Raw genomic sequence first — 144,179 nt, forward strand, 5'->3', positions numbered from 1 at the left:
ACCCTGTCTTAAAGAGATAATACAGATGGTGATAAAAGACAGACAGAAACCAGATACCCTGCTCTAGCTTCTACATATACACATACCCACACACTCACATGAATCTTTTATGTATAAACACAGAACACAACATATGCCAAAATTCTTTTTTAAAAATTAAAGTGACTAGTGCTAAAGAAGTATAAATTATTGTTATTTTGTTTTTTTATAATGTGTCTCAGGTTCAGGGTGCTCTATGTTCAGATCTAATATTGCCACCATTAAGTGATCACTCCAGCTAAACAGTAAGGACTTTATGAGGTGGTCCAGCTATGAAGATACACTGAGAGTCTGATCAGTGCCTAGTGGATTTAATTGCTGAGGACAAGAGAAGGAGATTCCCTCACACAACTGAAATATACTAAGAACTGAACTCGAAGCTTAAAATAAGATTAGTCCTTGCCCTTTAGAAACTACTATCCAGGAGAATTCTTGTATTACTATTCCCAATTCAGGGCACTCCTAGATGATGGAAGTTGGGGCATGGAATCAATCCTGGGATTCAGATGACTCCCCCAATGACAATGCTGGAAGTAGGAAGGCTGAGGAAACAGTAGATACTGGAGAGTTTTGACATGGGTGCTTGGAAAGATCTATGAATGGACTGTTAGGGTGATTCTGATGAGAACTGAGAAAGAAAAGAGCTGTTCAAAGATCCCCTTACTGAATCCACAAGTGACGATGGACAGATTGTTGGCAGACACATGGAGGTAAAGAACATTCTCTTGATGTCTCTGATGGTAATGAAGAGTGAATTATTAGAGTTAAATGGTCCTTGCTGCATGGTGTAAAAAATCAGGCTGAACTGTGCTCATGTACAATGGTTTTGTGGAAGACAGAATGTGCGAACAATAAAATGAGGCATTTAGTTCCAGATATTTCCAAGTAATGTGTTGAAGGTTAAAGTCTAGGTTAACTAGTTTAACTCCTGGTTAAAGACTAGGAGAAAATTTAGAGATGATAGAAATCACTTGAATACAAATTTATTAAGCAGAGGGAAAATAGAACTTAAAGATTGGGAAACATCTTGTTTAAAATAATGCTTTTCTTTATTCTTTGAGAATTTCATGGAACATATTTTGATTATATTCATCCCCTGCACCCTCTCCTTAAATCAAATTAAAAAAATGATTGTCTCTTTCCTTAATATTGGGTCACTGTTGTACACAGTGACTACCAGGCAGATAGTTATTGTAGATCATAGGGTTCACAGATGGGTGAGATGGGTGAAAACTTCTCCTCTGATAGTGTGCATAGCACCTTCCAGCAGTGTGAATGATGGCCATTAGGGATGAAGCTTAGATTTGAGAAATTCTTACTTAGTCTTTCAATGTGGTAGAAAATGAGAAAGCATGTTGAGATCACAGTGAATGTGGCTAATTAAGCCATGGATAGGGAATTAATATAGGTGTGGACCACACCTGAGCAGCACACCTAGCTGAAAAGGTGACAGCCTAAAACAAAAGGGAGACATGGGAAGGAATCATGGAAAGCCATCAGAGCTGCACTTAATGAGACAAGACCATAGTGTTAGTCTCATGGGAACGGGGAAGGATGACTTTGAAGAAGACAGAGATAACCAAGCCAAACCTCAGTTTTCTTTTTTCTTTTTTTTTGGGGGGGGTGGGGTTCAAGACAGAATTTCTCTGTGTAGCTTTGCACCTTTCCTGGAACTCACTCTGCAGCCCAGGCTGGCCTGGAACTCACAGAGATCCTCCTGCCTCTGCTTCCCTGAGTGCTGAGATTAAAGGTGTACACCACCACCACCCGGCTCAAACCTCAGTTTTCAAGATGGGGTCATAATCTTGCTTTTAGTAGGTCAGATGGCCTCCACTCAGAGAAACATGGTTGTGGGGAACTGAAGAACCTTGGGAATGCAAGGCATGCTTGGCAGAACTAGTAAAAGTTTTCATGTGTCCAGGAGAGACCAATACCCTAGTGCTTCCCAAATATCAGAGCTTGGCACAGTATGCCTGGAAGAAAGAACATCTAACCAAATGGATTCTTTATGAGTCTTAAGATCTCATAGAGTTTGCCTTGTTTGGGCTCAGCTGGGATCTGATACTCCTTTCTTCTCTGTCTCCTCCTTTGGGAATGGACATTTCTGTGCTACGATAGGCTGTGCTGTGTTATCCTAGCCTATCTAATTCTACCACTAAAATTTGGAAACCTTATATTGTTGATTTCATTAGTTTGAAACAGGAAGGCAGTGTATCTCAGAGTGAGTAACACCTTGAGTTCTACTTATCTCTGATTAAATGACGTTTAGAAGAGATTCTTCATTTTAAAGTTTAGAACTAATGCTCAGATAGGTTTGCTGGGGAATGTCTTTCTATATGCTGTGAATATATGTTGTCCCCATTTGTTAATAAACAAGCTGATTTGGCCTATGGAAAGGCAACTTAGAGGCAGGTGAGGAATCCAAGGAAAGAGACAGGAAAGAGAAAGGCAGAGTTTAGAGAGACACCAGCCTGCCAACCAAGGAGCAACATGTCAGCAGACCAGTAAAGCCATGGAACAGGTGACAAAACAGATGAATAGAAATGGATTATTTTAAGATATAAGAGCTAGCTAGCAAGAGGCCTGACAAAGACTGTACAGTTTGTAAATAATATTAAGCCTCTGAGTGATTATTTTATAAGAGGCTGTAGGACACAGGGCGGGGCAGGACCTGAAAAAACTTTCTAGTACATAGGTTAAATCTTGGGAGCTTTTGGAATGTATTGAAAGTTTTTTTTTTGTTTTTTGTTTTTTGTTTTTTTTTGTAAGTGAAGAGAACATGAATTATAGGAGACTAGGAATGCAATACCACAGACCAAAAAGTTTTGTCTCCTCAAAATTCATATACCATCTGTGGTGGAGCTGAATGCTGAAAGCAGGAGTATTGGTGGTTCAAGGTTTGGCTATGGAGCAAGTTCAAGCCAGCCAGGACCATGTGAGACCCTGTCTCAAAACAAACAAACAAACAAACAAACAGGTGTTAAAACAGTAACTCCAATGATAATGGTGATTGTATCAGAGGGTATGGCCTTTGAAGGTGATAAGATTAGTTCTCTCATAACAAAATCATTTCCCATCCTTCCCTCTCACAAAAAGGTCCTTCATGTATTTCATCTATAAGATAGCCATTTGTAGACAAGGAAGCAATACTCACCAGATATCAAATCTGCTGGCATCCTGGTCTAGGGTTTCTCAGTGTCTAGAACTGTGAGGCATTGTGGTTTGTCATTAATAAACTGACCAGTCTGTGGTTTTCTGTAACAGTAGTCTGAACTAAGACCAATAAGCCAAGTCCTCCATGTACTCACTTCTCATATAAGACCAAACCCAAGTCATGTAATTATGTTTTCAAAAGTATATCAGGAGAAAATAATGTCCAAGTCTTCCCACTGTAGGTTGTACAGTGCTTAGTTACTGTTCTATTGCTATTCTATTGCACTTACAGAAGAAAGCATTTAATTGGGGGCTTGCTTCCAGTTTCAGAGGGTGAATTCATGACCATCATGGTGGGGACTGTAGAGGCAGGCAGGCATGGGGCTTCAGCAGTAGCTGACAACTTATATCTCAACCACAGCAGGAGGTACCAAACATGAGACTGGACTGGGCTTTTGAAACCTCAAAGCCCACCGCCAGTGACACACCTTCTCCAAGGCCATGTCTCATAATCCTTCCTAAACAGACCACTAACCGGGAGCCAAACATTCAAATACATGAGCCTATAGGGTCCATTCTCCTTCAAACCACCTTGCATAGGTCACTATCTGCTCAAATGTATACAGTGATTAGGAAGGAGCTTTCACATTCTAAGGGACCTAGACCTGACCTTGTACCTTTTATACATTGTGAACATGGCTAAGTCTTTGCCTCACTACAGTCTTCTGCATCTGTCCTAAAAGATCTAGACGTGACACTCAAACTATTTGGCTCTTGTAAAGCCTGAAAACTGACCTTGGGCTCACAAGATTGCCTCTATCTAGGGCTAAAGTCATCATAATAGCTCCCATTATATCCACCAGTCAGAGCGCTATCCAACTGGAGGCTACAATTCACATCCATTCCTGCTTTTTATCCCTGTCGCAGGTATGATATTCTCATGGCACTAATTTATCTTGAAATGTGCAAGGTTTAAAAAACATTAACTCAAGTGTACAGGAGCCCCCCTCCTTTCGTGGGGGAGGTACTTTTTGAGACAGGGTTTCTCTGTGTAGCTTTGCGCCTTTCCTGGAACTCACTCTGTAGCCCAGGCTGGCCTTGAACTCACAGAGATTCGCCTAGCTTTGCCTCCCGAGTGCTGGGATTAAAGGCGGGCGCCACCACCGCCCGGCCAGGAGCCCATTTTTAAGGAGCCCCTTTTTAAGGTGCTGGGCCAGGTAAACAGAACACACAGCTGCCTTAACTCTAAGAAGACCATGAGTCAAAATGAATTAGAACATCCTTCCGAAGGATGCACTCCCTGGGGGAATTCAGCGAAGTTTAAGAAATGATTTAAGGCTGGGCGGTGGTGGCACACGCCTTTAATCCTAGCAACTCAGGAGACAGATGCAGGCAGATCTCTGTGAGTTCGAGGCCAGACTGGTCTATAGAGGAAGAGATCCAGGACAGGCACCAAAACTACACAGAGAAACCTTGTCTCAGGGGAAAAAAAAAAAAAAAAAAAAAAAAGTGGTTCAAAACCACTTGACCAATCAAGTCATGGTGAGAGAACCTGTCAAAATCACACACTGAGAAGTGAAGCTTCCGTGTTTCAAGGTCATTTTAGGGAACAGGAAATAAAAACACCTCCTCTGGTTCCAATAACCAGGTTAATTCCTGATAGCCTGAATGGAGACCTAAGATTCCCACAGCCCAGCAGCCTTCCCTCTTCCAAGGTTCATCCTCGGGTGGAAGAGGCTCAATAGCCAGAGAAAGCAGGTAAAGTCATCAAACCAAATAATCCCTCTGCCTGGGTCTCAGCTGCAGACAATGGATTAGGCTCTGCTAGGAAGTTGTTAACTTGAAGGTGAGCTGGTAACTGTGGGGATGCTATAGGTTTAAATCCCTCCAGGAGGCCGAGTAGGGGTCCTTGTCTATAGCGTGAGGCCTGGAACCAGCAAGGGGTGAAGGCGAGATCCCAGAGCAGAAGCCGAGAAACCAGAGCTCTGAGCATGCCTGAAGCAACCCATGTAGCACACAACACAAGGGAACCTCCAGGGCCTCAGGAGTGCGCTGGCGGCAGTGCCAGGGGGCGGAGCCTCCGCGAGTTCTTTATCCCGCCCCCGCAGAGGAGCGCCTCTCCCGATTGGACCGCATCAGCATGATGGGCGTGGGCAGCGTTTTCTTGTCCAGAGATGGCTTCAGAGGATTTCAGAGTAGTTGGCGCTCCGGGTCCTGTGTTGCAGGCGTCTGCTGGAAAATGGCTGAATACTTGGCTTCCATCTTTGGCACAGAGAAAGACAAGTGAGTGGGGGCGGCATACCGGGGCTTGGGCCGGGAGGTGAATGGCAACGGGTGGGAGGCCCTGGCGGCCTCGCGCGTCTGTGCGCCCCTGCTTCATGGGTCAGACCTTGGGACCTGGCTGGTGGCTCCCTGTGGGCCTTGAGCTACATAGGGCTCCATACCAGGTTTCACGCGGGACTTTGCCCCACACCACACTCCCACTGATGTCCTGACTTCTGCGGCCAGCGAGGTAAAACATTTCTGACAACTTTGAGCTTTGAGTGTGCGGTCAGAAGTGCGGTGGTACTGTCCTTGCTAAAACTCAGTCTCTGGGGCTAATCACTGGGAGCGGTATCGACCAAATAAACCTTCCTGCCTAAGGGTTGGGGGGCGGGGGGCTGCTATTCATTTAAAATTGAAGTTGGCATAGAGTAATACATGTATTTGTATACCACCGTGGCACATACTAAGTTCCAGTGTGCTGACTGAAGTTTAGGCTGACAGAAATGTCTTGAGAGGCTTTGATGAATAATTCCTACTTTGAAAACCCAAAGATTAAAATGTCCGGCTTAATCTACTCTGAGTAAGTAGTCACCATCTTGGTGCTCCTGAATTTCATATAAGATTTATACAGATATATGTGATAGGAAGCCTCTGTATTTGCAATAGATAACATTTTTGGTGCCAAATTCTCATTGTTGAAAATATTCTACTACCTAGGACGAAGGCTGTCCAATCAGGCCCTTTTATACAGATAGTCTGCCGTGTTTGAAAGAGGAAATGTTTCTAAAAGTCTCATGCCCAAATCATCAGTCACTGTAGACATTTTACTGGGTGTCAGGTCTAGTTCAGTTTTAGAGAATCAGATGGGATAAAATTTGAGTTCTCAGTAGTCATGGAGGATAACTGTATGGGTTGTGTTCAGGATGACTAAAATACAGTAAAGGGACAGGAGAGATTTGGCTTAGTAGTTCAGAGTGTGAACTGCTCTTGCAGAGGCCAGGAATTTGGTTCCCCAAATCCACTTAATGCAAACTCATGTCTAGAACCACCTGTAACTCCAGATGTGTGGAGATCCTTTGTCTCTGGCTACCACAGGCACCTGCACTTAGGTATGCACATCCACCTCCACATATACTTTTTGTTTTTGAGACAGGGTTTGTCTTCATAGCCCTGGCTGTTCTGGAATTCTCTCTGTAGACCAGGCTGACCTTGAAACCAGAGATCCGCCTTCCTCTGTTTCCTGGGTGCTGGGATTGAAGGCATGTGCAACCACTTCCCAGCCACAAATACATAATTTAAAATAAAACCTTTAAGGTACTTTAAAATAAACATTCAAAGCAAGGTATAGTGATACATGCCTTTGGTCTCAGCACTCTGGAGGTAGAGACAGAGATTTCTGTGAATTTGAGGCCAGTCTGGTTTAGGTAGTGGGTTACAGGACAGCCAGAACTACATAGACTCTGTCTCAATAAATAAGTATTTGTAAATTTGGTTTGTGCTGTAGAAGAGTGCATTTCCTAAATTCTGAGGTCACAGAGAAGATGGCCTGGAATATAGTCAAATGTGCATGCCAGTTCTGACATGAGAGCTTCCATTATAAATGCCTAAAAGCTAGGACTTAAAGAACTAGGAGCATAGTAGTTCTGGCCCTGTGTTCATATCTGTGTAGTGAAGGGGTATCTCAGCAAGGAATTCAGACTTATTTTATTATTTTATTTTATTTTATTTTATTTTATTGTAGATCTAGGTTACTTACATTGTTTCAGCTGAAACAGTCATCAGAAAGAGGAACATGGGATGCCTCATAACTTTTGGATCTCTTAAGAAATAAAATGTGGGTCTTTTCCAATAAAATATTTAGCTGTGATATTATAAGTTAGGATGTTTTTTAGATTCAGCTTGTCTGGTAGAAATCACCCTTTTCCCTTGTACTCTCCACCCTCCAAGACAGGTTTTCTCTGTCTGTGTAGTCCTGGTTGTCCTGGAACCCAATTTGTAGCCCAGGCTGGCCTCAGACTCAGAGATCTGCTTGCCTCTCCCTCCTGAGTGCTGGGATTAAAGGTGTACACCACCACCGCCCAGCTTCCTTGTAGTTTCATTTCATTACTTCAGATAATTTATTGACTGAAGCAAAAGTGTTTGCAGGGAGTGCAGGATTGAGAACTTTCATGTGGAACCCTTGAGTATTTTCAGCCAGAGGTTTGTCCAACAAGCTCTTTATTTTCAGTTGATTTTCTAAAGAGATATTGTCTAATCCAGTTAAGTTGCATGAAGTAAGGAGGTCACTGGCAATCATTTTCCTCTCCTTATAAACTCAGACTTTACTGTAGTTGGATACAGAGGATAACTGGTCTTCATGGTCCACCAGATTCCACTGAGATTGAGACCTTCAGTCTTTACCTCAGGGTGAGGACCTAAGCTTGTGGCTCTTGCTAAAAGTGTCTGTGGGACAGCATTCCTCCCTCTGCAGCTGACAACTGAATAGGGAAGCTGCATCAGGTAACAGTTCATATCACAGATCTTACAGACCACCCAGCACCTGATGGTTTGGATGGTTGTGGTTCCATGGAATTATCTCAGCACTACTAAAGAGGTTGTGTGACAGACATGTGCTGATGTGTGGTTTCTAAGGCAAGCTGGGTCTCCAAATAGTATGTCTGCAATGAGGTTTCCAAGAGATCTACTAGCTTCAGACCAGAGAGAACCTGGACTTTGTTTTCTGTTTCCTTTACATAATGATAGTGCTTAGGTGGAATCTTAAATTGTCTTTTAGTAAAAAAAAAAAAAAACAAAAAAAAAAACCCAGAGGCAGATATCAGGGTGAAAGCTGAAAGATCAGAGAAGCAGAGCAGCCAGCTACTAGTTCTTACCTCCATGAAATACTCATCCTGAAGACAGTGAGTTCCTGTTTCCTCTCGCCTTATATTACCTTTCTCCGCCCAGACATCACTACCGGGGATTAGAGATGTGTGTGCTTCCCAGTACTGGGATTAAAGATGTGTGCCGCCAGTGCCTGGCTCTGTTTCCGGTGTGGCCTTGAACTCAAAGAGATCCAGACAGATCTCTGCCTCCTGAGTGATAGGATTAAGGGTGTGTGCCACCTCTGCCTGACCTCTATTTCTAAACTAGTTGCTGGCTCTGTGCTCTGATCCTCAGGCGAGTTTATTAGAGTACACTATATATCACCACACTTAGGCCTGTGAATAAGAATACACATCTAAGTTTTTGGAATAGTGCCTTTTTGTCATTGTCTTTATTTTATAGTTGTTATCCAGGACTCAGAGAGTATGACAATCTTAAAAAAAAAAACAAAGAAAATATTAAAAGGATAAGAGGTTTAGAATAGTAGGAAGCAGGTTAGAATTAGAACACTTCTGTAGGGAGCTGGAGCTACAACCTCTAACAAACTGCCTGCAATAGGAAGCACAGTCACCAAGAGCTGCTGAATTTCTGTGATTGGAAGACAAGTAGCTGGGAAATTAGGATTGTGTTAATGATGTTTCTGCCATATCTTCCCAGAAATAATCAGTTCTTATTTCCTTACAGAGTCAACTGTTCATTTTATTTCAAAACTGGAGCATGCCGTCATGGAGATAAATGTTCGCGGTTGCACAATAAACCAACCTTTAGCCAGACCATTGCCCTCTTGAACATTTACCATAACCCTCAAAACTCTGCCCAGTCTGCTGATGGTTTGCGCTGCCCTATGAGTGACTTGGAGATGCAGGAGCACTATGATGAGTTCTTTGAGGAAGTCTTCACTGAGATGGAAGAAAAGTATGGACAGGTTGAAGAGATGAACGTCTGTGACAACCTAGGAGACCACCTGGTGGGGAATGTGTATGTCAAGTTTCGTTATGAGGAGGATGCAGAGAAAGCTGTGATGGACTTGAATAACCGCTGGTTTAATGGGCAGCCAATCCATTCAGAGCTGTCCCCAGTGACTGACTTCAGGGAAGCCTGCTGCCGCCAATATGAGATGGGAGAGTGCACAAGAATGGGCTTCTGCAACTTCATGCATCTGAAGCCAATCTCAAGAGAGCTCAAAAGGAAGCTGTCTCTGCAACAGTGCAAGAGGCATAGATCCAGGTCCCGATCCCGGGAAAGGCATTCTCCATCCAGAGACATTAGGCATGGTGGCACAAGAGGAGGTAGAGGACGGGAGCATTACAGGAGGCAGTCCAGATACCTCAAGAGATATGGGAGATTCTGAGCCCAGCTGTTTATAGCATGTGTCTGCTAGACAGTGTTGTAGTTGGTTGACAAGCCAATGCCTATTGGGAGGTTTTTTTTGGTTTTGTTTGTTTGTTTGTTTTTGTTTTTTAAAAACAACCAAAAACGATGAGTTTTTGAATAAAATTTGTAGTGATAAAATAAGAAAAACCACCTTATTAAATACAGGGTTCAGGGTCTTCCTGTAAACTTTAGTCCGGTGTTTTTGTTGTGGTGGAAGTTCTACCTCAGCCCCTGACATCCATATACCCAAAGGGTCTGGGATGATTAGGTGAAACCTCCACCTCTCTCTCACCAGACCCTACCCCTTTCAAAAAGCTTACCAAGCAACAGCCCATCCCTCCTGAAAGCCCCCCGGGGCTGCTCAGGACCCAGTAGCCTTATTTGCCATGTGATTCCTATCCTGCCTTCCCAAGGGTCACCTAGGATTTCTTGCTCTGTTTATTTAACCTGGATTTATTAATTTAGCTTGATTGGCTTATTACTTCAGCAGCAACAGAAAAACCAATGAAAGGAGATTCAAAATTTACCAGTTTTGATGTCCTGTTAATAAGCAAGTTGATCTTGATATAAGGATCTGAAGCCCCAGAGAAGTCCTTGGCTGACAAATTGACATCTCTGTATCTTCAGGATGAACTGTTTCAAGTGCAGTCATAGTTTAAAATGAAGTTCAGTTTCCCACAGGCTTTGCTGTTACTCTTGTCTTCTCTGTCCAGTGACCTCTGCTTATATAATTCTGGTTTAATTCTATCAATCCCAGTCAACTGCTCCTGCCTCTCAGGCTGTTGGATATTAAAGTCTGGGTTCCACAGGTTGAGTTGTCTTCGGATTGAGATTTGCCTTAAATGAAGAGCAAGACACAGCAGAATTATAACCTCATTAGCTATCTGTCTTTCAAAAAACTTGTGCCTAGAATGTCAGTGTGCTGTTATATTTTGAGAAGTGCTTATGTCTGTGGGTACTTTCTTTTTCTTTTTAGCCTAAAATCAAAATGTTCATCATATGAGTAATGTGAGCAAAGCTGTTCCCTACAGCTTTAGGCTGAAAAGTGAGGCTTGGTGTCATGAAATAAACTTGTAAACATGTGAGCCAAGAGCTCTAAAGGTTTTCATGTACTTTCTAAATGGTCTAATGTGCATTAGAGCCCATATGGCTGGGAGAATGTGAAGATTTGCACAAACAAGCTTCTTTAAGAAGAAAATTACCCACTTTTAGATTATATCCCCAAACTGAAATTATTGGCTATGTATTGTGTTAAGAAGAATGCCTCTTTCTCAAGCTAGGTGTGGTGGTGGCTGATGCCTGTATTTCTAGCACTTGGGAGGCAGAGATGGAACATTTACCAGTGAGTTAAAATCAGCCTAGGCTGGAAAGTGAGACTCAGCCTCGGAAATGAAACCAAACCAAAGATATCTTTATATTACATGAAATTTTCTACTACTGTCTTACAGCTTTGCAAAGACACAAATTTTTACCGGTTCTGATAAAATTCTTTCATTGTGAGAATACAGGTTTTACTATTGTAAAGACCTACAGGACTCAGTTATGTATGCTTGCAAGGGATTTTGTTGGCTGTGACTTGTGCCTCTGTCAGGACAGAGAATATTCTGTCCTTTCCACATGGGTTATCACAAAGTCTCTCTCTCTCTGTCTCTCTGTCTCTGTCTCTGTCTCTGTCTCTCTCTCTCTCTCTCTCTCTCTCTCTCTCTCTGTGTATATGTATGTGTGTGCACATGTGTCTAAAGGTGTCCACAAATGCCAGCAGAAGAGGATGTCACACCATCTGATCTGAACTAGAATTACAGGTTGTTGTCATCTATGCAATATGGGTGCTGGACCCAAATTCCTGTCCTCTGAAAGAGCAGCAAGGGCTCTTAACTGCTAACCCATCTCTCTGGGCCCCAAGAAGCTTCACTTCTGAAAGAAACACTTTTGACAAAGAAATTAAAGATGAGCAACTATAAATTAAGGAAGGTTAGATGCTGATATTAGCACATTAGATTTTGCTAAAGGACTCTAATCTTGACCTCTAAGCTTTGAGTTAGAAGTTTCTCTAAAGTTCCCCTTAAATCCTGTCTCATCTGAAGTGGTCCTCATAAGGAGGAAGAAGAGCCGGGCGGTGGTGGCGCACGCCTTTAATCCCAGCACTGGGGAGGCAGAGCCAGGCGGATCTCTGTGAGTTCGAGGCCAGCCTGGGCTACAGAGTGAGCTCCAGGAAAGGCGCAAAGCTACGCAGAGAAACCCTGTCTCGAAAAACAAAAAAACAAAACAAAAAAAAAAAAAAAAAAAGGAGGAAGAAGCAATCACTGAGATATGGCTGGTTATTTAACTGCATTTTATGTGGTGCTAGGGAGTGAACTCAGGGCCTCCTACCTGCTACATAAATGCTCCTCTAACTGAATTCTAAGATCCAAGTTTTTTTTTTTTTTTTTTCTCTTAGCACCTGCCAAGGACACTCAGACACCATGATGCCTCAGTTTATAATCAAAGGGTGTGTGTCGAGTATATCCCAAGGATGAAATTCTGAATGCAGTATTAGTGAAATATGGGGAAAACCAGTGTTCTACGATTGCCTCATTGCTGCATAGGAAATCAGCAAAGCATTACAAAGCCAGATGTTATGAATTGCTGGAGCCAAGTATTAAATAAAAAAAAAAAAACAAAAAAAAAACTGAATGGTCTAGAGAAGAGAAGGAAAAATTCTTGTACTTGGCCAAGCTGATGCCAATGCTGTGGAGTACTGTAGCTAGAGTTTTCCTGCCTTGCCCACAGTCAGGACAAATCTTTGTTACCCACCAGTCCCACAGCCGCTCAGACCCAACCAAGTAAACACAGAGATTTATATTGCATACAAACTGTATGGCCGTGGCAGGCTTCTTGCTAACTGTTCTTTTATCTTAAATTAATCCATTTTTATAAATCTATATCTTGCCACGTGGCTGGTGGATTACCGGCGTCTTCACATGCTGCTGGTCATGGCAGCGGCTGGCAGTGTCTCTGCTTCAGCCTTCTGCTTCCCAGACTTCTCTCTCCTTGTCCCACCTACTTCCTGCCTGGCCATTGGCCAATCAGTGTTTTATTTATTGACCAACCAGAGCAATTTGACATACAGACCATCCCACAGCAGAGTACCATCCCTCCAACTGGAAGAGCAGCAGCCTGGTGCTTGGAACACTATGAATTCCTCCTGTATAAATGTGCCCAAAGGCACAATGAAGAGGAAACAACAGATAACTACCAAAACTCAAATCTGAGGAGATATCCAAATCCAGGAACAAAACCAGCTCGGCCAAATCCAATTTATATGGATGAGGATAAACATGAGATGCTTTCTGAGGCACCTGGCCAATACTCAGAGAAAGAAGGCTGAGAGGAAAGCAAGTGAGAAACAGCTGAAAGAAGGCCTTGCTGCCCTTTTTCCTTTGAGCAAAAGGAAAAAGAAGAGTTGATTATAATGCCGAAATCCCATTTGCACAGAAGCCTGCTCTTGGTTTTTATGATACTTCTGAGGAGAATTACCAGGCCCTTGATGCAGATTTCAGGAAATGATGACAGCAGGATCTTGATGGGGAGTAAGATCTGAAATAGAAGGAATAGACATAAGAAAAGAGAAACTGAATTTAAAAAAGAAAAAAAGAATCTGAATTGCCATTAGCTATTCTTCATATTCTTGGGATCTCTGCGTTTCCTAAAAAGAGAAACTAATGCTGCCTGCCCCTCAGATTTCAGATACAAAACTCTAGGAAGTTGTCAAGGTAGGCCAGGCCAGTGAAGTTGCTCAGCAGACTGCAGAGGAGTCTGGAATAACAAACTCTACTTCCAGCACTATCCTGTCTGAGTACAATGTCATAAACAACGACATCGCTCTGAGAATACCGCTGACACTGCCTTCCCAAGACAGGTTCTGCAGGATTCTCAGAACCTCATGGCCTTGACCAATGTGGACACTTCACTGAAACATGGGCTTAAGACCCCACTGTATGAGAGTGTCTTCTCTGGTATGATCCCACAGCGGCAGGTTGTGGAGACTCCACATATGTGACATGCATCTTAGAGGGTCTTACTAATAAAAAAAACCTGGAAGCCAGGTATTAGGGTGAATACTGATAGATCAGAGAAGCAGAACAAGCCACAGCCAACCTCACCTCGAAAACTCAGCTGATCCTGTTTCCTCAAACTGGAAGCCTCTGAGTCCTCATCTGAATCCATCTCAGCCGAACTGCTACTAAAAGCTTAAAAGCTTCTAGTTCCTGGTCCTCACGCCTTATATACCTTTCTGCTTCCTGCCATCACTTTGTGGGATTAAAGGTGTGTTTCTTTCCCAAGCAAGACATGAGATCTCAAGTGCTGGGATTAAAGGTTTGTGTCACCATGCCTGGCTGTTTCCAGTGTGGCATTGAACTCACAGAGATCCAGATGGATCTCTGCCTCTGGAATGCTAGGATTAAAGGTATGTGCTGCCACTGCCTAACCTCTATGTTTAATATAGTGGCTGTTCTGTTCTCTGACCCCAGGTAAGTTTACTGGGGTGCACAATATATCAACCACACACATAGGCTTCTTTCTCCCCCTTTCAGGACTCCTCCAAATGGAGCTGAAGTGCTGATTCCCCAAAGTGGATCAAAACCCAAACCAATCACTAATGCCACCCTAGGTAATACAACATTTAGACACTAAACATTAGTCCAGAGGATGGAATGGTAGACTATAGTGTGTCCTCTTATGTGAAGCACATGGAAAGAAAATCTTGTGAACATCTCCAACTTGGGTTGGTAGGCCTTCCTGCTCCTAAGCAAGATTTTCAAATGGTTCTACCAGAAAATGCTGAGAAGGAGCTGGAAGAGCATGAAACAGATGATTCCTACATTGAAGATACTGCTGACGTGGATGCTGGAAAGGAGGCCATATGAGGAGCTGAGCATGTAAAGGAAATGAAACAAATGCACAAAGCTGTTCAGAAATATATACCACAAGCGTGTGAAGTAAAGGAAACTGTTTTAAGACCTGTAAATGTAAACCACCTCTAAAAGATTTACAGAGAAGTGAAGAATTGATCAAAAAAGAATTGATGACGATGCTTCATTATGACCTACATCACCACTATGAGCCATCTGGAAATAAAAAGGGAAAAACTGTTGGATTGGTACCAACAAATTACATTACCTATCTTGAGCATTGCCCTTATGAGAAGTTCTCCAAAGAAACTGAAAAAGGCCCAGGATGTTCTCATGCAAGAGATGGACATGGTAAAACAAGGAATAGGCCTTGGAGAATTCTCCAGTGAAGCTTACAACCAGGTGTGGAAAGAATGCTACAGTCAAGTGCTGTATCTTCCTGTTCAGAGCTGCTACACAAGGGCAAAAAGTTAGCAAAAAGGCCAGAATTGGATCACTTGAAAAAAGACTTGAGATAAACAGGGGCCACATGACAACAGAAGCCAAGAGAGCTGCAGAGATGGAAAAGAAGATGAATGTTTTGTTTGGTAGTTACCACTCACCTGCTATGGGGCTCATGAGTAAGCTGGATGACTTTTGGGACCAAATTGAACAGGCTCTCTTGAAGCTTTGCACTTTTGAAGAACTCAGGAAACATGAAGACTGCCATTCCTCAGAGGCTAGAGTGTCTAAAAGAAGATGTGCAGCAGCAACAAGAATGAGAGAAAGAGCTTCAGGCAAAGTTCTGAAGCACAGTTGATGCTCTGCCACAGAAGAACTAGTTGGAATGTCTTCTTAGCAGACCACTAGCTTCTACACCTCAGGAGCTAAGAAAGGCATCAGAGAACATCTAAAACCTATTGCTGAGATTTCCTCATTTTGTTTTAACCCATTTACCTGATGTCTCCATGATGCATTTGTCAAATGCATCTATTTATGACATTCTTTTGTTCCATGACTATAAAAAGCCACATGACTACATCCTTCCATGTCAACCTGAATCTGTGTTCCCAGGCTGTCCTCACTCATGTTTGACTCAGAAAAGAACCACATCTTACTGCCTTTGGCGTGAGCACTGTGCTTTGTGTTGGCAATGGAGAACAATACTTATTCCTAATTATCAAGTGGGGGAAAACATAGGTGCTGTTACTGGAGGTTTACGTGCAAAGTCTGAAATCAGACAGCTGCAGATAGAGAAATTAGCATCTTTGTTGGCAGAAGATAACTCAACACATATGGGCATGAGGCAGAATTGTAGAAGCAGGAGAGGAAGTGCAGTGGGAGAGAGCCAGGAGGCAATGCCGCTGCTTAGGAGGTGAGACCGGCTGAGCAGAATACAGGAGCAGAGTGTGTTGCTTGGAGTCTGTGTAATCCCCTGGGCTTTAGGCAATTCTTTAGGAAGTCACATACAGCTTGTTTTGAAGTTGTGTGTTTGACTTTCCTAGGCACCATAAATACTCATTTTAGAATGTGTATTTGACTGTCCAAAGTGATCATAAAAGTCTCCAGAAGTTGTTAGAAAAATGTGAAGGACAAGCCAGGCGGTGGTGGTGCACACCTTTAATCCCAGCACTCAGGAGGCAGAGGCAGGTGGATCTCTATGAGTTCAAGGCCAGCCTGGGCTACAGAGTGAGTTCCAGGACAGGCTCCAAAGCTACACAGAGAAACCCTGTCTCAAAAAAAAAAAAAAAAAAAGTGAAGGATTCCTGTAGGGCAATTCTGACATGAGAATCATGGGGAGGCATGTTGTAGCCATTGAATTTAAGTCTCTGAAGGTCCCCTAACCTGTGTTTGAATCTCTTGTCCATAGTTTACTAGTGGTATGATCTTGAGCAGGTGACTAGAGCCTCAGAATCTTGATATTCTTGCCTATAAATTCAATATAATAATAATATTAAGGATTTTAACTAGTAATAGTAATAATTAAAAGTACATTAATTGGGGACCAGATACATACCTCAGCAGTTAAGAGTACTTGCTGTTCTTGCAGGGAATTTGGGTTCAGTTTTTAGCACCCATATTGAGGCTCCCAACCATACGTAATTTCAGTACCAGGGGATCTGATGACCTCTTCTAGCTTCCTGGAGTACTGAACACATGTGGTCTATAGACATGCATATAGACAAAACACCCATACACATAAAACAAAAGCAAACCACATTAAGCACAGCATACTCCATGGGACACCCAGCAGTTGCTTGGTGAGCTTCGCCCTCCCATCTTCACATGCAGAAAGCAAAGTCAGGGTCTACTGCAGCCAGTGAGGCTGGAGAAGAGACAAGATCAAAACTGCTCTTTCTGGCCATCTGAACCACTTTGTGACCTGGGTTTTCACCCAGGCCACCTACAGTGGAAAAGTGATCAACAGCCAGCCTTGAGACTCACACAGGCCATCTGTGCTGCTGACTACCTGTGTGAACTTGAGTGTGCTACTTAAATGTCTTCCTCCTCCTCTTCTTGGCTTTGTTTCATTGTTTTAGATAGTGTCTCATGTAGCTCAGCCTGACTTCAAACTCACTATTTTGCCTAGGCTGGCCCTAAAATCCTGATTCATTTTCCTCCACCTCCACCACATGCTGGGATTGCAGGATACAAACTATTGCTGCTAACATTTCCAAACTTAGTTTCCATAGGGAACAGTGGGGGTGACTAACATCTTTCCCAGTGAATTGTTATGAAGATTATATGAGCTAATTCATAGCATTTTTAAAAGTGTCTGACACATGGCATGAGCTAAAAAAAAAAAAAAAAAAAGACAGTAAAAATAATTAAAATAACAAAAATAAGTTCAATCCTCACCCCCTCGCCAACCATCCCCTGTGGCACCAGCGAGATAAGGCCCTGATCTTCAGACTAGACACCCAGGGCACACTCTGTGCCCCTCTCCCTGCCCCCCCCCCCCAGCCATCGCAGCCTCAGAGACTTGGCAGCAACCTCCCCACCCCCACCCCTTTGACAACCATCCTCTGCAGCACCAGAGACCACTGGAACCCTACCCCTTTCCACTCCCTGCACCGATAGGGAAGAAGTAAGGCCCTGATCTCCCAACTGGACAGCCCAGTTCTCTAGCTCCTAAGCCCTGGGGACACATTCTGTGCCCCTCACCCCCAGCCATTGCAGCCCCAGAGACCTTGCAGCAACCTCCTCCGCCAGCCTCTGGACAACCATCCTCTGCAGCACCAGTTACCAGTGGAGCCAAACAACCCTCCTGCTCCTCCTGCACTGATTGGGAAGAAGAGTGACCACTGGAGCCACAGACAACACCTGCACCTATTGGAAGAGCAACCCAGAGCTCCACCTGTACAGATTAAAGAAATGGGTAGATGGCAGTGTAAGAACACATTTAACAATGTAAAGAGCAATACCACACCACCAGAACCTAGTGATCCTGCAATAGCAAGACCTGAACATCCCAATGCAGATGATCCAGAAGAAAACGACCTTAAAAACAACTTTATGAAGATGATAGAGGCCCTAAAAGAGGAAATGAAAAATTCCCTTAAAGAAATGGAGGAAAAGACAAACAAAAAATAATGGAGGAAATCAATAAATCCCTTAAAGAAAGCCAAGAAAAAATACCAAACAGGTAAAAGAAACAGTTCAAGACTTGAAAATTGAAACAGAGGCAATAAGAAAACACAAACTGAGGGAATTCAAGAAAAGGGAAATCTAAGCAAATGAACAAGAACTACAGAGGCAAGCATAACCAACAGAATATAAGAGATGGAAGAGAGAATCTCAAGCATTGAGGATACAATAGAGGAAAGAGATTTATTGGTCAAAGAAAATGTTAACTCCAGCAAATTTTTAACAAAAAACATCCAGAAAATCTGAGACACCATTAAAAGACCAAACCTAGGAATAATAGGGATAGAAGAAGGAGAATTCCAGCTAAAAGACACAGAAAATATATTAAACCAAATCATAGAAGGAAACTTTCCCAACTTAAAGAAAGACACGCCTGTGAAGGTCTAAGAAGCATACAGAACAGCAAATCGACTGGACCACAAAAATAGTCCCCTTGCCACATAATAGTCAAAACACTAAGCATACAGAATAAAGAAAGAATATTAAGAGCAGCAAAGGAAAAAGTCAAGTAACAAATAAAGGCAGACCTATGAGAATTATACCTGACTTCTCAATAGAAACTCTGAAAGCCAGAAGGTCCTGGACAGACGTTCTGTGCTACAAGCCGCAGGTCAAGCCATGGCTAAAGAAGTCTTGGTGATATTTTAGCTTTTGTATATATATTAACTGTTTCTTACAGTGTTTTTCTTGTAATGCTATGCATGCTTCCAAGAACTCCTAACAGTGTATTTATCTAAAATACCTATCAAGCATCCAAGGCCAAACAAAACAACACCTGTCTCCTGGGGCAGGAGGATAGCTTTATTACTTGTGCTATTTAGGGTGAGACCCTCCTTTCTTACAGCCTTACTAATAGACTCCTAATTTCTTACCTAACTACTTCTAGGAATGTAGATTGAGCACATAAGTTCCCTTTTTGACTAACCGATCATTAGCACTCATTTGGGTTATAAAAGAAAACCTGACAGACACTGTCTGAGGAAAATTCTTACCTACTTTTATGACCCTGTAAGAATTCAAGCCTAGTGACCTTGCTCTGCCAGAGGATCGCTATGGCTTGGCTTTATAACTGAACATCTCAGAGATGGGGAATGGAGGGATAAGGAGAATGAAGAGAGGATATTGAGGATTTTGGCTGGAGAGGATTTTTGACTAGAGAACTGGAGGTCAGGATGGAAGATGAGGAAGAGCCAGACAGGAAAGTACTAGATGGGTAAGAACAAGATGAGAAGGACCTAGATGAGGCAGAACTAAGATGAGAGAATTAAGATAGAACTTAAGAGGGGAAAACAGATAAAAACAGAGACAAACCAGGCAAGAAAGGAACTAGGCATGAAAGCAGAATAGAAGCTATGTAGAGAGAGAACTGACTCAGAAGAATAAAGTGTATTGACTAAGGAATTTTGTGTATATAGATTCATTTCATATTATCAAAGATTAAATTATCAGCTGGTTGTAGATTCTTCTCGGACCCTGGGAGGGGACTATCGAGAGGCTGGACCCCCATAGTCCCCGTTAGTTCTGCAGATACTAAGAGACCACTGATGCCAGTCCAGATTATTATACTCAGCAAAGCTTTCAATCACCATAGATGGAGAAAAAAGATATTCCATGACAAAACTAGATTTAAACATTACATGTCCACCAATCCAGCTCTACAGAAACTACTAGAAGAAAAACTCCAACCCAAGGAATTTAGCTGCAGCCATCAAAACACAGGCAACAGATAACTGCACACCAGCAAATCCCAAAGGAGGGAAACACACACACACACACACACACACACACACACACACACACACACACACAACACACGTGCATGAATCTTAAAAAGTTCTTATTAATAAAATCAAACCTGAGGCCAGTTATTGGGGTGAATGCTGGAAGATCAGAGAGACAGAACAAGCCACAGCTACCTCACCTCCAGTTCCTCAGCTGGTCCTGTTTCCTCAGAATAGAAGCTTCTGTGTCCTCATTCCAATGGCTCTCAGCTGAACTGCCGCTCGAAAGCCTGAAGCTTAATCAGCTAAATGCATAACCAAAATGCTTAGCCAGCCAAATGCTGCTAGTTTCTACCCCTCACGCTTTATATACCTTTCTGCTTTCTACCATCACTCCCTGAGATTAAAGGCTCAGTTTCTGGGATTAAAGCATGAGTCACCATGCTTGGCTGTATCCTTGAACAGATGGATTTCTTCTGCTGGAATGCTAGGATTAAAGGCATGTACTACCACTGCCTAACCTCTATGTTTAATATTGTGGCTGTTCTGTCTCTGACCCCAGATAAGTTTATTAGAGTGCACAATATTTTGGGGAATACAATACCAACACACACACACACACACACACACACACACACACACACACACACTACCACCACCACCACCAAAACCAAAAATAACAAGAATTAACATCACTGGCCATTAATATCTCTTAATTTCAATGGACTCAAATTGCCTATAAAAAAAACACACAGGCTAACAGAATGGATACAAAAACAGAATCCATACTTCTCTGCACACCTCCTTGGGACGCAGAGGCAGGCGGATATCTGTGAGTTCGAGGTCAGCCTGGTCTCCAAAGTGAGTTCCAGGAAAGGTGCAAAGCTACACAGAGAAACCCTGTCTCGAAAAAAAAACCAAAAAAAAAAAAAAGAAAAAAAAAGAAAAAAAAAAAGAAACACACCTCAACCTCATAGACATTACCTCAGAGTAAAGGGTTGGAAAAAGATTTTCCAAACAGACCTAAGAAACAAGCTGGTGTAACTATCTTAATATCTAATAAAATAGACTTCAAACTAAAATTAATCAAAAGAAATAAAGAAGGACATTTCATATTCATTACAGGAAACATCCATCAAGATGAAGTCACAATTCTGAACATTTATGCCCCAAATATAAGGGCATCTACATTTGTAAAAGAAACATTAATAAAGCTTAAATCACACATCATACACTAGTAGTGGGAGATTTCAATACCACACTCTCACCACTGAACAGGTCTGCCAGACAGAAACTTAACAGAGAAATAGGGGAATTAATAGATGTTATGACACAAATGAACCTAACAAACACCTATAGAACATTTTACCCAAACACAAAAGAACAAACATTCTTCTGAGCACCTCATGGAACCTTCTCCAAGACTGACCACATACTCAGTAACAAAACAAGTCTCAACAGATTTTTAAAAAAATGGAATAACCCCTTGTATCTTATCAGACCACCATGGCTTAAAGTTAGAATTCAACAACAACACAAATTACAGAAGGCCTACAAACTCATGGAAAATGAACAATGTTCAACTGAATTATCACTGGGTCAAGGAAGAAATAAAGAAAGAAATTAAAGACTTTCTAGAATTCAATGAAAATGAATGGAAAACATACCCAAACTTATGGGACACCACAAAAGCAGTGCCAGGAGGAAAGTTCATAGCACTAAGAAGTTGGAGAAATCTCACACTAGTGACTTAACAGCACACCTGGAAGCTCTAGAACAAAAAGAAGCAAACTCACCCAGGAGGAGTAGACAACAGGAAATAATCAAACTGAGGACTGAAATCAATAAAATAGAAAAAAGAGAACAATATGAAGAATCAATGAAACAAAGAGTTGGTTCTTCCATAAAATCAACAAGATAGACAAACCCTTATCCAAACTGACCAAAAAGCAGAGAGAGAATATCCAAATTAATAAAATCAGAAACGAAAAGAGGGACATAATAACAGACACTGAGGAAATCCAGAGAATCATTAGGTCATACTCTGAAAACCTGTACTCCACAAAATTGGAAAATGTAAAAGATATGGACAATTTTCTGGATAGGTACCACATATCAAAATTAAATCAAGATCAGGTGAACAATTTAAATAGACATGTAAACCCTAAGAAAATAGAAGCAGTCACCAAGTCTCCCAACCAAGAAAAGCCCAGGGCCAGATGGTTTCAGCACAGAATTCTACCAGAATGTCTAAGAAGCACTAATACAAATACTCTTCAAATTGTTCCAAACAATAGAAACAGAGGGAACATGGCCAAACTCTTTTTATGAGGCTGTGTAATACTCCATTGTGTAAATGTACCACATTTTCTTTATCCATTCTTCAGTTGAGGGGCATCTAGGTTCTTTCCAGGTTCTGGCTATTACAAATAATGCTGCTATGAACATAGCTGAGCAAGTGTCCATGTGGTATGATTGAGCATCTCTTGGTTATATGCCCAAGAGTGGTATCCTTGTATCGTGAAGTAGATTGATTCTCAATTGTCTGAGAAGTCACCATACTAATTTCCAGAATGGCTGTACAAGTTTGCACTTCCACTAACAGTGGAGGAGTGTTCCTCTTTCTCCACATCCTCTCCAACTATTAGCTGTCATCAGTGTTTTTGATATAGCCATTCTGACAGGTGTAAGATGGTATCTCAGAGTCGTTTTGATTTGCATTTCCTGATGACTAAGGATGTTGAACAATTCCTTAAATGTCTTTCTTCCTTTTGAGATTCTTTTGTTGAGAATTCTCTTTTTAGATCTGTAGCCCATTTTTTCAAATTGGATTGTTTAGTATTTTGCTGTCTAGTTTCTTGAGTTCTTTATGTATTTTGGAGATCAGCCCTCTGTCAGATGTGGGGCTGGTGAAGATCTTTTCCCGCTATGTAGGCTGTCGTTTTGTCTTCTTTACCATGTCCTTTTCCTTATAGAACCTTCTCAGTTTCATCATAGAGCCTTCATCCAGTAACTAACTGATGGAAACAGATGCAAAGTTCCACAACCAAGCACCAGAAAACCAGTCAAAGAGAGGGAAGAAGGGTTCTATGAACAAGGGGCATCAAAATCATGATGGGGAAACTTACAGATACAACCAAACCAAGCTAGTGGAAACTCATGAACTTTTGACCAACAGCTGCATGGAAGGCCAGCTCCCACCTTTTCCAGAATTCCTATGAGGAGGAGAGAGGGATAAGAAAATATTAGGTAGAAAGAGAGACCTAGTCAATGAGAGGAAAGACAGAAACACAGGATAGCCTGGGGAGGACCTGGGTCAATACACAACGGCCTCTTCTGTTCAAAAGGGCTTGTTATAACAATGCCATGGGGTGGGGAAAAGGACCTCCCCCTTGCTAGATCAAAGCACACCATACAGCCAAGTGTAGACTCTTCCAAACACCTGGTAACCACGCCCGTGGTCAAATCATCCCCTTATGCAGCCCTGCTATGTAAAGCAAGCTCAGATTCTCTGATCCTGAGTAATTTGGGCCTCCACACAGCTATGGAACCTGCATGGGTCTAGACTAGGTCCTCTGCATAAGTGAGAGAGTTGTGTAGCTTAGTCTGTTTAAGGGGCCCCCTGGCAGTGGGATCAGGATCTATCCCTAGTGTGTGAACTGGCTTTTTGGAGCCCAATACCTATGGTAGAAAACCTTGCACAGCCTTGATGGGGGTGGGGGGCCGCTTAGACATGCCTCAACTGAATGTACCAGGTTTTGCTGACTCTCCATGGAGGCCTTACCTTTTCAGAGGGGGAGATGGGGAATGAGCTGGGCAGGGGGGAAGGCTGGAGGGAGTGGGAGAGAGGATGAGAGGGGAATCTATGGTTGGTATGTAAAATGAATAAAAAATTTCTTAATAAAAATAAAAGAAATAATTATAAATTATAAAATAAACACTGGTATTGAGAAAAATAAATAAATGTGATAGGAAAAACTAGACAAGGTAGATCACGTTTATAATCCCAGAACTTGGGAGATAGAGGCAGGACATTATCCTGGGCTATGGCTACATAGCAACTTTAGGGCCAGCTTGGGCAACATGAGCACTGTTCTAAAACACAAGTATATACATACACACATTTTAAAAAATTATTTTTAAAGTAAAAATATTTATTTGGGACCTGGAGGTAGGAGTGTGATAGAGCTCTTACCTAGCATGCAGGATGTCCTGCATTAATTTACCAGTACAGCATGAATCAGACACTAATTACAAGAGTATAATCTCAGCTGTAGAAGTGAGGCCCATTAGAAATTTCAGGTCATCTTCTATTGCATAATGAATTTGAGGACAACCTGGGTTGGATGAGATCCTATTGTAGTGAGTAGCTATTCTGTCGTTGACCTTGAAGAACCACCCCTAGAGATGCAGCAGGTGACTGCTCCACCTGCCTATGACTTTGGAGGCATGTAGGCATCACTCCCTTCACTCCATCTTGGGACTTGGATGCGGGACTGATCCAGGCAGCTGGAATAGCATTCCAGAACCTGTATCAATTCTGTTCTGTACAGTGAGATTTTCCCCTAATAGATCCTTTGCCCTTTAAACAGACTCCATGGATTTCTCGTTATATCCTATATCAAGAAATAATTTTTATCTGATGTTGGAGGGAGATGAGATTCAGAAATCTGACCTCTGCTCTCTCCTTGGCCTCATTATGAACAAATGAACAAATACAAACCCGTGTGACCACAGAGAAGACACAGTAAAGGAGTGCCAGGCCTGGGGCCCAGTGCTTTGCCGTCAGGCCTCTCATGGGTCTCTCTACAGTGGTGTGGCTTTTAAATGATAGAGCTAATAAGACTCTGCTTCCTTTAAAGTGGAGGAAATGGTAGTTACAAAATTGTAGCTATAAAACATAAAACCAAGAAGAACCCCACACAATCTAGGCAGGAGGAATAAGTATCTTGAACATAGTAGAACAATTGCTCCTTGGAATAATAGCCAATAAAAACACTCAGATGGACAAGGTGGTTGCTATCAAGTTCCCAACTGCTTCCATTTCATTTCAAGAAAAATTCACCCAAACAGGAAAGGATGAAGCTAACAGCTTTCAAAGGAGACTAACGACCAAGATGAGAAAGCCGGTGTCACAGAACATGAGCTCCAAGTCATTGCAAATTTATTCTGCAAGTGTGATAATGAATGAGGAGGAGGTTTCTGAGTACTTCTGGCCAGTGCTAATCATTAGAAGATAGCTCTGGATCTCATTTGTATAAAGCAAAGAACTGAATTAGCAGAAATTATGATTGATGGAACTTCTGTCATTAGGGACCCACAACTACTCCTCCAGAATGGAATTTGGGTTTTGAGAGCTCATCATGGCATCACCTCTGGTTTTACACAGAGTCTGCATTACAGGTAGCAGGATGTGATCAATGAGCAGCATAAAAGATGTGTGGGACACGAAGTGTTTTATCTGCTGCATCCTAGGTACTGCCACCCATGAAACAAAGTAGAAACTTTAGCCCAAAGGCACAGCACCACATGCTGGGTGACACCAGAAATGCTGCCTGACACTGGCTTGCTGGGTTCAGCTAAGGCATCACATTTCAGAAAGGATTTTCAGCAAATTAAGTCATGTAGTAGACAAGGGACAAGTCGATAAGAGACTTTGGAAATCTTAGCGGGAGAGTAAAGATACTGGGTACTTTTACCTTGGAGGTAAAAGTACCTCTGGGTACAAAGTTTTGTGTACAACAGTGTGGCATACAAAACAGGTTCTATGTGGGTGTGGTGGCTCACTCTTGTAAGACCACCATTCAAGGAAGTAAGGGAAGAAGAATCAGAAGGTCAAAGCCAGCCTCAGTCACACAAGACTCTTACATAAAAACAAAAATAAACAACACCCCCCCAAAGAAAACATGGGCTCTGGGGCCAGGCATACTTCCATGTGAATCTTGGCTGTCAGGACTAAGCTACGTGGAGAAGCTACTAAATCTTTCTGTGCTTCTTTTCTCACAATATGAAATGGAGGGCTAATGCAGGTGAAATGCAGTAATGTGTAAAGTACACGGTATATAGCAAATGCTTAAGAACTATCAGCTATAATGACATCACCAAGAGGGTGCCGTAGCTGCCATCAAGTCCCTTTTTCCAAAGGTGCTTTTTCTAAGCATGCAAACTAAAAGTTCTTAAGCTTCATCTTCAGAAGCATGTGCAGCAGCAACACCATGTTGTGTGTGGTGTGTGTGTGTGTGTGTGTGTGTGTGTGTGTGTGTGTGTGTTACCCATGTTATCCCTGAAAAAGCAGACTCAGAAAGGTGCTGCTTGCCCAAAATCCTAATAAGGGACTAGTCCTTCTCCCTCCCCCTCCCTGCTGTTGCTCTGACAGTAGAACTGAGACAGAAAGTCTTATTTTTTTTCTACTTTTAAAACTTTTTAAATTGGGCGGTGGTGGCACATGCCTTTAATCCTGGCACTCCGGAGGCAGAGGCAGGCGGATCTCTGTGAGTTGGAGGTCAGCCTGGTCTACAGAGTGAGTTCCAGAACAAGCTTCAAAGCTACACAGAAAAACCCTGCCTCAAAACAAACAAAGTAGAAAAAATAAATATAGAAAATAAGAAAATAAGAAAAATAGAAGGGTTCTACCTGCTTTTCACAGCTCTTTATAACTACAACTGTCCATTCTCCATTACTCCAATATAAACTCCACAAAGCCTAGCACCACTCACCACAGAACTTCAATTTTGTCTATCGAGCAAATATTCTCTGGGATCCTACATTATCTCAGTGTGCAAAAGATTTTCTATGAGACATTGTTAGAGACAGCGCAACCTTATGACTAAGGGTGCTAGTTAATTGTTCTAGAAGAATGTTTGACAACAGGATTATCTAAATATGTAAGAGTGGTGGAGGTGGAGGAAAGAGAGGGAGAGAGAAGGGAAAAGGGTGGAGGGAAGCAGTCCTGGGGGGCGGGGGAGAAAGACTAGTCCCTTATTAGGATTTTGGGCAAGCAGCACCTTTCTGAGTCTGCTTTTTCAGGGATAACATGGGTAACAAACACACACACACACACACACACACACACACACACACACACACACACACGTTCAAGGCTATCTACAGAATTAAATGAAATTGTACAAAAGGCTGTGGCACAGTGCCTTGTGCACACAAACAAGCTCAATAATTCGTGGTTATTTCTGGGCTTAGTGCCTAAAAAACTGAAGGGATGGGTCGATGAGAAGTGACTGAGGTCTTTGCAAACATCCACAAACTCTGGATCCTCTGTCTCCTGTGCTAGGGAAATGCTGGCAACCCTTGCCTTTCCAATCAGCTGCTTAGAAAACCTATCAGGACCTGTGAAGCTCCAGGTGAGCCTCAGCGTCTTTCCCAGGGGGTCATGCATCTGCCCTCACTTCTGATCATCGCCTCCACCTTCTCCAAATCAACCCACGCTGGGCATCCATTCTTTTTTTGGCAAATCTTGGCTCGAAACCTCGCATTTGGGCGCGTGATGTCCTTAGGCCCGAGGTTTCTGCTTAGATCCTGCTTTCCAAGTTCGAAGAAGGTACTGAGATCTCGGCAGGTGTGGTCCATCTCCAAGCCTTCACTTCATACACCCAAGAACGTGCATTTGGACCCATGCGGGCCTCCAGAGGCGGGGGTGGGAGTAGGGGTGGGTGGGCAGCGGTCGGGGGATGCTAGGTTTGCATCTGGGCAGAAAAATGGGGTGCCAAGAGTTTCTGGCACGCCTACCAGCTCCCATTGCCTGAGCCCGGGCACTGTTACTCGCAGCTTGGGGTCCTGAGCATAATCAGGCTCTCCTGTGGCGGGCAAGTGCCCCTGTTCCCGTCACCCCGCTGGCTTGTCTGCTTTGAAAAAGCAGCCATCCCCAGTCCTCAGCACGCAACCTGGACTGAGACCCGCCCTGGGCGGCCGCTAGTAGTGGGCGGAGCGCGGAGGGGCGGGCGGAGCTGTGCGGCACCGCCTCGCTTCTGCGCTGGGGGAGGAACGAGGGGCCGCTCGGGAGAAAGCCCGAGCGAGCGACTAGCGGGGAGCTGCATGCAACCGGTGGGAGGCCGGCCGGCTGGAGCTGTGGCTCAGGCTGGGAGCGCGGACCGGCCGGCGGAGGTGGCGGAGGCTCTGAGCTGGCAGGCAGAGGGCTTTCTCCCGCGCCCGCCTGCCCGGCGCGGTCCGAGGATGCGGGGGCGTGGGAGTGGGGCATGCCAGGGGCAAGGGACGCACTCTGTGACCAGGCGCTGGCCTAGTCTGCAGCTGCTGGCTGAGCTCTGTGCCCGAAGGGCCCTGGAGCACGACAGCTGCCAAGATTTCATCTACCACCTGCGGGACCGTGCCAGACACCCGGCTCCGCGACCCAGATAAGCGCCGCCGCCTGGCGCGACCGGAGGGGCCTGGGATGGGGACTTGGGGCCGCGCTAGGGCCTGAGCCAGGAGAGCGATGAAGACTGGAGGAGGGCAGGGGGTGACCATTGAGCCCAAGGTTGTCTCCAAATGCAGCGCACCAAGGTCTGATGCTGGAACCCCGCGGAGGCGGAGCCGGGGTGGTCTGGGGTAGGCTTGGAGGAACCCTGCGCACCATCTGTGCTCAGCTCCGGGAGGCGGCTGCTGAGCTGCTCCTGCCACCCCACTGGCTGGCGCCAGAGAGCTAGGGGAAGCCGGGGAGGCCTCGGAGCTGGGAAAGGGATCGAAGAGCCAAGGAAACTCTAGGAAGTTGGGAGTTAGTTACAGCCAGGCTGCAGCTGATTCCTACCAGAGCTGTTCAGCTTGAGTGTCCAGTTCGTCTCCCAGCTCTGGGTGAGAAGGGTGGAATAAGATCGTGCGTGAGGCAGGGACCCGGAGCCACACGTTTAGGGTAGCTAGGCCTGAACCCTTTTCCTGCATGTTGCAAGGTGAGTAGGTGCTGAGGTCTTCTCCAATCGACTCTCTCTCTCTCTCTCTCTCTCTCTCTCTCTCTCTCTCTCTCTCTCTCTCTCTCTCTCTCTCTCTCTCTCTCTCTCTCTCTCTCTCTCTCTCTCTCTCTCTCTCTCTCTTTTCCTCGAGACAGGGTTTCTCTTTGTAGCTTTGTGCCTTTTCCTGGAACTCACTTGGTAGCCCAGGCTGGCCTCGAACTCACAGAGATCTGCCTGGCTCTGCCTCCCGAGTGCTGGGATTAAAGGTGTGCACCACCACCGCCAGGCTTAAGAGCTTCCATGAGTCGGCTATAGCACATCATCTGAATAGGAGCACGTTTTCTGAACTCACAGAGTTATGTCCTTGCTATCGTTCAGGAACACAAACAAAATACTCCAGTACATTTTCACATTCGCAGAAAAATGCAAGTTTCCAGTAACTAACAAATGTGCCCCTCTCCTGAGTGAGAGGAGGGATTGCTAAAAAGATGAAGTCAGATTCAATAGAGAAGTTTCCTCTGCCATGTCTGGGAAACTATAATTTAAACAATTTGTCAGTTCTATGTTTTGTCAGTAGACACTCTGACATGGAAACGTACCTCTGTGGCGCATCCTACTGACTTCAGCCAACTGGTTTTTGATGCCTTTACACTCACCACACGCTCTTCTGAACGATGGTAGGATGTTGTTGGTTTTTACTTTTCCACTTCTATACCTGTTCTGTAAAAGGACATTTAGTTTGCAATTAAAATTTGATGGCGTTGTGGGTGCTGTGGCCACAAATTCAGCCTTTTTTGGAGCTCTTTGTGACTTCTGTATATAGAACTAAGATTGATTTTCAGGAGCTAAAATTTTGAAGCTTTCTGCTACATGCAAAAATAGTAGGATATAAGCCATGGTCTTTATGAAGATTCTTGTTTAATACAGTGCTCTGAAATGTTGTTGTATCTTGGGGGGAGGCGGAGTTTGGATAGCCACAGAATAAGTGGTACACCACCAATGCACTGAGTCTCATCGTGTTTTCTTACTGTTCTGCTTGCATGCAGACTGTTAGATAGCTTTATTATGTTCCCAGAGAACATTTCCTGAAGTATGTTTGAATAGGTATCTGGCCTCCATCAATATTTTCTGAACTAATCCCTGTAATTATGGCAAGGGGGCCTATTTACACAGAACTTTGCTTGCTGAATGACTGTAAACACAAAATTGCTTCAAGTTGCTAATTGTTCTTCCCTGCTGTGGACATTGGCTATGACCCAGCAACTTGGCTCTAGTTCAACCATATAAGCTCTCCTGTTGCAGGCCCTTGTGCTGGAGGCCATGGGAGTATACAGCAAATGGCAATTGACAGTTCAGGTGTCAACCCACCAGAAGAATAATCCTCTGATGGAGGAACCCTGTTCAAGCAAAACTTACAGGGCCATAGACTTTGAACACTGTTGTTTCTGTCTGTAATTTCACATGTGGAAAAACAGCTGTGGTATCTCCCCAATCAATACCTACACTATAATGTGTAATCTCATATGATGTATATATGTAATCTCATGATTACATATCAATCTTTTTGGCACATATGGCTGTGGATGGTCAGAAAATGATTTCTCCTTAAGCTGTATAATTCTGATGAATAGAAATAATACTAGGATATTTTTCCTAACTGACATAGAAAAGCAACAGTATTCTCAGCTACAAAAGAAGCCTTTTACACATTTAGCTGATTTTATACTTTAGAGCAAATCCAAAATAGACTAAGTTATCCCTGGAGATGATTTGCTCAAAGCCAAGTTCCCAAGTGTCTGTTAAACCAAAGTCAGGCTGACAACATTAAGACATATCTTTCCTGCAGTAATTGGCTTTCTGCATGTACTCCCAATGATACAAAGCTCAAGGTTCAGCCAACTAATTGTTTAATTGCTTAGGTCCTGAATTTCAATGTCATTCTCTGTCTGGGAGTGCTAACCACTCAGGCTATGTGCACAGCCAAGTGTTACTGGCTGGCCAAAAGTGTTACTCACTGGCTGATCCAAGTGACCTACCTAGCCTGACAAAACTGTGTGACTTACCATGTGTTATGAGAATGGGTCTGACCCTGAAAATGTAACATATAATTGTCCAGAGCTTGCCTGCTGAAGTGTGTGTATGTTTGTGTGTGTGTGTGTGTGTGTACACAAGCACTCTTGTGTGGTGAATACATGTGCATGTGTGCACATGCTGAGAAAGAGATGTAGCTATATGAGAGAGAGAGAGAGAGAGAGAGGAGAGAGATGTGTATGAAGGAATAGATGTGGCTGTATGGTAAGAGAGCTGTGTAGATGATATGTATAGCTATGTAGAAGAAGAGAAGAAGTATATGGCTGTACGGAGAATGTAACTGTGTGAAGAGAGATGTGGCAGTGTAAAGAAGAAGTGTGAAGGTATGTAGTAGCTGTGTGGAGAATGTAATTCTGTGAAAAGATATGTAACTATATGGAGACAGATTTTCAGAAACAGATTTTTTTAAAAGATAAAGTAAAAGTGAAAGTTACCATCAGAAAGAGTGTTTCCTTATTTTCCTTTCAGATAGAAAAAGTCTAGCCCTTGCCACATTTATGGATTTTTTTTTTTCCTCCTTACACCGGGCTACTGAAAGCTGGCCCTCCAGTCAGTGGTACCCTTGAATATTTCCTCAAGTAAAAATTGTTCTGAGGTCCACTAGTTCTTAATTGCAGTAAAGAAGATTCTCTTTTAATATTTTAATAAACATTTGCGCTATAAGGTGAGAAAAGCAACTTCTTATTATCCTAGAAAGCAAAACCAACCTTGTGGCTAGAGAAGATGAGGAAGCCATCTGTGAGCATTTCTGATGCCATTTTCCATCTTTTTCTCCAAGCCACACTGGTCGCAAGTGGAAGATGTGTGTTTGGTGAAGCTGATTCCATGTTTCTGGATCAGAGGGAAAATTAAGACCACAATTAAGGACTTCCACTAAACATCCTATGGCCAGGTAGAAGAGAAGCACATGGGTACACAGATGGCAGGCTGTGGACCAGAGGCTTTGGGGTGCCCATTGGTAAGGGATGCTTAATCACAGTTCGTCAGTGGAGCACACCTCCCAGGATGCTGTGCACTTTCTTGGACTCAGGGACCCTTCCTAGGCCATCTGGGTGCTCCACCCTGTGGCAGCCAATGACAGTGCTGGGCAGAAGCTTCCAAGAGCAGACTCTTCACAGGTGCTTTTCTCTACTTACTGGCTGCAGTTTCCTAAGATGGAGCACTTCTGGACACTTTGTGATCCCTATTGGTCAGAATTTCAATGGTTCAGCTTCCTGTTTTAAAGCATGTTGTCTGTATATTAATTTAACCTCTGTATGTTTACTTATAAATTTAATAATAAGGAGAGAGAGAGAGAGAGAGAGAGAGAGAGAGAGAGAGAGAGAGAGAGAGAGAGAGAGAGAGAAATGGGGGGCAGTACAGGACAACCTCCAGTACTATCTTCAGGATCACCATTAACTGCAATCTGAGCTAAGCTAATGTATCTGGCACAATATTGCGATTTTGTATAAAGCTACTCATTATCAAGCTATAAAGTGTGTTGAGACCTCAGAAATGGAAACAGTTTATGTCCTTACTCTTATACTAGTGGAAGAATTTAGTCACTTGTATCCAAAGTCTTCAGTTATATGCTCTCTAGAGTTGAACATGACATGATTACATCGACTTTGTCCTTTGCTGTTGATTTCTTATAAGGCATCTTGTGTTTCTTACACTGTCATTTGATATGTTCTATCCCAATAATTTCTTTGCAAACAAACAAGCATATGTCTTCCCTTACTTCAAATGGACCCTACTCCCAGTGGATACATCTACAAAAAACTTTCATATTTATACTCAGGAAACATTGTGGAAGAGGGGGAGGAAAGATTGTAAGAGCCAGAGGATCAGGGAGTTTGCTTTGAGATTGTCTCCTAGAAATGTGAGAAGCTACACCTATAAAGTCATAACAGTGTGACTGCCTAGATGTGAGCTGAACAAGAATGACATCAAAAGACATGCTAAATTGCACAGGGAGAAGCGCATGAGGGCTCAACTCTACACAGAAAACTATAGGCAAAAGCAGAAGTAGCCCTCCCAGGGGGAGAGCATACCACGTAGTTGTTGAGTGCCAAAAGGTCAGCTCTGAAAACATACAAGTAATGTTATGTGGAGCAATCAGGTTATATTTAGGGATATATATGCATGCAATAATAATGAGTTTAAAAAGAGGCCATGAATTTCAAGAAGAGTGGGGATAGGTATATGAGAGGGCTCAGAGGAAGGAAAGAAAAGGGAGAAAATGGTAAAATTAATATTCTCAAAATTAAAATTTTTTAAAGTAAATAATAAATATGTAAATTTAAAGGTTGAGGGGCACCATGGTTTCATGACAAGAGATAGAGGGAAGTGCTCTTTATAGTTAATTTTTCAGTGTTGGCCCAAGGGCCTTCTGATATGTATTTTAAGTCACAACAGTAGAAAATAAGCAAGTATTTATCAAGGGGCGGGAAACCCTGGGAGGTTTGAGACCTCAGCAGTTAGTTGAGGAGATGGTATTGCCTTAGGTAGTACTCTCGCAGGGGGCTTAAGAGGAATTTTGTACATAGCTATTACTGGTATTTAGTAAGCCTAAAGTCATATATTTTTGTCAAAGATATCTATCAGCTGTCTACTGCTAGGTGATTCTTACATATTTTTATGATAATGTCTCATCTTTTCCAACTTTTTCAGTGCCTCTTATTTATTTTTCATCAATTATTGTGTAATACAAATGTCTTCCAGCATAAGACCCATTTGGAGGCTTAGGACACAAATGCGCCTTCTGGATCACTAACTAGTCTTTACCTGACCAGATTAGAAAAGAACCCCTTGCCAGTCATGCATTGTGCTTTCCTGAGTCTGCAATTGGGCATATGGGAGAGAATAGTATGCTGTGGGATGGTCTGTATGTCAAATGCTCTGATTGGTCAATAAATAAAACACTGATTGGCCAGTGGCCAGGCAGGAAGTATAGGCGGGACTAACAGAGAGGAGAATTGAGAGAATAGAAAGGTGGGAGAAATCACTGCCAGCGCCGCCATGACAAGCAGCATGTGAAGATGCCGGTAAGCCATGAGGCAAGGTATAGATTTATGGAAATGGATTAATTTAAGCTATAAGAACAGTTAGCAAGAAGCCTGCCATGGCCATACAGTTTGTAAGCAATATAAGTCTCTGTGTTTACTTGGTTGGGTCTGAGCGGCTGTGGGACTGACGGGTGACAAAGATTTGTCCTGACTGTGGGCAAGGCAGGAAAACTCTAGCTACAATAGTATACTACATAAATAAAGTATTTCCTTGGCTTTGTTGTGTTTTGACTAAGTCTATAGCCTTCCTAAAACTCCCTCATTTATGCTCTCATTGCTTTTTCTTTTCACTGATGTTTCTTCTGGATAATCTGCTCCTCCCTTCCCAGAGTGTCCATCAATGTCTGAGGCAGATGGGAGAACTTTCCCTGCCCATCTCCCACCAGCTGCAACATTCAGGAGAGCAGGCCCTGCACCTCACCTAGGCAGCACAATAGAGCCAACCTATTGGCAGAGGTGTGGGTAAGCCAGCCTCAAAGTTGTGAGCATGGGCGAAAGAGCTGTGCCCTTTACTCATCTGCCTTGTGGTGGCATGCATGAAGGAGAAATGCTCCCATCAATGCTTGAGGCAGGTGGGAGAGCTGTCCCTGAGGTCATAAGAACAGGAGAGCTGACCTGCTCCTTATCAGCTGCAGTACTCTGGAGAGTGGCCCTTACACCATGCCTGAGCAACACAGTAGAGCTGGCCCTGAAAGTGGGTGTGGGAGAACCTATGCTGAGTATTTGAAAGCCAGAGAACTGACCATGCCCTTTGCTCATTGCTGCAAATGGTGAAGTAGCCATAGCAATCCTGGAGAGCCCACCCTAGTGATGAAGACAGGAGAGATCTGACCACCCCTGCAAGTACCAAGGGCCAGACCCAGGGTCATATTTTGGCCCACCCCATCTGTGATATGCTGGAGTATGGGGGTAGGGGCAGGGGTTCAGTCCTGTGGACCCAGAGCTTCAGGATCTCCATGACATAACACAGCAATGAGATGTCCAGGAAGAGTCCCAGTGAGGGCTCCATGTCTTTGGTACAGCAGAGACCAGGAGCCTAGAGTGATTCTTTTCCATCAATGCCTGCATGTAAAAATACATGAATCAAGGGGTTTACTTTGTGACTCACTGTGTCATACTGCAACTTCTGTGATGGGATTTTCCCCTTCCATTTTTCTTTTCTTTCTTGCTTTTTCCTGTTTTTCTCTTAAATTTTATTTTGTTTTATTTTAGGGTGATGAGGGATATGGGTAGGATCAGTTGGCATGATGTGAAAGACACAAAGAATAAAAAAATAAATTCTGGACTACATAGTTCCATGCAAGCCTAAGCTACATATCTAGACCCTGTCTCAAAACTTCAAAAGCAAAAACAAAAGAGAAATTGTAGATTCTACAAGCATTTTCTTCCAACTAAGTAAGTGGTAATATATTATAAGTAGATTTTCCCCACAATCAAATAATTTCTGGAGGGAGCAAGTACAAAGAGAAGGGAAGCACAATAGCCAAACACACGTGGTGACTGAGCCTTCCTCTTATGCAGACACTGAAGGCTTGGGTACAGCAGGCTTTGGAAGTGAGGCATTATAAACACAGGTGCTGCAGCCCAGCCATGAGTGCTTGCACCTGCAGCCCCAGTTAGCCTCGTTTGGCTGAGGCAGAGGGGGCAATGTTAGTGTGAAGAAGAGCTGGTTACACCCATGAAACAACACTTTGCAATTTTCTGTTGAGTGTGACAGGTACAAGTGATCATTCTGTGACAGCAATCTTGGGTTGCTACATGGGTGATTAGTGATCAGGGGCTATTTTAGGATGAATCAGGATGTTCAGCATGACAATATCTGAGCTATAAAAAAGAATAATTTCAAACATGTTTTGGGTCTGTAAATCCAATTTTCACATGATTATTTCATAAGGTAGTCTCAAGGAAAGGAAAACAAATGTGAATATGTGCTGTGCCTCTCCAACCAGTCACCAGTCCCTTAGAGACAACTCAGATGTCCCTGTCACTTTCCACTAGAGACACTATTTTAATTCAGGTTATTGACTGGCTATTTAGCATTTAGCTATTACCACCCTGAGCTAAAAACAAGAAAAAGTAACCTTTGGTACAGCCTTATTCTAGGTCTGTTGATGTGATTTCATGGGGCTTACTCCAGGCTGATGAAGGATCACACGTACAAGGCCTACATGAACTACAGAATGAGTTCAAGGTCAGCAAGAGAAACTTTTGAGAGCTTATCTCAAAGGAAAAAGAAAACAAGGATCTTAGAATTCAGTTAGAGGAGCATTTATGTAGCAGGTAGGAGGCCCTGAGTTCACTCCCTAGCACCACATAAAAAAGCAGTTAAATAACCAGCCATATCTGTAATGATTGCTTCTTCCTCCTTATGAGGACCACTTCAGATGAGACAGGACTTAAAGGGACATTAGAGAAACTTCTAACTCAAGCTTAGAGGTGAAGACTAGAGTCCATTAGCAAAGTCTAATGTGCTAATATCAGCATCTAACCTTCCTTAATTTATCTGTAATTTATGGTCGCTCATCTTTAATTTCTTTGTCAAAAGTGTTTCTTTCAGAAGTGAAGCCTCTTGGGGCCCAGAGAGATGGGTTAGCAGTTAAGAGCCCTTGCTGCTCTTTCAGAGGACAGGAATTTGGGTCCAGCACCCATATTGCATAGATGACAACAACCTGTAATTCTAGTTCAGATAAGGTGGTGTGACATCCTCTTCTGCTGGCATTTGTGGACCTTTAGAACATTTAGAAAGTGCATGAAAACCTTTAAAGCTCTTAGGTCACATGTTTGCAAGTTAATTTCCTCATACCAAGCATTAAGCAACAGAAAGATAAAAATAATTATTACTTAGCCAGAACCTGGAAACAACCTAGATGCCCGTCAACGGAAGAATGGATGAAAAAAAAAATGTGGTACATATACACAATGGAGTACTACTCAGCAGAGAAAAACAATGAAAGCATGAGATTTGCAGGCAAATGGATGGAACTAGAAAAAATCATCCTGAGTGAGGTAACCCAAACCCAGAAAGACAGTCATGGTATGTACTCACTCATAAGTGGATTCCAGATATAAAATAAAGAACAATCAGACCACAACCCAAAGAACCATGGAGGCTATATATATATAGCATGGAGGTCCCTAAGACGACTGTGGCTCATAATAAATTTCGGTTTTACTCAATTATTGAAAAAAAAAATAGCCAAATGAATGGAAACACATGAACTATGAACCAAAGGCTGAGGGGCCCCCAGCTGGATCAGGCCCTCTGAATAGGTGAGACAGTTGATTGGCTTGATCAGTTTGGGAGGCAACTAGGCAGTGGGACTGAGTCCTGTGCTCATTGCATGAGTTGGCTGTTTGAAACCTGGAGCTTATGCAGGGACACTTGGCTCAGTCTGGGAGGAAGGGACTGGACTTGCCTGGACTGAGTGAGTCTACCAGGTTGATTGCAGTCCTCGGGAGAGGATTTGCCCTGGAGGAGGTGGGAATGGGGGGTAGGCTGGGGGTAAGGGGAAGGCGTGGAAGGGGGGAGAACAGGGGAACCCGTGGCTGATATGTAGAACTGAATGGTATTGTAAAATAAAATAAAATGAATAAAGAAAAAACAAAACAAAAAGAAAAGAAAAAGAAAGTACCCACAGACATAAGCACTTCTCAAAATATAACAGCACACTGACATTCTAGGCACAAGTTTTCTGAAAGACAGATAGATAATGAGGTTATATTTCTGCTGTGTCTTGCTCTTCATTTAAGGCAAATCTCAATCCAAAGACAACTCAACCTGTGGAACCCAGACTTTAATATCCAACAGCCTGAGAGGCAGGAGCAGTTGACTGGGATTGGTAGAATTAAACCAGAATTATATAAGCAGAGGTCACTGGACAGAAATGACAAGAATAACAGCAAAGCCTGTGGGAAACTGAACTTCATTTTAAACTATGACTGCACTTGAAACAGTTCATCCTGAAGATGCAGAGATGTCAATTTGCCAGCCAAGGACTTCTCTGGGACTTCAGATCCTTATATCAAGATCAAATTGCTTACTAACAGGACAACAAAACTGGTAAGTTTTGAATCCCCATTCATTGGTTTTTCTGCTGCTGCTGTAATAAGCCAATCAAGCTAAATTAATAAATCCAGGTTTAATAAACAGAGCAAGAAATCCTAGGTGACCCTTGGGATGGCAGGAGAGGAATCATGTGCCAAATAGAGCTACCAGGTCTTAAGTAGCCCCTATGGGAAGAGCTGACCCTTGACAGGCTTTCAGGAGGGATGGGCTGTTGCTTGGTAAGCTCTTTGAAAGGGGCAGGGTCTGGGGAGAGAGAGATTGGTGTACTACCTAATCATCCCAGATTCTTTGTGTATATGGATCAGGGGCTGGGGTAGAGCTTCCACCAGAACAAAAACACCAGACTAAAGTTCACAGGAAGACCCTGAACCCTGTATTTGATAAGGTTTTTTTTCTTATTTTATCACTACAAATTTTATTCAGACTCATCTTTTTTGGTTGTTAATAAAAAAACAACTCCCAATATGAACTGGCTTGTCAACCAACTACAACAACACTGTCTAGCAGACATACGGTATAAATAGCTGGACTCAGAATCTCTCATCTCTCTTGAGGTATCTGGAATGCCTACTGTCATACTCTTGTCCTCCACCTCCTCTGCTGCCACCATGCCTAATGTCTCTGGATGGAGAACGCCTTTCCCAGGATCGGGACCTGGATCTATGCTTCTTGCACTGGCACCAAGACAGCTTCCTTTTGAGCTCTCTTGAGATTGGCTTCAGATGCATGAAGTTGCAGAAGCCCATTCTTGTGCACTCTCCCATCTCATATTGGCGGCAGCAGGCTTCCCTGAAGTCAGTCACTGGGGACAGCTCTGAATGGATTGGCTGCCCATTAAACCAGCGGTTATTCAAGTCCATCACAGCTCTCTCTGCATCCTCCTCATAACGAAACTTGACATACACATTCCCCACCAGGTGGTCTCCTAGGTTGTCACAGACGTCCATCTCTTCAACCTGTCCATACTTTTCTTCCATCTCAGTGAAGACTTCCTCAAAGAACTCATCATAGTGCTCCTGCATCTCCAAGTCACTCATAGTGCAGGGCAAACCATCAGCAGACTGGGCAGAGTTTTGAGGGTTATGGTAAATGTTCAAGAGGGCAATGGTCTGGCTAAAGGTTGGTTTATTGTGCAACCGCGAACATTTATCTCCATGACGGCATGCTCCAGTTTTGAAATAAAATGAACAGTTGACTCTGTAAGGAAATAAGAACTGATTATTTCTGGGAAGATATGGCAGAAACATCATTAACCCAATCCTATTTCCCAGCTACTTGTCTTCCAATCACAGAAGTTTAGCAGCTCTTGATGGCTGTGTTTTCTCTTACAGGAAGTACGTTAGAGGTTGTAACTCCAGCCCCCTACAGAAGTGTTCTAATTCTAACCTGCTTCCTGCTACTCTAAACCCCTTCTCCTTTTAATAAATTCTTTGCTTTTTTTTTTTTAAGAGTGCCACATTCTCTGGGTCCTGGATGTCACCTATAAAATAAGGACAATGCCAATGAGGCATTCTTCTAAGAACTGAAATGTATATTCTTATTCTCAGGCCTAAGTCCTGTCAGTATCTAAAGAAAACAAAAAGCAAAGTCCAGGTTCTCTCCAAACTCACATTCAGAGAGGAAATTTCCAAACTGGTCTGAAGCAAGTAGGTCTCTGGGAAACCTCATTGCAGACATACTATTTGGAGACCCAGCTTGCCTTAGAAACCACACAGCAGTACATGTCTGCCACAGAGCCTCTTTAGCAGTGCTCATATACTTCATGGAACCACAGCCATGCAAACCATCAGGTGCTGGGTGGTCTGTAAGATCTGTGATATGAACTGTTACCTGATGCAGCTTCCCTATTCAGTTGTCAGCTGCAGAGGGAGGAATGCTGTCCCACAGACACTTTTAGCAAGAGCCACAAGCTTAGGTCCTCACCCTGAGGGAAAGACTGAAGGTCTCAATCTCAGTGAAATCTGGTGGACCATGAAGACCAGTTATCCTCTAGTTCTGAGCAGACAGGAACAAATACAGCAAAGTCTGAGTTTATAAGGAGAGGAAAATGATTGCCAGTGACCTCCTTACTTCATGCAACCTAACTGGATTAGACAATATCTCTTTAGAAAATCAACTGAAAATAAAGAGCTTGTTGGACAAACGTCTGGCTGAAAATACACAAGGGTTCCACATGAAACTTCTCAGTCCTGCACTTCCAGCAAACACTTTTGCTTCAGTCAATAAATTATCTAAGTTACTAAAATGAAACTACAAGGAAGTTCAATGGTGGTGGTCTTTAATCCCAGCACTTAGGAGGCAGTGGTAGGTAGATCTCTGAGTTAGAGGTTTGCCTGGCCTACAAATTGGGTTCCAGGACAGCCAGGACTACACGGAGAAACCCTGTCTTGGGGTGTAGGTAGTACAAGAGAAAGGGGTGATTTCTGTCAGACAAGCTGAATATAGAAAAATGTCATGACTTATAATATCACAGCTAAATATTTTATTGGAAAAGACCCAAATTTTACTTCTTAAAAGACCCAAAAGTTAATAGGCACCCCATGTTCCTGTTATAAATGATTGTTTCTGCTGAAATAGAGTAAGTACCTAGATTTCAAAACAAAACAAAACAAAAATCTGAATTGCTTGCTGAGATACCACTTCACTACACAGATACGTACACAGGGCCAGAACTACTATATCGTTGGTTCTTTAATTCCCAGCCTTTAGGCATTTATGAATGGAAGCTCTCATGTCACAACTGGCATGCACATTTGATTATATTCTAGGCCATCTTCTCTGTGACCTCAGCATTTAGGAAATTCACTCTTCCACAGCACCAAACAAATTTGCAAATACTTATTTATTGAGACGGAGTCTCCATATAGTTCTGGCTGTCCTGTAACCTGCTATCTAGACCAGACTGGCCTCTAACTCAAAGAGATCCATGTGTCTCTACCTCCGAAGTGCTTAGATACATGGCATGTACCAACACACCTGGCTTTGAATGTTTATTTTATAGTACTTCAAAAGTTTTATTTTAAATTATGTATTTGTGGCTGGGTAGTGGTGGCACATGTATTTAAACCTAGCACTCAGGAAACAGTCAAGGCCAGTCTCTCAGTTCAAGGCCAGTTTGGTTTATAGAGAGAGTTCCAGAACAGCCAGGGCTGTGAAGAGAAACCCTGTCTCAAAAAACAAAAAGTATATGTGGAGGTGGATGTGCATTCCTGAGTGCAGGTGCCTGTGGTAGCTAGAGACAAAGGATCTCCACAGATCTGGAGTTATAGGTGGTTCTGAGACATGAGATTGTATCATATGGATTTGGAGAACCAAACTCCTGGCCTCTGCAAGAGCAGTTCACACTCTGAACCACTGAACTGTATTTTAGTCATCCTGAACACAACCCATACAGCCCTCCTCCATGACCACTGAGAACCCAAATTTTATCCCATCTGATTCTCTAAAATGTCCCAGTAAAATGTCTCTACAGTGACTGCTGATTTGGGCATGAGATTTTTAGAAATATTCCCTCTTTCAAACAGAGCAGACTATTTGCATAATGGTGACTGATCAGACAGCCTCCATCCTGAATAGTAGAACATTTTCAACAGTGAGAATGTGGCACCAAAAGTGTTATCTATTGCAAACACAGAGGCTTTCCATCACGGATATCTGTATAACCTTATAAGAGGTTCAGGAACACCAAGATGGTGACAACTTACTTAGAGCAGATTAAGCCAGACATTTAATCTTTCGGTTTTCAAAGGAAGAATTATTCTTCAAAGCCTCTGAAGACATTTCCTTGAGACTAAACTTCAGTCAGCACACTGGAACTTAGTATATGCCACGGTGGCATACAAATACAAGCGAATTAATGTTATTTTTTTCTCTTACCCTATGCAAACCTTATTTTAAAAAGAGGAGCAGGCCCGCCAAGGCTTAGGTAGGCAAGAGCTTTATTTCTTCCACACCACTCCCTGTGATCAGCTCCAGAGACTGAGTTTTAGGGAGGATGGTGCCAAGGCACTTGACAGGACACTCAAAGCCCTAAGTTGCAAGAAATGCCACAGAAGCCAGGGTATCAGTGACAGCGTGGTGTGGAGCAGAGTCCCAAGGGGAACCTGGTGTGGAACCCCATGGAGCACGAGGCCCTGCCCCAGCCACCCCCTAGGTCCTACCGCCCAGCCCAGGAGGCAGCTAAGCCCAGATGGCCTCCAGGGCATTCCCACCCACCACACCTGGACACAGCCTTCTCTCGCCTGGGTCCGCACTGGTTGCCAATCGCCACCCCGGCCCAAGCCCTGGTAGGCTGCCCCTCACTTGTCTTTCTCGGTGCCGAAGATGGAAGCCAAGTATTCTGCCATTTCCAGGGGACGGATCCAGTAAAGCAGCCAGCGCCACAGACTTTGTTGAGGTACTCAGAAGACCTCGCCAGTTAAGAAGACACTGTACACGCCTATGTAGTGATGCGTCCAATTGGGAGAGGTGCTACCTGTGCGGGGGGCGGGACGAAGAACTCGCAGAGGCTTTGCCCTCTGACCCTGATGCTTGCATACTCCGTGTCCCCGAGGTTCCCGCGAGCTGCCTGGTGCCTGGGCTGTGAACTGCGGCTCCAGGCATGCTCAGTGCCCTGGTTTCCCCGTTCCTGCTCTGGGACCTCGCCTTCGACCCTTGCTGGTCCTCAGGCTCCAGGCCTCTCACTGTAGACAAGGACCCCTACTCGGCCTCCTGGAGGGATTTAAACCTATAACATCCCCACAGTTACCAGCTCACCTTCAAGTTAACAGCTTTCCAGGTAGAGCCTAATCCTGTTGTCTCCAGCTGAGACCCAGGCAGAGGGATCATCTTGGTTTGATGACCTTATGTATTTTCTCCGGCTATAGAGCCTCTTCCACCCGAGGGTGAACCATTGAAGAGGGAAGGAAGGCTGCTGGATTGTGGGAAGCTGAGGTCTCCATACAGGCTCTCACGAATTAACATGGTTACTGGAGCCAGATGAGGAGATGAGGTGTTTTTACTTCCTGTTCCCTACAATGACCTTGAAGCTCGGAAGCTTCACTTCTCTGTGTATGACTTTGATAGGTTCTCTCACCATGACTTGATTGGCCAAGTAGTGGTGGACCACTTCGACTTAGCTGATTTTCCCAGGGACAGCATCATTTGGAAGGATATTGAGTAAGTCAGCAATGCGAGCCTAACATTTCTTCATTTGGTGTAAAGGGGTTGCTGTTTAGTTTTCACTGAAACAGACTGCTTACACATTATGTTATTTGAGAGCAAACTATAAAAGTCACAATGATACTTTTCTGTTTTTTAAAGAATCTCTTTACGTTCTGGAGGGATAGATTTTTAACATTGATTTTGATATATACAAGAAAAGTTTGCTAAATTATTAAGGAATCCCTTTTTCTCTTTCTTAGCTCTTCTCTATCAATCCTTACAACATTTTCTTCAGAGATATCTCAAGTTGTACTAACTGGGTCCTGGCCTCCTATTCACTGTATTCTACAGCAGAAAGTCTATTGCCTGAATCGACACAGTATCAAGGCTATGACTGGGTTCTCCTATTGACTCAACAGTGATTCCAGGATCATTTCCTCATTTTTAACCTTGAGCCTGGGAATGGTTGAGAAGACCCCTATGGTGATATTTTAATTGTGCTGAAATGTGATTTTATTTGTATATTAACAAATAAAGTTTGCCTGCAGATCAGAGGTCACTATCGAACCAGGAATAGAAGTCAGATGGTGGTAGCCCACGCCCTTAATCGGATCACATGGCAGGCAGAGTCTCTGTGTGGTCAAGGACACAGCCAAGCATGGTGACCCTTGATTTTTTAATCCCAGTACCAACCATAGAGACCTGGAGGTCTGTATAGACTGGAAGTGAGGAGGAAGTCATGTGGTTGGGTTTAAAGCCAATGAGAAAGCAGAACAGAAAGGCAATAAAAAGACAAGTCACACAGGAAGAAGGTCTCTCTCTCAGGGGAAGGAAGACAGTGAGTAGTAAGCTAAAGGCAGCTGTGGCTTTTGCTCTGATCTCTTAGGCTTTAACTCTGTATTTGGCTCTGTGTTTCTTATTTAATAAGACAGCTTAGAATTTCATCTACAGACTTCGAATTGTAATTTCAAACATAAAACTCATCAATTAAAATTATAATGAAGTCAGAAAAGAGGACAGAAGGACATGTCTCATGTCATACTTGGGGAGAAGGCAGAGAGTCTATGTAGCCATGTTTACATTCCACACATGGGATACCATGGGATGCTTTTCCTCCATTTACATTCTTGTCACTCCCTGCTGAGCCTGCCTGAAGCTCCAGGCTGAGCAAAACAGGACTTTCTTAGGGAACTGATACTTTCAAGTTGCCTGTTGAGATTCCCTGAGGCTACTCTTAGTGCCTTTTCTTGAGTCCAGTGTTGCCCTCTTCACCTTGGGATCCAGAGGGACCAAAATCTGCTTCTGGATTCCTTTTCCCAGCCATTGTTCTGCTGCACTGCACCTTCACATGGCATGGTTTGCCAATCACTCTTATTCCAGAATGCACCTTAACATCTAAAAAAGCAAAAATTTCCATTGGTTCAGTTTTCTCTGATACTTGATTTTTACATAATTTTTAGAGCTGCATTGTCAAACAAAAATTCTTTGTTTTAGGATCTTAAACTATCAATATATTACAAGAACTAGATCGCAGGAAAATACAGATTTTTAAAAGTTAGAATTTTCTCCCTTTCATTTTCAATTTGTCTTAACCATACACTGATACAATTTGTAGTCTTCCCTGGGACTCTGAATCCTCAAATTCAACTGAAAATATTTTTGAAATGCATTTGTATAGCACTGACATGGCATAACGTGTTATGTCCTAGAGGGATTGGGTAGAGCATTTGCCTAGCATGAGCAAATGATCTTGTCTGATTTTGGAGTGTGTGAAGTCTATGGGGCAGTTTTAATAAAGTTCACATCTTTGCAATCACAGTGTTCTTTCCATTTATGTAGTCTTTATTTGAAGCCTTGCCTTCAGGACTTGTGATTTTTCTACATAAAGTTCTTGCCAGACTCTTGTTGGATTTGTTGATAGCTACCCATTTTTGTTACCTCAAGTGATAAACTCTAAAGTAGCATTTTGTGACCTATTACAGGTATATGTGTGAAATTTTGTATTTTTCTCTTGTGAAATTCAATTCTTATAGGTGCTTCTGAATTTTCTCTGTAAATAATCAGTCATGTATGAATTATGATGGTTTTGCTGCTTTCTGGTCTGTACCTTTTATTTCTTAGTCTTTTTGGTTTTGTTGTTGTTGCTTAATGTACAAACTAGGATATCCAGTAGGGTTTGAACTAGTAAATATGGGGGCGGGCATCTTTGACTTGTTGCATATTTTAGATAGAATGTCTTTACATTCCTGTAGAGTATGATTTTTTTGCTAGAGGTATTGTGTGGGCACCTTCAACATATTCAGGAGGCATTCCTCTGCCAAATATGGTATCTCACACTGTCAATTCCAGCACTCAAGAAACCGAAGCAAGAGAATTACAAATTTGAGGCCAATGAGCTGCATAGTTAAACCTTGTCTCAAATAAAAAAGTCTATCTTTGTTCCTAGTGGACTGAGTTACATCATGAAAGGTTGTCCCTTTCTCAAATGCTATAACTATATACTCTATTATAACAACTATATTAATCTACTATGATGGTCAATTATATTGATCAGTTTTCTAATTTTTACTCAATCCTATATTCCTAGATTAATCCAAACTTGTTTTTTGTTTTGTTTTGTTTTGTTTTTGTTTTTCGAGACAGGGTTTCTCTGTGTTACTTTGCACCTGTCCTGGAACTCACTCTGTAGCCCAGGCTGGCCTCGAACTCACAGAGATCCACCTACCTCTGCCTCTCAAGTGCTGGGATTAAAGGCGTGCACCACCACTGCCCAGCTTCCCAAACTTGCTTTGATGTGTTACATTTTCTGTATGTTGCTGAGTTCAGTTTGCTGATGTGTTGTGCATTGAAACATGTGACTGGTACATGGAGTTCTCATGTGCTGTTCTTGTTTGCTCTGAAAGCAAGGTGGTTTTTACTTCATCACCTTAGTTGGAGGACTATTTTGGATCTTCCATTCATTCCTGCTTGGTGCCCCTGGAGGCCTCAGGTTTTTATTTCTCTCTCTCTCTCCATGCTGTAAAAACTCCCTTGGTGTTTGGCTTCTCCCGAGGTTCAGACAACAAAGAAGTGAGGAGAGGGAAACTGGGATGTCTGTTTCTTGGAAAGTCTGTGGACTGGCCATAACCTCCAGTCAAACCCAACACTCCCAAAAGTGTCTTTGTTTTGAGGTTATTCTTTGAAGGCTACTTTTCTGGGAATAAAATTTAGGTGACTAAAACTCTCTGTTACTTTGATTTGGGGGATGTGAGCTAATCATTCCATTGTTTCCTAACTTCCTTTTTAAAGTCAATATTTAGTGTGCCATTTACTACTGTGTATGTCAGTTTTCCCTTTTATTGATCTCTAGATCTTCCTTTCCTTCTTAGTGTTCTATACTTTAATTACAATATTGCTATTAGGCATTTCTTTTTGTTTATCTTGATCAGGATTTAGTCCTGAATATGAGTATCTTTTCTCTAATTAATTCTGGAAAATTCTTAGCCATTTATTTTTTCCCATTATTTGACATTTTTGTACTTTTTAAATTTATTTGATCATCTCATTCCCCCTCAATATACTTTCCATTTCTTTTATACATTCACATGCATACACATACATACATGCATAGCTATGTATACATTTATAAGTGTATGCATATATGTATGTATGTATTTTATATGTAGTTGCTTTTGTATTTTATTCCTTGTGGCTACAGTTGAGATTTGAGCATCTCTGGCTCTTTTGCTTGGCATTTCTATTGGCTAATGACTCATCAGGTCTTACTGCCTATTTTATTTGTTTTATTTATTAATTTTGCTATGAAATTATCTGGCTTGAAACTTTATAAAAATGTGTGCATTTAAAATACATTCCTCCAACCATGATTTGAGATTGAGTCTATAAGATGTAAAAGTGAACAGTTTAAAAAAAAAATCCTGAGCTTTAGAGATTTGGGCGGTTGGCAGTATGTGCTATTGGTTGGAAACTGGTTACAGAGATGCTTTTTTCCCCTCCTTTTTCTAGGTTAAGTCCAAGACAGGATGTATCCCCACTATCTACCTGTTTCACTCATCTTTTAACAATGTGACCTGGGCTTTGGGAATCTAGCTTTAAGCAGGACTGTCTCACGGTCCTTTGAATACCAGGAGCTAAACAGTAGAGCACATTCCCCTCTTTCCAACCCCAGCTCCAGGGCTTACTTACTCGGTGGATTCATAGTTATTGTTTCTGGTCACTGAAAAAATTCTATTTCTGCTTCATTAGCTGTGCTGCACACTTAGAAGAATTTTGTAAGCTAGTGTTACTTCTTATCTGGAGGGGTTTCTGTGAATACTTACCTTAATGCTGGAAACTGCTGTGATGCTTGAAGCTTCTTTAAAAAAAGGGGGGGGGCTGGAGAGATGGCTCAGAGGTTAAGAGCACTGGCTGCTCTTCCAGGGGTCCTGAGTTCAAGTCCCAGCAACCACATGGTGGCTCACAACCATCTGTAATGTGATCTGGTGCCCTCTTCTGGCCTGCAGTCATACATGCAGACAGAACACTGTATATGTAATAAATAAATGTTTAAAAAAAAACAAAAAAACCTTATTTTTACTTACAGTAACTGAACACCATCTATTTATTATGTTTGCTTTGTCATCTAATAGAACTCTACAAATCCTACAATTTAAACTCTTCATTTGGCAGATGAACCTCAGATGGATGCCCCATTAAGAGATTCAGCCAGGGATTCATAGCTGAGTGTCAGCTGAGTGTGGATTAGGATTTCTTTACAGAAGTCACTCTGTTTAGTTCACATGATGGGATATGTTGGTTTACCTCTCTGTCCTCTTCGCCTGCTACTCCTACCAAGCTCTTATGCCCCATCTATAAGCTAAACTTTCTGTGTCCCAGATTGGGAAAAGTCTCTGATATTTGCTTTCCATGTCACTTTGTACTACCATTACATACACTGTTTTCTTCTGTGTGTTTGTTCAGTTTTATTTCTTTCCTGGCCGACTGTGCTGTTAAATGCAAAAGCCAGGTTTAACTTGTTTCTGACTAGCACCACACCTCCAGAATAGTGTCTAAAAATAAGATATATAAGTTTACTTTCATGAGATAGGATCTCACTTTGTAGAGCAGGCTAGCCTAGCACTGGCAATCCCCTGCATTGGCCTCCTGAGAATTGTGATTGCAGATGTGTACCACATGATAATTCAAGTCTATCTTTTATCTTATTAAGATAGTGAATAAAATGAAGTTCCCATGAAGGACTCATTTGGTGAGGCTCTAGGGATACTGGACTTGAAGGTGTTATGTAGTGGTAAACCCATGAACCAATTAATCTCTGTTAAGTTTTATTCCTCTGGAAAGAGTGTGAACTTTATAAATACTCACATTGAAATAAAATTTAATCTTCATAATTTCCTGGGGAGAAATAAAATTGAAATTATTGAGTGCAAAAATGATGGGTTTTGCTCTCAGCCATGGAAACCAGAGCAGTAATAATATAATGGACATTGGTGGAGATTTTTCTTAGTCAAGAGAGAGAGGACAGTTCCTGGCAGGAGGTCAACATTTCAGAAAGCCTGAGTTTGGTGCTCATCAGGAACACTGACTACAGGCCCATGCACTTGACATTTATTAGTGGCTCCAGAGCAAATAGGCCCAAGACACATCAGAAATCTCTTTCTTGGTGGTCTGCTTCTTGGCTGGTAGCTCAGAGGCTTTCTGTAGTCCTCAGACTCTTCCTGAGAGAGAGTGTTACAGTTTCTCTCCTGGTGACAGTAGAAGTTAGGAGAACCCCTTTCTGCCAGCATGGATAGATTGTGTTCAGAAAGGGACATAGTACAACATAGGCCATTAAAAAAAATTAATACTTTAAAGCCTATGTTTCCATTAAATTTTACTTACAAAGCTATTTCCAGCAATTTGTAGTAGCCAATTTGGGAATTCCCCTATATTTTCCATGAGCATCAGACCATTTACAGATTGAAAGAGGTAAGTATGTAATTCTGCCCAGATAGGAAAGGATGTAAGGGATGTCTAGTGTGTGTGTTCTGCATGGTTGAATACAGATGAAGTGGGCACACTCTATAATCAGAGCTTGCTAGGTGAAATGTATATCATCCCATTGTTTTGCAAGTCACAAGCAATGATCATATGATTTCACAACTGTGTCATATCTAAGGGTATGCTGGTAGATAGTGTCACCGGGCTGGAGGGTGAGGCCCAGGGGAGTATAGCTGACAAGTAGCATTTACTGATTCTTGTGTTGGAATTACTGCCAGCAAACCTGATTTCAGTTTGCCAGTGTAACCTCACTGAAGGCAAAGTTGGGTGAAGATGTTGGCAAATGGCTTTTCTAGCTGGTTCCAGCTGATAACATCAGCTCAGGATATCACCACGTGTGGGACTAAACATCCTAAGGACTCCTTGGTTCACTAATGCTAAAGACTGGAAAGTCCTATAGAAAGCCCCGGTTTGTACTCTCTGCTCAGGAAGCCAAGTTCCATCTAAGTGCTTCCCGGGAATCTGGCTTTTGTAGCTGTAAATTTTCTCAGGTCCCATCCGGCCCCACAGTTGCTCAGCTGCTTATAAAATAATCATTCAGAGACTTAACATTAATTAACAATTGTATATTCTATTACAGGCTGCTTGCTAGCTAGCTCTTTTATCTTAAATTAACCCATTTCTATTTATCTATGTTTTTCCATGTGGCCGTGGCATTACTGGTCTGCTGGCATCTTGCTTCTTCTTGGTCAGTGGCTGGTGTCTCCCCTTATTCTCCTTTCTCCTCTCACTATCTCTCTTTGATTTTCTCACCTGGCTCTACCCTGCCCAACCATAGGCCAATGCAGCTTTATTTATTAGCCAATGGGAGTAACAGATATTCACAGCATACAGAAAGACATCCCACAGCATTTCCATTTTTCTATCTAATCAAAAAGGAAGGTTTTAACTTTAACATAATACAATTATATATAATAGAACAGTTATCAATCAAGAATATGGATATGATAAGATTAAAAGGTAGATTATTGAATCTATTTTTTAAAGGCAACTATTAATTTTAAATTGGATTGGATTTTTGTATATTGTATAAAAATTATGTATATTGATATGAATTTGAGATTGATTTTGTTAGAAAATACTGCACACATATATCTAATCTTGTTCAAAGTATTGTACCTATATAGTTCATTTACAATGTAATGCAATTTTCTAGTCCTTGAAAGCTGTTACCAACTATTTATGATAATAAAGAAAGACAGGTTAGTAGTTAGTCATTACAATCAAACTTGTAGTCATATTAGGAATGTTTTCAAGGTCAAGCAGAAATATATTTTAGATAGACAGGTTATCTTCAAACACTTCAGAGATCTATAGGATATTGCATTTAAGATTTTTTTTCCCCCGAGACAGGGTTTCTCTGTGTAGCTTTGCGCCTTTCCTGGAACTCACTTGGTAGCCCAGGCTGGCCTCGAACTCACAGAGATCCGCCTGCCTCTGCCTCCCAAGTGCTGGGATTAAAGGCATGCGCCACCAACGCCCGGCTAAGATGTTTTATAACAGATTTCTTCTTTCTTTTCTTTTTTTTTTTTTTTTATGACTATGAGACATGTCTGCTCCTGGCAGCACCAATTTATTTCAGAGAAGATGATGTGCATTGAAGAAACTCCACATGGAGTTTACTTTCTTTGTGGCAAAAATTAGCCACTGGGCATGAAAGTGTCCTTACATTGACTGCTGACAGTATGCTGTCCAAAATGGACAAGCAGGACACAAAAGATAGGACTGCCTATCCTTGCCAAGATAATGTAGGAAGGCCCTTCAGAAAATGCTGCTTCACAGATGAGTCTGTCAGATATATTAGGCCTGTAGGCTGAAGATGGATGCCCCAAGTTGGGCTCAAAATGGAACATAAATCTTAAAAGGTCTTATAAATAGAAAACCCGGAGCCAGACATTGGGGTTGAAAGATTGAAAGCTGAAAGATCAGAGAAGCAGAGTAAGCTATACACAAGTTCTTACATCTACAAAATCCTCAGTCTCAAGAGAGGGAGCTCCTCTCTCCACCCCGCCTTATCACTTCCTCTCTCCACCCAGATCTATCACTTCCTGTCTGTACAGACCTCCAGACCTCTATGGTTAACTAGTGGCTAGCTCCTCCTTTTGATTTTCAGGGAAGATTTATTTGTTAGAGCACAAAAAAATTATCTCCACAGGCCTTTGCTAGGGTCTACTGAGCTGTTTCTCTGTGAGAATCCCGTGAGTCTTACTGCATTATTTTTCTACCCATCAGACACATAATCACCCTGCTGTTTGAACTACTTAGAGTGAGCAATGGCAGAAAGAGCTGTGGGATGGAGCACTTGAAAGAAAGGGTGGGTGAAGCTCCAGGCTTCTTAGAGAAAGACCTTGAGAGCTTTCAAAATAAGATAATTATTGGAACAAAGCAAAGCATCCCAACCTGTGGCCCATGACTCTTCAAACCTTTCACAGGAATCACATATCAGATATCCTGCATATCAGATATTTACATTATGATTCATAACAGTAGCACAATTACAGTAATAAAGTAAGCAATAAAAGTAATTTTATGGTTGGGGTCACCACACCATGAGGACCTGTATTAGAGGGTCACAGCATTAGGAAGATAGAGAACTACTACTGTTTTAGATGGAGTCTGTAATGCAGACAACAGCATGTATAATGCATGCATATGCTTTTAAAGTAATAACAAATAAACACTAGTTCAGAACTTAGCTAAATAAGAAGGATATTATCAGTCTTTTTGCAGCATTCTATATGTTCCTTGACTGTCCCCCAAATCTTTCCTGGAGTTAATCAATATATTGAAGTTCAGATTTACAGTTCCTTTGGTTTTTGAAATAATATACCATATAACAATAGGTTGCCAAGTTTTTCCTATTTTTGAAATTTATTTGAAAGAAATAACATTCTCTATATTATTCTGTGAACTATGTTAACTATGTTATTAGAATAATTGATGTTTAATCTTTTGAAATTAATTGAATTTATTTATATGGGGTTTTTGTTTGTTTTTTTGAGACAGAACATCTTGGAACACACACTGTCTTTGGTCTGACTGTGGAACTGAGATGACATTGAACACCTGATTCTCTTGTCTCCATGGCCACAGTGTTGAGATTGCAGGCATGAGCTTCCCTGCCCAGCTTTTATTTTCTGTAGTGATGTTTTGGCATCTGTTGTATGGTACATCATAATTTATGCAATTGAATAATTAATAAGTAAGTTTTTACTTTAGAAACTATTGCCATTATACATTCTTATGCATACTCCTACTAAATAGGAGCAAGAATGAATATATCCAGGAATGGTCAAAGAACATCCTTAAGTAGCCTGGCCAGTTTACGGTACTGCCTGCAGGATCTGACCTGTTTCATAGTGTATTCTTGCCAACACTTAGTATCGCTACATATTGTATCTAATAATTTGATCATAGATAGATTGCATTTTATGCAATGACAATTGTAGTGTGTATAGATAAGGACTATTTGTTAGTTCCTGTGTGTGTGTGTATACATGTACATGATATGTGTCTACATGGTGTGTGTGTGTGTGTATGTGTGTGTGTGTGTGTGTTCATGTGACAGTACATATGTATGATGGAGGGGCAGAGATCCACATCAGGAGTCTTCTCTGTTATCTACATTCTTATTTTTTCTCAGACAGGATCTCTGTGAACCCAGCACCCACTTATTGACTAGCCTTTTTGGACACTGAGCTCTAGGGATCTGCTTGTCTCTGCCCCTCCCCAGTTGTTAGGATCACAGACATGTGTGAACACACTCAGCTTTTACATGGGGTCCAGAGATCCAAACCCAGGTCCTGATGCTTATGTAGCAAGCAATTTACCCACTGAACCACCTCCCCAGCCCCCATTTTGCTAGTCCTTTCCCTTCTAATTCTTTTGATGTCTCCTTTCACCCCATTTTTATTACTTGTCTCATTGTGTTTTCTAGGACCAGTTTCTAATCTTAAAAGAAATGCTTTGAAGTATTTCACTGTTAGGTGACACATCAAATTACACTATTTGAAAACCTGAGTGGACATGGAATTTTATTATATGATTTTTCTGAATCTATTGCACTAAGCCTATAAATTGTGTCTTTCATCTTTCAATGTTTTATATTATATGACTGTTTTCTAGTTTTGCTGAAAACTTGTTCATGATCTATTGTTCTTCATAAACAGAAGATACACATGAGTGTGTGCACGCATGTGTTTTTCTGCTAATTGGTTTTACAATGTTCTGATTTTTTTCAGCTAGGTTTGTGAATTAAAACAGCCTGTGGTTTTATTTTCTTGATCTCTGTTCATCTAGTTGTATAATTTGGTTTTATATATAATTTTTTTAAATTTTATTTTACAATACTATTCAGTTCTACATAATAGCCACAGATTCCCTTGTTCTCTTCCTTCCTGCCCCCTCCCCTTCCCCCAGCACACCCTCCATTCCCACCTCCTTCAGATCAAGGTCTCCCCCGAGGACTAGGATCGACCTGATAGACTCAGTCCAGGCAGGTCCAGTCCCCTCCTCCTAAACTGAGTCAAGCGTCCCTGCATAAGTCCCAGGTTTAAAACAGCTAACTCATGCAATGAGCCCAGGACCTAGTACCACTGCCTAGATGCCTCCCAAACAGATCAAGCCAATCTGTCTCACCTATTCAGAGGGCCTGATCCAGTTGGGGCCCCCTCAGCCTTTGGTTCATAGTTCATGTGTTTCCATTCATTTGGTTATTTGTCCCTGTGCTTTATCCAACCTTGGTTTCAACAATTCTCGCTCATATAAACCCTCCTCTTTTTCACTAATTAGACTCCCAGCACTCCACCAGGGGCCTAGCCGTGGATGTCTGCATCCAGATTCCTCAGTCCTTGGATGGGGTTTATGGCACAACTGTTAGGGTGTTTGGCCATCCCATCACCAGAGTAGGTCAGTCCCGGCTGTCTCTAGACCATTGCCAGCAGTCTTTTGTGGGGGTATCTTTGTGGATTTCTGTGGGCCTCTTTAGCTCTTTGTTTCTTCCTTTTCTCATGTGGTCTTCATTTACCATGGTCTCCTATTCCTTGTTCTCCCTCTCTTTTCTTGATCCAGCTAGGATCTCCCGCTCTCTTTCCCTCGACCCTCGCCCTTCATTGCTCCCACTCATGTCCAGGCTGTTCATGTAGATCTCATCCATTTCTCCGTGTCTTTCTTGGTCCCGTTTTCCAGGTAGTGACAGCCTACAGAATGGGAAAAGATCTTCACCAACCCCACAGGTGACAGAGCACTGATATCCAGAATATATAAGGAACTCAAGAAATTAGACATCAAAACGACCAACAGTCCAATTGAGAAATGGGCTTTAGAACTAAACAGAGAATTCTCAACAGAGGAAACTCAAATGGCTGAAAGACATTTAAGGAATTGCTCAACATCCCTAATCATCAGGGAAATGCAAATCAAAACAACTCTGAGATACCACCTTACGCCTGTCAGAATGGCTAAGATCAAAAACACTGAAGACAATTGATGCTGGAGAGGATGTGGAACTAGGGGAACTCGCCTCCACTGCTGGTGGGAATGCAAGCTTGTACAACCACTTTGGAAATCAATATGGCGCTTTCTTAGAAAATTGGGAATCAATCTCCCCCAAGATCCAGCTATACCACTCCTGGGCATATACCCAAGAAATGCTCAATCATACCACAAGAGCACTTGCTCAGCTATGTTCATATCAGCATTGTTTGTAATAGCCAAAACCTGGAAACAACCTCGATGCCCTTCAACTGAAGAATGGATAAATAAATTGTGGCACATATACACAATGGAATACTACTCAGCAGAGAAAAACAATGACATCATGAGGTTTGCAGGCAAATGGATGGATCTAGAAAAAATCATCTGAGTAACCCAGACTCAGAAAGACAAATATGGTATGTACTCACTCATAGGAAGATGCTAGATGTGGAACAAGGATGACTGGACTGCTACTTATATATAATTCTTTAAAATGAGTTGTAAAGCCAGACATTGTTGCACATCCATGCAATCCTACTACTAGGAAGGTTGAGTCAGGAAGTCAGCCTGGTCCACATATAACATGTCTTTAAAAACTAAACTAATCAACAAGTTAGGGGGCATTGTATCTTCTCCTCTTGTTTTGAAGATTTTGTATAATATCCACTACTTTCACCCACAGTGTTTAGTGAAATGTGGCATGCAGTGTTCTGGGTTAGGTATTTTCTTTGAAGGAAATCATTTAGCTACATTAATGGATGGGAGGACAACACCATTTTCTAGTTCTACCTAATGCACTGATTGTTTAGATTTTTAAAATTATTTCCTTCTGTTTTTAATGTATTGGCTAGACTTCTCATCTTTCTCTGTTTTCTGTCTGTAGTCACACCGCCCCACTTTCTATCGTCCTTCATCTTTTCCTTGGTTGATGCCACTGGACCTTTGCCAGCATTTCAAGGCTCTTTGGGGCACCAACTTCCCATTTTACTTAATCTACTTTATTTTGTCTTCTTTGTTTTTCAATTTCCCCATTATTTTCTAAGCATTTTCATCTTTTGTAACTTTCAATTTTCACTGTTAAAAATGTGCATTTAATAAGTAGGACTTAGCTTTGGAAAAATGGTCAATTTCTATGTTCTTACCTATTTTTAACTTTCAGGTGCCCTTGAAATAGGATTTTGTATAAACAAATCCATATTCGTAACCCTTTACATTTCCTCTGAAGTACTACTATATAGCTACGTGTCCACAAATACTGATGTTAGATGTTTTCATCTTTCTAATATCAAATGTGCCTATCGTATGTTATTTTAAAAAGTTCTTTCTCATTTTTAGTGAGTTAATTTATGTCAGGACCAGCCCCGATGTGTCAAAGGGTTCTTGAATGGAAGAATGAGGAACTGAATAATGCTAGATAGAAAATACAGAATTAGATGAAGAGAAAGACAGAGATGCAGGATAGCTTTGGGAGGGCTCTGAGTAAATACCACAGGTACCTGAAGTTTATTCATGACAGCTTTTTTGTATGTCAGCAAAGGGAGGGGCAAAAGACCTGCCCCTTCCAAGGTTGAGGTATAAAGTACCAACAAGTGTAGACCATTCAAAACACCTGGTAACCACTCCTTTGGCCAAATCATCCTATTATGCAACCCTGCTGGGTAAAGCAAGCTCAGACTTTCTGACTTTGAGTAAGGCCTTACTGGGGAGCCTCTATGGGCCCCCACAAATTTAACAGTGCAGTTATGATCAGATGGAATGGCTCATTTTACAGATGGTTTACTATCTTATGCTATTTGGTTTGTGTTCTCTTTTTTTCCTTTTTAAAAAGATCTATCTATCTATCTATCTATCTATCTATCTATCTATCTATCTATCTATCTATCTATCTATCTATCTATCTATCTATTTTGTATACAGTGTTCTGCCTGCATGAATGCCTGTAGACAGTTGTGAGCCACTATGTGGTTGCTGGGAATTGAACTCAGTACCTCTGGAAGAGCAGCCAGTACTCTTAACCTCTGAGCAATCTCTCCTGCCCAGTTTGTGTTCTCTTACACCTTGGATTTTATAAAGGGGCTGGGTGCATTTGAGAAGGTGACCAGTTTACTTTCTCATTGTGACTGAATTTTCTCATATACCAATTATTGATAAAATATGGTTTGAAATTTCCTATGGTGGTGATAAATTTTCAGTTTCTTCTTGGTAGTCCTGTCATCTTTTGCTTCCTATATATTTAAAGTTATAATAATAGTACCTCTTTATTTCTGGCCATTTGGTGTGTGTGTGTGTGTGTGTGTGTGTGTGTGTGTGTGTGTGTGTGTGTGTGTTCATACATGCATCTATTGAGGCCAGAGGTCAATGTTGACTATATTCTTGTTTCTCTTCACCTTATTTTTTATGTTATTTATTCTTATTGTGTTGGCAAAACAGGGTGGGGTGTAAATGTTATAGCTCACCTGCAGAGATCAGAGGACAACTTTTGGGAGCTGGTTCCAGGGGTTGAACTCAGGTCATCAGGCTCAGGCTTGTGTAGCAAGTATTTTACCCACTGCGCCATCTCATTGACGTCCACCTTGTTTTTGAGACAAGTCTCTCACTCATCTGAAACTCACCAGTTGGCTAGCCTGGCTGGCCCCTGACTGCCCAGGATCCTCCTATGTCTATTTTCAGTGTTGGGATGCCAAGTATGCACTGCCATACCCAGCTTTTCACATGGATGCTGGGGAGCTGAATTTGATCCATGTGTTTATACCACAAGCACTTTACCCCTGATCTAGTGGTTTGGTCACTGTTTGAAGCTTTTGTCAGTATTTTGTGTCTTTCACAAAATATTTTTTTGCCCTCAAGTGTACTTTGGTGTTTATAGAGCCAGGCAACTTTTTGCTTACTTTTGTCTTGTATTTTTTCTATCCTTCTACTTGTACATTTTCAGTACCCCTATGTTTGAAAGGCGAACACACTAAATTGAGCTGAATTAAAAAGAATTCTATTCTGAATCCACTGACACCCATGTCTTTGCCTAGGGTAAATGCCTTTGAAAGCAAAGCCTGTGACTTAGCACAGCAAATTTGCATGTGGATGAATGAAGCATATAATAAAAATTGTAATATACTCATTGTATCTTAAATGGAGCTTCTTGGAAGTAGAGGCTGAGAGGAATATTGTGAGGCACAGTAGGGTCTTATGTATCCAATGGTGACCCGAAACTTTTTGTGGGGCCCAGGATTCCCTTGAATTTCTGATTTTTTAGAATTTAATTTTTTTCATTTATTTTACATACCAACCACAATTTCTCCTCCCTCCTCTCTTCCTGTTCCCTCTTGCCACTTCCCTTCTATTCCCCTCATCCAGTTCACCTCACTTCAGAAAGGGCAGGCCTCCCAAGGGAGTCAACAAAGCATGCCATATGTTGAGTAAGGACCAAACTCCTCCCCCCTGCATGAAGGCTGGGTGAGGCATCCCTGCATGGGGGTTAGGTTCCAAAAAGCCAACTCATGCTCCAGAAACAATCCTTGATCCCACTGCTAGGGGCCCCACAAACAGACCAAGCTACACAACTGTCACCCACATGCAGAGAGCCTAGGTCAGTGCCGTCTCTGTATGTCTCCCTGTCATGATCTTGAACCCCTTTGCTCATACAATCCCTCTTACCTCAAGTCAACTGGACTCCCAGAACTTGGCCATGGATCTCTGCATCTGCTTCCATCAGTTACTGGATAAATGCTCTCTCTTGACAATTAGGGTACTCACCAATCTGATTACAGGAGAAGGTGAATTCAGGTACTCTCTCCACTATTGCTAGGAGTCTTAGCAGGGGCCATCCTTGTGGATTTCTGGGAGTTTTCTTGGCACCAGGTTTCTTACTAACCCCCAAATGGCCCCCTCTATCAAAATAACTCTTTCATTACTCCCCCGCTCAGTCCTGCCACCAACTCAACCAACTGCTTCCCTCATCTTCCCATACCCCCAAACCCTCCCTCCCCTCTATCCCAGATCCATCCCCAGTTTACCCAGGAGACCTCATCTATTACCCCTTCCAAGGAAAATCCGTTAGTCTCTTTTAGGGTCCTCTCTGTTATGTAGCTTCTTTGGGGCAGTGGATTGTAGCCTAGTTAGCCTTTGCTTTACATCTAATAACCACTTATGAGTGAGTATACACCATGTTTGTCTTTCTGGGTCTGGATTACCTCACTCAGGATGATTTTTTTTCTAGTTCCATTCACTTGCCTGCAAATTTCATTATGTCATTTTTTTTTAAAATACTGAGTTATATTGTGTGAATGTACCACCTTTTCTTATCCCTTCTTCAGTTGAGGGGTATCTAGGTTGTATCCAGGTTCTGACTATTACAAATAAAGCTGCTATGAACATAGCTGAGCAAATGTCCTTGTGGTATGATTGAGAATTCCTTGGGTATATGCCCAAGAGTGGTATCCTTGTGTCTTGAAGTAGATTGATTCCCAATTTTTCAAGAAACTACCATACTAATTTCTCATGGGAGACCAGCCCCCCTCCCCCAGTGACTCTTGAGGAGCAAGGAATAAGAGTTTTAGATAGAAATGTAGAGGGGAGAGAAACAGATAGAAACATAGGATAGCCAAGGGTGGGCCTGGATCCTTATCCACTGGCCCAGAACTTTATTCAAAAGGGCTTTTATTTTTTATAATAACAATGCCAAGTAGAGGGGCAAAAGACCTCCCCCTGGCTAGATACAGCCAAGTGTAGACCTTTCCAAATACCTGGTACCTAGGCCCATGGCCCAATCATCCTTTTATGCAGTCTTGCTGGGTAAAGTCACTAAGAAACCATGGTGGGCTCCAACAATTTCCAAAGTGTCTGTACAAGTTTGTACTTCCATCAGCAGTGGAGGAGTGTTCCTCTTACTCCACATCCTCTCCAACATAGGCTCTCCTTGGCATTTTTTATCTTAGCCATTCTGACAGGTATAAGATGGTATGTCAGAGTCATTTTGATTTGCATTTCCCTGATAGCAAAGGATGTTGAACAATTCTTTAAGTGTATCTCAGCCATTTGAGATTCTTCTATTGAGAATTCTCTGTTTAAATCCATATCCCAGTCTTTAATTTTATTATTTGGTATTCTGATGTTTATGTATTTTGAATATATAAATTCTTGATATATTTTGGAGATCAGACCTCTGTCAGATGTGGGGTTGGTGAAGATCATTTCCCATTCCATAGGCTGCCATTTTGTCTCATTAACAGTGTCCTTTGCCTTACAGAAGCTTTTCAGTTTCAGGAGGTCCAATTTATTAATTGCCAATCCCAGTGTCTGTGCTACTGTTGTTATGTTCAGAACATTGTCTCCTGTGTCAATGTGTTCAAGGCTTCTTCTCACTCTTTCTTTTATCAGACTCAGTGTAAATGGATTTATGTTGAGGTTTTTGATCCACCTGGACTTGAATTTTGTGCAGGGCAATAGATATGGTTCTATTTGCATTCTTCTACATGCAAACATTCAATTATTTGTTGAAGATGCTTTCTTTTTTCCATTGTATAATTTTGGCTTCTTTGTCAAAAATCAGGTGTTTATAAGTGTGTAGATTTATGTCTGGGTCTTCAGTTCGATTTCGTTGATCCACCTGCTTGTTTTTATGCCAATACAAAGCTGTTTTTATTGCTATAGATCTATAATAGAGCTTGAAGTCAGGGATGGTGATGCCTCTGGAAGTTCCTTTACTATATAGGATTGTTTTGGCTATCCTGGATTTTTGCTTTTTCATGTGAAGTTGAGTATTGTTCTTTCGAGGTCTGTGAAGAATTGTGTTGGGATTTTGATGGGGATTGCGTTGAATATGTACATAGCTTTTGGTAAGATTGCCATTTTTACTGTGTTAATCCTACCTATCCATGAGCATGGGAGATCTTTCCATTTTCTGCTATCTTCTTCAATTCCTTTTTTCAAAGACTTAAAGCTTTTGTTATACAGATATTTCACTTGTTTTGTTAGAGTTACCCCAAGATGTTTTATATTATTTGTAGCTATTGTAAAGTGTGTTGTTTCTCTAATTTTTTTTCAGCCTGTCTATTATTTGTATATAGGAGAGCTCCTGAGTTTTTTTTTTTGAGTTAATCTTGTATCCTTCTGCATTACAGAAGGTGTTTATCAGCTGTAGGCAGAATTTTTGGGGGCACTTATATCTACTATCATATCATCTGCAAATAGTAAAAGTTTGACTTCTTCCTTTCCAATTTGTATCCCCTTGATCTCCTTTTGTTGCTTTATTGCTGTAACTAGAACTTTAAGTACTATATTGAGTAAGTATGGAGGGAGTGGACAGTCTTGTCTTGTTTCTGATTTTAGTGGAATTGGTTTCAGCTACCTTCCGTTTAGTTTGTTGTTGGCTGTTGGCTTGCTGTATATTGTTTTTATTTTGTTTAGATATGTTCCTCGTATTCCTGATTGCTCCAGAACCTTGATCATGAATGGGCGTTAGGTTTTGTCGAAGGCTTTTTCAGCATCTAATGAGAAGATCATGTTTTTTTCTTTAAGTTTTTTTATATGGTGGATTACAATTTTTGTATGTCGAACCATCCCTACATTTTTGGCATGAGCCTACTTGATCATGATGGATGTTTTTTTTGATGTGTTCTTGGATTCAGTTTGCAGTATTGCATTGAGTATTTTTGTTTCAATGTTTATGGGGGAGATTGGTCTGAAATTCTTTCTTTATTACAACTTTGTGTGGTTTGAGAGACTTTAAAAGAACTTTTTTTTATTAATTTTACATACCAACCAAAGACACCCCCCCTCATCCCTCCTTCTGCTCCCTGCCAGCCTCCCTGTCCTGACCCACCCTTCATCCCCTCCTCCAAAGTGGTAAGGCCTCCCATGGGAAGTCAGCAAAGCCTGGGATATTCAGTTGAGGCAGGACCAAGGCCCTCCCTTCTGCATCAGCTGTGAGCAAGACATCCCACTATAGGTAATGGGCTCCAGAAAGCCAGCTCATGCACCAGAGATAGATCCTGATCCCACTGCCAGGGGTGCCTCAAACAGACCAAGCTCCCAACTGTCTCTTATATGCAGAAGTCCTAGTCTGGTCCCATGCAGGTTCTATAGCTATTGGTCTAAAGTGTATATTCCTATGAGCTTGGTTCAGTTTTCTCTGTAGATTTCCCCATCATGATCCTGACCCCACCTTGCTCATATTATCCCTCTTTTGTTTTCAGAATTTTAATGGCTGTTTCTATTCCCTTGGCGGTTATAGGTCTATTTAAATTGTTTATCTGGTCCTTACTTTATTTTGGTATGTGATACCTATCCAGAAAATTGTCCATTTCTTTTAGATTTTTCCAATTTTGTGGAATACAGCTTTTTGAACGAAGACCTAATGATACTCTGGATTTCCTCAGTGTCTGTTGCTATGTGCTCCTTTTCATTTCTGATTTTGTTAATTTGAATATTCTCTCTCTGTCTTTTGGTTTGTTTGGATAAGGGTTTGCCTTGTCTTCTCTATTTTCTTAAAGAATCAACTCTTTGTTTCATTTATTATTTGCATTTTTTCCCTTTGTTTCTAATTTATTGATTTCAGCCCAGGTTTGATTATTTCCTGCCATGTGCTCCTCCTGGGTGAATTTGCTTCTTTTTCTTCTAGAACTTTTAGGTGTCCTATTAAGTTGCTTGTGTGAGATTTCTCCAACTTCTTTACGAAGCATTTAATGCTATGAACTTTCTTTTTAGTACTACTTTCATGGTTTCCCATAAGTTTGGGTATGTTGTGTGTTTATTTTCATTGAATTCTAGGAAGTCTTTAATTTCTTTATTTCTTTCTTGACCCAGTGGTGATTCATTTGAGAGCTGTTCAGTTTCCGTGAGTTTGTAGACTTTCAATAGTTTGTGTTGTTGTTGAACTCAATTAAACCATGGTGATCTGATAAGACACAGGGGGCTATTCCAGTTTTTCTTGTATCTGTTAAGACTTGCTTTGTGACTGAGTATGTGTTCAGTTTTGGAGAGATTACCTGAGGTGCTGAGAAGAAGGCATATTCTTTTGTGTTTGTGTGAAATGTTCTGTAGATGTCTATTAAATCCATTTGAGTCATAACATCTGCTAGTTCCCTTGTTTCCTTGTTAAGTTTCTGTCTGGCAGACATGTACGTTGGTAAGAGTGGGGTGTTGACACCTCCCATTTTTAATGTGTGGGGTTCGTGTAGTTTAAGCTTTAGTAATGTTTCTTTTACAAATGCCCTTTTATTGGGGGCATAGATGTTCAGAATTGAGACTTCATCTTTATGGATTTTTCCTGTGATGAATGTGAAATGCCCTTCTTCATCTCTTTTGATTAATTTCAGTTTGAAGTCTAATTTTTTAGCTATTAGGATGGCTACACCAGCTTGCTTCTTAGGTCCATTTGATTGGAAAATCTTTTCCCGACCCTTTACTCTGAGGTAATGTCTGTCTTTGAAGTTGAGGTGTGTTTCTTGTATGCAGAAGAAGGATGGCTCCTGTTTCATATCCATTCAATTAGCCTGTATCTTTTTATTGGGGAATTGAGTCCATTGATGTTGAGATATTAATGACCAGTGATTGTTAATTCCTATTATTTTTTGGTTTTGATGGTGATAGTGTGTATGTTGCTGGTGTGAGGTTATCTATTGCCTGTGTTTTCATGGATCTAGCTAGCTTCCTTGGGTTGGAGTTTTCTTTATAGTACTTTCTGTAGGGCTGTATTTGTGGATAGGTATTGTTTAAATCTGGTTTTGTCATGAATATCTTGTTTTCTCTGTCTATGACAATTGAAAATTTTTGCTGGGTATAGTAGTCTGAGCTGGCATCCGTGGTCCCTTAGTGTCTGCAAAACATTTGTCCAGAACCTTCTGGCTCTTAGAGTCTCCATTGACAATTCAGGTGTAATTCTGATATGTCTGCCTTTATGTTACTTGGCCTTTTTCCTTTGCAGTTTTTAATATTATTTCTTTATTCTGTATGTTTAGTGTTTTGATTATTATGTGGTGAGGGGACTGTTTTTGGACCATCCTATTTGGTGTTCTATAAGCTTCTTGTACCTTTATAGGCATGTCCTTCTTTAGGTTGGGAAAGTTTTCTTCTATGATTTTTGTTGAATATGTTTTCTGTGCCTTTGAGCTGGGATTCTTCTCCCCTTTCTATCCATATTACTCTTAGGTTTGGTCTTTTTGTGGTATCCCAGATTTCTTGGATTTTTTTTTGGATTTAACATTTATTTGACTGATGAATCTATTTCATCTATCATATCCTCAAAACTTGAGATTTTTTCTTCTATCTCTTATATTCTGTTGGTGATGCTTGCATCTGTAGTTTGTGTTCACTTCCCAAGATTTTCCATTTCCAGAATTTCCTCTTTTTTATTGTTTTTATTTCACTTTTAAAGTTTTGAACTGTTTCCTTCACCTGTTGTTTTTTCTTTCATGGCTTTCTTTAAGAAATTTATTGATTTTTCTCCAATTTTTTGCTTGTTTTTTTTCATTGATTTCTTTAAGGGATTTTTCCATTTCCTTGTTAAGGGCCTCTATCATCTTCATGAAATTATTTTTAAGGTCATTTTCTTGTGTTTCAGCTGCATTGGAATGTTCAGGTCTTGCTGTTGTAGGATCATTGGCTTCTGGTGGTGCCATATTTGCTCCTTCATTTGTTGAATGTATTCTTACAGTGGTGTTTACTCATCTCTTCTAACTGGTAGGCTGTGCCTGTGTCTATGTAGTCTGTTCTTCCAACTGGTGTGGGTTGTGCCTGTGTTTGTTCTTCCAACTGCAGTAGTTTGCACCTGTGCCTATGTAGTGTGCTGGTGTTGCCAGGAAGAGCTGGCCATGGAGAGGATGTTCAGATGTATGGGGTTGGGTGGTGTAGTGAGTCTTGGAGGGACAGAGTCCAGTGGGTGGCAGGGGTGGTGATGTAGCCTAGAGACAGGACTCTCACCTGCTTGCAGGCTGGTGGTGACTGCACCAGAGCAGTGGACTTCCACCAGAGTTGGGGGCAGGGCCCAGATGCCTTGCTGGTGCTGGGATGAGAGGGGACCACAGGATGTGCCCTGGGGTTTAGGGTCTGGACTTTGGGGCAGTCAAGCTGGGAGGACACTCACGCACTTGTTTTTGCAACTGGTGTGATTTGCATCTGTGCCTAAGTCGTCTGCTGGGGTTGCAGGGGAATTTTGGATCTTCTTGCCTTCACTTCCTGAATACTAGAATTACAAATGTATGCAACCATGCCTGGCTTTTGCAGTTCTGGAGCATTACCCAGGATTTTGTGTCTGCCAGGCAAGCACTCTATATCTCCAACCTTGACAGTTAATTTTATGCAAAAAAAAACCCCTTTTTTTGAGTGACTACTCCTTGGTGAAACCACTAAAAATGAGTGGAAATCAGAAAGGTTAGGTCAGAGAACTGGGGAAGATGGACGGTGGGCTAAATGAAGTCTAGGAGCACTAGAGTATAGAGTATGAAGCACCCCAGAGATATCCCACTTGGAGGTCAGGGTCCTACAGATCACCCCAAAGGAGAATGTAGAACTTGCCAGTCATTTTACAGATGGGTCCAGTGAGCTGAAAGGAATTCTCACAAGAGCAAGGCAGCATGAGCTGTGAACATCCTATAAGAGCAGCATCTGAAGGATGTGCATACCAGCCTTGTCAAGATCTAAACAGGGCACAGTGGCATGGCAGAAAGATGGAAAAGGGGAGCACACAAGAAGGATTGTGTCTCACATCACCTTGGACATGGAGGGACATGATGGTTGTATTGAGAAGAGACCTTCTTACCCCTTCCCCCATCCCACCATGCACTCATCTAGGCCAGTTGGCTTGCTTTGGGGTGAGTATCAAAATATCTGCACAATGAGCTGCCTAGTCCTGAGACGGAGGCTGGAAGCAGGAGTGGAGTCTGCATCGCTCCCCTGCCAGTCCCATTATCCCATGGCTGAGGACATGGGCTGAGTGGAAAAACTTCTTTACATCCTCCAACAACTCAAGGAGAACTTAATAGATTTGTCAAGGACAGCAATTTCATCTCTGAAGAAAGGTGGCACTAGTCAGGGAGAATGTCCCCCTGGGATGAGCTTTAATGATCTTCTACCTTTGGAAGCATTACTGTCCAGAACAGCAAGCCAGCTTCCTGACAGAAAGCCTCTTCCCCAGGATTGGCGTATGCTTGCTTGGAAAATGAGTTTTGAGTCTTTGGAGAATCTAAGCAGTTTGTGGTATTTACAATACTGAATTACTGTCCAGTAGCTAAGTGTGGTCTAATTCTGACAGATGGCTCTCCAGGGAAATGTTCCTTCAGATTGGATTATGCCTGCATGCTGAAATGCTCTAATTAAGGGGAGTCTAAATAAACATGGTGGGGGAGTGAGGGGGTGAGCTGTTTCTTAGGAAGCTGCTTTGGAAAGCATCCATGTTTGCAGTCTTTATCTCCCCAGCCCCACTCTCCTGCTACATGGAAATCTAGGCCATTGCTTTACTAAAGACAGGAAGCACTGGGTCAGTGGCCAGTCAGGCTTCGTTTCTTGCAGAGCCCATCCTCTCCAGCACATTCCCATTTGGTTTCCTCCTTGGTTAACCGTCACAGGGTGAAACATCCAGAATACATGTTAGTATTAAGATGAGCTTGAATGACTTTTTCAAAACTCTAGCTGACCTAAAAATTAAGCTATGTCACACATCACTGAGATTTCTCTTAGAAGCCTAGTACATGGTTTTTCAATTATTTAAGACTAAAAGGTATTCTTTTTTTTTTTACTTTTCTCCTTCCCTTCCTCCTACCTTCCATCTTTTTTCTCCTTCCTTTCCCTCCCATGGCCTCCTTTCTTTTTTCCCCTTGTGTTAGGAGTAAAACCCAGGGCCTGGCACATGTCAAGCTGCACCCCAAGCTTTCTACTGTGGTTCATTAAAGTGTGTGTGTGTGTGTGTGTGTGTGTGTGTGTGTGTGTGTGTGTGTGCGTGTGTGTGTGCATGTGTGTGTGTAGTACAGCATGCAGGTGGAAGACAGAGAAAAACTTGTTGGAGTTTATTCTCTCCTTCCACTGTGTAGGTTCTAGGGATTGAATTCAGGTCTTCAGGCTTGGCAGCAAGCACTTTTACCTGCTGAGCCATACCACCAACCATTTATTATCTTTTGCAATATTTACCAAGTTCAAACCTAAATCATTACAGGGGAAAGTACAACCTGTTGTGAGATACCTGTGGATGGATTTTTGCATAGGTGACTTGCCAAAAAATAAAATAAAAGCATACTTTGGAAGTCAAGAGGTGACTGTTGGGTCAGAAAGTAAACTCTGGTTCTATCTCTTGCCCTTCATTGTTTCTGTAGATGGGAGGCAGTGTTCTAGGCATTGAGGGTACAATGGCCCCTTACTGTCTTGAAGCATAGATGGGATAAGTCATAAGTAAATTGCACAGGTTACTTAACATGTTTGGCTGGCACTGTGAAGGAGATGCCAGTGAATGCTCCAGGGTTCTCAGAAGGAATCACGTTAAAGACTAAAGGATGGGTTAAGAGTTTGTCTAGGTAAGGGCAAAGTCCCCCAAAAAGAAACTGGACATGTAAAAGCCCTGCAACAGGAACCATGTTGTCACGTCCAGGAGATGATCATGCAGGGTGATTAAAAAGAGAGAAGCAGAGGGGAAGAGAGACTAGAACTCATACAGGAACAGTATGGGGGCAAGAGTAAGTGTTTGAGTCTTGATGAGTCATTTTTGAAGGATTTTGAGCTATGCAGTAACATGAATAGATACATCTTAAAAAATCAAAGATGCATGATTTTCAAGCCTCCAGCAGGAGCAACCTAAAGAAAGATGTTGTATATAGTGAGTATCAGTCCTTAGATAAAACATTGGTAGGGTGTTTGACACCTGCTGTTAAGCCCGATAATCTGAGTTTACTCCCCAGAGCGCATATGTTGGAAGGAAAGAACTGAATCCTGAAAGATGCCTGCTGACCACATAAGTATTTTGTTTTTAAAAGACATTTTATACATATGAAAGACAAATGAGTATATGAACTTAAGGTAGAAATATAATATACCACCATCCACTATTATGCTATTTGAATACTAGGCATTGGTGAAATGACTTGATATTAGAATGTAGTGTAATAAACCAAACAAGTGTGGGATGACTTCCTGAAGAATATTAATGTGCAGAATTTAAGTGGGGGAGACTTTAAAGTAACCAGAAATGGGACAGGGCAAGTGATGATGTGGTCACCTATATTATGGAAGTCACTGATCTCATGTCAGCTAAGAAAGCCTCAAAAAGAACCCTCTGGATCCTGTGACAGGAAAGTGTTCAGTCACTTTAGTAAGATCCCCGAGGACAAGGCCTAGATTAAGAGGAGAAGAGGAATAGACATCAGAGCTTTTTCCCCCCAAGATGGTAAGGAATAGATGTCTAAATACTGAGAGTTAAGAACAGATCTGGAAGATGTAGGAGGAGTGGATGTGAAACTGCAGATGAAGGCCCATGGCTGGGATCCCATTGGAAGGTAAGAGTAGGTGAGGTCCAAGGTGGAGCTGGGAGTTCACATTTGATAAGATCCTTCTGCCTGTGCCCTAAACAGAGAGGAGAGGACAGCTGTATTTATTAATCCAAGCGAAAATGGTAGTGAAGCCCAGATGGAATGTCTATCTTTTCTCTGAAAAATGAGAGGGCTGTGGGATCAGTGACTGTGATACCTCCACCTTCAAGGATCCCACCTTCAGGGAGCTAGCCTTATCTGGCCCGGAACTTCCCATGTAGACCACATTGGCCTCAAACCTGCTTTAATTCTTCTCCCTCTGTGTAAGCATTGCAGCTCAGATGGAAAGGGATCCTGGCATTCAGGAGCCAAGGAATACCTCAAAGTCACCATAAGCATAGCTCTGCTCCAGGGAAAGGTTTCCTCAATTTACCAACTCTGCTCCATTAGGGGAAGAGTTCCCTAGCCAAAGTGTTACAGTTCTGCTCCACTCTGGCTCCAGAGAAAAATTGTTACTTCTCTGCTCTACTCCACTCCCAGTGAAAGAAGGTCTCACCCAAACATCATTTAAGAGATTGGGAGGGAAGAATTCAGGAAGGTGGCTGCTTCTGCCATGGTGGAAAAAGGCATCAGCAAACTGAATAGGCACAGGGCTTATATAGGGCTTCTTAGGGATGGAGTTTTTCCAGGGTGGAGGTTTTCAGGGTGGGAATTGGTTGGATTTCAATGCCTGAGCCTGGACAAACTCAGACATGGGCTGAATTTTGTGCTCAGGGATTGGTTGGTTTTTGTACTCAGGGATTGATTGTTTTTTGTGCTGAGTTCTTTGGGGGTAGAGTGTGTTTCTTTGGCTCTGGTTTCAGAGCCAAAGTGTGTTCCTTTCACTGGCCCTTTTTACCCTTTGGCTCTGGTTTCAGGGCCAGGATGTGTTTCTTTGGCTGGCCCTTTTACCCTACATTCTGCCTTTAAAGTTCAAGGATTATAGGCATGTACTACCATGAATAGCTTCAAATTATGACATTGTATACTCAATCTTACTTTAACTTTCATCTTTTAAAACTTTGAAACGTATTTTACTTTTCAAAAATAATGTGTTAGCATTTTCCTCTATTAACTAATCTGCTTGATTAAAAAACAATTAAAATAGAAGAATAGATCATCTCAAATGCCTTCCATAACCCCTCTGTCCAAAAATATCCATCTATTTTTAAATTTAATTTTATTTTATTTTACAGTACCATTCAGTTCTACATAATAGCCACAGATTCCCTTGTTCTCCCCCTTCCTGCCCCACTCCCCTTCCCCCCAGCCTACCCCCCATTCCCATCTCATCCAGGGCAAAACCTCCTCCGAGGAATGAGATCGACCTGATAGACTCAGTCCAGGCAGGTGCAGTCCCCTCCTCCCAGATTGAGCCAAGCGTTCCTGCATAAGTCCCAGGTTTCAAACAGCTAACTCATGCAATGAGCCCAGGTATCTGGTACCACTGCCTAGATGCCTCCCAAACAGATCAAGCCAATCAACTTTCTCACCTATTCAGAGGGCCTGATCCAGTTGGGGGCCCCTCAGCCTTTGGTTCATAGTTCATGTGTTTCCATTCATTTGGTTATTTGTCCCTGTGCTTTATCCAACCTTGGTTTCAACAATTCTCGCTCATATAAACCCTCCTCTTTCTCGCTAATTAGACTCCTGGAGCTCCACTCAGGGCCTAGCCATGGATGTCTGCGTGATGGGATGGCCAAACACCCTAATAGTTGTGCCAGAAACCCCATCCAAGGACTGAGAAAAATATCCATCTTTAAAGTTTTGCCTTTCCCTGGATTAGCCTCTGTCCATGGTACTTCATTTGTAAGAGCTGTCAGTAGTTTTCAAACTTCCTGATGCTGAGACCCTTTAGTATAGTTTCTCATGTTGCAGGGATCCCCAACCACAGAATTACTTCTGTTGCTACTTCATAACTGTAATTTGCTACTGTTATGAATCATAATGTAAATATCTGATATGCAGGATATCTGATATGTGACGCCTATGAAACGGTCATTCTACCCCAAAGGGGTTATGACCCACAGGTTTAGAGCTGTTTTGCTGTGTTGTTATACACTGAAAGAAGCAGAACAGTTGTGTGTCTTTGAGGATGCTCTACCTGTGGATGGGGACCCTGTCCCTGAACAGCTGGACAGACCTTGTTTCCCCTCCCAGCCAGGTATTCCCAAGCTACCAAATTTTGCACACAGCCATTAAAGAAGCTTCTCTCAATTCTCTTTGGAAGCTGATCTTCCTGTCTGGAAAAGTGGCTGGCACTGATCAGTACAACCAATAATATATTCAAATAGCCTTCATTGATCCTTTCCAATGAGAGCAGGGCAGCGATCTAAGGCTGAGGAAGCTCATTTGCAGTGTTAGTGATGATTAGTTAGATTAGTTAGGTTGCAGCATCTCTATAGTAAGATACACCGCAGGTCCTGAGAAGTGGAGGACAGGGTAGGCGAGGCTCCCACTGGCCTGGAAGGAAAGGCACTGACCTTCTCTGTTGACACATGGAGAGCAGCTTGTCAAGAGGATGGAAAGCAGAACAGAGAGAAGTTTGTTGCCTTGTCATATTGAAATGGGCATGAGAAACTCAGTGGAAGCAGAGCTTTGGGGAGCGGGCCAAGAGCAAAACATTTGTTCTTTAAAAGCACAAGCCCAGTACTGGGCAGTGGGGCATATGTAGAAACTGAAGGAAGTAGATGGTGGTGGGGGCTGGTAGTTGATAGCTCAGTTGACAAAGTGCTCGCTATGCAAGCATGAGGACCTGGGTTCTGTCCTTAGCACCCATATAAAAATTACTGTGGCTGTATATGTGATCTCAGCTCTGATGAGGTAGAGACAGGCAGATACTGGGGTCTCTGGCCAGCTATGCCAGCCTAATCAGTGAGCTCCAGCCCCAGTCTCTCTCTCTCTCTCTCTCTCTCTCTCTCTCTCTCTCTCTCTCACACACACACACACACACACACACACACACACACACACACACACACTGGAGAAGGGGACTGCAGGCTGCCAGGATGGTGGCTCTGGAAGATTGGAGCAGGGTGATTCCATGAAGAAGCAAATTGGTTCTAGCTACATTTATTTTTCTTTGACTCTAGGGCACTGAGGCAGGAGATTTATAATTTCCTAACAGGGACCTCACACTAATACCCAGACTTTATGTTGATTGATAATTTCAGAATTAAAAAACATTCCATTCTCACTGAAGGAGAGCTCTCTCCAGTCACTGAGCATTTAATATTTATTGTATGACCACATTCTCATAGAAAACAAACAAACAGGGGACCTCCTCCTTCAGAGATGTGCTCACCTCCATGGAGCCAGCTTAGAATCTTGTATTGAACCCTGCAACAATTCTACCAGCCTCACCAATCTCTATTAATCTGTCTCCCCCTTAAATGTCACAGATGGCCATGCAAATATCACCTGGCCATTAGCATGGCTTTATTCAAACAGGGTTGTGCTAGAAAATCCATCTAAATCATAGTTCGTTTCCTACATTGCTGATCAGTTTGACATCCTTCTGAGACTTCTTAACAAACTGAATCAGGGAGGAAGATCCATAATCGTGCTACTATTGAAGAGTAATTTGTAGGTTGAGCAGAGGAAGATCCCACTGACCCACAATTCCTGAAGAATCCCTTTCATTAGCATTTCCTGCAAGGTTTCACTGCCCTCCTTCATGAGCTGCTCACTCCATGTGTATTTTTAATGCCTTGAGCTATTTTTGGCATTTAATCTCTTCCAGGTATCATGGCCATCAGACCTCCTGTTTGGTTAAAACACACACACAGAGAGAGAGAGAGAGAGAGAGAGAGAGAGAGAGAGAGAGAGAGAGAGAGAGAGAGAGAGAGAGAGGAGGGGAAAGGAGGGAGAAGAAAATTATCTGTCTTTCCAGAGTGGGGCTGGATGTTGCTTAGGAATTGAACTGGTCCATTTAAGCAGTGAGTCTCTCCCTCCCTGTCTCTTGGATGTCATGTCTGTCCAGTTGTAGGCTCTATGGCTCTGGGATAGTCAGTCTCCATTCTAACATGTTTTTTTAAAAATGTATTTATTAATCTATAGATTTGATATAATATATTATCATATTCAGTCCCCTTCCCTACCTCTTCCCAAATCTACCCTCTCCACCTCTCCCCCACCTAACTTTGAGTTTTCTTCCTCTGCCCAATCAAATCCAGTTTCTGTTGCATTACTACTCTTGTGCATGGGGCCTGCCCTGGAGTGTGGTCTACCTACCAGGGTCACAGTGTTAAAGTATACTTACTCTCTTTCTCCCAGGAACTTTCGAATGATGATGGCTGCTCAGCTAGTGGTGAGGTTTACTGCCTACTTTCCCCTCTCCATGCTGGAGCTTTGTCTGGCTTGAGCTCATACAAGTCTTGTACATTCTGTCACAATCTTTCTGTGCACCTGCCCTGATGTGACAGAAGACACCATTTCCTTGATGTCATCCACCTTCTCTGCCTTTTACAGTCTTTCCTCCCCCTATCTAGAATTTTTTTTTTAAGAAGTAACTGAGGTCTGTTTGACTGACCCTGGAGAAAGAAAAGAGGTTGATGCTGTGGATATCGCTCTGTATAAATAAAACACTGATTGGCCAGTAGCTAGACAGGAAGGATAGGCGGGACTAACACAGAGGAGAATTGAGGGAACAGGAAGGCAGAGGGAAGACTGCCTGCAGCCGCCACCAGGACAAGAAAGATGTAAGGTACCAGTAAGCCATGAGCCACATGGCAAAGTATAGATTAATAGAAATGGGCTGAATATAAGAGTAAGAGCTAGACAATGATAGGCCTGAGCTAATGGCCAAGCAGTTTAAATAATATGTGTCTGTATGTTTATTTTATAAGTGGACTCCGGGACTGGCGAGGCTTGGCAGGAGCTGGAGAAAAATTCTCCAGCTACAAATGGCACCCAATGTGTTGGCAAGAATTTCCACATAAAACCTGAGTAAAAAGATACTACAACGGAGCTAAAAAAAGTTTCTAGTTGTCTTTTTCAAGTTAGCGGCAGCCTGAGTGTTTGAACTACTATCTACTGTGGCAGGTTCCTGGTGTGCATGCTCAACCTGCAATATGGCGGGAATGAGGCCTCTGCAAGTGGCATATTAAGCTGTGTGGTGGGTTTAGCCTTTACTAGCATAAAAAAAGAGGTTTCTGGGCTACACGCTGCTTTGATAGAAGCATAGACACACTATTTCTGAGAGTTGATGGCTCCCAGAGCTGGCAGAAAACGTACCACCACCATGTTGGGAAGCAGAAGTGGGCAGAGCCAGCAGCCACAGCACTGTTTCCATCTTAGAGTGCTGCAGTTTAAAGCAATAGCTTCACAATAAGACTGATTCAGTTGACATATTTTACAATGTATGTAAAAATGTATGTAGGCTTGAAAGAAAGAGAAAAAGGAATATATACAGTTATATAAACAAATAGATAGTTTTTAAAAATAAAGTCTTTAAAGAAACAGTAAAGGTAATAAGCCACATAAAGATGGCTATCACACAGAGAATCTGGATTATGTTGTCTTTGATATTTGTAACTGAAGAAAAACATTTGATTGTAAAAGCTGTTGAGTTATGCCAAAATGTGTACTTTAAAGGTACCTTGACTTCAAAATTTGGATGTAAGGATATGTTGCTTTGGAAAAGAGGCTGTGCTTTTGTTTCCACAGAAAGCCTATGGATTTGTTCCTGATTAAGATACATCAGGTTTGACCAGCCAAGACCCCCTGAAAGGTGTCCAATGACACCATAGCCCAGATGATCCAACATCGAGAATGGTTTCAGGCAACTGGATCAGACAATACACTCTCATAGACTACTCCATAATCCTAAAATTTTCTTTGTGTCCCCATAAGATACAGCGCCCCCTTCCAGCAGGAAGTAGTAAGAGAAGCTATGCCCAAATTCCCAAATATACCAAGCTGGCTTTGGAGATGGAATTGGCTCACTCCCTCTCTAAACCCAGATATATTACTAAAAAAAAAGAAAAAAAAGAAAAAAAGAAAAAGAAAAAGGTTAAGAGATTTTTGTGTCTCAAATCAGAAGAGCCCTCTGGTGTGGGACAGAAAAAAAACCAATTTTTTTGTTTAAAACAGGTTGGTTATAAATACAATCTCTTTCTAAAGAAGAAAAGGGGATATGATATAGATATGATAGGATAAAAGGATAAATTGCTGAACCTATTTTAAAGAACAACTTGTTTAAAATGTTTTACATTGGTATAGATTTTAGTTTATTGATACAAATTTAAAGTTAATTTTCTTATACTGTGTGTATATTTCTACTCTTGTTTAGGTATTATGTTTGTACAACTCATTTAAAATTGTAATGGATAATTGAGAAATTGATTAATAATTAGTCATCTATGATAATCATACTTATAGTCATGTTAAGTCTTCTAGGTATACATAGATATTATTCAGACAGATAAGTAATCTTCAAATACTTCAAAGACCTACAGAATATGGCATTTAAAATGTTTTAAAAATTTAGACTTTCTGGACAGTGAGACATGTCTGCTCCTGGCAGCACTGGATTTACTTCAGAGAGGAGGATGAACATCGAAGACACTCTATATGGAGTTTATCTTCTTCTTGACAAAAATAGCCATTTGGGCAAGAAACTGTTCTTGCTGAACTGCTTGATCAACTGGACCTACAGCACCCATAGAAAGATGACCACTGAACTTTGCTTGACAAAATGGTCCTTCAGGTTCCTGCTTTGCAGAGAAAACTGCCAGACATTCTACAGGACACTGAGAAAAATGACTGAGAAACTCTAGCCCTGTGGGCTGAAGACAAATACCCCAACTTTACAAAAGAACATTAGGTGACTGTCCAGGCTGACAGCTGTCTGTCTACCTTGCAAGACTCCCAAAAGTTGCTTTCATCCTTCTTCCATTTCTCAGGCATTATTATATCCTTCTGAGGTCGTTGATGTAGTTGAAGCTAGATAGTTCCAATTTTCCTTAGTTATGATAAAAGATAAGTTAGATATAAAACCTTAAACTCACAAATATAAGATAAATAGGATATCTTTAATATCGTAACTGTAATTCTTGCCCAATAATTGTTTTGTTATATGTAATTTTACTATTTTAAAGTTAAAACCTTCCTTTTTGAAAAAGAAGAAAAGGGGAAGTGCTTTGGATATCTCTCTGTATAAATAAAACACTGATTGGCCAGTAGCTAGACAGGAAGGATAGGCGGGACTAACAACTAACACAGAGGAGAATTGAGGGAACAGGAAGGCAGAGGGGAGACTGACTGCAGCCACCGCCTGGACAAGAAAGATGTAAGGTACCAGTAAGCCACGAGCCACGTGGCAAAGTATAGATTAATAGAAATGGGTTGAATATAAGAGTAAGAGCTAGACAATGATAGGCCTGAGCTAATGGCCAAGCAGTTTCAATAATATGTGTCTGTATGTTTATTTTATAAGTGGGCTCCAGGACTGGCAGCTCTTGGCGGGAGCTGGAGAAAAATTCTCCAGCTATAGGCTGATCTCTATCAACCAAAGAAATTACAGGGCCACAGCTGGGCAGCAGTACTGCGGGGCTCTCAGGCAGAAGGGCCCACACAGATGTGGCTCTGAGCTGCCTACACCTTATAGGGAGTGGTTTCCAGGGCTGTCAGAAATTCACAGCTGAGTTTGGAATAGGAAATTTCAAGTTCAAAACCTCTGCTGGATTGCCAGGGGAGGAGGATGGGAAGGTTGAGGAGGATGGGAAGGTTGTTTAATGGCTCCAGAGTGTCTGTTTGGAATGATGAGGTTAATGGAGAGGGAGAGTGCTGGTGGCCGCAAGTTCTGAATGTGCTAACAGCTGTTGAAATGCACACTTAGAAATGGTTAAAGTGGTGAGTGGTGTGTCATGTCTACTCTACCACAATGAAAAACACAAAATCAAACTTCCCTCAATTCCCAGCACCCAGCCCCATTATTCTATCATCATCTGACTTTGCAGAGTCTACTTGTTTCATCCTCTACCTCTTGATTCTCCCATCTCACCACCCATATGCAAAGTTATTTCCTGAATACACTTGCTAAAAAATGAACATACTCTGCATACTGTGTGTCTTGGTATGGTGGTTTACTTCTTGTTGCTGTTTTGAGACAGGATTTCTGTAGCCCAGGCTGGCCTCAAACTTACTACATAGTGGGGGATTACCTCAAGCTCCCCATCTTCCTGCCTTCACCTCCAAGTGCTTGGATTAGTGGCATTAACTACCATGCCCTGCTTTTCACAGTCCCTTATCATTCTGAGTTGAGAAACTGTGACTGGATTCTAGCATACTTGTGAGAGCCACTCAGCAGTTCCCATTACTCTCTACCCAGTGAGTCACTCATACCAGTAGAACCCACTCCCAGTGTCTCATGACCACAGTCTGTTTTTTTTTTTTTTGCTACAATAGATGGTATATCAGAATGAGAATAAGGAACAGACTGCCCAGACAGATTTCCAGAGACTTAATCAATAATGGTACTGAACATTGAGGTGTAAAGAACTATTTAATCAGTAGTCCTTCTGGGAAAACATTGTCTATGGTTTGAAACAATACTTTAATAAGCCAATTAGGAAGAGTGATGACACTTCTACATAGCTCAGATTGCACAGAGCTCATCAGGCAACATGTCTTTTGACAGTGCAGTTTCAGATTTGGGCCACCTGAGTGGCAGAGGAGAAAATAACACTTCTTCCAGAAACTTCTTCTCTACCAGGAAGATGAATTGACCACTGTTCTATTAAGTACTGAAATAGCATGTAATTAATATGTTTGAAAGAGGGTAAAAGTCATCTCTGGCCTGAGTTGTATGTGTGCACTAGTCTATCCCATAGTCCATAAATCTCCATCCCCTCTTCCCTGTGTCTCCTGTGTCTCAACCCACGCTGCCTCACAGGCACTTCATGGACCTACACAGTGCAGTCTGTGGCCAGGTCAACTTTAGCTCTTTCTTTCTTCTCCTTCCCTGTTCTTCTTTCTCTCTTCCTCACCTGTCCATCCTTCCTTCTCCTTCCATCTCCTCTTCCCTTCTTTCTCTCCTTCCTCTTTCCCCTCCCCTCTACTCTTCCTCCTCTCCTCCTGCTTCCCCTCCTCCATCTCCCTCTTATATTCCAGGTTGGGTGTGAACTTTCTGTTAGCTGAGAATGACCTTGAGTTTCTGCCTCTCGTGCCTCCAGCTCCTGTGTGCTAGGGTGGATTATCAGTGTGTACTAGACTCGAACCCAAGGTTTACCACATGCTAGGCAAGTACTGTATCCCCAGTCCATTGCCTACTTAATGGCTGAGAAACATGAAATTTTGTGGGAAAGAAACCAAAAGCTCAATAGTTTCCAAGATCTTTGTAAGAAACCTACTATCAGTGTGTTGTTTGGGGCAATGGTTATGTTTCTGAGATTCTGCCTTCTGTGCTAACTGAACAGAGATGTGGTTCCCACAGTCAGTGCAAAATGGCCTTGAGGCTCTGGGCAGCCTGCCTGATGGCAGCTACCTAGGGCCCAGTGCAGTGCTGAGCCTGACCTACTTTTGAGAGCAGCTTCTAAGTGACACTGCCCATGTGGGAGCTGTGTGTCCGACTGGAAATCCAGACTGTCCATTCCACTCAGAGCCTTACCCTGTCATTATTGATTTTATGAGGCAAGCATTTCCTTTTGTAAACACCAGCCATCATCTTCGATAAGATGATGTAATGGGATTAATGATGCACTTTCAAGAACCTGTATTGATTGTGAAGATGGGGGTGGAAACTTGAGATGGAGCTAAGCTGTATTTTGTCAACATTTTGCTACTCTAGTAAGCAAAATATTCTCAAATAGTGGGCTCACCAAAAATACAGACTAGTGTTTGATACTCAGGGCTGGGAGGGTTCTGTCTGTAAATATCACCAGGAGTTGACATGTCAGGCTTAAGAGGAAGGAGAGTGGAAGGAAAAAATAACTAATAAGTGACCAAAAATTAGAGCAGGATTTCTTGGACTGCCAGTTCCCAAATCTTGACACATAGCTTGTTTGTAGTGAGTTTTTTTTTTTTTAAAAAAAAAAAAAAAACTTAAATTAACCCATTTCTATTAATCTATGTGCTGCCTCAAGGCTTGTTTACCTTGTCTATGTACTACCCATCCTGCTTTCTGCTTCCTCCCTATCTACCTGGCTAGAACCCCTTTTTCTCTCACCCCACCAGCCCTGCCTGTCCATTCTCTGCCTAGCTATTGGCCATTGGCCATTCAGCTTTTTACTAAACCTATCAGATGCATTAGGCAGGCAAGGTGAAATAGCAACACATCTTTACATAGTTAAACAAATATTCTGTTTCACAGTAAACAACTCCATTTCAGAACCTATGAATGGGGAAGCTGGCAGAGATTGGTTTGAGACTGTGTTTTCTAGGAAATAAACCTTTCTGTAAAAGTGGGGAGAAACAGGTGGGGGTGGGGAGAGCTGGTACAATGGAGGGTGTGCATCTGCCCTCAGCCTAAGGGGGGGCCCAGATGTTGGGCATGTATGCTGTTTGGCCAAGTCCAAATTAATTTAATAGACCATTGACCATCCTCCAGGGGTTGAAAAATAGATGTTTTTTAAGAGGTAATAGGATATCTTATGCATAGTAGAGCCCTCTCTGCCTCAGGCAGACTTCTGACATAACATGATTTCAAAGAAAGTTGGTTTGTTTTATTTTTTCCTTCCAGGAGCAGTGTAAACAGAGGAGCTCCCATACAATTGTTGTCTGTGCAAATCAGAGACAGAGGAGAGAGCAGCCTCTCCACAGAAAGGTAGCTGGGCTACATACACAGGACTGAATGTCTATGCTGTACTGACAGAGGGTCTCTGTAAGTTAGACAGAGAGTGGAGCTTCAACTCTCAATACTGCCTTCAATAGCACACTTTGTGAGGTACTCATACCCCTGTTATCCCTGGGCACCAGAGATTTGTAGTTTAAAGCTTGAGAACATATGGTGCCTCTATCAATCCAAATAACAAACAAAAATGAAGGACTGGGGTCCATATTGGTGTCATTTCAGAATACTCAGTGAATCAACTGACCTGTGGTGACAACCCCAAATTTTTTTCTAGTTCTCAGGGGTTAATATAAAATAAAATATTATAACTATAAAAGTAATATATTGGGAAGTTGTTAGAAAAAATAAGCCATAACCTAGAAAACACAAGTAACAATGCAAATAGGATGCATGCAAAAATATGAAATGCAGAAATAGCTTTGAGCTAGGAAGATGCAGCAGTTGTCATGGAGAAAGCAGTTTGGTGCTGGTCTTCAGGGGACTTGGTTTGAGTAGAAGAATGACATACATTAGAATGCACGAATAAAATATTAAATGTTTCATGTGTATTTTTATCAACTTTGTTAGTTTCTTTTGTATATGCCTATATAAATGCAAATTGATATATACATGCCCTTTTATAACTCAATACGCATTTTTGAAAGTGTGAGTTACAGGCAGTTATAAGCTACTGATTATGGTGCTGGGAACCAAGCTCCAATCTTCTGGAAAAGCAGTAAGCACTCTTAATCATTGAGCCATCTCTGCATCACCTGCTTTGCTTTTTTGAGACAAGGTCTCATGTAGCCCAGGCTGACTTTGAACTCTCTGTGTAGCTAGGCTTACTTTTGACCTTCCTGTTTCCACCTCCTGAGTGTTGGGATTGTCAGCATTCGAAATCAGACCAGGCAGGATTTAATTCACCATGTGAAAATAAACAGGCTTTTCCTTTTCATTCCTATGCAAATTTGCTTCTTCTTGATTTGTATGTGAACCAAACAATTGTTTTAAAATAAATTTTGTCACAATTTAGTCTCAGTTAATGTTTTTTTTTCATATATGTATTTTAGATGCCTATACACCCAAAGTGTAAAGAAATTTCTTGGGTATAAAAGTGTCACAAGTAGAAAAGTTGAGAAGATCTGATCAAAGTGACTTCCTGGTCTTATTGGTAGTCTGTTCCCTATACTGCAGCCACAGTGATTCCCAGAAAAACCATGCTACCTTCTTCCTTGAGATACTTTGTTCGCTCCCTGTCAATCTTAGATAAGACCAACAGCTCCCCATAGACCATGTTGAGCTGGCTGCCAGTGCACAGTCAGCAAAGCCCTTGACTACAGTTGATCTGACGTGCAAACCCTGACAGGGTCAACCTCTGTCTTCCTCAACAGTCCTGTCACCTACTCTCCCTCACCCCACAAACATGCAGAATTAGGGGGACATGTTCTGAGGACTCTTACACCAGTGTGTCTCCTGTTGGAACCCAGGTCTGGGTTTATGTAAAGATCTACCTATCACTTTATTGGCTTGCTTGGTATTGCCTTGGTGACACTGTTTGTTTTGTGACCCCCTGTCCCATCCTGGTTTCAGGGTTAGAGCAGACTCAGTGGAACAGGTGAAGCACAGCTACTGTGCCGCCCTCTTTGTCACAGTTTTCACTAAATTGACGACAGGTCTCACTCTATCATTTCCAATCCTGTCTGTTTTGCCCTGGAGCGATTTTTTTCCACCTCAAATCTCATGCTTTCTTATTTTTGGTGCCACCCTGTGCTGAGCTCCAGTCCCCCAGGGCAACATCCTTACCTGCTTTGGCTCTGATTCTGCAAGTTTAGTCTTTGTCAGAACCCTTGGCTGCCTGGGCCTCTCAGAGTCGATTCTCTTTGGGGATAAGTTCCCATCAGCTAAGCTGGGGGCATTTCATGGCTGCATCGAGGGCTGCAGTCCTCACAGTCCTCACCTAGAGCCGTGTCATCAGTTGGACAACATAACATTTACAGTATGCTATTTTTGACCTACAAAACAGGCAGCTTCACAGGATTCAGGCTGTTTCCTCTGAGGTGTCTGGAGGCTCCTGGACCTGGGAAAGCCTTCATTTCCAGATTGCTGGAGGTCTGAAGGAGAGGCCTGCAGTGGGTAAGGTTGGGCACAAAAAATAAAGGAAAGGCTTCCTGCTGAATTTTTCAAGCTCTTTTTTGCAGGGTGGTTACTTTCTTTCTGTCTTTCACTTTTGTTTTTGTTTAGTTTAACTTATTGTGTGTGTGTGTGTGTGTGTGTGTGTGTGTGTGTGTGTGTGTGTGTGTGTGTGTGTGTGTGTGTTTGTAGAGGTATGTGCATGTGAGTGCAGATGTCTTAAGAGGCTAGAAAAGGGCATCAGATCCCTGGAGCTTGAGTTAAAAGTGGTTGTGAGCTTCCCAACATGAGTGCTGAGAACCAAACTTGGGTCCTCTGGAAGAGCAGGGATTGCTCTGAACCCCTGAGCCATCACTCCAGCCCCTTAGTATTCTATAATATTGTTGTTGTTTTAAGGTAGAATCTTACCCTGGAAGCTAGAGAAATTGGTTAAGAGCGTTTATTGTTCTTTCAGGGGACCTGAATTCAATTTTCAGCACTCAAGTCAGGTAGCTCACAACTGCCTTTCATTCCATCTCCTGGGATCTGATGCATCTGGCCTCTGCAGGTACCAACACTAGTATGCACGTAACCCATTACACAGACCCACATACATACACATAATTAAAAATAATAAAATAAACCTTATTCTTTAAACTGGCTTGGAATTTAATATGGAGCTTAGGCTAGCCTTAAACACAGTCCTCCAAGTGCTAGAATTATGTACATTTTCCACCACATCTGGCTCCTCTTACACTTTTTTTTTTCTTTTTTGCACATCCTTAGCTTGGCTTGTTTCTAGCCAGCTTTTCTAACTTTTCTTTCTTTCTTTCTTTTTTCCCCTTTATTTTATTTTACAATACCATTCAGTTCTACATATCAGCCACGGGTTCCCCTGTTCTCCCCACTCCTACCCCCTCCCCTTACCCCTAGCCCACCCCCCATTCCCACCTCCTCCAGGGCAAAGCCTCCCCTGAGGACTGTGATCAACCTTGTAGACTCAGTCCAGGTAGGTGCAGTCCCCTCCTCCCAGACTGAGCCAAGCGTCCCTGCATAAGCTCCAAGTTTCAAAGAGCCAACTCATGCAATGAGCACAGGACTCGGTCCCACTGCCTAGTTGCCTCCCAAACAGATCAAGCCAATCAACTGTCTCTCCTATTCAGAGGACCTGATCCAGCTGGGGGCCCCTCAGCCTTTGGTTCATAGTTCATGTGTTTCCATTCATTTGGCTATTTTTTTCAATAATTGAGTAAAACCGAAATTTATTATGAGCCACAGTCGTCCTAGGGACCTCCATGCTATATATATAGCCTCCATGGTTCTATGGGTTGTGGTCTGATTGTTCTTTATTTTATATCTAGGATCCACTTACGAGTGAGTACATACCATGACTGTTTTTCTGGGTTTGGGTTACCTCACTCAAGATGATTTTTTCTAGTTCCATCCATTTGCCTGCAAATTTCATGCTTTCATTGTTTTTCTCTGCTGAGTAGTATTCCATTGTGTATATGAACCACATTTTTTTCATCCATTCTTCCGTTGACAGGCATCTAGGTTATTTCCAGGTTCTGGCTATTACAAATAGTGCTGCTATGAACATAGCTGAGCATGTATCTTTATGGTATGAATCAGCATTCCTTGGGTATATGCCCAAGAGTGGGATGGCTGGGTCTTGAGGTAGTTCAATTCCTAATTTTCTGAGAAACCGCCATACTGATTTCCACAGTGGTTGTACAAGTTTACATTCCCACCAACAGTGGAGGAGTGTTCCCTTTGCTCCACATCCTCTCCAACATTGGCTGTCATTGGTGTTTTTGATGGTAGCCATTCTGACAGGTGTAAGGTGGTATCTCAGAGTCGTTTTGATTTGCATTTCTCTGATGATTAAGGATGTTGAGCATTTCTTTAAATGTCTTTCAGCCATTTGAGATTCTTATTTTGTGAATTCTCTGTTTAGCTCTTTAGCCCATTTTTTAATTGGACTGTTCAGTATTTTGATGTCTAGTTTCTTGAGTTCTTTATATACTGTGGAGATCAATCCTCTGTCAGATGTGGGGTTGGTGAAGATCTTTTCCCATTCCTCTTACATTTTTCTATATTGTCCTAAACTCAGAACATCTCTTGCTTTGCTATCCCTGAGTTCCAGAGGAGAGTTTTTTCTTAGTCCCCATTTACAACTCTTTCTGAATGAAAGTAGCACCCCCTCTGATACGCCACATTATCAAATGCAGCAATACTTTCTAATGACTAGAGACCTTACAAAATCAAGACAGTCTCAAGAATTTAGCTAAAAAAACAGCACTTGAATGTCATAAACATGCTCTTAATTTTCTCTGCTAGCCCCTTAGTCTGCTATCTGTATAGAAGCAGAGGTGATTATTTTCAATTCTTGGTTGGATCTTATCACTAATTTGACCATAGTCCTCCTGTGGTTGCTTCCTTCATCAGAGTAAAACCAGAATCCTGGGCTAGGGATGTAGCTCAGTTGGTAGAGTGCTTGCCTAGCATGCAGAAGGCCCTGGTTTATTCCCCAGCACAGCGTAAACTGGATGTTGTGGTGCTCACTCAAAATCCCAGCAAGAGAATCTAAGTCCAAGGTGATCCTCAGTAGTGAGTTCAAGGACAGGGTTGGATACGTGACTCCTTGCCTTAGAAGAACAGCACAAAGCCAGAGTCCTTCATGACCTCCAGGATGTGGACCTGTCCTTCCCCACATTTCTCACCTCTCTGCCACCATCCTGCACACTTTCTCCACTCCAGCTACACCAGCTTCCTGCCATTGCTCAGACCTGCTCCTGCCCCAGGACCACTTTCTCTAACTAGCTGCTTCCCTTGTCCGGCTTCATCCTTCAACTTTGACTTCTTTCAGTTCTCCTCTGATACAGCGCCTTCTATGTGGGCTCCCTGACCACCCTATTTAAACTTGCATTTCCTCTCACCAGCTCTGATCATCCTCTCCTTATCAGTCACCCCTTTCAGTCTGATAGTGTTACTTAGTTCTCTGGGTGCTACAGTGGCAGTTTGAATGGCTATTCCATTACAGCCAGAATTTTTTTTATTTAAAATTTTATTTTATTAATTTTACATACCAACCACAGATCCCCCTCTTATTCCTTCTCCTGATACCCGCCCCCAGCCTCCCTACCCTTCACCCTTCCCCCATCCCCTCCTCCAAAAGTGTAAGGTCTCCCATAGGGAGTCAGCAAAGCCTGGTACATTCAGTTGAGGCAGGACCAACCCCCCTCCTGCTTCAAGGCTGAGTAAGGTGTCTCACTTAGGTAATGGGACCTAGAAAGCCAACTCATGCACTAGGGATAGATCTTGACCCCACTGCCAGGGGCCCTTCAAACAGACCAAGCTACATATTTCTCTCCTGTATACAGAGGGCCTAGTTCGGTCCCATGCAAGTTCCACAGTTGTCAGCCTAATGTTCGTGAGTTCCTACAAGCTTAGTTCAGTTTTCTCTGTAGATTTCCCCATCATGATGTTGACCCCCCTTGCTCATATAATCCCTCTTCCCTCTCTTCGACTGGACTCCAGGAGCTAAGCGTGGTGCTTGGCTGTGGATCTCTGCATTTGCTTCCATCAGTTACTGGATGAAGACTCTATGATGACAGTTAGGGTATTCACCAGTCTGATTACTGGTGTAGGCGAGTTCAGGCACCCTCTCCACTATTGCTAGTAGTCTAATCCTTATGGATTCCTGGGAATTTCCCTAGCACCCCTTACCCCATTAGGTCTCCCTCTATCAAGATATCTCTTTCATTGCTCTCCCACTCCTTCCCTTCTCCACCTCAACCATCCCGTTCCTTCATGTTCTCATCCCCCATCTCCTCCCCTCTGTTGCCCACCCCTCTGTTCATCCCCAATTTATTCATGGAAATTTCAAATGTTTCCCCTTCCCAAGGTGATCCATGCATCCCTCTTAGGGTCCTTCTTGTTTTCTAGCTTCTCTGGAGCTAAGTGTTGATTCTTATAGTTTCTCTTCTTTGCATTCCCAGCACCTATTGTAATGCCTAGAACATAGTACATATCCAACAAGTAATTGCTAAATAAATGAGTAAATACATTTAAACGAAGGGGCGTGTAGCTCCATGTTAGAGTACTAACCTAGTGTGCACAAGCTCTGTGTTCCTACATACATACACATATATGTAGTGATATTTTGGCATGCCCATGACCTTGGGCTATATGGCCCAAAGGAGGCAGTGCTTCCTGTCATTGTATGTGACCTCTTTTAAGGAGTTGGAGGAGGGTCACAGGCCCCTTCTCCCTGCTCCTGCCTGTCACGTGGATTCATTCCCAGTCAGATCAGAGGACAACTTCTGATGTCTTCTCCGTTCTGTATTCATGAGTATTTTCTCAATTTATATCTTAATAAATTCTGTTACCCATTTAATAGACTCACATGGATTGATTGTAACACACACACACACACACACACACACACACACACACACACACTCACTCAACAACAAGATGACGACCCATGTGTATCAGAGTACTGGACGGAGAAAGCGCTGTAACTCCTACCCAACCCATGTATGTCATCCTGGAAAAGTTCAACTAAGACAATGGTTTTGAAATTCTACTAGCATCATTTGACACTTTCTAAAAATCATCTTTCAATGAAGACATGGAGCTCATGGGGATGGATGTGAAATATGTTGCAGACCCATTCTTGACACTGATCAACTTTGTGACTGTGGGCCAGCTCACTGTGGGCTGATGTTTTACAATGATAGTCATCTTTCCTAAAAAGTTCTGTCTGCTGCCAGGGGAATTCTTTCAGCATACTCCTTGTCTCCCTTATCAACACTGTAGGCCAGACTGTCGAGTGTCTTTGAAGAACAATTGAGCTGGAGCAGAGAGTCCCTGCCCTGAGCTGTCTCTGATCAGTCTGTCTGTCCCTCCTGAAGAGACTACTGCCCTCATCCACCAGTGTGCTAATTTTCTATGGGCCCACTCTGTGCCAGGCCCTGCTCCGGGAGGAGTACTGTGAGAAGACAGTGAGTTAGCACATGTATTAATCAGCTGTGGCACTAACTGCTTGACATATGTTATTGCAAAGAGTGGGTTCAGGCACAGCCTACGATTTCCCCTATTTGAAGTGTCCCTAAGATGGTCCCTTATTATACCTTCCTGAACTGCCCTTTATTTTACCAAATCTCCTCTCTCCTCAACAGTGTTAGAAAATTGGACACAGAGAGGAGTAGTCTGATGTTTGCGCATGGACGAAATGTAGATCCTCTTTGGCTAAAGCACGATTTGCCCCAGGTCTCAAACTGGATTTAGTTTAGGTGGTGCCTTTCTCTCTTTCCCCCACTAGTTGAAAAGGCAAAAACAGTTAGTTCTTTATGATAACGGGTGGGACAGAAAGTCATTCCTGAGGGTCAGGATATTGTGTGGCAAAATAAAGAATCTAGGTACTTTTCTTCTTTCTTTTTTTTCCCTCCTGTCCAACTTTTCCCAATTCCCCCAAGTCTTCACTATTCAAGAAAGAATGTGACCACTTTCCCTGTGACTACCTTCCCTGTAAGCTTCAAAGAGAATGTTAGCTGTGACAGGCCCCCTACATGGTGGAACTGTAGGATCTGCAGTCAGGCTGCCTGCTTGGGAGTGTGGCTCCCATACCAAGCAGCCCAGTGACCTTGAGAAAAATAATTTACCTCTCCTGCTTACCTTCCCTGGATAAATGTGGCAAAAGGAATACACTGCTCTTGCCTTCTGCGTCTCAGACTCACAACTATCCTTTTTTTTATTATTTTATTCTGTAATATGTTACATCCCAACTGCAGGATCCCCACCACCACTCCTCCCAGTTCCGCCCACCACTGCTCTCCCCCAGATCCACTCCTCCTCTGCTTCCTTTAAAAAAAAGAAGAGCAGACCTCTCAGGGATAGCTTAGTTGATTCTGTGGCCCTTGTTCTCATGTTGTCCTGGATCCCTCTGGCTCATATAATCCTTCCTCCCCTTCTTTCGTGTGAGTCTCCTGGCTCTGGACCAGGCCACATCACCATAACCTTGGCATATCTTGCAGACAGGGCAGATTGTAGGTCAAAGGTTTTTGTGGCTAGGGTTATGTCCCAGTCCCACTGCTGGGAGCCTTGCCTGGTCATAGAAGATGGCCAGTTCAGGCTCTGTATCCTGGATTACTAGGATACTTCACTAGGGTCACTCTTGTAGATTCCAGGGAGTTGCCACTATACTAAGTTTCTACATTGTGCCCCCAAATACATTTGCTCAACTATGTTCATAGAAGCTTTATTTATAATATCTGGAAACTGGAAACAATCTAGATGTTCCTCAACAGAAGAATGGATAAAGAAAATGTAGTATATTTATACAACAGAGTATTACTCTGCTTTTAAAAACAATGACATCATGAAATTTGCAGACAAACAGATGGAACTAGACAAAATCATCCTGAGTGAGGTAACTCAGATCCAGAGAGACAAGCATGGTATGTACTCACTTATAAATGGACATTAGATAGCTATTAAGTAAAAGATAATCATGCTACAATCCACATATCCAGAGAGGCTAAGTCACAAGGAGGGCTCAAGTGGAGAAGAGTGGATCTCCCTTGGAAACAATTGCTTTTTGTGAATGGACTAGAGGTGGGTGGGGATAGAAACAGGAGGGTTCAGGTTGTGGGGGTACTGGGAGAGATGACTGGAATTGGGCAATATAGAATCTTTTTTTTAAAGACAGGATCTCAGTCAGGCATGGTTGCACACACCTTTAATCCTAGCACTTGGGAGGCAAAGTCATGCAGATCGCTGAGTTCAAGGTTAGCCTGGTCTATAGAGTGAGTTCCAGAACAGTCAGAATTATATAGAGAAACACTATTCCCTCCCTCTGCTCCGCCAAAAAAGGACAGGATCTCATATAGCCCAGACTGTTCTTGAACTTGCTATATAGCTGAGGATGACCTTGAACTTCTGATCCTTCTGTATCTATTCCCAAGTGCTAGAATTAAAGGTATGTACCACCGTGCCTACCTTTATGTGGTACTGAGGGTCAAACACAGGGCTTCATGTATTCTGTGCAAGTACTCTACCAACTGAGTCATATTGCCAGCCCTATTAAATTCATATGATAATAGAAGTATGGGCAAGGAATTGCCAGAGCAGAAAGCACAGGTTTGGAGACATTTTGAATACTGAGATAAGGAACCCAACTATTAGGATGTCAGAATCATGCAGTTGGGATGGGAGCAGTTAATAGGGACAGAAAGGGAGTGGAAGATGCATAGTGCTTGTCTCCAACCACAGATAATACTAACAACAACAAAACAGCCCTATGACCTGTAATTATCATTGGTCAAAATCTCATCCAAGGTAGAGTAAAATGGGCTTTCCTGTGTGACTGTTCACACCACAGACATGTTGGTTTGACTCATTTTCCACCATACTTCTCTCCACAGGGCATCTTTACTGGAGTCCCATCTTCAATTTTGATAAACAGCATGGATTCTTAGATGGAAAGTTTCAGAATGATGAAGGTGCTGAGGATGCAGGGTGAATTCAAAATCACTCTCAACTCATCATAATGTTTTCTTCAAAAGCCAGTGAAATATGCTATACCCAAAGCCAGCACACAATGCTCAATTCTGAGGATGCTCTGAGATTCCCACTGCCTTTAAAAACAAATTTTCATCTAAAATTACTTTTGTGATTTTTTCTATTGAGTTGGAGGTTCTGTTTTTTTTTAAACTCCTCTGAATAGTTACTGACATTCAAATTAAATGCTAGAGCCTTTTCGGGGCCCTTTAATTTTTTTTTAAATGGCTGTCATTGTTTTATCCAAGGACCATTTTTTAGCTAGACATGACCCCTGGGAAATCAGAGGGATGAAAAAATTATATGGGGTCTCAAAGTATCTATTAGGAAGACAATGTTGAAAAGAGACAGGGAAGGGGAGAGGAAAAAAGAAGGCCCCATGCCCCCAAATCCCTTTGCCAGGGACACAAAGGTTTGGGACTCAGCTGCGTATTACCATCTCCTTTTATGCTCCTAGGATGTGAACAAACGTCATTAAGCATCAGACTTCATCTCCAGCTCTTCCCTCCAAGTCAGTCACACACTCTACCTAAACATACATCCTTAATCATGGTTCTGATAACATAACAGTCCTGACCCAGAAATCTATAATGTCTCTTACTGTCTGTACCAAGTATTTCCAAGTTCTTGGTCCTTTATTTAAAGAATTGTCCCAAAGGTGCAATAGATTGCAAAGTAGCAAGGAAATTTATTTAAAAGCAAAATGATAATGCAGATGAAAAAGAAATATGCACTGCAATTGTGACAGCGGGCTTTGTGAGTGAGAGTACTCAAGGGGTCCTGGTTATTATTTGTGTCTTCCTTTACAAGTCTCAAGAAAAGGAGGAGTTAGATTGTGAAAGAACTTCATGTCCTTGTTTCTCTATTTTGATTGGACAGGCTTGGATTACATAAGACTGCTCACTACAAATGCCCCTTGCTGTGATACATCTGATTTTAATAATATGCATATCCAATCATGCATAGGCATAATATGGTAAATTGAGTGTTCCACATAAGTTTACTCAGAGGACACAGTTTGTCTTACTGAACATGCACCCAAAACTAATTCAGGCCAGATGGGCCCACCTCCCTTTTTGCAGGGTTTGTTGGACATGTTTGAATGAAACAGGGCATGATCAAGGAGTTGGTAAGGGGAATAACATATCTCCATTTTTTAAAGTAGATATACATGTAGCTTGATGCAAGTGGGACACTCTAAAAGGTTTCTTAGGTGCATTGTTAGAAGAGGAGTGTGCAAGCCAAGTAGACTCAGGTTACTAAGCCTGTCTCTATGTTTGCCTGCCTCATTACCTGTCCCCTTATGTCTGTGTCTGATCCATGGGATTACAGGGGATCAGAACAGCAAAAGAGAAAAGCCTTTCCGTTTGTTCAACTGCTTTATTGATACTTGATTCTTCTCTAACACATTGAAACTTACTGAACAGATGGGGAAGCACACCACTTTCAAAGACAGCCCATGGTTTGGGATAGTGATAGAAGAGAATATTAGAGATCTCCTGTGGCTCTCACTTATGGACCCTAATTCTTTTTGTTGGAATTAAATGTTAAGAGAAAATCCATCACCTTTTCTGTGTGACAGAAATTCACATTCATGCCAACAGGAGTCTTGTTTCTTGATTATTATTTTTTCCTTAAGGCTTACAGGCTTACCAGTTACTCACTGCTCCTATGATTTTCCCATAGTGCCTGGTCTTGTCACTATTTACATTCCAGCTACATTCAAATCCAGATGCCCAGAACAGAATTTGTATTTCAAGTGGGGAAGGGAGGCTGATGCAGCACCCTTCCTCTTCAAAGTATTACTCTGTTGGTGTAGCCTAATGCAAAGTTAGTTTTTGGTCAAAATAAGAATACAACCTGTGATTCTCATATGTATTAGGTTACACCTACTTTAGGAATTGTACAATTGACTTTTTAGGTCTTCACATAATTTATCTTAATAAATTAATTTTTAAAATTTAAAATAGATTCTTCTCTCACACAATGCATCCCAACCAACGTTTCTTCTCCCTCACTTCCTCCTAGCTCACCAACCTCTCCACTCTCTCCCCAGACCCACTCCCCCTCCATTTCCTCTTCAGAAAAGAGCAAGTCTCCAAGAGAAGACAGCCAGACATGAAAAAACAAGATACGATAAGACAAAGCAAAAGTCCTCATATTGAGAATGGACAAGGCAACCCAGTAGGAGTAAAAGAACAGGCAAAAGAGTCAGAGATACAGCTGCTCCCACTGTTAGGAGTCTCACAAAACACCAAGCTAACAGCCATAACATACATGCAGAAGACCTGGTGCCGACTCATGCAGATCCTCTGTTTGCTGTGTGCCAGGCTTAGTTGAGTCAGTGGGCCAAGATCGCCCAGTGTACTCCATCCCCTCTGACTCCCACAGTTAATCCTCTCTCTCTTCTGTGACATTCCCTGATATCTCAGTGGAGGGACCCAGTGGAGACCTCCAATTTAGACTCTCTCTCCCTGGACCCTTTTCTATTTTCTCCTGGAGGAAGCCTCTCTGATTATGACTGGACAAAGCATTGATCTATAAATATGGCACAATATCATTAGGAATCATTTCATTGTTTTGTTTTTGTTGTTGTTTGTTTTACCAGTGTGTTTGGTTCTACCCTAGGTCTCTGGGCTATCCAGTCTCCTGTTCCTGGCCATCCAGGCAGTGTAGGGCAGGGCTCTCTTGTGTGGGGTGGGTCTCTAGTTAAACCAAACATTGGTTGTCCACTTCCACATGTACTGTGCCACCATTGCCCTAGCACATCTTGCAGGCAGGACAGATTGTAGGTGGAGGGTTTTGTGGCTGTGTTGGTGTCTAGGTATGTTTCTCTTTCTGTACCTGCAGAGTACCTTCTCATAGCAAAGAGACTAGAATGTAGGGGTGAAGGCTCCAAGCCTACACCCGATTGACCTCTCTATATTCAGTGAGCTGAGTGGTGATTTTCCTCAGCAATGGGTCCTGTTGTCAGGTATCAGAGGGTGACCTTCTGTCCTAGCATCAGCCTGGGTGGTTTAGAGATCTCCATGGGACCTCTTCTGCCAACAACTCAACCAAATGTTACCCAGTCCCACCACTGGAAGCTTTGCCTGGCTGCAAAAGATGGCCAGTTCAGACTCTGTATCTTCTATTACTAGGAGTCCTCACTAGGGTCAGCTTTATGGATTCCAGGAAGTTTCTACTGATAATTTATCTTAATAAATTTATATAATTAGGCTTTATCTATCTCATCTATCAGGATTTTTATGGATCTTGACTCTAGATTCCTGTGTACTCATGAAGTCTGTGTATCCTATCAAATTCTGCTTCTTCTTGACTATTAAAAAAATTGGAACTGGATACGACCCAGGTAATTGAATCATTCACTTTAACACCATTGGCATCAGTGACCATAGGGGTCACTCTGGATATGAATTCACCTTTATTATTGTCTAGGCTAAATCATTTAGATCATTTGCAAGTATTTCAGGAGAGAACTCACCATATGTCATGCTTAGGTCACACTTACTGTGCCCACACAAACTTCCTGTTCTAAGTCTAGTAGCTTGGTCATAAAAGGAAGCAATATTAATCTGGTAGCAACTTTGAATGAACCCATTAACTAAATGAGTTCTGGTATTGGGGGGAGGTGAATACATTTTCATGACTGTGTGTAGGTGTGCATGTATGTGGTTCTCACTCTTGTACAGCAAGTATATGCAATGATTTTTGAAAGATTTAGAAAGTACCCATCAATAATGGCTCCTGATAACATATCTGAGATGAGAACCATGTTTGACTTTTTGGGGAAGTGGCTTAGTTTTTATACTTGGGAAGATGGCTTGTCTTTGCCAGCTGAGACCTACAACTACTGCCCTGTGGTGAAGCTCTACTCTGTGTTCCCAGTTGGTTGGCGCCAGTATGACAGAAAATATTTGCCTTTGGTACTGAGAAAAGCTGTGTATTTGGTAGGCCCTCTCATGGTGAGATACTGCCAAACTCAGTATGTCAGAGTGAGTGTCTGTCAGATTCCAACCAAACAAAGCTGTTTTTTTTTTTTTGTTGTTCTTATATGAAGAGAAAGTGGCTCCATCAAGTGTTATCCTAGTGTTATTATCATCATTGGTCCCATTTGCCACTACAGCACTGGGATGCAGCTGGCTTCAAGTGTACACAGGTGAGAAGAAAGCTCTCCAGCCACCTTCCAGAAGTCTTTGAAGGGAAAACCCTAGTCACACGGGAGGGTCGGGCATTACGATGTCTCCTCACTTCTCCAGATAGCCCTTTTCTGAATCAGCTCCTTGTAATTCCTTGCCAGTGATCAGAGTAGACCGAACCTGAGGCTCAGAGCTATGCTGTAATGCATGTGCAAAATGATGTCGCCTTGCAGTTGGGTATCACTGTAGAGGGGGAAATTGGGAAGTTTCTAGATATTTTAGAAGGTAGAAATGACATGACTAGCAGATGTGGGAGGGTGAAAGGAGGAATATAGATAGAGTGACAATTAGATTTTTTAACCTCGGCCCTTGGGAGGTTTTGCCACTCAAAGATGGAAAGGGCTAGGTAGGAAGACTGGGGGCAGGTGAGGGAAATGAGCTCCATTTGTAAAGGGTGATTAACATTGAGATGCCAGAAGACGGCATTTGACCTCCTTCAATTAGAGTTACAGACAATTGTGAGCCTTCATGTGGGTGCTGGGAACAGAGCCTGGGTCCTCTACAAAAGCAGCCAGTGTTCTTAACCACTGAGCATCCTCCCCAGACTGGGGAAGAAAAGTCCCTGTTATATATTCTATAAATACTCTTATTTCAGGAAAGCTGTGTAGGAGAAGAAAGGCCTCTGTCAGAATCCTGACACCCACCAATATGCTGCCAAATGATCTGTAATGAAAAGGAATGGCTGTAGTGGTAGACCAAGACATCTGGCACATGCTTTTGATGAGCATCTTGGTAATTTCTCCTCTTAATAGCAAACCCCTACTTCCCACTATGAAAGCTAGGCAAGAGGTCAACAGTGCATAGGAGGGTGAGGGGTGAGGTTTGAAGCACTCAGGCACAGAGGGGTTAGACGTTCTCAACTGAGAAGTAAGAGTAGGCAAAAGGACAGAAAGAGGGCCTGAGTCAGAAGGGTCAGGGCTTATGTCAATGCTAGGATGACAGTAGAATACAAGGACAGAGGCTGTGAGAACACAGAGGCTCCTGAAACATCTGGGAACATGATCTTGTTTCCCAAATGTAACCAGTAATGTTTCTAGGTTCTTGGAGAATTGATGCCACACCCTGATGGTGGTATAGAGAAGGTTGGCTGTGAGTACTAGGTAGACAGAGGGCTAGAGGCAGCAAGCCACTCAGACCTCTCCTGTGTGGTGTGGAAGCACTGTGAGCTGTTACTCACGTGTTGGTGGGAAGTAGAAAGCTGGTGGGGGTGTGATAGGGCAGAGATATTGCCAGGAAAAAAGTTGAATGAATGAGATTAGATTCAGGGATCTCATTTTAAAAAGAAAAGGTGGGGATAAAGCAATGATAATATAAAAGGGTAGATCATTGAAGCAGCTTTAATCAAAAAAACAACTATTAATCTTAAATGTTTTACATTTGTATGGATTTGGAGTTATTGATACAAATTTAAAGTTAATTTTGTTATACTGTATGTATATTTATACTCTTGTTTAAGGTATTCTGTTTATGCAGCTCATTTAAAAAAGTAATGTGTAATTAAGAAATACAAATTAATAGTCATCTGTAATAGTCAAACTTATAGTCATGTTAGGTGTGTTTTCAAGGTCATATACAGATATATTTAGATAGATAGATGGTCTTTAAACACTTTAAAGATGTATAGAATATGGCATTTAATATGTTTAGTAACCTAAGGCTTTCCATGACAGTGAGACACTTCTGCTCCTGGCAGCACCAATCTACTTCAGAAAAGATGATGGGGATTGAAGAAACCCATGGAGTTTATTTTCTTTTGGGCAAAAGCTATCCATATGGACAAAGAAACTGCCCTTGCCTCAATTGCTGACAATATATAGTCCAAACTGGACCAGGAGGATGCAAGAAAGTCAACTGCCAAACTTTGCCAAGAGAAGGTAAGGCAGTCCTTCATAATTCCCTGCTTCATAGGAAAGTCTACCAGTCCAGGCAGCCAAATGTCCCTGCTGTTAGGTAACATTTCAACCTTCTGGTGTCTTTGATGGAGCCGAAGACCAGATAGTTATAGTTTTCTTTAGTTATGATAAAAGATAAATTAGGTACAATACTTTGGACTCACAGAGATAAGATAGATAATATTTTCTTTAATTTTTCCAAATACAAATGAACTGGATATTGTAACTTTAATTCTTACTTAATAACTGTCTTTTTTTGTATATAATTTTACTATGTTAAAATTAAAACTTTTTTTTTTAATTAGACAAAAAGGAGGAAATTCTCTGGGATAATCCTCTTACAAGAGGAACTAGAGAAGACCAGATAAGATAGTGTACACTGTAAAGATTTGTCACTTGAACTGGTTTAATAAAACACTGATTGGTCTATAGTCAGGTTGGAAGTATAGGTGGGATGACCAAACTCAGGATTCTAGGACATAGAAGGGCAGAGTCAGAGGAGACATGAGCCAGCCACTGAGGAAGCAGGATGTATAGAAAATGAGGTAATAAGCCATGAGCCACATGGCAAAGTGTAGATAAGAAATATGGGTTCATTTAAATGTAAGAGTTAGATGGTAACAAGCTGAGCTATTGACTGAGCATTTATAAGTAAAAATAAATAAATAAAAAAGATTGAGATGCCTGAAAAAAACTTGCTGGGGATCTGAAGATGATATTGGATGTATGAATCTGTTATGCAAGGAGGAAACTAGGCTAGATATCTAAATATTGGAGCTATTAAATGTCATGTTAAACCAGGGAACTAGAGAAGACCAGATAAGATAGTGTTGAGAAATTTGTAATTGACCACAAAGAACATTGCACACATGTGGTGTTAATTCCCTTGTATATTCCTAGGGTCAACAAAAATTCTTCTTTAAGGGGAACTAAATCTAGAATCCTTAAAGAACATGTCGTATGTGGGGAAAGCTTTGACTGATCACAGCCTCCACCATTATCCCATAAGGGCTGGAGGTTCACTTGTGTCCCAGCACTGGCTTGGAAAGTGTCATTCTCCAGACACACTTCTAATGCAAATTAATCATTTTAATACCTATAAATAAAGTGCAACCAACAATTACTTTAACTGTGCATGCAAATTATCAATAAGATTGTCACTGAAAAAGGGCCTCTCTCTCATACTTTTTATTTTTTGCCAATTTTGCCATTTCTTGGGGTAGTATCAAGAATACTATTGGTGTGTCTGAGGAGATGGGATGAGTAGATCATTAACAGAGGCCATGTTACAAAAGGACCTGGTTTGGGCCCTCAATGTAATTGTTATGGGTGAAGATAAAGGGCACCCAGGAGAAATCATACAACTAGGATTGCACTTGATTCTGTTTTTTATAAGATTTTATTTTTGAAAGGGGTACTTTAAAAATAGGGTTCTTCAGATGAGCCAGTCACACTGAGGAATATGTTCATGGAAGGAAGAATAGACAGGAGAGCAGAGGTTTCATAACCTTGTGGTTCACTGACCTGGAGCTCAGCTACCTGGACAGCAAACTCCAGGCATCTGACTTGTCTCTGTTCCCCCAGTGCTGGGGTTACACATTTGCACCAGAACACCATACTTTTCACATGAGCACTGATGATCAATCTCTGCTCCCCAAGTTTGCAAGGCAAGAACCATACCAGCTGAACTATCACCACCACCTGTATGTGTTTTTTAACTTTCATTATCATCAACCCCATAGGTAGAAGGTAGGGTGAGAAAGAGTTTTTTGGTTTTCAAGACAGTGTTTCTTATATAACCTGGCTGTCCTGGAACTCACTCTGTAGACCATGCTGGACTTGAGTCTGGAAATTTGCATGCTTCAACCTCCAGCATGCTGGGGTTAAAGGCTGCACAACCATCACCTGGCCCATGTTGGATATTAATCCCCCACAGGAGAAATCTGAGAAGAGTTAACTCAAAAAATGACATTGATTATTTAAGGTTAAGTGGACAGTCAAAGCTTTAACTGAGCTTCAATCAGTCACATTATATGTCCAAGTTTCCAGGGTTTTAAAATACAAAGATTTAGACCATTTATTTTTAATGCCATTATTGAGATAGTTTTGTTTAAATTTGTCATCTTATAAATTGCTTTTTATTTCTATTAGATTTTTCTCTCTGACTCTGCCTTCTTCCCATGTATACCTGTTCTTTTTTGATTACTAAGTATTTTCACACACTTCTATTATCTCATGTTTATTTATTTTTTAACCACAAACTCCTTGTATTGTTTTAGTTCTTTCTTTGGGGTATGTATTACACATCACTAACAAGTGATGTTAATAAGTCAACTTAAAGTGATATTATTCTAATTTTACTATATATTATGCAAAAAGTACATAATTTTAGTCTTCTGTCTTCTAGTGAATAACATCAGTAAAATGAGATTTTTAAAAAAATATTTAGTTATCAATCCTAAGGATGACTTGAACAACCCACTTGAGTTATGTACCCATCCTTTGTCCCAACAAAGCACAGGGTAGTGAATATAATATTGTGGTAAGCATAGTTTCAGCAGCACCCTTCTAGGATATCACAGAGTGGAAGAGGAATTCACTAGGAGAATGCAGGAAGAATATAAAAGTGCACTAGCCAGCCAGAAAATACAACTAACATTGACTACTCCAGGCACAATCAGAGAAAGGAGATTAGAAGTTGGAAGACAGAGAACTTACACACACTTCTGAGAATTTCCCAATGTGCCTTGCTGACAGTGCTGCACTTGACCACACCAAGCAAGAGCCAATGAGGCATGGCATTTCCCTTCCCCTTGTATCCTCCAGGGCACTCAGTACCAGTGATACTTCTGCATTCTGATTCTGTTTGGCTCAAAAAGAAGGCAGGCATTCCACCATTTCTTTATATTTGACTTGTCTCAGCATTCCAGAAAATTTACTAAGAATCTACATACTCTTATACACATTGTTTTCTCAACACTGGCATAAGTCACATTCTAAACTAGATAACTGTGGCTTACCTGTGTAATGTTTTTGCAGCATACCTGGAATCTATCTGACAGTTAGATGCCAGTAACACATCCCAGTCCTCAAAGGTGACAAACAGAAGTTGCTCCAGATTGTGTCAGATACTCTCTGAGGAACAAATTCACTTCTGATTGGCAAGTACTGATTCAAGGGAATGTTCATGGATAGAGAGCCACAAGTTCTTGGTCCCAAACCTGCATCAGCTGATGGTGAGAGAGCAACATTACTATCAGATACCAGTGGTCTCCTGGCCATGCCTGGGAAGCTCATGTCTCCTCAAGGGACCATGGCTCCGAGTTACTATTGCAGATTCAGCCCCAAGACTCTGAGAGTCTTGAGGCCAAAATAGATGATCTAAGAATAAGGAAATGAGGGGATGGAAAGATGACCCAATGGTTATGAGCACTTGTTGCTCTTGCAGAGGACCTAGGTTCAGTTCTCAGGAGCCACATGGTGGTTTACAATCACCTATAATTCCAGTTTCAGGAGATATGGTGCTCTCTTCTGATTTCTGTGGACACCAGACACATAGTACACATACATACACACATGCAAAAAATGAAATAGATAAATCTATAAAAAAAGATTAAGTGAATGAACAAATGAATGAAAGCCCTAATGATTATTCACAGTGTTACTCTGAGGAAGAGTGGCATTAGGATGTGTATATAGGAAGGGGTGAGGGATATTTTATTGCTTTACTTACGTCTTTAAATATTGAAATTTTACTGTCATTTTACTTTTGAATTCTTACTTTAAATTTTCTGTGTTGTTCAAGCATGTCAATATGTACACATGAATGCAGGTGGCAGTAACATCAGTTCCTCTGGAGGAAAAGTCGCAGGAGATTGTGAGCCTTCTGATGTGGGTACTGGGAACTGAACTCAGGCCCTCTAAAGAGGAAAATGCACTCTTACTGAACCACCACTCAGCATCATTTTATTTTATTTATTGTATAAATAAATACTTTTATTAGTAAAATTTTAGAAAATGTTCACTGGATCTCTCTCTCTCTCTCTCTCTCTCTCTCTCTCTCTCTCTCTCTCTCTCTCTCTCTCTCTCTCTCTCTTTCATTCTGTTTCTTTTTTTTAGGCATGGTCTCATGTAGTCCAGTCTGTCTTTGAACTCCATATGCAGTCAAGGAAGACCTTGAATTTCTGATCCTCCTGCTGATACTTCCCCAGTGCTTGGAGTGTGCCACTATCCCTGGTTTGTTTGCTGCCTGCTGGATAAGTGCTGTACTATCTGAGTCACATCACACACACACACACACACACACACACACACACACACACACACACACACAAAAAAAAAATTTCTTTGTAAATCACTTGAGGGTCAAGAATTCATTTTGAAGATTATTTGTTTACCTTATGTGTTTTTAAAGATACAATTATGGATTATATCTTAGAGTTTTGTTGTTATTTTTCCTTTTAACTCATGAGTACACAGTCTTACAATAGAAACATTTATAAATGGAACTCATAGTGGGGAAAAAACACCATGACAAACTTAGTACAGAAGGAACCTGACATCTCACATATAACTATGTTCCTGGAGAGCCAGGAGTAAAATGAGTATGTTTCACATTGCAAATCTTTTAGAGTGAGATATACAGTGTGAACCCAAAGGAAATATATGCTGAAAGAATTGATTATGAAACCTTCATGGGCATGATTTGGGCCAATTCTAGAATTTCTTTTTCAAATTGGTATTCTCTGGGCAAGTTGAGATAGAACAAGAGAGCAAGGTGCCGTGGAAAGGGAGACTAGAAACCAAGGATACAGGAGTGGACTTGAGTATAAACAGCAAAGAGAGGGTTAGTCTCCTACAGAAGAGAACACAGCACCACACAGCAACAAGCACCTGCCATGTGTGAAACCTCACTTCTGTACAGTGCCCCCCAGCCTCTCCCCACAGGGAAAGGTCTGGCCACCAGGTCTCCTGAGGTCAAGGCTCCAGAAACCAGGGCAGCTTGGGCAGCAAGGTGAGGTGATTTATTTGCATGAGCCAAGCCATGCTTGAAGACACAGACCAATCCATCTGCCTTAGCTACCAAACAGATCCTTTACCTCCTCCTTCTGTGGAAGCAGTCAAGTCAGGATCTGGCAAGGTGACCTTCCAAAGCTGAATCTGTACTTCTAAAAATAGAAGCATCCTCCAAGAATCCAGAAGGGGAGGGGAGGCTGTGGATGTCGAGGGCCAGAACCCAAGTCCCCGGAGCATTGTCAGTATGAAACAGTATTAATTAGACACAGGCACCCAGATCTATAACCTCAGGTGTCTCGCAGAAATTGAAACTAAATGAACTGGCGTTTTTCCTCTTCATAGCTAGACTCTCCTGGGCTTTTAAAAGGAGACGAGGGCAGGAGAGAGATTCATGTCTTCTGACCTACTTGGATTGGCTGTGCATTACTCAAGGAGATGTCTTTCCCAGGATCCCAATAGAGGGAATGAAGCACCTTGTGATGAACTCAAGATGGGATGTGGCTAAGTAGGACCTCAAGGCACAGACATCAAGGCCCCCTAAAGTCCAGGTTCTGAACTTTTTTCCCTGCATGTGTCTTGTGCAGGACTAGGTTTCCATCCTGGTATGTCCAATTATGTGGGAACACAAGGTCAGAGGCTGTCACTGCCAGGTTCATGCAGTGTCTTTGTCCAGAGTTAAGTAGAGCTAGAAAATTCCATGATCTCTCTCTCTCTCTCTCTCTCTCTCTCTCTCTCTCTCTCTCTATATATATATATATATATATATATATATATATATATATATATATATATATATATCACATGCTCCTGATCTACAGAGGTTGTTTGCCATGCTAAGGGTACAAATGGCAGTGTAGAACAGGGGTGAGACTGGGTTATGCCAGAGTGTGTGGGGACAGGGGGGACAGTGTGGCTCATTTGACTGCTCTGTGTAGAGGGGCAAGCATATGAGCTAGGATGAAGCACAGCTGGAAAGACCACAGGAAGCTGAGTGGGGTGGCAGGAGGAGTCTCTGAGATCTGCTAGGGTGAACAGCCCTGGTAGGCTCCTCTTTGCATGGCATTGTGCTGAGAACTGTCTCTAGATCGCAACAGCCATGTGAGTAGAGCCACATGGAAGTTCACTCTGGGAATGCTGCGTTCTGGACTATGGGAGCTTGTATGAGGCTGTACATGTGGGCTGGGTGTGTGGTAGTTTCCTGTGGACATCCTCTTCAGCTCTACCATCTTAAATATTGTGCTTCCATAGATGTAAAGCTATCCTAGTACAAGGGTGGAGTTTCTTTATGACATTAGGATGTCATGAGCTGAACAAAAGGAGCAGAGTGTCCTTTCAAACATTGCCCTGCTGCTGAGCCTCCTGCATGTGGGCTGAAGACACTTTCTAATGCTTCAGTTTGTGCTTTCTTAACAGGACAATGTGGATCTGGGAGAGCTTATGTTTTCACTCTGTTATCTTCCACTGGCTGGCAGGCTGACCATCACCATTATAAAAGCAAGGAATTTAAAGGCAATGGACATAACAGGAGCATCAGGTGGGGCATTCTTCAGTTCCTCATCTAATTCTCATTCAGCACATTATGAAGTTCCTATTATGGTATCTTAGGTCAGGAACCAAGTTGCCTAGGTTTAATCACATTCCTACTATCTTTAAGTGCTGTGTGTCCTTGGACAAGTAACTTAACCACTCTAGGATTCAAATTCCCATCTGTAAAGTGAGAGTATGATTGAGTTGTATGATAAACTGAGTTAATGTGTATAAGATGTGGTGTATTAAGATGCTACATGATGTTAATTGAGTCTTGAGCCTTTCCATACCCACAATTGTAACTCAATCCACAGATTGTGTATTCTGAGGTGGTCTACCCAGTTAGACCCTTCCTCAGACTTCACTATCTTGGGCCCATTGAAGATTTGAGACATTCTGACTCCTCATAAAAGTGAAATATAGCTATTTTTTTCAGTGAACCAAGCATATACCTTTAAATTGTAAACCTTGACCAGAATTTGTCAATATGCAGTTCATACTTTGCACATTTGTACCAGCTTTGACCAAGTTGTCACTAATACACAGACCACTGGTACAAAGACTGAATGAACCCAAAGAGCCTGAGATGCAGTGTATTTTTTGGTTGTTGCTGGGGTATGTGTACATGTGTATGAATGTTCATATAAAGACCAGAGGTCAATCTCATGTGTTACTCCCCAGGAGTCATTCCCCACTAGCCCATCACCACTGTCCAACTCAAAAGGGAATCCTGTATCTCTCTGCCTAACTACATGCCACCCTGACTACTCACACCTTCCAAAAGGTACTTTAAGCAAGAGGCACTGTATCCTTATTTTTCTTGCTTAGAAACAGTCTGGAGTATAGAATATAAAATATATCAACATCCTACCCCACCTACCCAAACCAACCTAACCCACCTTCCTCCCCCAGGCCAAACATCCCCCATGGCATCAGGGACCCCTGGAAGCACAGGCACCATCTGCACTGATTTGAAGAATAAGTGAGTTACTGCTCTCCTGGCCAGACAGTCCAGATCTCCAGGACCTAGGCTCAGGGCACATCCCTTCCACTTCCAACTCAGCCCCAGCAGCTGCTCAGCAAGTAAAACTCCTGTAGACTCCCACCAACACTGCCACCCATTGGACTCTGTAACCTACAAGACCCAACCTGACTGCCCAAACCCACTAACCCACCATCCTTTGCCCAGCCAAATATCCCCCATGGCATCAGAGGTCCCCAGAGGCATAAACACCATCTGCACCAATTGGAGAAAGAGCACCAGCAGCCAGTCTGTAGCAGCGCCTGGATGTGCAGGCACCACCTGCACCTATTGGAGGAAGAGCAGTCCCTAGAGGAACAAGTACCACCTGCTCCAATTAGAAGAGAGCCTCCCTATGAACAGCCCTCTCCAGCAACATCAGCAGACCCTATAGACACAAGCATCACCCATACCAGTTAGAGGAACAGGTGCAGACAAAATCTACATAGCTTAGAATAACAGACTCCATAAGCACAGGCACAACCCACACCAGAGGGAAGAAAAGAACCCATAGGCACAAGTAAAACCCACACTAGTCAAAACAACTGGTTGATATGCTGGATCTAGGCACCCAAACTCACAAACTTTAGCTGAGATAAGCCTACTCAACCTGACAACTAGCCAATCACCAGAACCCTTGAACATTCAGGCCAAAAAAAGAAACAGACAATAAAGGAACAAAAGACCCATCCAACAAAGACATCACAAGAATCAACACCTGTACCTATAATTACCCCAAACCTAGATTGGTAAATGGCCATGTAAGAATACATTCAACAACATAAAGGGCAATATGGCACCACCAGAACCCAGTGGTCCTACAACAGCAAGACCTGAACACCACAACACAGATGAAGCAGAAGAAAATGACCTTAAAAATAACTTTATGAAGATGACAGGGCCATTAAATAGGAAATGAAAAATTCCCTTAAAGAAATCAAGAAAAACACAAACCAAAAATTGGAAGAACTCAATAAATCCCGTAAAGAAAGCCAAGATAAAAACAACCAAACAGGTGAAGGAAACAGTTCAAGACTTGAAAATTGAAATAGAGACAGTAAAGAAAACATAAACCAAGGAAATGCTGGAAATGGAAAATCTGGGTAAGTGAACAGGAACTACAAATGCAAGCATCACCAACAGAAGAGAGAATCTCAGAGGCAATAGATTCATCAATCAAAGAAAATGTTAAATCCAACAAAGTCTTAACACAAAACATTGAGGAAATCTGTGACACCATGAAAAGACCCAACATAAGAATCATAGGGATAGAAGGAAAATAACACCAGCTCAAAGGCACAGAAAGTATATTCAACAAAATCATAAAAGAAAACTTTCCCAACCTAAAGAAGGACATACCTATGAAGATACAAGAAGCATACAGAACACTAAATAGACTGGACCAAAAAAAGTTCCCTTACAATACAATAATCAAAACAGTAAACACAGAATAAAGAAGGAATATTAATAGATGCAAAGGAAAAAGGCCAAGTAACATATAAAGGCAGAACTATCAGAATTACACCCGAATTCTCAATGGAGACTCTGAAAGCCAGAAGGTCCTGGCCAGATGTTGTGCAGACACTAAGAGACGATGGATACCAGCCCAGACTACTATACCCATCAAAACTTTCAATCATCATAGATGGAAAAAACAATATATTCCACGACAAAACCAATCCAGCCCCACAGAAAGTACTAGAAGGAAAACTCTAACCAAAGGAAGCTAGCCACAAAAACAAAGACAATAGATAATCTCATACCAGCAAATCCCAAAGAAGAGAAACACACATACTCTACCAAAAACAACAACAACAAAACTAAAAGTAACAGGTCTTGTTTTCATTGAGGAGCCTCACTCCTTTAGTGGAAAGTTTCTATCCAAAACACAGAATGATTACTTTGGCCACACCACCAACGTTTCTAAATATATAACTTCAATCTTTTCTTTCCTTCTTGCACTGTGTTTAACGAAGATCATTTCCATCCACTTCAGTCTGAAAGCAAACACAGAATTGTATAAGATCCTAGTCATTTTAATTAATACAACAAAGAGAAGATATTTATAGCCTGCATTGTAGCCAAATGTGTATTTAAAGGACAGATTTTAAAAACAGTCATTTTATTTTATTTATTTTTTTTTGTGATTTTTACATTTTACATGCTAACCACAGATCCTCCTCTCATCATTTCTCCAGCTCCCCCACCAACCCTCTCCCGCGACCCCCCCCCCCCCCCCCCCGCCCCCACCCATCCTCTATCCTCTCCAGCAAAAGGGTAAGGCCTCCCATGGAGAATCAGCAAAGCCTGGTACTTTCAGTTGAGGTAGGACCAAGCCCCTCCCTCCTGCATCAAGGCTGAGCAAGGTGTCCCACAATAGGGAATGGGTTCCAGAAGACCAGCTCATGTACCAGGGATAGATCCTGATCTCACTGCCAGGGTTCCCTCAAACAGACCATGCTACACAACTGTCTCCCCTATGCAGAGGTCTTAGTCCAGTTCCTTGCAGGTTCCACAGCTGTTGGTCAAAAGTTTGTGAGTTCCTACAAGGTTGGTTCACTTGTCTCTGTAGATTTCCCTATTATAATCTTGACACCCCTCCCCCTGGCTCTTGTAATCTATCTTCCCTCTCTTCCACTAGACTCCAGAAGATTGACCTGATGCTTGATTGTGGATCTCTGCATCTGTTTCCATCAGTTACTGGATGAAGGCTCTATGATGACAGTTAGAGTACTCACCAATCTGATTACTGGGGAAGGCCAGTTCAGGCACCCTCTCCACTATTACTAGTAGTCTAATCTGGGGTCATTCTTGTGGATTCCTGGCAATTTCCCTGGTGCCAGGTTTCTCCTTACCCTATAAAGTTTCCCTCTATCAAGATATCTCTTTCATTGCTCTCCTACTCCAACAATCATTTTAATCGCAAAGGAAGTATCAACAGGGAATTATACATGTTAAACTAGTCATTAGACTGAAATGCAAAGTCTCTTTATTAATTAGAAACCTCCCACGTGGTCTGGGCACAATTATAAAAGAAAAAAGTCAGTCTGGCTCCCAATATAATCTCACAAATATTATTTGGATCTAAAAAGTTTTCCATCTACCCCTGAAATGTTAGCACAGTTGCATCAGTGACCTCAATGCTTTTCCAGTAGATCCTTACACAAATCATGCCTTGTCTTATGACACAGTTGCCCATGAGTATGACAGTCCATGCTGGGCATAGACTTTGTCCTGTCTTCTCTCGACACACACACAACAACATAGTGCCAGGTCCCAGGAGGAGATGCGGCTCACCAGCTGTGAAGGCTAGGCTAGCATTTCCCATGCTATTGCCAAGGTTCCTACATCAACAAACCTGATTATGTGATCTCTGCCTCAATTTAATTATCAGTAAATTCATGAATCTGGCCTGGAAAAATCCATGGCAATATCTACCCAGCCTCTGCATGCATTTGAGTTTAATGGGCATATACTTAAAAATCCCAAACACTCCACTCCCATCCCTTCTTCTCCCCACACAAACAGAATAGAAATCATTTGTCTTTTCTGGGAGGAAAAAGAGGTTATCCCAAGGAGTCAAAGAATGTGCCACGTACTTCTAGTTATTTTAAGTAACTTTTTTTCATTGCTAAGGAAAAGGTAAAATGAAACAAAGCAAGACCTACTCACAAAAAGTTTCAGGCTGTCAGCCCTAAATTAAAGGAGCTGGGTGCCTTTCACAGTTGAGAACTCAGTTGACCGAAAGAACCAAAGCTGAGTGTCGAAAGAGATGTGGAAAAGATGATGGCGGTGGTCTCTAATGAAGCAAGGAACAAGAAGACCCAGTAGCCCTCCCTACTGGGCTCCACCTTGAAATTCTTGGTTGCCTCTTGTTGAAATTTGAGTGGGTGTTACATCACACACTCCTTCCTAAGAGTTTCCATTTCATTTCATATATCTGGAAGTCCCCTTATCCTCCAGAACCAGAAGTGGTATCATTAGCACACATCAGGGAGTTCTTTGGGCAAAGGTTTTTGGAATCAAAGAACCCATGTCAGTGTTAGGAAAGTTGGATACAGTATTGAACCCTAGGTCTTTCTGCTGTTTAGCATAGACTGTAGTTTTAAATTGGAGAATTTTTTTAATAGGCCCCTACTTCTGAATTTCCTCCATTCATTTGAATTGTTGATTTTATTTCTGTATACCAAAATTTTAAGAAAAACCTATTTCAGCCCATTTTCACAGTGTAAGTAACTGTGTGCCAAGTAGGCAGCAAGGCTGAGCGGCTAGGCAAAGACCACTGGAGTGAGATGCTGACATATCCTTGGAAGCCCATTGCACATTGGCACTCCCTGATGGTGGTATAACCTACCCCCATGTATTCCACTCTGTAGATTACATCCTTTGCTACTGAAATGCAAAGCTGTAACAGAATGAATATTCTGTCACTAGCACTGCCCCTGGTGACATTTCCCAGGACTGTTGTGACTTGCATGAAATCTGAGGTTCAGTATATTCTTTCAACCAGCCTAGGATGTTTGGATCAGGGATCATCCCTCATTTTTATTGTCTTTTAAAAGGATCAGGATTCTCTGACTTCATGCTACAGCTTTGGGTTGGCTTTTAGAGGGCATCTACATGAGACAGAGAGGGAGCCCTCAATTTTAGGACTGCCTCTGGCCCTAGCCTGTGAGTCTTATGTTGCTTAGCATCAGGTTCAGGTTTATTTAATAAAAATAACAAAGCACAAAACAACAAAATGTTGATAAGAAATTTCTCTCTTCCTTATATACAGCAAGTCCAAAGGAAGACAGTGTAGGGTGTATACAATTGTCAACAGAAAGCCTAGACTCCTATCTTTCTCCCTAACTATCCCAGTGGTTACCTCATTGTACAATGTGGCCACTAACCTCAAAAACATTTTATTTTTCATGCCACAAAATGTGGAACAAGACAAGGGTCAAAAGAACACACAGTGCTTCTTTCAGGGTTCTCTTTGAGATCTCCCAAGACACTGCTTCTTATGTGCAATTTAGTCACAGGGCTTTGGACATGTCCAGTTTCAGAGGAGGATAATAAATACATTCTTTTTTATTATGTGCCTAACTATAAAGTAGGGTTTTATTTTCAAAGACAGGGAGAATGCATACTGGCCATCATCCCGCTGCTTTCCCCCTCATCCACTCACCTCTCTGTCACTTCTCATTTGTTCTTCTCTTTATCTTTGCTTATTGATTTATTTACTCCAGCATTCTCCCAAAACCAATTTTAACTGAGGAGCATTTCTGAGGATCACATGCCATGTAGACACATGAACCACACATGTGAGTGAGAGACCATTTTTTTGTAGCTCTTATAGACATTTCAAAACAGAAGCTTTTTAAATATAAACTTATTTGTTTATTTACTTATTAGTGGTGCACATGCAAAGGCATATGTATGGAAACCAGAGAAAACTCTTGGGAGTTGGTTTGCTCCTTCTCCAAGGTGGGTCCTAGAGATGAAACTCAGGTTGTCAAACTTGAAAACAAGTACCTTAAGCCACTGAGCCCTCTCACTGACCCAAGAGAGGTAATGGAGTGTGAGTCATTAAAATACATAGCCATAAGCTTTGTCTCTCATACAATGAGCTACCAGGACACATAGGAGAGTTGCTCATTGAGCTTACAGAGACTGAGCTGCTAGGAATGGGAACACCATAAAGTGAGCAGAGGTCATTGACCAATGGTATGTAGGTTCCAGGCAGAGAACTTTGCTGTTCTCCCAGTTTAGACAGCTTCTCCCCACATAGACATCCTGAGAGCAAAGGAGAACACAGTCCAATTTGGGCACCTCTGCCTGCTATGGAATAGTCCTTCTGTATAGTGTAAAGATTTGTCACTTAGATTCGTTTAATAAAATGCTGATTGGCTGGTAGCCAGGCAGAAATTATAGGTAGGAGGGCCAAACTAGGAGAACGATGGGAAGAAGAAGGGCAGAGTCAGGGAGACGTGAGCCAGCTGCTGAGGAAGCAGGGCATGTAGAAAATGAGGTAGCAAGCCATAAGTCACATGGCAAAGCATAGATAAGAAACATGGGTTCATTTAAATGTAAGAGTTAGGTAGTAACAACCCTGAGGTATCAGCTAAGCTTTCATAATTCACATTAAGTCTCTGGGTTGTGTAAGTTATTTGGGAAGCAGCTTGCAGGACAGGAAAACTCTGCATACATATTGGTGTTTAAACGTGGGACCAGAATTTCCACATAAGATCTGACAAAGCTTTAAAAAGGATTCTAAACACACAAAAAACTGAGTCAAATTTGGCATCTTGGTAACTGCTTTTTCTCTGGTGGGCTCTTTTTGCTGGCAGTGAGCAAAGACAAAGCTTTAAGAGAAGGCTTCCTGGCTTGGTGCTAGTGACTAAAAGGGGCTGCTCTTTTGGGAGGCCCTGCTGACAAACACTTAAATGGTGTTTATGAGTGGTGAGCAACATGCTGCTCAGTGACAGTGTAGATTCAAAAACTTACCAGAGTTGGAATGATAAACATGGCTTTCAGAGCTGGTGGTAAACGTACCTGTGCCATGAGACTAAGCTCCCAGGAGCTGACAGGGAGGAGCCAACTGCCAGCATGCTATGTTCTAAGTTACATAGCAGTTTAAATTTTGCTCATGCAGACAGAAAAGGATTACAGATATACAATAAAGACAGATTCAGACCAAAAAAATCCCTCTATATGTGTTACAGTGTGTTTAAAATTATACATAGGCTTCAGAGAGAAAAGAGGACGTATAGATAGTCATAAAAAGAAATATATGGTATTAAATTAATAATTTTTAATTACTAATAAATTAATAATTTTTATATTATTTTACTCTCTTTAATTTTTAATTACTCTTTAATTCTTAAAGAGAGTAAAGTAATATAAAAGAAAAAAGCCATGTAAAGATTGGAAATACACAGAGAGTCTGAATTTCATATGTTATTGTGTTTTCTTTGAATTTTTGGGCTGCTAAGAGACACTAAATTATAAAAACTGCTAGATTCAACCAACCTATATATTTTAAAGATATCTTAACTTCAAAATTTAAGTCAAAGATATATTACTTTTTGGGGGAGAGGTTATGCTCTTATTTCCATGGGAAATGAGGGGCCGTGGATTTGTTCCAAATTAATATTGGTCAGATTTGATCAAGGAAGACCCCCTGAAAAATCTGACTGCAAACATAAGTAAATCTAAAAGAACTACAAGATATGTGAAGTATATTTTACCTGTTCAAACATGAAACAAAAAATCACCTTTGGCTGATTTGTGTAGAATATGTAGTCTATACTTTTCTTATTGCAGATATTTATTTATCTTTAAAAGTTTACATATTATCAGAGCCAGGGGACCAGACAGCAATAAAATGGATGCTCCAGGTTATCCAACATCCAGAACAGCTTCAAAGCTGCTCACTGAGATGATCCAGCCTTACAGAATGTTCCAACCAATACCTAACAATTATTCTGATTTTCTCAGTTCCCCCAAAGATGTCTGTGCCCCACAGTCAACAGGAAGCAGTCTAGAAAACTATGCCCACCTTCTCAAAAAATGGGTTATGGATATTAATTGCCATTTAAGAGGAATTGGTTACAAGTTGTTATTGGGAATGGTCAGGAAAAAAAGGTGAACAAAGGAGATTAGATTCAGGGATCCCATTCTAAAAAGAAAAGGGGGGATATAGAAATGATAAGTTAAAGAGTAGTTTATTGAACCTACTTTAATCCAAAAACAACTATTAATCTTAAAAATTTTTATATTGGTATACATTTTGGCTTATTGATACAAATTTAAAATAAATTTTGTTATACTATAAGTATATTTCTACTCTCATTTGGCATATTATGTTTGTGCAGCTCATTTGATGTATAAACAGATTAATAGTCATCTATAATAGTCAAACTTATGTTAAGTATCTTTTGGAGGTCATATACAGATATACTTAGATAGATAGACAGTTTTTTAACATTTCAAAGACCTACAGAATATGGCATTTAATGCTTAATAACCTAAGGCTTTTTATGACAATGAGACACATCTGATTCTGAGAGCACCAATTTACTTCAGAGAAGATGATGGCCATCAAAGAAGCCATGTATGAAGTTTGTTGTCTTTATGGCAAAATCTAGTCATGTAGGCAAAGAAATTGCCCTTGCATCAATTTCTGACAGTTACTGTCTAAAGTAGACCAGTAGGACACAAGAAAAGTGACTGCTGAACTTTGCCAGGACAAGGTAGGACAGTCCTTCAAATTCCCTGCTTCACAGAAAAGTCTGTTAGACATTCTAGGCATGTAAGCCAAAGTTGCAGAGGAACATTGCAGACAAATTTTAGGTTACTGTCCAGGCAGGCTGAAGTCCCTGTTATTAGGTAATAGTTCATTCTTCTGGGGTCTTTGATAAAGTTGAATACTATATAATTATAGTTTTCCTATAATTTAACTTTAATTGTGTTAAAGTTAAACCCTTCATTTTAAATTAGACAAAAATGGGAAAATTCTGTGAAATAATTGTTCTGTACACTGTAAAGATTTGTCACTCAGATTGGTTTAATAAAAAACTGATTGGCTGGTCGCCAGGTAGAAGTTATAGGTGGGACAACCAAGCTAGGAGAATGATGGGAAGAGGAAGGGTGGAGTCAGGGAGACTCAAGCCAGATGCCAAGGAACAGGACCTATAGAAAATAAGATAAGCCATTCACCATGTGGCAAAGCATAGATAAGAAATATGGGTTAATTTAAATGTAAGAGTTAGGTAGTAACAAGCCTGAGCTATTGACCAATAATTTATAATTCATAATAAGCCTGTGTGTTGTGATGGTTATTTGGGAAATGGCTTGTGGGACAGGAACAGTCTGCATACATCTCCCTTTGACAGTCAGGTGAATGTGATGGAGTAAACATGCAGGCAACTGGAGAGGGAGAGAGGCTCAAACCGAGGCCTGTAGACAAGAGGATGCCTCCTTTGAGGGAATGGTGCTTAAAGGGGACTACAAGCATGAAGAGTACTAGTTATTTTCAATGATAGACTAGGATTCCCTAATTTGCAGGCCCCTGAGTATATCTCTGCCCCTGGGTCATAGAAGTAAACCTCTCTTTTCTGGAATCAAAATTAATCCCTAAAGGAGACCTCAAGACCTGTGAGCCACTTGAGAAAGAGCCAAGGGAACTATGGATCATTTCCTCAGCTCCTGGTGGAATTCTCAGAGGACCCCATAAGTGGGCTTAGTAAATTGCCCAGAGAGATCACTGGTAAGTGGCAATGAGAGCCAGTGTAATCTACCTCCTGTACCATTAGAAGTCACTTCTGATTTAAATTCTCCTTTGTGGTCAGAAGTGTTAAAGCTCTGTGACAGGTAAAGGGAAGGAGTAAGGTCCACAGGGGCTGAGAAATGAGCTCTGTTCCAAGCAGGACTTTCTCGGTGTTCTTGGAAGACAGCAAACCTTGGTGGGGTGTGGGATGCCAGGAGTGGGATAGGAAGCACCATGGAGGCGTCTTCCACTTCAGAGGGAAGAATGTTGTGTAATTTAGGTCTCTGGAAGGTGCTCCTTAGACCCTTAGCTCTCAGCTTTTTGCAAGTCTGTGCTCAACAGTTATGTGAGTGAGAGATAAATGTCTTAAGGGTTAAACATGGGTTAAACATGAAACATGGGAGTCATTTGTACAGTGGCTGGAATTACTTCAGCAAATACAAATAGTCGTTTCTTAATGGTTGCAGTGGAACTAAGGAAATGAAATGCATATGTCCCAGTATGAAAGGTGAGTGAGGTTGCTCCTTCCCTGTGGCCTCTTGCCAGTCTTTGAAGACATATCTTGAACTCTAGATCTCTCAGGGTGGGAGAGATTCTGCTTTCACTTTTAAAAATAAACGTGCAGCTGGCAAAATTAGGAGAATGGTACCAGATGAGATTAAAGAAGGCACGAGGTGGACTGTGCTTTTTCAGCCACTGTATGGATGGAGGTGGTCACAGGCAGGTCTGGGAAGTATGTGTGCTGGAGTTAGATGGACCTAGATTCACACCGTTGTGCAGCCACATACTGTTTGATTGTTCCTCACCTTTGATTTTTCTCATTTGTAAAGATGTCATAACTGCCTGTCTCTAAGGGTTATTGGAAAGATTACGGTTTTTAACAGGTGGGAGGGTTGAGATGTTGCCAAGGCTAGCCTTGAGCTTATTATAAAGTCAAGGATGACCTTGAACTTCTAATCCCCTTGCACCTCATGGGTGCTAAGAGGGTGGACATACACTATACCACCACAGTGCTGGGGATTGAACCTAGGTATTTTTACTTCTGAGCAATCACTTTACACACTGAGCTATATCCCAGTACAGATAAAGTCAATCTATGAGAAATGCAACTCCATGGCTGACACCTAACCAGTGCTTAGTAAAATTCTCCTTATCTGTCAAGGACAAGGACTGAATCTCTAGTTAATGGAAAAATACAGACCCCCGATAAGACAGGAAACTAGAACATCTTACAGTCAGGTTGCCTAGCAACAGGACATTGAGTCAGAACCCTTGACCTTTTCACCCTGTCAACATCCTGCATAAACATCCTACACAAACATCCTGTTAGCTTGCCCCACCCTATGCAGATAACAGCTTCCTGCTCCTGATCTACCTTGCAGGAACTATATAAACCCTCCTGGAGAAAAATAAAGTTGCACCTTGATCAGAATCTTGTCTTGGTGTATTCCTTTTGTGTCTCCTGTTCCTATCATTCTGTCCTTAGGGAGGATGAGTTCCCATTGAAGCCCTGTTGGCCGGGGCAACTGGCACCCAACGTGGATGAAACCACCTCTTGAGGATTCGGAACATCGTCTCCTGGAGGAAAGACCAAGGCCTTGGTGAAGTTGTTGGATCCCCCTGAAATGCCTGGTTCAGGACGCTATCCTGGAGGAGAGCAGAGGCGACACAGGTAAGAAAGTGACAAGCCATGGGTCAGGCAACTTCGTCACAAGATTTATTCATTTCTGGCCTAAAAGAGCCCCTCAAGACACAAGGAACTAGGGTAAAGAAAAAAGACCTTAAAGCCTTTCTTGATTATTAATGACATTCTTAGGGTCTATAAACATTTCCCTGACATACAAGAGGTCATTAATATAGGACAAAAAAATCTTAAAAGAAGCCTTTCATTCCCCCTATACCTGCCCTAAGACCCCCGAGTGCTTTCTTGTCTGCCTTCAGTCTATCCCTCAGATCATGACCTGTGCTCTATGGAAGAAGGGATGCTCATGGTTTTTAAACCTAAGAATCCTCAGGAGTCCGCCCCTGCCCATCTTTATCCCTTTCTTAACAATTTTACCTCTAACTTTCCTCTAGACCCTGCCGAGGAGGCCTCCCTAGAGGGTTGGTTCAAGGGTAGTGGTGTTTACAACTAATTGATCACAACCAATTACAGATTTCTTTGTTCCTTCTCCACTCCCACTACTTCACTTGAACAGCCATCCTCAAAAACTTGGACACTAAAGAAACTTCTCAGCAACTCCCCCTATGATACAAATGCAACACAGGCAAAATTCCCTCCTGGCCTCCTGGCCCAGATTCAAAACACTAAGGTCCAGGCCTGGAAACGCCTGCCCCAAAAGGGTTCAGCTACCACCTCATTGGCAAAGATTTGTCAGGGCCCTGATGAACCTTTTAGCTGATAGACCCCAGACCCAGGGTACTACCTTCTCGAGGGGGCGCCCCAAGAACCCAGACTCCAGTCCAGTTGATGCAACAGCAAGAGGTGTTTATTAATGCGGCTGTACAGTCAGGCAAACTCTTGTCCTGGGAGCAAGAGTCACATCTTACTGTAGACACATGGGTGCTTTTAAAGGAAAAACCCACAAAAGCCATAAGATTACAATTCCCATACAATTTTGTTTCACAAGATCATGGTCTGATCACAGAGTGGGTACAGTCACGTCTACATGTACATTCTTCCTGAAACCTCAAGGGGGGTATCAGGGCGGGAGTGGAGTTTACACAAAGGTCACAGTGGTCCTTCCTGGAACACTTGACTATCCCAGTCACAGTTGAGGACATCTCTTAACAGAAATCTTTTTACATTGTTACATTGTAGGGGTGGTTGAACAATGGCTGAGTCAGCTTGCCCTTGGAACTAGATTTTTAGTTTCTCATTTCCTGGAGCTTGGGGGTGTAAGCCTGAAGGGTTAGGGTCTTTCATAGCGATTTTGTCTCTCGCTTAAATGATGCCTCCGAGAGACTGTTCAGCCCACGCGAAAACGAAAGTACCTTAACACTTGGCCTTTCAAAACGCAAACCCTGCCTGCCAGGAAGTCCTCCGCCCTCATAAAAACAGAGCAGACCTGTCTGAATATGTCAGACTCTGTTCAGGTTTTGGTGCTGCCCATGCCATGGGATTAGCAACCGATGCTGCCCTGAGGGCTTCACAACAGCCTGTAGCCCGCCCCTGTTATTCCTGCAAACAACCAGGACATTTCGCTAGGGAATGCCCCCAGAAAGGTAACAGCCTCGCTCCCTTAGCCCAGCCAGCCCAGGAGGCCGCCTCTATGAGTTGCCTGCCTTCCACTCTATGTCCCTGCTGCAACAAGGGCCGTCACTTGGCTAGAGAATGCAGGTAACAAGGGTACCTATTTTGAAGTTTTGACACAGGAAGAGGCCTGGCAGCCAGAGAGTAAATGGCATTGGCAGATGAGGAAGGCTTGATTTTTGGGTGCTCACTCTCTGGACCTGCTATTGAACTGCTATTCACAGTCACGGAAGTATCCAGACTAAATGTGCTTCCAAGTCTAGGAACATTTCCTCTAGGTTCCATTTGTGGAGGCAATAAAAATGGAAGTGAGTGCCAATTGGTCAATTCTCTTCCATTCCAAGGATCACTAGGGCTTGGGGTAGCTACTGGTACTTTCAGGATTTGCCGAGGCAACCATGAGTCCCCTGGGCGGCTAGAGGGGACAAGGTGCAGTTTGTCTCTAGATGGGCAATCACCTGGTGTATAAGGCAGGGGCTGTCTCTGAGATCATGTTTCTGCTCCAACAGAGTAAGGCCGGTCTGGAGGGGGTGGTGGTGGAAGATCTCAAAATGTAGGAGGTATTGGTAATGGTTTGTCTTTATGAAGGGAGCCAGAACCAGCCTTGGAAGTAGTTCCCAAAACTAAAGTGCTCGCAGGACCAGATGCTTGCTGTTGTAGAAGGTCAAGTCTTGGTGGCACTGGAGGGAGGGAAGCCTGTGGGGCCATGGAGAATGGAGAGGAAGGCCTTTCCACCTTGGGACCTGCCAACTCCTTCATCATGAAGAGAGAGTCACAAAGGCCAACAGAAAGAAGGAAAGTCTGAGAAGGCCAGCAGCCTTCTGATTCTCATGATGTGAGGTAGGAGAACATTCAGCATTAACACCATTGTTGATCATCACAGAAAGACTAAATCCTGTTAATGGTGCCATAAAAGAGATACACTCTCCCTTCTGGAGAAAAATAAAGTTGCACCTTGATCAGAATCTTGTCTTGGTGCATTCCTTTTGTGTCTCCTGACCCTATCATTCCGTCCTTAGGGTGGTTGAGTTCCCGTTGAAGCCCTGCTGGCGGGGCACTTATCATGTGTCATAAATTCTGTTGGGTTGCTCTATGTCTTTATGGGACTCTGTAACATAAGGAAATATCACTCATAATGATTTTTATGGCAACAGCTAGGATCCCTAGTAAGCATCATCCCAGGTTGGAAGAGTGGCTCTCTCAATACTTGACTGAACATGGGTATATATTTTTTGTTTTGTTTTTATTTTGAGACAGGGTTTCTCTGTGTAGCCCTGGTTGTCTTGGAACTCATTCTGTAGACAAGGTTGGCCTTGAACTCAGAGATCCACCTGCCTCTGCCTCCCAAATGCTGGGATTAAAGACTCATGCTGCCACCAACTGGCTCAGGTATACAGATTTAAGGTCTACTTCCTTTCTCCTTTAACTCTACAGTAAAGATAACTTGCTGTTTTGCTCTCTTAAACCAAAAACTGCTGCTTAATCCTAAGCTTCCTGGTGTGTGTGTGTGTGTGTGTGTGTGTGTGTGTGTGTGTGTGTGTGTGTGTGTATGTTTGTATGGAGCACAGAGCAGAGTGAATAAAAGTGAGCACGAGTTGGGATTTAGTGTGTAAGAAGGTTGGCCTGACAGAAACTCCATGCTACTAGGGACCAAGGGACCAGGTTCTAAATGAACCCCAATTTCTGCAGAGATCTGGCCATCTACTCAGGGCTTTATCTACTATATCCTGACATTGTCAGGTCAGCTAGCAGATAGAATCTTCAGAACCAATGAGTTCAAAAATCCACTTCTCTTTCTGGGACTCGGCATGGCATCACTGCACAACCAAAGGTCATCCAATACCTCTCCCCTTACTCTTCATAGTGTCATCAGCTTAGAAAACTATGTAAGCTCCCCCAGAGAAGGTTTCCTGGGACTTGGAGGTAAGAATGTCCCTTCTGTGGGACTTCAGGAGATGACAGAATGCTGAGGGTTCCCTTATCATAGCATCTTCCTCTACACATCTAAGATAAAATAGTGTTGATCTGGTCATATCCTCACCCCTTTCTCATCCTCCTGAAAGTCAGGTTGACCTGCATCCAGAGCTTCAGGAGATTAACAGGCAATAGTTCCATGTTTTGCATGGCTTCCCTTTGAAGTGTTATATAATGTCTGGATTAAGATGTGGAATTATGAGAAACCAGATGCAGATACCATTTGGTTAAATTATGCTTTACTTTTCTGAAATAATAAAGATGGATAATCCAGTCAAAATATATAGTGAAGATTTTATGCTGATTCATAGGTTGTGATAATAGCCCTATTTATATTATTATAATACATATATTTAAAATATTATAATATTTTATATTGTATATTTATAGTATATATACTATACTATAATCCTATACTAGGGTGCTCAGTGTGGATCCATCTTCCTAGCCCATTGCTTTGTACAGACAAGTGTATTAGGCCAGAAAGGTTTTACCCCATCACGGCTGGCTGCTGAGATCATCTGAATAAGCCTCCTACACCCTTTCCCCAGGGCAACATGATAGTGCAGGACATCCTGTAATGACCAGAGTCTTCTTTGTCTTCCTTAGGCTGAGTGAGGCTATATAAATTTAGAGCTTTGAAAAACCTAAAGCAAACATCAGTTACCAAGTCTGGCTTTAAAGTTGCATCAGTGCCCCCTTTAAAGCATATTTTCTTATGCTCAACAGAACCCACTTAGAATATTAAATTTACGCACTCCCAGGATAAAACATCTGATTTCCCAGGCTGGGTCAAGGAAATGTAACTGCTAACTCACTCCTTCAACAGTGTAGGGAGTGTAGTGACTTGAGAAAGGTACTGACAAGACCAGGGAACTCAATAGAGTCATCATGCTGCTTCCCAAAGGTGCAAAGACTTACATACTCTGGGAAAGTTGCTGTTCCCAACAGAGGCAGCCAATAGAAAGCAATTTTCAAGGAAGGGTGTGGATGGAAAGGTCACAGGGAGCTGTGGGAGCTTGGGTGCCATTACAGATCTGTACAGATACATACTCTCTTCCCCCTTGTTCCTGCAGATCATGTTAATCTAGGGGCCACTTTCGCACTTACTTCCTCCTTCGGTCCATCTGAACATCTGCTGAGTAGAAAGTTAACTGTGTCTTGACAGCCCTCTCTTTCACAAATGACTTTGCACTTTCTGTCCATTGGGGTTATGCTCCATCAGTTACCACACAGAAGGTGGATGACAATGGGCTTGAACTTCAGCTCTGCCCATCTCCAGAACGGCCTACAGAAGGGACTTGCTGACACATAGGCTGGGTAGATTCTTTCTTCACAGATGAAGTGAATCAGTGATTTATGACACTGCAGAAAGAACCACTTGCAGATGCTAAGCTGGTAATCATTTGGGAAAGGACTGTTCCTAGCCTGGGAAAGGAGCCCAGGGCAAAAGTGGAGCACATGACAGAGATCATTCCAAGAGGTCACTGTTCCTAGAAAGGAGGCTTTCAGGAGATGATCCTGTCAAATGCTGACTCCCACAGATCACCAGTATCAGTGGCTGACAGGATAAAGCTAAGGTTATTGTTTCTACCAGTAGTGGGAGGGGAAGGACAGGGCCTGATTTATTGGTGCCCTAGTTTGGATTTTTATTGCCGTGAAGAGACACCATGATCACAGCAGCTCTTATAAGGAAAACTGTGGTGGTATTGTGTTCCCCAAAATATTGTGTACCTTAATAAACTTATCTGGGGTCAGAGAACAGAAAAGCCACTAGTTAGGCAGTGATAGCACACACCTTTAATCCTAGCATTCCAGAGGCAGAAATCCATCTGGGATCTCTGTGAGTTCAAGGCCACATTGGAAACAGCCAGGCATGGTGACCCACGCCTTTAATCCCAGAAAGCGAGCCTTTAATCCTAGGGAGTGATGGTAGAAAGCAGAAAGGTATATAAGGCGTGAGGACGAGAAACTAGAAGCATTTGACTGGTTAAGCATTTGGCTGGTTAAGCTTTCAGGCTTTGGAGCAACACAGTTCAGCTGAGATTCATTCTGGATGAGGAGTCAGAGGCTTCCAACCTGAGGAAACAGGACCAGCTGAGGAATTGGCAAGGTGAGATAGCTGTGGCTTATTCTGTCTCTCTGATCTTCCAGTGTTCACCCCAATAACTGGCCTCAGGTTTGATTTTATTAATAAGAACTTTGAACATTGCTGTTACAGAAAACATTCAATTGTGGTGGCTCACTTACAGTACAAAAGTTCAGTGCATTATCGTCATGGCGGGGAACATGGCAGTGTGCCAGCAGACGTGGTGCTGGAGCTGAGATTTCTACATCTTGCAAGCAACAGGAAGTTGACTGACAGTCACATTGAGGGAAGCTTTGAGCAAAAGAGACTTCACAGCCCACCTTCACAATGACACACTTCCTCCAACAAGGTCACACCTCTTAAGAGTGCCTCTCCTTTTGGGGGCCATTTATTTTCAAACAACCACAGTTGGTATTCCAAAGTCTGACATGAGGTGATAGAGGATTGGCACAGGAGGTGTGGCTGCCCTGAGATCCATTTTTCTGTCTCGTTGACTGGTGTGTGCTGAGTACCTATCAAAACACATGACACATGGTAAACTCTCTGCAAAACTTTCCTAATGAAATAGTTATTGATGTGCAAGTAATAGCTTGCATGTTGACACCAACATAGCTAAGAGAAAGACATCCCACTCTCAGGATATGTGGATGTTGTTTACAGTTAAGGAGAAGAACCTGTTTTCCTTTTGTTTCTATGTGAGACTTTTCAGGGGGGGGGGAAAGTTCTCCATTTAAGATTGCTCTCTGTGTTGAAAAAGGCAGTTTCTCAGCTCAGTCATGTGCCCATTCTTCTCCATCTCCTTCCCCATATTTCAACTGATTTAAAAAGAAAGTGAAAATTGAGCCAGCAAGATGACTTAGCTGGGAAAGATACTTTCTACCAAGCTTGATGTCCTAAGTTTAATTCCCAGGACCCAACTCTGTGAAGGAGAGAACCAGACTCCTGCAAGCTGTCTTCTCACCTCCGTATGCATGCTATGTACATGCATATTCCTTAACACTTCATGAATGCATGTACACACACACACACACACACACACACACACACACACACCACAAAGTAAATGTAATTAAAAATAATTCAACACTAGTACTTTTAGTAAATTTATATTTCACTCCTATCACTTGATTTTTAAATAAATCCCTGCTGTTTGCTGAAAGTTGGCAGTCAGGAATAGTAGAATAACACCTTTCACCCCTTTTAGGTAGAATTCAGGACATGATGTGATAACATTTATAACTGAAAATCTTAAAGGAGAGTTTTCTCAAAACCAAGGAAAACTTCACAAATTGTTTGCAATTACATAAAACAATCGGAAGTTTCAGGTACCTGCTGTGGAATGGTGCATCATACTCCAACTGCCCAAAACAAGCATTCTGTATGAAACAGGAAACAAAGTGGTTTTGCTCTGTGTGGCTAAGAATCTGAATGTCACCTGCTAATGTACTTTAGTATTGATAAATAAATGTTCAGATTGACAGTTGACTAGAGAAAGGTCATAAAACCAATCAAGCAAATAAATGCCATCCAAAAAGATAAATACTGGCTACAAATTATAAAATGCAAACATTCTGGATTTTTCTTCCTGTTATTAATGCTTAATGAAGTCTCTGCAGGAGACATAGAAATTTGGATCCAAAGAAATCCACATCTGTCTGTGTTTTTCTCTGGACCTTATGTACATTTTATCTCTGTGATGGACTGAATGATTGTTTTTTTTTCCCAAAAAATAAGAAAGAAAGAAAGAAAGAAAGAAAGAAAGAAAGAAAGAAAGAAAGAAAGAAAGAAAGAAAGAGAGAAAGAGAGAGAGAGAGAGAGAGAGAGAGAGAGAGAGAGAGAGAGAGAGAGAAAGGAAGGAAGGAAGGAAGGAAGGAAGGAAGGAAGGAAGGAAGGAAGGAAGGAAGGAAGGAAGGAAAGGAAGGAAGGAAGAAGTCTTGTTAAAATTAGGTCTCCAATGAGGTAATATTAAAAGACAGGGGATGATAAGTGAGGGGTCTCTGCCCCCATAGGTAGAACAAGGGCCTTATTGTGGAAGCCTACTACATAGGGGCATAGCAAGAAGGGTGTGTGACCTGTGAAGGCTTAGAGCTGACCGTCACCATACACCAGAGCACCAAGCCTTCATCTTGGACATCATAGTCTCCAGAACTGTCGGTTAAAATATGTGCAGATTACAGATGATCTAGTCTAAGGTACTTTGAATCCCAGAAGACTAAAGTACCATCATTATTTGTGTCCACAGACACATTATAAAATAAGGATGACTTGGACCAGGCAAAGAGAAAATGGAATTGCCCCAGATAGATATCCAGAATTCATCAACATAATGCTGAGCACGATCTGCTGGTAGCCTATCTCTAGAACCTTCTCTGCAGGGGGATGAGTTCCCTCTAGTGGAACTGTCATCACTAACGGGGACAGAAGAGCTCTTCATTGCAAACTTTAAGGACTGGAGTAGGATCCTGCATAGACAATCATGGCCTATCAGGCTGGGTCACTCTGGTGATGGAATTGAACTGTGTAAGATTGCTTTTCACTTAGGTACACAAGGTCCAGGAATGAGTTGACAGTCAAGGCCCCTTGGCTATGGAGATTGCACCACAGGATCCCAAAGCATGAAGTTTAGCCATAGGAGAGCATGCCCTCTCTTTCCCCCTTGAGCCTGCATAGAGACGTCACCATACCTGGGTTTCTAGTTGAGGTCATAGAAATCTTTCAACTGCATTTTCAATGCCATATTCATAGAAGTTGCAGACTACTCACTTCCAGGATTAGAGCCAATAGCTCTTATGTTTCTATTTACAAATAGTGTGCCATTTGTTACTTTTCAAGTATTAAACCAACATGTATGAATGCAGGCTCACCTAGATAGAAATCTCATCAGGAATGAAAAAGAAATAACTGCTAAATGAAACCTTATACTCTCTGTAACAAAGGAAAAGCAGACACACCAACATCAATTCTCTTGAGTAGGGCAGAATCTAAGTCTTTACCCATGGTGTACCACCACATCAGCTCCAGCGTTCTTTGTTTCTTTCACACAGAAGTGGGCATAAAAGAGTTAATAGCAAAGACCTTGAGAAAGCCTCTCCTTATTACAGGAAATTCACTTTTAGCTTCAGTCACTGCTGTCAGAGGAGCTGCTTGAAAAGTAAGAAAAGGAATAATAGGGAAGCAAAGGACTTTTAAATCACTTTGGAGTATTTAGGACTACTAAGTCCAGAAGATGTTCCTTGTACTGTTTTAAGCCAATAGTTCTCTCAGGCTCCCAAGCACACATATATAACCTCCCCATCATCACAGATTGTGTCTGAATTCGTGGGTTCCCAGGACACTGCCCTGTTAAGTATGAGCTCCATCAATAGTGGAAATTGAGCAGAATCAATACTAAAAATAACCCTAGAAATGGTGCTGAGCTCTAAGCACAGTGCTAAAGGAGGAAAGCCTTCAACAGTCTTACTCAGCTGTGGACCCTAAGTGCAGCAGCACTACTGACCTTCCAGGCAAGGTATGCACAGTGGTGTAATAGTGGCAACTCTGATATGGGTAACCAACAACTTTATGAGTAGAACTAAAGCACATTCCACCTGACAGATTTCACTATAAACCAGTTAAGAGCCTGTGGCTAAGGATATCATAGCCCTAGTGAAGAAGCTACAGCCATTGTTTTATTACATAGTTATGATGTGATTTAGGGGAAGTAGGACACTAAGAAAATACAGAGTGGTAGAACCTTAAGTTCCACAAATGAGGACTCCATACGATAGGATAATGTGGAAGCAACTGAACAATAGATCTGGACCAGATTCCAGGCTGTTCTCAGTCCCACCCTAGAAGGAATGAGAATTGAGAACTGAGCTCCCTGGAACTCTAACCCCCTCCATGCTCAGAGAACAATATATGCCCTCTGTTTGGGGTTTTATGTGACTAATGGGATTTGTTTGCTGGTAGCTATTGGGATGGGCTGGGGGGTGTTATGTAAGACTACTTCATGTGATTGAAGAAAGACTAGAATAGACTTGGAAGACAGACAAGTGCTACAGAAGCAACCAGCCACAAGGCATGGAATTATTTAAATTTGTATTAACATATATTAATTATATAATAATGTGTTTCATTATATTTTCAGACATGTTTAAAATGTATTTTGATCATATTCATCCTCTCTCCCATTATCCTCTCATGTCCCCCTCCTGTTCCCATTAATCATTTCTCTCCCTAACCAGTCCCCTACTTATTTTCAATGCCTTTTTTAAATGACTCAATGAGTTTCATTAGGACTGCATACAGGAGCATGGGCATCTTCCAGTGGGTATGCCACAGAAGAAAATGCCCCTTCCTATTAAATGTTTAGATTTTCAGTTTAGATGAACTTTTAATTCATTCTTAAAGTCTGATTTGAAATAGGAATGTATAAAACAGATCCATGCACATACCACTGTGATTGAAGCAACCAGAAATGAAGACAGCAAAATCATTTAATCAGAGAGAAATCATGGCCCAGTTAAACATCCCAGTGGGCTACCCAGTATGCTGTTGTCACTGGTGTCTAGCAGGAAAAGTTTTGTGCCAGCTCTACCACTTAGAGCTGCCGAGCTTGAGTGAGTTACCTGATTTCTCTGAGGATCAGCTCCCTCCCCTGTCAACAGGAGCATTAGTGCCAAGCTGTAAACACCTGTTGTGATTAGATAGCGCACATAGGAAAGAGATTGACAAAGGATCCGGCAATAAAATATGCTCAGCAAGTGTGTTTCCTTTTCATCCCAGGACATATTGGTTTTCTTTTCCTTCTATCCATTGGTTTTTCAAGACAGTGTCTCTCAGCTTCACCTTGAGCCCATGATCCCCCAGCCTAGCTTCCTGAGTGCTCAGATTGATGACAGGTGTATGCCATTATGCACAACTTAAGATTTTTATATTCTAATTTTTCTTTGTTGATAAAGACCAAACATTGGGCCTTGCACATGCCAACTCGGTGGGTGCTTTGCCAGCTCAGCTGCACCCCTCACCCCAGCAGCTAATCTTCCGTGGTATTATTGTAGTGCACTAAGACGAGGACGACTTTGTGGAGTCACTCCAAGTTTCTCCATCACTCCTCCTCCTTCTCCACAACTCCTTCCCTTCTTCCCCTCCTCCTCCTTCCTCTCCCCTCCCTCTTTTTCTGCCCCCCTTTGGAGTTTCCAGTGGTTCACAGAGATTTTCGTGTTGGAAATGTAAGCTGTAGCACAATATTGGAGCAAGTTCCCCATCACACCTGGATTAGAGTGGAATATATTTGTCCCTCTGTTGTGCTTGACTCTGATCCACAGGAAGAAACACATTTAAGCTGGCATGGTACTCTGGGCCTATAGTCCCATCCCTCAGGAGGCTAAGACAGCCTGGGTTAATAAGAGACCCCTCAACCCTGGCAGCTGCTGCCAAGAAAAAGAAAAAGAAAAAATGAGAAAGAAAAACAAACAAAAAAAAGAAATGCATTTGACATTATTATAGTTACATAATTGTAAAACTTTTTTAAGGGTTCAATGAAATAAATGTTCATGCATATAGTGTGTTTGGGTTCTTTACATTTTTATTTCAGTTTTAAAAGGAATGCTTTTTTAGAATCATTAAATGAATTTCACATATCCAGCAATGGGTAAGTATTTTCAGTGAATTTGCTGAGTTAAGGGATGCAGACATTCAAAGAAGCACGTTCAGTTTTGTTCCAGAATTAGTCAGTGATGGGGGATATATGGAATCAAATCATAATCAAGTGTATATATACATTTGGGGCAGGGGCTATAGTTCAGTGGTAGCATGTGTGAGGCCCTAGGTTTGATCCCTATTATAAAAATAAAACTACACACTGTTTTGAGGCTGTATATTCTAGCCTTTCCTCTGAAAGTCCCAAATTCCAGGCTTTGCTTCACAGATATTCACTAGGAATCATCATCATCCCTTGGTTTTAGACTCTGAGTAGGATGCTGCATGCCTGTGTTTGTATTACTAAATTTTCCTGAGCATAGGTAAGTTGTTTTACCACAAATATATAACCTTTGCTGTAGGGCTAGATTTACTAGATCAGTGGTTCTCGAACTTCCTAATGCTGGGACTCTTTAATATAGCTCCTCATGTTGTGGTGGTGACCCCAACCACAAAATTATTTTCATTTCTGATTTATAACTGTAATTTTGCTACTATTATGCATCATAATGTAAATATCTGATATGCAGGATATCTGATATGTGGCCCCTGTGAGGGTCTCGACCCATGGTTTGAGAACCACTGGCTTAGATGCTAAACAGCATAGAGACATCGTTTGTCATTGAAGAAACATGGTGTAAAGCCAGAGAAGAAAGAACTAGCAATTTGTGTTGAAGGTAAGCCCCACCTGCTAGGAAAGCTCCCTCCACGGGTCTCCTTCACCCCTGCTAGGGCCCAGGTCCTCCACTGAGTGCTGCAGCTGCAGAGGTGAAGACTGAGTGCTGGCTTTCCAGGAGCCTGGGCAGGTAGATGGACAGTAAACTGTTCCAGTGTAATGTAACCAATTATATAATTGGTGTTTTCATGGTGCGGAAGGGAGGATGGGGGAGAGCGGTAAGCAAAAACATGCTGACCCTGTTTGAGCAGGCTCTTGGAAATTTGTAAGAACTCTGTTGAGCAAACATGAGGAGGGGAAGGGGAGATCTTTCTATTCAAAGGCAGAGTCTTGAATGGAGAGGACCAGCACCTGGGACAGCAATTGAAATGATTGAACATCAGGGGTGTTGGGAGGAACACAAATGGCACCAGAAAGGGAGGATGGAGTGTGCCGTTTCTCTTGAAACTTTGGAATAATTTTAAGATGAATGGCAACATGCTCTTTTAATAGGACCATAATGACCATCTGGAGGAGATGGGCAGGAAGTTGGAGACAGAGATGGCAGCAGTGTTCAGGATGAGTGTGCTGAAGCTGAGGAAAGGCAGAAGTAGACTGTCTTGATGGTTATGAGCTAACATCAAATGGAAAGTCTGAGAGGGAGGAGTTTGGGAAGATAGGCAGATGTCCATGTTGGCCAGATGGGTGGTCCTTCTGTTTACCAAACTACACAATGGCATGGAAGGGGGCCTGGAATAAAGACTGAAAAGGGGGGAAGTGAATGATAGGATAAAGAGATTAAGGAGATTTGGTATGCTATACTTACCTCTTTCAAAAAGATGTCCCTCTCAAAAACACATTGAACTCATAACAGTTTCTTAGATTTTAAACATTACCCTCCTACAAGGACACAGGGACATGGACACACACACACACACACACACACACACACACACACACACACACACACACTGCTGCATACAGTGGCAGGCTGGTTCACTATTTTTTTCAATGAAAATGTGCCAACAATATGCTAACAAAAGACTAACTAGGCTCCCAGATCCCTTGGCAAAAAGCATGTCAGAAAGCTCAGCCTTTGGCTGAAAGGCTTTTCCTGAACTAAGAGAGAATGTGATTTCTCTGGATGGCCTGTGTATCAGTGTTCAATGACTCCAGACTCATCTGTGGCCTTAATATGAAGATAAAGGGCCTCAGTTCAGACTGGTAGGATCCAGATCTTGCCACCCCTCTCTGATGAGGACAAGAATGTGGACCTGAACAAAATTCTGGAAGAGCATCAGCAAGTCTCACGAATTTAAGGCAAACAAGACTGTCATAGTTAGTGAAAGAGTAGGGGCCAGGGAAAGATGCAGAGATTACATTAATATCACTATATACAGCAGACCATGTAAATTAAAACTGGAAATCTGCTCAAATAAATTCTATTTCAATTTGATAATATTTTTAAACTGTTCCATGGGCTAGGGAAATGGCTTAGTCAAGAGTTTGCCCTGAAAGCATGAGGGCTTGATTCAGTCCCGAGAACCCATTTAAACAGCCTGTGTGCTCATATTCCCAATGCTGGGGAAATTGAGACAGGTGGATTCCTTTCTCTGGCCAGCCAGTCTAGCATGCTTGATGAGCTCCAGGCCAAATGAGAGACTCTGTCTCAAAAGAAAAATGGGTAGAGATGGCTGACAAACAACACCTGAGGTTGTCTTCTTGCCTCCATGTGCATGTGAACATCTATGGGTGTAAACATGACCATGCATGTACACATATGTGTACCCACACATATACATAAAATTATTCCTCAACATCGTGTCCTATCCCTATGCTGCTTGTCATTCTGAACACAGGCTGACTGACTACAGAAGTTTTGTGGTGGCCTCTCATTGAGGAAAGTATTTTCAAAGGAGTGATGGTGTCTGCAGGCTTCCCAGTTGGAGAGAAAGAGAGACAAGGATGGTGGAATTGGAAAGTGAGGAAGTGGAGTCCATGGCAAATGGATGTGTTTCATTTTTCAGAATTTCAAAAAGTAAAATACTTACACCATACTATAGATACATATTCAGGATTTCAATGGGCAACAGCTTTGTGTTCTGATAAGGCTGATTCTGTAATTACCCATTTGTTAGAAGTTATGGCCATCATGGGCATACCTGTGCAAATTAAGACTGACTTTTCTCCAGTATATGTCTCTAGTAATATTTTTTTTGCATATTATGACATAAAGCATATTACATGTATACCACACAATCCTACAGGGCAAGCAGATATAGAAAGATCTAATCAAACTCTAAAGGATATGCTTAAGAAACAGAAAGGAATAATAAAGACCCCCAGAGACAGATGGCACATTGCTTTATTAACTTTAAATTTTCTAGATGCTAATAAGAAAGATACAACAATTGTGGACAGACATTGGATAATAGAAAAAAAAACTGCTGAATTAAACCAGCCTGTATACTTTAAAGATGTGTTAACCTCAGATGGAAAAAAAGATATGTGTTACATTAGGGAAGAGGTTTGCTTTTGTTTCTACAGGAAAAGAAAAGGTATGTATACCATCAAAATTGATAAAGATTAGATTAGAACAAGATTGACCTCTTGATTAAAAGAGGATATATTTCATCAAACAGTGTGATCATTCAATCTAAACTAACTATGAAACTAAAAAAATGCTTTTCATTTAATTAGATATAACTTGCCAAAAGGGAACCTTCCCAAAGTTACGGTTGGGGCAGGGTTTTGTTTTTCCTTTTCAGGAAAATGAAGGCATCCAGCTAAGGAATCTGAAGACCATTGGACAAATGAAGAAAAAGGACGAATCATCAAGTAAAAATATCACATTTCTAAGAGGATAAAATTTCATAAATCTTCCCAAATGTTTGTTTCCACTGTTCTCTATAGACATATAATACAAATGGTCTTTTTGTAATCAGTGTTCAATTAAAAATTAAAGCTGGCTTTGGAGCTGGAGCATGGCTCTCTTCTTCTCTAAACCCAAGTGTGCTTATTAAAGGAAAATACAAAATCTCTGTCTCATGGCAGAAGAGCCACCTGATATGGGACAGAAGAAAAACCAAAATTAAGGGACTATTCTATTGCCACTAATCTCATAATTCTTTGGTTTTTATTTTGATTCTTTAAAACTTTTCTTAAGGTATAAATATTATCTCAAAATTTATGAGATTAATATATATATAAACTTTTTGTCATGATATTAGTGGTCATATAGAATACTAACTAATTCTAGAAAAAGGCTTCATCTAGTTTTTTGTACTTGATTTTGGGTTTGAGTCTCTATTAAGTAACTAGGAATTAAGTTTTTGTACTCTGGATGTGCATAGCAAATTATGGTCCTTTAATCTCTTTGAGATCTGTTTCATATGACATTTAAAAGTTTTCTGCAGTGAACCATGACCATGCCTAACAGAAGCCTTTGAAGTCTCCAAATGCAGGATGGGCCCCCACAATGACCATTCCACCTGCTTTGTGGTAACACTACTAAGCTGACTAACATCACTCAAAGATTGGCTTTGGACTATAAACTGCTCAGGACAATTTCAACATGGGTAGCTGAAATGGTCCAGCTTCACAGACTACTCTAGCCAGGAATTAACATAAGCCCCGCACTTACCCATTACACAGAAACTGGGTAACAAATGATACAGCTATTATCATTATATTATAATTACTATACAATTATCCCAATTTTTTCAGGGTCCTCTAAAGAGGCTGTCACCCCCCAGACAACAGGAAGTAATTTTAAGAACACATTGTCCACATTCCCAATAGATGGGGTAGGTAGCTTGGGCTTATTCAGTGGGTTATGGATATTTGTCTGCATTTAGGGGGGTTGGTTACAAGTTGTTATTGGTAATGGTCAGGAAAAAAAGATGAACAAAGGAGACTAGAGGGGTCTTGTTCTGAAAAGAAAAAAGGGGGATATAGAAATGATAGGATTAAAGGGTAGATAATTGAATCTACTTTTAAACCAAAAAAGTGACTAATAGCCTTAAATATTTTATGTTGGTATGGATTTTGGTATATTGATACAAATTTGAGGTTACTTTTGCACATACATTATTAGTCTTGTTTAAGGTATTGTGCCTATGCAGCTCATTTAACAATATAATGTAAGTTTATAGTCCTTGAAAGTTATTATTACAAACTATTGAGGATAATAAAGAAATGCAGGTTAGTAGTTGGTCAACTATTACAATGAAACTTATAGTCATGTTAGGTATGTTTTCAAGGTCAAACAGATATATATTTTAGATAGACAGGTAGTCTTCAAGCCCTTCAGAGATCTACAGAATATGGCATTTAAGATGTTTTAATAACATTAGGGGTTTTGTGTGTGTGTGTGTGTTTTTGACAACGAGGCATATCTGTTCCTGGCAGCATCAATCTACTTCAAAGAAGATTATGGGCATCAAAGAAACTCCATACAGAGTTTACTTTCTTTGTGATGAAAGTTAGCCACTGGGCAAGAAATTGCCCTTGCCTCAACTGCTCACATTTGCTGTCCAGATTGGATAAACAGGACAGAAAGAAAGTGACTGCCAAACCTTGGCAAGACAAGGCAGGACAGTCTTTCAAAATTCCTGCTCCACGGAAGTCTGTCTGATATTACAGGCCTGCAGTCTAAAGATAGAGGCCCCAACATTGCAGAGGAACCTTGGGTGACTATCCAGGCAGCCAGCTGTTTTTGTCATTAGTTTTGGAGGTTGTTTGCTCTACACTTTCTGTTTACTCTGGTAATATATCCTTCCCAGGTCTCTGATGAAGTTGAAGACTAGATAGCTATAGTTTTCCTTGTTACCAAATTCAGAAAAGAAACTCACAAAAGAGGTGAAAAGTGTGTGAGGTTGAGAGACATAAGAAGATGTTTTTGAGTTGATAATGCAAGTTAGGATAGAAAGTGAATTAGGTACAAAACTTTGGACTCGCCAAGATAGGATAGATAATCGAGTATTTTCTCTGAATTTCTCAGGTGCAAATGGACTGGACATTATTAATGTAATTCTTGTGTGTATATATTTGTATATTGGTGTTGTACTTATGGTATATGTAGTTTTTCTATGTTACTTAAAATTTTTGCTTTTTTATTTAGACAAAAGTGGGAATATTGTGTGATATTTTATTGTGTTCTGACAAATAAAGCTTGCTTGGAACCAGAGGGCAGAGCTAGCCACTACCTGACTTAAATTAACCATAGAAGTTTGGAGGACTGTAGGAGAGGAAGTAGTAAGACAGATCAGAGAGGAGATCTCCAAACTTTTGGATGGTGGAACATGGTAGAGGTAGGAGGTGACTGGTGGCTGCTTCCTCCTTCTCCAATCTTTCAGGTTCTTACTCCAATATCTGACTCCTGATTTTTATTGATAAAGATTAATTAGATTAATGTTTCATAAGGGAAAACTTCCTCAGGCCCCTGTCAGATTTTCCACTTATATTTAATAGCCCCAAGTTTGCTGGGTATTGAAACAATGTGGACCAAATAGGCCCAACCCTGAAGATGAATTGCCTTCTGAGACACCATTAAAAGCATCATCTCCTTCCCTGGTAAGACCTGTCCAGTCTTCCAGCTGACTCTCCCTGTCCACTCCAAGTTTATCCTCAACTTGAGACTCCATCATGGGATTCCAAGAGACTCAAGCCAGCATAGGTGCCACATAGCAGCAAGTCAAGAAAAGATCCAAGCCCTTCCCATACCAACGGGTCCTATGGAACCTTTCCAGACAAGAGATGGTCTGTCTAGAGACACCTGATGGCTGTTGTCCCACGCAGCATGTCACATCTCTGCATATGACTGTCAACATTCTTTTCTCTGATGAAAATGGAAGACAAGGAGGTTTTTCTCTAAATCCCCATATTCTGCCTGTGTAAGAGAACCATCCATGTGATGCTAACCTATTTCATGTGGAATCCTAGCTTTCAGCTTTCCACATATCTCAATCCCAGCACTGGACCTGGGCTTCTCCAGCTTTCACTTAAATGAAATGGTTTCCCTCCTTTATAACACTAAGATTCAATGGATACTTGTCAGCAATTTTCTCCAGTCCTATTACCCTCAATGTCCACAAATAGTCAACGTGAGTTATGGGACCCTTGCATCAATGCCAAGCATCTATCGACTAAAGAACACATAGCTGGGAGGAAGAGGCAGTGGGTGGGGAGCTCTGTTGCCATCACTCTGCTACCCTTTGCTGCCCTCCCCTGGCCATTGATACCAGTGCAGTACCTCTTGAGGGGTTTATAAATGCATTCTTCCAATAAATATTTAGGGCCAACCACTACCATACAAGGTTCATGCACTGAGGAATAAATGTGTGATCCAGTCAGAATAAAGAAGAAAAATGGTGGTGTGAGAGGAGACAAACAAAATGGATGGCATGAATGGATTCTGCTGGTGTACCCATGGAAGCTGAGACTTCATCATTTTGTAGCTTCTCATCATTCCACTGTCCAACATCCTCACTTAAAAGAGAACACTTGAAATTGACCTTCCTTTCCCCTTTGAGGGTAGGGTTGGAAGTCTTTGGTCTTCCTTTAGTCCACGTTTATGCTCTTCATAGCTGCCTTCTTCCTCCATAGCATTTAAAAACTCATTTTTAAAATAAAACAAATATCTCTGAAGAAGTGCCTGACACTCTGCCAGACTAAGGCACATGATGATTTCATCCCTATAACTAAGTAGACAGTTTGTTTAATAACAGTTATGATGTTACTTTGTGCTGCATTCTGTCTGATTCACACCTAGCAAGAATTTTGTGTGGTGAGGATAGAACTCAGGACCCATATTTTGGGGTATACTATGAATGAGTCACAGAGAAGCACAACCTGTGAGCATGGAAGGCACCCCAGGAATTCTGAATGCCTGAAAGACTATAGAGCTGACAGGGGCAAGTGTCTCTGGCCAGCTCAGCTATTAAGTTAGTGGCTCATGTACACTCTCTTCAACTGTAGCATGTACACTTAACCCCGAACTATTCATCTCTAGATGAAGCTCCTGATGTCTCAGATTAGATAGTTGCTGAATTCAAGGTCAAGTGCAGGATAACCCAAAAGCCACAGTCCAGTGTGGTTACAGGCACCATGTCTGCATTGTATATCATGGAATTCTCTAGTCTTTTTATAGCACCTAGAACATTGTCTTATTGATGAAAACACTTCTTAAAATGCTAAAGAGGAAGAGGGTAGTTGTGATGAGCTTAACCTGAGACTAGGTGAAAGTTAAAGTTATTCATTCAATGTGGAAAAATAACAAATTTCAAGGGCTGGTTTCTTCAAGTGAAGATGCTAGGCATAAAATGGTGAGAATCTTTAAAATGATGAACCAATATCAGCTTTCAGAGGCTCACCAGAATAATTCATTCATTTCTATTCATCTCCAGATTTCTGTGGTTGATGTTGAATGAACACATAATGGTTTGCATAACTATCTAAACAATAACTAACCTTTGAAAAGAATTTGGGAATGATTGAACTCACTGGATCTGTGGAGGCAGTCATTCTTGTCTGTTCTGACCAAATATAGACAGAGAATCTAATTTGACCTATGGGTCATCAAGAGGGTACAGACTTGGAATTGTCATGCTGCCACTAGTCTTCCTCAATGTAAGGGCTTCAGCACCACTGCTGAGTTGACATAAGAATGTCTCCATGTTGTTGACTCTTTGGTCCAGCCTCTAGGGCACAATGTTAGTAGTATCTACTAACTGAACTGAGAACTCTTCCTGGCAAAAGAAAGAGCAAGAGGAAAGATGCCCTGTGGTAAGGAAGAGAGGACAGAGCAGTGCACAGTGACAGTGATGGTCAGGGACTCAGAAAAACTATGAGAATACATCGCCTTTCCAAGGCTCTACTCTACTCCCTCTTTGACTGGCCCTACGGGGATGCCTGTGGTGGTGACCGACTTTTCCTTAAAGATCCTGCAGAGGCTGCAACACAATTTGTTTTAAAACTACAGTTGGTTTGTAACTTTGACCTCAGACAGTAATTACAGCTGCCAGGGCTCCTTAGAGAGATAATTATGAGGATTCAGGACACTCATTTTATCTACACATTAAACCATCAATTAAATCATTACCATCTAGTCCTATCCCAGACTCTAGAAATGTTCTATGAATATATAATTTTGAGGACATCAAAGTTTGTTTTCAGATGATTTTAAGTGAAAAATTGCTCAATTTCTATAGCCCACACAAACTTATGTATTTGCTATCCCTGTGAAGGCAGAGTCAGTGTTTATTAGTTTGTGGTCACTGCCTCCCTGGAGGCCTACACCACATAAATGGCTGAACTGGGATGGACTGTTGGGCAAGAGCCATGACTTTGCCTTCTGCTTGGTTTCTGAAGCAGCCCTAGGCGAACCTCCACTGACTCAAACTCAGAAGTGGATCTTTTTACATTGGAAGCTCAGGGCACGAGAGTCTGACCACTGAATTTATGTTTCACCTGATTCTATCTGAGCTGTGTATGTATCCTTGAACAAGTTGCTAAATTTATTCAAGCCATATTAGTCAACTCTTTAGATACACAATCATAGATCCTCCCAAATAAGAATGTCTGTTGTCAGCCGGGCGGTGGTGGCGCACGCCTTTAATCCCAGCACTCGGGAGGCAGAGCCGGGTGGATCTCTGTGAGTTCGAGGCCAGCCTGGGCTACCAAGTGAGCTCCAGGAAAGGCGCAAAGCTACACAGAGAAACCCTGTCTCGAAAAACCAAAAAAGAAAAAAAAAAAAAGAATGTCTGTTGTCAGTCTTACATGAGACCATAAATGTTTAGCAGAGGGCCTGGCACTTACTAGATACTATATAGATTGTTTTTTTTTTTTTTTTGGAGCTGAGGATCAAACTCAGGGTCTTGTGCTTGCTAGGCAAGTGCTCTACCACTGAGCTAAACCCCCAACCCCACTATATAGATTTTAATAGTCAATGTTATTCAGTATGTTAATATGTACAGGGAAAGGAGAGAAAGCCGATGGAGAACAGGAGGGTCTGAAAAAATATGATTCCAAACTCTGTATTTGGAGTGATGGGCTGGCTGGTGTTGACACTGGGGTAGTGCCTTGGGCCTCTCTATCTAGCCTTGGACTTTACAGCCTCTGACCTCTTTATTCTTACCTTCTTCAAGGTGGCTCACCTGAAAGCCCTGACTGCTGTTCTTCCTTATACCCCTGTGCTGGGTAATTGTATGTCATCTGAGAGGAGGCAACCCCAATTGAGAAAATTTCTCCATTAGATCAGACTGTAGGTAAGTCTGTGGGGCATTTTCTTAATTAGTGATTGATGTGGAAGGGCCCAGCCCATTTGGGTGGTCCCAACCCTGGGCTGGTGGCCCTGGGTTCTATAAGACAGCAGGCTGAGCAAACCATGAACGTAAGTAAACAGGACTCCATGGCCTCTGCATCAGCTCCTGCCTCCAGCTTCCTGCCCTAAATGCTTTAGATGATGAACTATTATATGGAAATATAAATGAGATAAATACTGTTCTCTACAAATTTCTCTTGATCATGGTGTTTCATCACAGAAATAGGAACCCTAACTAAGACACCCCATTTCCCCCTGACCCAGCTGTCCATCAACTCCTGTTCTGGTACCTTCCCAGGAGCCTGGAGTTCTGCTAACTCCCACACCAGCCTGCTTTCTTACATGGCTTTCTTGTCAGCTTTCATAGGTTCAGTCAAGCATGGCAATGCCCCATAGTCTATTCTTATCACTCTTTGTTTTCTCGATACGTGAATATGTTTTCAAGCAAGGGGGCTGATGATCTATGAGGATGCAACTGCTTCCTGCCCTCCTTATCCCAGAGAGACAAGCTTTTAAATACATATTTCAATTGACATGTAGTAATTGCATGTATTCATGAGTTACATTTAATACCTGTGTTTAATACATGTGCTCAACATGTAATGATCATAAGAGAATAATTGACATATGTATCATTTCTTTGTGCCAGCTCTTCAAGACTGCTACACCAATCCTCAGCTAGTGTGTGGTCTCAGTCCATCATGTCCATAGCTGAAATCACTCAAAAGCCCAGCTTTTGTAATGAGTTTGGAAATGGCAAAAGGGCTGGATTTTTTTTTACTAGAATTAGCAACAACTCTGTGGGAGTTCCAATCATGGAACGAACTCCAGGGACAGCATGGATGCCAGTTGGATGCCAGGCTAGCCTGAAGATAAGACACTGGACCTTACTCCTGAGATTAACTGAGTTAGGCACTGCAAAGAAAGTGAGACCTGCGGAGGTGACCAAACCAAACTAGTGAGAACTCATCAAAGTTGGATCAATGGCTGTGGAGCCTGCATGGGACTGGGCTGGGCCCTCTGCATGGGGAGACAGTTGTGTAGCTTGATCTTCTTGGGGGGCCCCCTGGCAGTAGGATCAGAATCTATCCATGGTGCATGAGTGGGCTTTTTGGAGCCCACTACCTATGATGGAACACCTTCTGCAGCCTTGAAGCAGAGGGAAGGACTTGCCTCTACTGGATATGCCTCCACATGGGAGGCCTTGCTTTCTTGTGGGATGGAGTGGAGGATGAGTTGGGAAGGGAGACTGGGAGGCAGGAGGAGGGAAGATGGGGATCTTTGATTGGTGTGTAAAATGAATGAAAAATTTTCTTAATAAAACAAAGGGGAAAAAAAGAATGTGAGAAGCCTCCAACCCCTGAAGTAATGATCATAGGAATGTCCAGTGACTATGCTCAGAAATAATCATGACTGTCATTGGGAGGAATATAAAAAGGGTATTGGTTTTTAGCTGCCTTCAAGAATTATAAGAATTAAATAAGTTATTATGCAGAAGATGTACAAGGGTACATAGTACTTTGTGTATGATGCATTTATAATATTTACAGTTAGTGTAGTGATCATGATTAAAGGAGGCTATGAAGTCCTGATCAGAAATCCTGATTCTCCTCCTTTGAGAGTTCTCAGAGGGTTCCCTTTTAGACTAGCCTTCCTATATGGTGATTGCCTAGCCCAATGATATCACAACAACTTCCTGATCTCTTAGTGAAGCCCAGGGTAGTCCCTTAAGAATCAGATCCTGGCTATTCCCAGAGCAGGGAAATGCAAAGCCTTCCCTGACATCCCCATTGATTCATTGTGATTCCTTGGAGGGAGAGCAATTAAGGCAAGAGGTATAAAATCATCTGGTACACTTGTACCTCAGCTTCTCTTGCCCCCACCCCTGGAAAATGTGGGTAGGCAGTTCTTGCCCTCCATTATGTCAATGAATTCACCCTGGCCCAGGTGCTCCCAAGAACATTTGGAATAAAATGGTGCCATGCAGTGGACATGAAGGACTCTCAGTCCTTTAGAGAAGTACTGAAGAAAACATGAGGCACCCCCAGCACTGTGTAGCATTATCCAGCCTGGGACTCAGGAGCATCCATCTTGGTGCCCTCTTGTGTTGATATGGAGATTGGCAATACAGAAGCTTGCAGGTCTGCAAAGAAAGTGTGGTCATGCACTGCGGCTGAAGAGCCTCGGAGGCAGTCCAGTGCTCTGTGACAGTGTGGGTTTAGGTCTGACCAGTCTTGACCTTGATCTGAATCCCTCTCTGCAGCACATGGCTGCTGCTGGTTCCCTTTTGCCAGAGGGGATGACAGTTCATGTCTCTGCCTCTCCTTGGCTTCCCTGCCCCCCAGTTTTGAATGCAAGTTCCTTAGAATGTACACAGAACCCTCCACAACCTGGTTAATACCTGTCTGGAGTACATAACATATCAATGCTTCTTAGCATAATACATATGAGCTACTTTCAGGACCTTTGTGGTTCCTTTCCTTTGCTGTGGCCATTGGGCACAGGGCAATGAGGGCAAAGAGGTCAGGAGCACAAGGAGGGCTTTGTCTGGCCTGTGAGCACCTTCCAAGAAAGAGCTTTAATGTTACAGTTCAACTTTATTCCAGAGTGAGGGAGATATATAGGACAGGAACATCACCTAATCTGCATTAGGCAGCATGCTCCTATCCCAAAACTCCCAGTACAATGCCTACTTATCATATGTGGCAGCACAGTCCTATCATAATGTTCCTAACACAATGTCTGATTACAATATGGGCAGCAGGGGGAAGCTCTTGCACGGAACTGTGTCAAGGGCTACACTTGAGATAATTCAGGCATCCAGACCTACAGATGTTCTCCAAATAAGGTTCATTAGAGAGCAGGAAGTCCTCACTCGGTGGTGGAGGGAGCCCTCTATATTTTGCTGAGCTCTGAGAGAGCTATCTGGACATGGTAGACTGCAACTTCTGGCCAGCAGGGCTTTCCAACAGACCCTGAAAATGTGGCACTCTGTGGAGTCACTTTGCCCTTGTACATGTGCTTCCTTTTGTCTGGGCTACATTCTAAATTGACTCCAGCTGCATTCTAAATTGACTTCTTTAGGATTCTACCTGGTATAGGTTGGACATGGTTTAAATGTATTTTTTAAAGGTCCTTGGGTCATTGGGTCAAGAAGGGACTTTGGTGTTGTGGAATATTATCTTAAAGTGTGTTGCATTTTTTTCCTACTGCTTTTGTTAACAATTCAAAGATGGGTTTGATCAAATAAAATTAACCTGTGAGCAGGAGGCTGAGTCAGCAAGTAGCTGATAGGAAGTAGTAGGGAGGAACCACAGGTAACAAGCTTTTTTTAAATGGGCGCTTAGAGAAGGACACTGGATTTTTTTTTTTTTTTTTTTTGGAAGATGCCAGCAAAGGGAGAAGATTAGCTACTTGCTATTCAGCCTCTCTGAGTGAGCAGAATTCATCCTAAACCAATGAATCATGAGTTCTTCAGATTTAGATAAAGTTTCCCTTAGTAGCTTTGAAAGAGTCGGTACCTGAAGGAACAGAATCCCCTCAGGCTCTGGGCCTGGAGGCAGGACCACTGCTGGTAGCAATGGAGTTGCAATCTCTGATTAGGACAGCCATGTTTAAGGGGAAGCCACTGCAGATAATAATAAACAGTTAACAACACTTTGGGATTGTCAACTTCTTTGGCTTCTCACATGGAGAGATGACATTCCCTTGCAATTGAACCCTGTCCTCTAGGCATGCCATGCATGGCCATTGCCATCTTGAAATTAGAGCAGCTGTGATCATAGAACTTCACATGAGCAGGCCAACTATCATTTCATCATGGAAATGGGTATGTGAGGCTAGCAAAGCAAATGAGATCCCTACGCTCCCTAAAGAATATATTTTAACTATTATTGGGAGGAGAATCAAGACTCTGCTGCAGTGGTGTGGCTTGGACAGCATTTGGTGTAAGTTGTCCATATTCCCATATATCACCCTAATTAAACTCATTGGCTTGCCAAACTTCACATGGTTCGAATCATTCTTTTGATTTCCCTCTCTATCTAGAGTAAATAAACATTTATTCAATTCTGCTGAGGAAAAATCATACCACATTCACACACATGCCCTTGCCAGATGTGGTACATCCAAGAAGCCCTCACCAGAGCTGATTTGATATGAACACCATGCTATTGAGTCTCTAAATCTATGAACTAAATAAACCTCTTTATAAAAACTATCCTGCACCAAGTATTTCATTATAGTAATGAGAACTGGCCTAATATAACACTCAGCCACAAGCTCTCCTGAGAAGATACACCTTTACGATAACTGCTGCAATGCTATTTTTTAATCCTGTTTGTTTTCCTGAATAAGCTGTGAGCTCTCTGGAAACAGGGATTAAATCTCACCCATATATGAATGATGAAACCTTTAGATAGATCCCAACACATGGGCACGTGTCAGGTCCCACCTGACCTGTTGAATAGTCCTGAATAAGGGAGTGAGGATTGAGAAAAAAACAGGAAAAACAGAGACAGAGACACAGAATAGATTTTAGTGGGCTCTTAGTCAATACTGCAGCAGCCTCAAGTTTATTTCTCACAGTTTTTTTTTTATACCCAAAGCAAGAGGGGGAAAAAGACCTTACCCTCTCAAGGACACCATGGTTCAAAGAACATAAGCACCTCCTTAATTATCAAGACATCTGGCAACCACACCTTTGGCCAAACATCTTGTTATCCAGCCTTAAGGAGCAAAGACAATCTTAAACTTCGTGACTTTGAGTCAAGATGGAATCAAGCTACAAACTGGAGTCACTATGGGATCCCACAATTCCCTATTTATTTATTTGTTTGTTTATTAAAGGTCCTCTGGACACCTCAGATGACTGTGTCTGTCTTCGATTCACTTTTTCAATCATCCAGTCTTACCCGTCTTTGGCACACGAATTTCATAATTCATGCCCTGTCTTAGGTTGAAAGGTGGTAAAAAGGATTTTCCTGTCTTTGAGTACTAGCCTCTGGAAAATTTCAAGGGAGGATGCAGAGCTTAACTCCATGAAGTTCTGAATCAGCTTTCCACTGAGAGTTCACAAGTAGCATGATAATCATAGGCAAGCAAATAATGCCTAGCAATACATATGTTTCCATGGCTGCAATACATCCTAATAAAGGAGTAAAGGATGACTAAGATGGAATGGCCTTTTTAAATTGGTCCAGGATGTCTACAGTGGTTTTAGCTGCATCAAAATCCAAATTTGCCTTTTTAAAAATCAGTAATCTCCTGATGCAACTGCATCAAATCTAAGGACTCATTAGTAACATACCAAATTCCTCTCTCTAATCTTTTTCCAGCCAGTAACACTTTCATTGTAAATAGAAGAGGTTACAAGCATTAACAGGCGAATACCATAGTTCTAGTATAATTAACAGTAGACACACAATTGGTTAAATTACAATCTCATAATTTCGATTCAATCAAGGGACAAGAATTTTTTTTTTTGGTGGGAGAGGTATGAGTAGCTACATATTCTGAACCATTTCTTTTCCCTCTCCTAAAATCCAATGCATTGCTGCCACCAACTTCCAAAGATACACTTGAGCTGTTCTAGTCCCTGAGTACCAAGTACCAGCAGCAAAATCTTTATAACAACACCTCCTCATCAGTCTGAGAGCCTCTTCAGTACCTCCAATTTGATTTCCCAACCAGTCTAGCACATGTCTCTGAATTCCAGTGATGTCATACTGAAGAGGGGTTTTAGTCACACATTGCCTCCATAACAGTGTTTGATTGCTCTAATGAGTCTCTTTCCCATAGGGAGGAAATCTCTGAGGCACCTGTTCTCCAGACCTCCCACTTCCTCCAGGAAAAAACAGATGAACACCATACTGGCAAAGGTGACCTCCGTGTCTCAAGATACAAGAGGTCTGGGAAATTTGTGCAGGAGGTCTATTAAGAAGCAGGGAATCACTAACCATTACCATAATCTGCTTCCCTCCCAGGCCACAGGATGAAACACTGGAGGATCAGGAGCATAGGTTCAGTAAATCTCACTCCAACTCCTCGTAGGGAGCATCAGCAGTCACAGTATCATCAGGGCTGGCATCCCTCTGATCCACATACTGCAGCAACCACTCAGGCAGTCATTGAGCTTCATTTTCTTCTTGTGAAAAAAAACAGAAACATGTGCTTTTCCCATTATTAAAACAGGGGCTATTCCATAATCCAGTGCAAGGATCTTTCCATTTTACCTGAGCAAAGTTGCTCAAGTGCCATCATGTCAAAATCTATCTGCAGCAGATTGCCACCATCCAGCTGTTCCTGTACTAACTGCTGGGTGTCTTATATTTTTTTTTCTTTTGTTAGGGACCATTGATCCACCCACAAAGGATCATCAGATTTCCAAGATATAGGATCTACATGGAGTACAGGCTGCCCAATGATGCCTCCTAAGAATAGCCTAATGCAGCTGTATTAGACCTTTCTTGAGGAAGCAAGGGTGATGCCTGGTCATCACTGTTTTTTCCTAACCCCTGAACAGGTATCAGTCCTTGTTGAAACATTTGTTTAGCAACAACTGCATTGGGGCTATACAAATACTCTCTCATTTGGCTCACAACACCTCGACCCCACAAATTTACAGGCAAGTGAGGAACAATAATGTATGGCCAAAGAGTTTCTTCATGACCTTCATCTTTCCAGGAAAGTTTATTGCTGCTTTGCTTAGGACTCTGGGTTTGACCAATCCCTTACAGCTGTGTAATAGTCTCTATCTTTGGCCACATTGAAGGCCATTGACTCACAGTAATAACAGACACTTCCACACCAATATCTAGAAGACTAGAAAAGCTCTTTCCATTTATAAACAAAGTGAACTCTGGGTGCTGTGGACCTATGGCTTGTAGTCAATAGGCATCAGATGAACCAAATCCAGCCTCTTCTCTTTTATCTCTTTTAACCTGATTTATTGTTTGCACCCAGGGAAGTAAAATTAATTGTGCAAGTCTCTGGCCTGTCTCTACCACAGAAATGCCATTAGGTGGCTGAGTCATAACCTTGGTTTCTCCTACATAATCAGCATCAATCACTCTGGGAGCAACAAAGACACCCTGCATGGCGGTAATACTCTTCCCCAGCAATAACCATACATTGCCTTTCAGGAAAGACCCATATACACTAGTAAGGAGGACTTGCACTCCTATTTCAGGAGTTAAAACTATGCAGATTGAAGAGCTGAGGTCCAATCCTGCACTGCCTGGGGTTGCTTTGTAGAGGTCCAGAATCGATTTCCTTGTGGAGGGACAAACTCCTAAAGTACCCCATAACACTGTCTCAGGGCCTGGAGCTGGCCCCTCTATCCATTTACCTGCAGAGAATTCCCCTGGGCATCCTTCTTTGATACACATTTATTAACCCAATGCTTCCCTCTCTTAAATCTCATGCACAACCCAGGTTCCTTATTTGCCCCTATGCCTTTTCCCTTATCAGGACACTGCTTGACCTGGTGGCCCATCTGACCACACCCAAAGAAACTTCCAGGAGTCCACATAGCTCTCCCTTGCCTTGGGCCATTACTTCTTTGTTGGAAGAGAACATCCTTAATTGTTTTTCTCTGTAATACAGCAGCCATAGCTAGCCCCTGAGTATACAAAGACTCAACATCCCAGCAAAGTCGAATATGATCAGAGATGTTTTCCTTCTTGCTAAAAGGTCTCAAAGCAGCCTGATAGGCAGCATTAACATTTTCATAGGCTAGCTGTTTAACAAGCAAAAGCTCAGCTCTTGTATCTCCAATTAACCTGCTTATTGTCTGCATTAGCCTAGAGACAAAGTCCTGAAATAATTCCTCAGGTCCTTGCATTATTTTTGACAAGTCCTTGGTCTGCCTTCCAGTAGATGGAAGTTTATTTCAACCTTTCTTAGCAGCTGCATTAACCTGGGCATATACTACCACATCAAAATTTAACTGCTGATCTGTCTCCTGATAAATGCCATCTCCAGCAAGCATATCAAAAATAATGGGAATTTGTTGGGCCTGATTTAAATCAGCTGTGGCTTGACATTGCTCCACGAATTCAGTCTTCCACAACAAATAATTGATAGATTCACAACATGCCCCCATGGTTGGGCATGCCCGGTGGACCTAGACACTTGTGCCTAGCCATTTCCGGGTCAAAATAGCCATTTCCGGGTCAAAATGTCTCTTGTGACCAGGACCCCATGGCTTTGTATGATTGCATAAAGCATACAGTGCAACCATGTGATCTATGCACATTCGTGGAGTAGCCACATGAGCCTGTGTACTGAGGCGCAGCCCAGCCTTTCTAAGCTGGCACCATATTCCCGTCTTCTCTCTTTATGCACGTGTCTTTCTCACAGGCCTGTCATGTCTGTCTCTCTCTCTTATCTTAATAAAACTCATGTTAATGGATTCTGTTGTGTTTCGTGACATTTCCTCGCAGGGTAAAAGAGCTATCAAATAACTAACAATAATCCCCTCCTGATAGGCAAGCTCTGGCCATCTGTTTCCAATCCCTGGGATGAAAGGCTTCTAGAGCCATGTTTTCAAGCAGAGATTATGTAAAGGGTGCAGTAGGCCCATACTGAGAGCACACAATTTTTAATTCCTTGAGATGTTTAAATGGAATCGGTGCATGCACTCATACAATATTACCCTGGAGTCTTGGTGTTCAGTTACTGGGAACATTTGAAATCCTTGTACATCCTTCCCTCTGCTAGCTGCTTCTGTAACACTAGCTTGCAGGGGAGATGGTATGACTAACGGCAAGTGTTTGTGAAGCTCCAGGAGGCCTTTGCACCATAGCAATCATAGGCAATTTTTCCACTTTGATAGATGGCACCCCAGGCAGATCTAATCCAGCAACTACAGTAGGAAGAGGAGTGCCCTTCTGAGAAGAGGAGACCTGCAGAGCCTCCAATTTTTGTGAAAGGGAAACTACTAAATATTGCAAGTCCTTCAGCTCCTCCTTAGTCTCATCACAAGATTTCTGCTCCTCAAGCTCAGCTTCACCTCCAGGATTGAACTGATCATCATTAAACACTTCTGTAAAGATGTCTGTGTCTAGCAGCTCCTCTGGTAGTGTGGAGTGTTTTGCTTCACTTTTGTCAGTGGGGAAACACCCTCTACCATTCAGGGTACAAATCCAAACTATCCTGGTGCCCACAGATGAAGAGCATCCATCAGGACCTTTTCAGGCCCATGCATATCACAATGCTGTCATTATTTTCATGCCCAATTCTCCCACATGTGTCTGTGTTCAAGGTCCTGTGTCCCAGAAACCAAGGGCACAGCCTCTCCAAAAACTCAAAAAATTTCTGTACTTGCTGCTACCCTACCTTAGCTTCTCTGGATTTTAAAATATCTTTACGCAAATGTATAAACAGCTGTCTACTATTACCCTGCCCCATATTTAGAATTTACTCCCAAGTTACTCACTGTACTTCCACTTTTGACATTAATCCAAGCACTCCCTTCATTTGTGGTGCCTTCCACTGAGACTGCTCTATTTAGGTGACATGTGTTGGGTCCTGCCTGACCTATTGAATAGTCCTGAATAGGGGGGTAATGACTGAGAAAAAACAGCTAGGAAAAACAGAAACAGAGACACAGAATAGGTTCAGGGGGACTCTCAGTCAATATTGCAGCAGCCCCAAGTTTATTTATCACAGCCTTTTT

At 42.0% G+C, this 144,179-nt stretch overlaps 2 protein-coding genes, 1 long non-coding RNA gene and 2 pseudogenes across 3 annotated transcripts; 3 read left to right on the forward strand and 2 right to left on the reverse strand.

Moving 5' to 3' along the window:
- The first annotated feature begins 5,317 nt into the window (after window positions 1–5,317).
- LOC121820806 (splicing factor U2AF 26 kDa subunit-like) lies at window positions 5,318–10,507 on the forward strand. Its single transcript, XM_006998437.4, has 2 exons — window positions 5,318–5,475; window positions 9,004–10,507. The coding sequence occupies exons 1-2, from the start codon at window positions 5,333–5,335 to the stop codon at window positions 9,668–9,670; spliced, it is 810 nt and encodes a 269-aa protein (XP_006998499.2). The 5' UTR covers window positions 5,318–5,332; the 3' UTR covers window positions 9,671–10,507.
- Window positions 10,508–11,640: 1,133 nt separating this feature from the next.
- Window positions 11,641–15,446, forward strand: LOC102911389 (cell division cycle 5-like protein; annotated as a pseudogene).
- A 19,182-nt stretch (window positions 15,447–34,628) lies between these two features.
- On the forward strand, window positions 34,629–102,692 carry LOC102911090 (synaptotagmin-9-like; annotated as a pseudogene).
- LOC102910767 (splicing factor U2AF 26 kDa subunit-like) lies at window positions 38,550–42,401 on the reverse strand. The gene is made up of 2 exons (XM_015991287.2): window positions 42,337–42,401; window positions 38,550–39,231 (listed from the first exon to the last, which is right to left on the reverse strand). Exons 1-2 carry the CDS (start codon window positions 42,378–42,380, stop codon window positions 38,565–38,567), a joined length of 711 nt encoding a protein of 236 aa, XP_015846773.1. The 5' UTR covers window positions 42,381–42,401; the 3' UTR covers window positions 38,550–38,564.
- Window positions 102,693–104,093: 1,401 nt separating the features above from the next.
- On the reverse strand, window positions 104,094–113,161 carry LOC121830956 (uncharacterized). Its single transcript, XR_013044026.1, has 2 exons — window positions 112,947–113,161; window positions 104,094–104,269 (listed from the first exon to the last, which is right to left on the reverse strand). It is a non-coding gene; the product is annotated as an uncharacterized LOC121830956 (long non-coding RNA).
- Window positions 113,162–144,179: the final 31,018 nt, after the last annotated feature.

This window comes from Peromyscus maniculatus, chromosome 1 (assembly GCF_049852395.1).
Source record: "Peromyscus maniculatus bairdii isolate BWxNUB_F1_BW_parent chromosome 1, HU_Pman_BW_mat_3.1, whole genome shotgun sequence".
Classification (NCBI taxonomy): Eukaryota; Metazoa; Chordata; class Mammalia; order Rodentia; family Cricetidae; genus Peromyscus; species Peromyscus maniculatus.

Bases quoted from the DNA above. Each gene is read 5' to 3' on its own strand.
- LOC121820806 (XM_006998437.4), top strand. From the start codon at position 5,333: ATGATGGGCGTGGGCAGCGTTTTCTTGTCCAGAGATGGCTTCAGAGGA. The intron at 5,476-9,003 runs GTGAGTGGGGGC...ATTTCCTTACAG, and splicing joins TTTGGCACAGAGAAAGACAA to AGTCAACTGTTCATTTTATT.
- LOC102910767 (XM_015991287.2), bottom strand. From the start codon at position 42,380: ATGGCAGAATACTTGGCTTCCATCTTCGGCACCGAGAAAGACAA. The intron at 39,232-42,336 runs GTGAGGGGCAGC...ATTTCCTTACAG, and splicing joins TTCGGCACCGAGAAAGACAA to AGTCAACTGTTCATTTTATT.